Consider the following 144,179-nt stretch of genomic DNA (forward strand, 5'->3'; position numbering starts at 1 on the left):
ATATCTGTGACTAAATATGGAAAAAAAATATACATATATCTTACCATTTGTTTTACACGTAAAGATGTTCATTTTAAGACTGAGCGGTCAATTACTGTCTTGAACAATCCATTTGCTAAAACAGTTATAATTTTTATTCAGTTTTGGATAGGTTTTTGGACCTGCAGATATCATAGACCTCAACAGTTTCATGAATCAAAACTGTTGATTTGTAGTGAAATATATAATAATGTTATGATTTGCAGCAATGCACAAAGCTGGCTAGATTTAGAGACATTAAGAGGTACCAGAATGCACTGATTACCTTTTGCTTCATATATCTTTTATAGGTCTGCATATCACCCTCAGATTTTGCACACTGTTGTCGAGGAGTTTACGATCCAGAACAAACTAAAGGACATCTTCATTTAACTAAAAGGCTGAAAATTGGTGAGATTTGGAATATGAATTAAGGGGTTAATGACTGAAGAACAGTGCCATTAAAATGTAACAAATCAACTATCTCCACCTTTAAAATTTAAGCCTTACTTTTCTGTCTTGAGATGAGTTTGAAATACCCTTCATAGATCAAGCCAGTTTAGCTTTTTTCCCCCTCAATCTGTCCATATACAGGGAAGTGAATGATAAATTGCATCATGTAGCAATTACCAATCACCAGCTTGTAATTATCAAAATCAGACGCTCAAAATCAGACTAATTGATTCTCCAGAATCAATGGAATCACTGCTGTCTGTCTTTGTGGGGCAGGAAAGTGTGCTGGCTGACAGTATCTGCAGTAAGTAAGTAAGTAAATAAATAAATAAATAAATAAATAAATACAATGTTCCATGATTTTGATTTATTCTCATCATGTCTACATCCTACAGCCTAGACACTTAAAATCTGGGCCTGCTGCTGCTCTTCTCCACCTAGTTGTCCATTGATTAATGATTAATATCACTGATTAATGTCACTGATTGGCCAGAACCCGCTCACTTGGTGTCCCAGGTCTAAATCAGTCCGTGATTACAGCAGAATGAAAAACCAGCAGTGCTGCGGGGCTCAAGGGCCAGATTTGAGTATCCCTGTACCAAGAACAATCCAAGAGAGGGCAGACGCATGTGTTCTCTCCTCGGGAAAAAAGGCCTCCTATCAGCTGTGCCTTCTTTTCACTCTGTCGTATGTTAGTTGAACTTTGTAATTGTGTTGGAACAATAAACTTCATGTGCATCTTGTCCACGCAGACTGAACGAACTCAATCAACCAGTGTTTGGATCTGGCTGAAAAAAAACATCACGCATGTGGATGCTGAATCTCCTTCATTGTAAAAAAACCATTGCAATATTTGAAAGAGCTCGAAGGTCCTTTATAAATGTGATGCATTCATTACTAAAATAATTCCCGGGCCAAGGTAAGTCAGGAAAGAAAGTATGAATACGGCAAGCAATCATGAAAAATAAATAAATTACAAAAAGCCAGCAGCAAAAATCTCCCGGAAAATTGCTACTTTTGTGTATAGTCATCATAGCAGCTACATCATGAGGCATTATAAAGTAATCACTGGGTTGTGTTCATTACTGCGGCGCGGAAACACAGTCGCAGCAGTAACGGAAAAGAGACATCAGTCACCGGGCCTTTTTAACCTACGGCTGAGTACATTTACCCAGCCTTGAAAATTCAGTGCATGCAATAGCTCTCAAAAGTCCAATGTCTGCCTTGGCTGCAGAATCCCACTGACAGTCCCCTCAAACGCCTATAAATTGTATGTGCTTTGAATCACAACCGTTTTAATGCATATAAATATCTAACCCCCCCCCACCCCCCCACCCCCACCCTTACACACACACACACACACACAACACACACACGCTCACCCTCCATAATCAGCCAGCTCCCAGATAAACAGAAACAGCAGGTCTTCATAACCTGAAAAGCACTGAAGAAAATCTTAATTTCCATTCATTCCAGTGGTAAATAAACGCCTGCTGCTAGCGACAGCGGGGTCTGGAGAGTGACTTGAACGCCAGAGCAGATCCGGGGATAGATCGCCCGTCAGAAGTGTGTTTGCTTGCTAAATGGAAGCGTGTGCGCAATGAACATGGCCCGTTTCTCCGAGGCCAACCCCACTCACAGAATTCAGTCCCGGGCCTCTGAGTACCTGCCCTGTTCATGAGAGAAGAAAAAACTAACGAGACCACTTATTATGGATTATCTGCGGCTTAATTTCCAGAGTATATCTGGCAACATAAACAAATCAATCAGATTTATTTTAAACCGAGGGTCAGTGAGAATAACATGGAAGTTGATGGAATGTTGATGGAAGTCATAATTTAAGCATTCACAGATTAGCATCATAATAATTTATGAATGAATTCTGTCAAATAGCTTGAACAACAAGCAGCAGTAAATGACCAATTATTCCAAGATGGTCCTCCTCAAAATACAACAGAAACAAGGATTCTTGAAATGTCAACATGATATGAGGGTAATATCCTGTGTCACAAAGGCCTCACTATGAGCAGAGCAGATTGAAGTAGGAAGGGAAAGAAAGAATGACACACCGGGAGGTTATACATAATACATTCAGGGATGTGTATATGAAGCCATCAACCAAATGCGTATACCTGTATACCACAGCTGCACCTTCCAGAGTTATTGAGTTGAAAGAGACCAGAAGAAATATTCAGAAAAAAAAAAAACACAGTAGCACAGGAGAATGATGCAGGGACACTGGTGTGGCTCGCCAAGACTTCTGGTGGCAAACAGACTGTTTCTCTGCGCATACATCTATCATTTATGCTGCAGGGCACCTGACACCAACTCTCACTCTGCTGTGCTAGGGAAATGCAAGTTTTTTATTTTTTGTTTACTGAGGTACAATATTCTCACAGCTCATTTTCCCTCTTTCTTTTGGCCCGACTTCAGCTTTTCTTTACATTTAGCGGGTTTCCATGTTTTTTAAATGAGCCTCCAGATCGTAATGATAAGCACGAGAAACAGTGATGTATTCAAGAAGCATTGTAATGCTTGCTGGCACGGCTCTTTTTTTATTTCCCATGAGTCCTCGATATTTATGGCCACCTCCACCTTGCTTTTCTCCTAACAGCCAGCAGATGAGTTCCTCTGCATGGAGCTAGTCTAGGGGTCTGTGGCCCTGGTCCTGGAGATTTGCTCCGTCTCTGTTTGCAACTTAGAGTCCACAGCCAGTGCAGACCAGAGACACTAGATGAGGTGTGAGAACCGAGCAATTATTTGGACATTTTTCCAGTGAAATGCATTTCTCAAAGTAAATGCCTTCAAACATTTCTTTATATTTCTTTTACTTGAATTGAGAATATTTCTAATGTTGTTTTTATTTTATTTTTTAACCAATTTTAATAAATAAAAAATCAGGTATTTTGATTTTTTAAATTATTGTTATCTTCCTCTTTCAGCTAATCGTTCGCATTCATGGGTGTGGTTTGTTCTTACTTTGCCTATTCCTTGGTTGGTATTGTACCTGAAGCCTGTCAATTGACCTTTAGAAAATGTATGATTGACACTGCAGGCCACCAATCCCTGCTTAGGAATGAACAACTTTATAGCTCCGGCAGTGTCTGCAACAATATAGCCGATAGCGGGGAAAAAAGAAAAAAAAGTTGCAAAGCTTCTGAACTTGCAAAACAGACTGCTTTATCCTGAATGTTTTGGGGGGGGGGGGGGGTGGGTTGGGTCAGTGGTTTGCTTGCATTTTTGCTATAACTATAGATCGGGATGTGAGAATTACAGGGTTCTCACTAACGTTTTTTTTTCTCAAAAATGAGTTATGAACAAATAAATTGCATATTTATCATCTTTGCCTATATAGTGGTTAAATTATGTAAAATATATCAAATCCAAGTGTAATTCCCATTTTTAGGAAGTCCTGAGTTATAAAAACCAATGAACCGTCAAGAACTTTAAAGCTCAATATCTCAGACAGATACCCATAATTCTCAGTGTCAATAATTTACCTTTCTCCTTCCCCCTTCCTGATAGTATCATAGTCTTCGATTAATGTACTATGCTGAAACATGAATCAATAGACATTAAAGCAGTGCCTGGAGTCAGATTCAGAGTATGAACTGAAGGGAACCAATTAGCAATTGTTTTGGGGCCAAATCAAGAAAATATTTATTGACTTTAATTATAAATGATGGCCTAATCGTAATGAACTAAGATTCACTTGTTGCTAACCCCAGATTTGCATGAGATAAGGAAGGGACTAGCTAAACCAGAACAATGATGGAATAATCCCGTTTTGTCAGATCAACTGCAACAAATCTAATATGATTATTGTGCTTTAGCTGAACCCATTAATTCCATACTGATTAAGCATTGGCCTGGAAAACATGCCCTGTTGACCTTTATTTTGTGAAAGACTCACCACATTTAAGAGGGATGAATCCATTCAGTTTCATTGAAATGGGGCCTATGGGGAAATAGCTGCCTGCTATTCCAATGGTAAAAATTATACTGGAGTATAGATTTTATTTGACCTTCGTTTGCCTCTCAGGATGATAGTATACGCAGGTTAAATAGTCTTATTTTCTACTTATTAGCCTGTAAGACCTGAGCTGTCATGACAATACTACAGTTCAGGTCATTGCCCTTGCCTGAATGCAGAGTAAGATAAATGCAGTTAGCTATCTCCTGAAATATGTATCTGAGCAAAATAATAAATAGAGAAATTAGAGGGTGCAAACACCAATCCTGTCTGTTCTGATGTTTGCTTCCTCCAAGAACAGAGGTACTTACTTCCTTGCTGTTTATTGTCATTTACCTGCGTCTGCTTGCATATAGTAGTTTAAACTTTAAAAATCCATGAGTCAATATTTCCAGAGATCAAGTCTAAGATCTCAGCTTAGCTGAGTTTTAATAGCTTTCATATAAGCTTTGTTCTTAAAAACAACTTGGCTCTTGGTCATCATGGGACCACTCTTAGAAATTCAGAGTAGTACCATAGCTAGATCTTTTGCAGACTTTTTTTTTTTTTTTGCATCGCTTCTAGGAAGGTATTCATAGTTTTCCACAATTTGGCTTTGTGTTAAGTTACTCGTGATATACAAAATAAATATTTGATTTGATTGCTTGAATAAATGATTGAACGAGAGCTTTTGTCCTCTGTTACTTCAATAATGCGGCAGTCTTTCAGCAGGCATACCTCTGTGGTTTTGTTGCAGGCATTTGTGAGTGAAACTGTAAAATAATTTTGGCTAAACATTAAACTGAGCCTTCCTTCTGAACATGAACGACAGCGCCCGGTGTCTCATCACTCTAAGCGGTGTTGACAATTGTGTCTCCTCCATCTTGTCAGAAGCCAGCCTTCCTCATTAGACTTTTCTAAATGGCCTCAGACTGGGAAAAGTACTTTATCCCGTAATTCAGCCAGATTTGAAGATGTAGGCTCTTACAAATGGCTCATTAGGCCCCCACTGCTGTGCCACAACCTTTGGATGTACTCCAGTTTAGTTAAAACATTATACAACTTTTACTTACTCTGCCAAAATAAAGAGTCTCCTCTTTCTGGCAGAGCACGTAAGGAGTTGTAAACTATGAACAAGTCACATAATCAGTCTTCAAGAATATAGTGACCACTTCTCTAGCGGTCTGCTAGAATAGGTAATCTTTCATTGCAGCATTTGGGTAACCTTCTGTGTATTCAAGGAGAGCCTACCACTTAACATGATTTAATGTGCTTCTGGTCAATTGGAATGTAGGTACACAGGTAATGATGCACACCTGCTTCGCAGTGTAACTAATGACAGTGTGATTAAAATGAGGACAAGAGGCCCCCAAGGTTTATTTTAAAAAAAGTTTTTTCTCCCCACAGTTAGTGAAGGCAAGGCTGTAGGGAGAATGTATTACACCTCTCATCCAGACAAATGTCCTGAGGGTGAGAACAGAGTTTTTCTTTAACAATGGTGCTGATGGACTATGTGCTTTGATATCCAGGATGTCAAATCCACAGAACCCTACCTTCCCAAAGAGCAGCATGATCCCACTTTATATCACAAAACAGCCAGTCTGATGGAATGAATACGCATATTCAGCATTGTCCCCTTAGAAGTATCCTGTATATCCTCTAGTATACACCCACACGATTTACTGCAGTGTACTATACTGGCTTCTTCCACCTCCCATTGTCCCAGGGAATGCGTTGATTGGCTGAAGTACAGTAGTTATAAATTCCTGATCATAATACATGTGACAGTTCCATGGTCGCTTGGCGCCAGAGCGTTCCACCTCGCTGTGGAGATGGCCTCACGCGGCACACCATGACTCTGAAACATCTTTGATCTGAACGCACTGCTGTGCGGGCATCTGTGCTGCCAGGCTGTCTGTTACAACGAGAGGCCGTCCATAGTATCCAGAGGAAGAGTGGAAGCTGTCACTAAAGCTCTGATCCAAGGTCGGGTGTTTCCAGTCTGTTGTCGTTTTTTTTTATTTTGCCACCTCACAAGGCTCCACAAATATTTTTATGTCACATGCTCGTGTCACTGGTGTGGCACTATCTTGCCCGAAGGGTCCAGGACTCTCACTTGTAGAAGGAGAGAGCAAGAATGGTGCTGGACAATTTCTGCCAATGGGTAGGTCTCCTCATGTGACTGCCAAAATGTTGGGGATCTAATTTATCTTCTGATTTAACCAGTGTTTGATGTTATTCATGTATTGTTTTTTTGTTTTGCCTCTATACTCCAGCACATTGGATTTTAAATAGTGAATATGAGGTTAAATTTCATATTGTCAGCTTTAATTTGAGGGTATTTACGTCCTTACTGGGTAAACTGTGTACACATCACCGCTGTTTTTATACATATGGCCAAAACAAACTGAGTCACACAAGGAATAAATGCAACACTGCACCTCTTAGGTGCATTAGGGAGCCAGCAGAGCATTATAAGCTGAGGAAGGATTTTTAAGTAAGTGAGAGTGAATGGTGTGAAGGGGTTCATTTTAAAAATCAACTCAAGAGTTCAGTTTCAACTCTCAGAGAGAGTTAAAAGTTCAACTCCATATTCCAGGGAGTTCATTCCAAAATTTACTGTTCATAGCGCTGAAGGATGTGAACAAAAAACACTTAACACAGACTGTGAATGGAGGAAGTGAATGAAGACGGTTCAGGTTTGTGGTCTAGAACAACAGGAATGTATCTCAGACATCGGATATAATGTGTACCAGCCACATACATTTCCCAGTCAGCATAAACAAAGGTTGGACAAAAAAATTATCTGCAGTGGCCTTTTAAATCCATACCCATACTTCACTTCACACAATGTTTTCAATCAAAATAATGTGCTGGTGCACTTTCACTTGAAAACAATGATGCAACAGCCCAGGGGTCACTTGAATTTACTAATGTGCAGTAAAGCACTCTGGAAGTGTGTTTAGCAGGCACCGAAAAAGGAAAAAAAAACCCATATGATCAAAGAGACTGGCATATTGTGTGGTCTGAGAGCCAAGCACTTATATTCCAGTGCAGATGAAAGAGCTTGCTTTGAGGCATACCCTAGAGAAAGCTTGCATTTGCCAATGTCACATCCTGTCAATAATTGAGCGAGTGGTGAAACTATCCGTGAATATTTAAAAGTGGAAATTCTGACAACAGGTTGCACTGCACAGAGATAGATGGGGGGGAAACTGGGATAAATTAAGAGTTTTGAAAATCAGTCAGAACTCCTGTGCAGCAGTGTAATTGGCACCACTGGAGCATGCAGAATGAGTCCTGTTTAAAAGCTAAGCTCAATGATGTCAGTATTCGGGGATCCATCGTTATTCACAAGACAAAACAACAAGTTGCAGACAAACTCACAACTGTGTTGAAAAGGATAGCAGACTAGCTGACTTACTCTCGTGTATCCAAAACTGTTTCTGTGTTAATAAGAAAAAAATGGCTCCCTCTCTCCGCAAATTACAGTGAAAGGGCAAAATATTTAGAAAGTTTTGTATTTTAAATACTTAGGTGTTATCAAGGATAGTACCTTAAGTTCCAAGAAACATGTAATGTTTAAACGTGTGGATCGATTAAATATACCTTGGCCCAAATTAGATTCATGTGACATCAAATGAGCACAGATGCAGCAAAGGTGAACATGCACGCAATGGAATTTTTTCATTTAGCATATTGTACTACCTGGTTACAGGAAAATGCTAATACTTTTAAACCAATTTGTACATTTTATAAACAAATGCTGAATGCATTTGGCCGGAAAAAAACTATATCTAATCATCACTGCAGTATCTATAAGAGGCATAATCTCCTGACGCTCAATAATTTCATTTTCACGTGAAATCTCTGCTCATTATATAGGATTATTCATGCCTTAGCTCCACCACCCCTCAAACAATATGTAAACAGCAACCCTTGTTTCAGATTAACCAGTTCAACCGCTAGAGGTGATTGCTATACACATTTTTGGTCACCAACATTTGGACAGCCTGATTTTTCAATTAGAGTAGTAGAGATGTGGAATACTATACCAATCCATATTAGACAGCTACACAGCATTTACAGTAGCGCTAAAACAATGGCTGAAACAAAATCAGATGCGTAATGCATGTCAGTTTAGAAGGCTAAAAAATGGTCTGCGTGGCCTGAAGTGAATTTATGATTCTGTGATGGTCTAGGCATCGTGACTTTGGTGTTTGCTATTTGTGTCGTGTTGCTGTCTATGATTTTTTCACCTGCTCTTAATGCTGTAACGTATGAACTTATGATTGTGTGCTAAGGCAGGATTTATACAATAGGGCTAATAGGTATTTTAAATCTGTAAATATTTCTCAGGGGATGATACCTATTTCAAAAGCACTAAAAACCAACTTGCAAGGATTGATCATTTAAAGATATCCTCCATCCAAACAGCATTTAACAGCCAAGCTTTTAAGCTTATATGACAAGAAGCAAAGATAATACAACAGAAACTTTCTTTTAATAAAAAAAAAGGCTAGAATTTAAATGGCAGGGTACATTTCGTTTCCCACGGAGGCTTGTGCTTACAAATAGCATATAATTATACTTTTTTTCCCCCCCAGCCTCCCAATGAAATGAGACCGCCCAATGAAATGTTATGCCTATTCGTGTTTATAATTTCTATAAATTGAGTCTTAATCATTCATAACATGTCCCAGTTCACAGCCAAAGATTCACATCTAATCAGAGCAAGAGGCACGCAGACTGATCGTTACTAGGTCTGCACCATCAATTTGTGCCACTCCATTCACAATGTATCATTAATGGAGACAATGAAACTGATAAGCAATTTACATAACCTAATGTCCTTTAAATAGTTCCTTATAGGATTTTAATGTAAGAGAAATGGAATGGGCACCTCACATAAAAATCAGTTTCAATTACAAAAGTGGTTATTAAAATTAAGAAAATTACGAGAATTACAAGGTGATGATGATGTAGTCATTTAAATAATCTTACTTCTGAATTATTCAAATCACAATTATGAAGGGGACAGGAATGGTCTTATGATTATTAGTTATTATCCTATTTCATTAACAATTCTGTACAAGCCACTAATTGTGATCAAAGATGCCAATAGATTTGAAAGCTACATCTATAAATGTACACGTACACACACACACACACAGTGCCAGGAAAGACTAAAAGGATTTAACGCTAAGCGAATCTAAAAAGAAGAAAAAAAATCTCTGTCCAGGCTGTCACAACTTGACCGCAGGCAGTTTTAAATAAACAGGATATGTGCAATTGTATTCGATCAATTTGAATACATAATGCTTAGCCTACCCATCAATCAAGAAGAGGGGCAGGGATGTTGACTTGTTTACGTAGAAGCAGGTTTTTACCGACTTCTACATCATGAATGTGGGCGAAACACAACTTACATTTTTCACCTTTGGGTGGCTGTGCATGGCTCTTTTGTTGCACAAAATGTGGTGGTAGGTCTTAATTTGATTTTTTTTTCTTTATATGACTAATGCGATGTTGAATGGAAACAGTACACTTGGCTTTAAACAAGGGTCATCGTTTAAATCTGTCCGCTGAATATCAGATTTATTTTTCTCTATTTCACTCACTGTCTGTAGTTAATAAATGAAAAAAAGTGCATGCCTTCCGGTTGAAAGTGCAATTCGAGTTAAATACGCATGAAAAAGTAATACATGAATTTCTTTCATTCAGCCAATAACGTGTAATGAGTACTGTATCCTGACATTGCCAGAGGGCAAGGTCACTCTTCACAGCCTTTTGGCCTACATATTTGAAAGATCAGCAAACGAAAAAAGAAATCCTCTTTCTCAAAGCACAGATGTACTCAGATGTACTCAGGAAGAGAAAGAGGGCCTGATGGCTCTTTCCACATTTCCCTCAAAATTGATTTCCAGACCAGCCGAGGACTAACATGCTGATGCTCATGGTTTTCGGAGAGAGTTCCACTCTTTTGAACCCAATACATTCCGGTTCCGGCTGGCAGGGTTCTTGGGAAATTAGATGGCGAAATAACCCTGCACACCTCTTCTCCCAGCTCAGTGGAGCAGCGCCCCAACACCCCCGTTTCCCTGCTTCCCGCCGTTACCTGAAACGGCCGTCTGTTTGCTAGCGCAGGTAACTCAGGGCTCCACTGCAAGGCTCCCTCCGCTCTCCTGGGAGAGCTGACATTAAAAGCAGCATTCCCAAGGGTGACGGGCAATCACCTGATGCAGCCGTTGGCTAAGAACCACTCAGACGTGTTCCATAAACAACATCTGTCTTTCCCATGAACTTGGCAAGGAATATGCATTGTGAGTGTGTGTGTGTGTGTGTGTATGTGTGTGTGTTGCTAACACAGTGCCTTCCTCCCCAGAAGCAGTCTTGCATCGTTTAATGACAATATGATCCATGTAATTCATCATCATAACTGAAATATATCAGCTTACTCATAAATCTGTCTCTCTCTCTTTTCTTACCTGTCTAGTTCTCTTTAGGTTCTCTTTAATCATCCATCTTCAGAAATTTGTTTAATACTTGTTTAAAAAAATATATCGAATTTACTTTTGTTTAAGTTGCCAATCCCCTTACCATTCATTGAAGATAAAGCAAATAAAATGAATCCAATTAGATGCCAGGATATCCGCGCAGCACACGTTACCTTGGTGATATATCCCGATAAAAAGTGAGTCAGCTCCATGATATGGAAAACCCTGGGTTAAACCTTAAATTAGCTGGCTAACCTCACAATCTGGCTTTATAGTATACCCCACCCTCCTCCCTCACTTGGGGACTGACTCAGGTAAAAATCCTTATCTTTATAAATAATAGACAACCTGTAGGTTTACTTGGAGGACCGGGTTTCAATATTTTAAATATAATTTCAGATAGTTCAGGGTTTACCCCTCATGGAGAGCTTTGCGATTCTGTAAGGTGCTATGTAAAATCTATTATTATTATTATTATTATTATTATAGAAATTGTACTTTATTACTTGGACATACCCAGTCAAGAGTCAATGAATAACAAAGGCTAATAGCTCAAACTATTCTACCTGCCACCTAGTAATTAATAGCCTCTTCTGAATACATCTGTCCTTTTGGCATGGAATGCCAGCTGCAATTATCCTAGTGTCAGCCATCATACCCATCAACCGAGAATTCACTCGCGGAAATGACACGTTTTTCCCAGAGAGGTGAAAGCTACTCAGACATGATGCGAATGAAGACCAGCAGGTATAATTAAAATGTAGAAACAGCAGTAAAATGCTACATGTGAAGAGTGAGAATTTTAAAGACAGTAGAATTACCCACATGTTCCTGCAGACCATGTGACCACAGAATTTTTAGGAACCTGAAGTGAAAGGTGTGGTCTGACAAATATTTTTTTATTACAGTACTGTTAGTAATGAGATCTTTTTCCCAATGTGAAAATACCACGTCTGATCTTTGAATTCAGTTCACTTTTACACTCCTTTGTTCACCAATGTATACAATCCTATGCCATGGCATTACTGAGTCTTCTAAAATTTTCCTGACTTCTCACCCGTTTTGTAGTTCCATGATTTACATTACATTACATTACAGGCATTTGGCAGACGCTCTTATCCAGAGCGACGTACAACAAAGTGTATAACCATAACCATGATCCACAGTAAATGTGTATGCATTACCATGGGTTGGGCAAAATAGGACCAAGACCTCTGAACTGAAACAGACATCTTGGTCCTATTGTGTCCTTTTTTTTGGCATTATTAATGCACTTATATGAACAGTGAAAATATACGGCAGACAAGCAAGAAATTGTGCATCGCATCAAGGCTGTATTTCCACAAACACATGCTGCTACTACAATAATACTCTCATATGCAAATCCATTGTAGAAAAATTGATAATTATGTACTTGTGTGATTTTTCATGTTATATTTACAAAAACAATGCATAGTGGCAATTGGCATATTGGCAGTTCTGCCGTTCCTGCAGATAAAATATCATATCACGCGATATGTAAGTAAAAACAGAAGAGCAACTCTTCCTCAGGTGAGAATGTCAATGCAGGATGTGATCAGACTGTGTCAGCAAGAACAGTCTGTCAACAACTACATAGAGCAGGATATTATACAGTAGTAGGGTTTCACTGCAAAAACCACTCATTACAAAAACGAGTGCACATTTGAGAGTTCAGTGTTGCAAAAATCATAGGCAGTGGTCTACAGAGAAGGGGAAAAGGTGATATGGTCATCCTTCACCATATTCTCGGCAAGTGGGTGAGTGCATGTGTGGCGTAAACCAAGAAAATAGTACAGACCTGAATGCTTGACCCCTACAGTGAGGGGGTTCGGTGGCTGTGATATGCTGTGGGGGGCATTTTCCTGGCATGGTTTAGGTCCACTTGTCTCCTCAGAGGGAAGGGTCACTGAAAATCAATTTTTAAAAAAGTTATTCTGAGTGATCTCCTTTATCCTATGATGAAAAATATATATCCTGATGGGAGTGATCTCTTCCAGGATGGAAATTACCCCATCCACAGGGAACAGGGGGTTACTGAATGGTTTGATGAATACGAAAATGATGTGAATCCTATGCTATTGCCTTCACAATCACCAGATCTCAACCCATTGAAACACCAATGGGAGATTTTGGACAGACACCTGTTATACAGTGCTCTCCACTACCATCATCAAAATAGCAAATCAGGGAATTCCTTTTGGAAGAATGGCGTTCCAGCAGAATTCCAGAGAATCTATGCCAAGGCACACTGAATCTGTTCTGGTGGCCTTGCTAAGACACTTTATATTGGTTTTTCCTTTAATTTCTCTCCCGTCTGTATAAATTATTTAGTTTATGTCCATTTAAAAAAAAAAAAGGTAAAACATTTATCTTGTTGGTCATGTGTTCAGGTCCGTGGCGATGAGGTGAGTTGTTACAAAATGAACACGATAGAATATTTGATTATTTTACATTTGTTGTGTACAATTTTGTTGGTTTTCATCAATGTAAAGCAACATATACTTCTATGTCTTGGAAATCCATGTCCAGCCAACCATTATCCATTGCTGCTTATCCTGGTCAGAGTTGCGGGGGGGTGCTGTAACCTATCCCAGCATGCATTGGGTGAGACGCAGGAATACACACTGGACAGGTTGGCAATCTATTGGAGGGCACTCAAACCACTGCCTGCATGTCTTGGGACTGTGGAAGGAAACTGGAGTACCCACGCAAATATGGGGAGAACACGCGAACACAGAAAGTGTTACCCACTGCACCACCATGCCGCCCTGGAACTCTGTGTTACACATTTAAGGTTACTGTGTCATTCAAGGACATTTTCAGACCACTTCCAAACACATTCTGTTTTCACATAATTTTATCTACAGGTCACTGACCAAATGCACACTTATTAAATAAATTATGTTCTCCATAGTAGGACATTTTCCTTTCAATTTGATTTTTAAACTAGTTCTGCTTTTCTGGGTTGGCACTATATATTTGTTATGAAATATTTTTCATGAAAAAAATGGACAAATCATCTGTCATAATTCAGTTTCTGAACAAAAGCTTGTTTGGAATTTTCCGAGATGGGCACATTTTCCAGCACAAAAAAGCTTTCAGAGCAACGGAAATGGGGCCAGATATAAATTATGCATTTTATTTTGTTTTTATCTTTAGCTTTCATGCTGTTCTTTTGTGATTGAACTTATTAGCTGGGATTTTCTCTTTACCCCAGTTGTAGCTGTGGAATTGTATCTCAGTTTGCCATTTTCTCATTCATACTGAGATCTAATTTATGAAATTCAGAAAAAATAAAAATAAAGTTCTCACAAATGTCTCCTTCAGGGAGAATTTTCACAATAAGCTTTAATTGTCAACTTATATATGTCCTTTGCCTTCAGTGGTGGAAGCATGGGGGGGTAGCACAGGGAAGTATGCTCAGAGGTAGATTCACTCTAAACTCAATAAGATTCAGTTTTTCAGTTTAAAGTGAAAGATCACAACATACGTCACAAATCAAGGCGTAAAAAGAATAAAAGAGCCAGACACAAAAGAGTTAGGAACATATAAGCTGTGAAAATGAATTAAATAAGCTGTTAATAATGATGGAATAAAATCATAAATGAGAATTAATACACAAAAACTGCTAAAACTGAACACACAAATAAACAGATACAAATTAATTGCCAGGGGTATTAAAAGACTGAGGTCAGTGGAGGTATAAGAGGCTATAAAAAGTGTGTTTCCCGTGTGATTTTAAAATTGTGACAGTTTCTTATTCCCTAACTATAGCAGGAAGACATACAGTGGGAGTTTGGCAAGAGAAGGACCGACCACCCGCCAACATTTTGGAAATGCTGGGAATAGTCAACTGGCCAGCGTCATTGGAGTGTAGGGCACAGGCTGGAATATAGAGCTAACCCATGTAATGCTGTATAGGAGGACATTCATCTCAGTCCAATATTGTACTGGAGGAAATGCAGCAATGCAAGGATGGGAGTAATGTGTTCTGTTTGCAGTCATGATTCTAGCTGCTGAGTTTTGGATAAGTTACAGTTTACTGAGTGTAGCACTTGAGCAGCCAAACAGCAGTGCATTATAGTAGTCTAACCAGGAAAAATTCATGAACCAGTTTTTCAGCATCCTGCATGGAGAGGAATACATCACAGTTTTGAAATATTGTGTACGTGATAGAAGGCTACTTAAATGTTCTTAAAGGGGCAGTTATCCGAAAAATTTAAAATAAAGCAATATTTCCACTTGCCGGTGTGCTATCTATCCATCCATATACAGTAGTTTTGCTGAGATTTGACAAGTTTTCTAGATATCTGTGCACCCTGATACTATGGACCTCAACAGGGCCATTGTTTGTAGCACTCAATGCGCCAAAAAGTTACATTAGAAAAACTCATCGGCAATGTGTATTTTCAAGTATAATGACATGGTTACTCATGAACATCCACAGACCTTTTTGTGCACGGTTTCATCAAGAACTATTTTCTACCAAAGTATGCCAACTGTGCATATCCATGAAAACCAAAGCTACCAAAGCACCCAAAAAGCATCTGGTTTTGTTTCAACATGGTTATCCAGGTAGAGGACAAATCCAAGCGTCTCACCATGTTTTGAGGTATAACTTTACAGCTGTAAATTTTAATGGTTAGAATGGAAAATTTAGATTTTTTATTTTAGGTAATTTGGATATAGCTCTATCATTCTTCAAAATGCTGCTGCCAAGGTTATGTTTTTTTTTTCGTGCTTGCCCTTGGAAATTTCTGTGAGAAATATCTTATTTTCAGTGTTCTTTTGCTACACTGTGAGTGCTGGCCTCCAATGTTGGAAAGGTTTTATGTAAGGTATTGTTGAAGAATATGTTCTCTACTGAGAGTAGTGGGGGGGGGGGTGGCTAAAATGCCTTCTGTTGTTTGGACTGTTATTGCTTGGTTCAAAGCATGCTGTTAACAGTCGGGCACAGTAGAACTTCACATTTCAAGCATCCAAGGTAAAAGAAATCATAGGCTAATCACATCCCCATTTAAAAAGCTCCATTACCAAATGGTATTGTTTGCTTTTTTAACTGACAAGCTCAGACAATGTAAATTGTACGAAATCTAAGCAAACATGCTCAGCATTAATCAATGATGAAAAAGACAGGGCTTCACAGAGCGAATCACTGGGCTTTGTCATGTAATATGTGTTTTCCCAGGAATTTACATAAACAAAGAGGACTTTTCAGTACTTTAACAGGCTATTAAAGGCTACTCCCTGCACAGGGGCCATGCTTGTCCACCTAGGTTTGCATCTGGCAACATGCAGGCCCACCAGACTATGCACTGAGCTACAGTGCTGTGAAAAAAATATTTGCCCCCTTCCTGATTTCCTCTATAACCACATATTTGGTACACTGAATGATGATCATTCACCATAATGTAATATTAGACAAAGGCAAACTGAGTAAACACAACACACATTTTTTAATTATTATTTTATTTATTTAATGAATAAAAGGAAAAAAAAAAAACTTTTCTTTGTGCATCTAGAGACTGATGACGGTCTGATGGAACTGGTCTGGCCGAAACGTTCATTGTTCGGGTGTTCGTTTGCTCTGCTTTACGAGCATTATGGACTTTAAAATAAATGACATTTCTGCTGAATCCTCTTCGGATACCCTCCATTTTTATACGCTAGTGGGCGGGTATTTCACATTTTTCCAAACCTTTTCTTTGTGCATCCAGACACTGATGAAGATCTATGACCAGAACATTCATTGTTTGGTTGTTCTTTTCGAACACTATGGACTTTACAATACTTCTGCTGAAGCCTCCTCTTCAGATTTATTTCCATTTTTATACACTAGTGTGCAAGTCTCTCATTTTTCCACGTTTGATCACATTAGGCCAATGCACCTGGTTTTATGCTTCAGATCCATGTGGGTAAAGACAAAGGTGCAAAAGTTCCTTACAGTGTTCCATATTATTAGTGTAGCCAAAGTCAATACAGAGCTCTCTAGACTCTGCAGAAAGGGCACAGAGAGAAATTTAACAGCCCAAAATACTCAAATAACAAAGCTGTGGGCTGACTGCATCATACATTGATTCAGAATTGACTGCGTCTCCAAAGCTGGGTAGGCAGTGCAAACACCAGAGCTCCCACAGAGAATTTGACTCGCTGAAATTTCAGAGGAAACCAATAGTACTAACATACTAATACTGCTTAGACCAATCATTTATTTTATTTATTTATTTATTTATTTTGTAGGGTACTGGTAAGGGTAATATGAATCAAAATAGAAATATGCCAAGTATTTTCTTTTTTTAATGAGGAACATTCCATCAAGTAGATTTTATGTCTCAATTAATATAATATAATTAATATAAATGTCCATGGTATTTCAAATTAATACATCTTAATTAATCATTTATTCCTAACAGATTTCAAACACCTCACATTCCATTGCAACCGACACAAGTACCAATTGCTATGACTCATCATGTTTGGGTCATTTCCTGGTTTCATTTCCTGCTCAAATAGCCCTATGTAAGTGTTTTTAATGACTTTTTTTGTTGTTGCTGTGTTGTTGCCCAATTGCTGTATATTATCATTTATTTTGTTTTTTAAATGTATACTGTGTTGAGCCCCTGTTTAAATAAACAATGACTTGACTTGATGTGCTATGGGTATATCAGTTGAAATGCACTGTCTGCAATAATAAAATCATCTAAAGGGCACATTTTACTGGCTGCTTGCTCTTTTGGGGAAGGTAAGAAGGGAGCATCTCAGCCTTGCTGAACCCACCCCCCATTTCCCTCCCCCAGGGCAGAGTGGGGGTCTGTGGCCATGCCATTGTACGTTATGCAGCTTTTCCCTTATGCAGGCATACAACAAGGCTTCATTGAGGAAGTACAGGGAGTAAGACCATCTCTTGCAGTAAATGCTGCTAGCAGGCTGGCCTCTCAATGACATGTACATATGGAGCCATTCACTTCCTCATACATTCTCTTTCTCGCAGTAACCACGTAAAATTGGAACTGCTGTTCAAATATCTTCCTCAAATAACAATGAGAGTGAAAAACTGAATTGTTAGACGGTGACACTAGAAGCAGCAGACAGTTTTGCCAAGGCAGCGTGTGCTGTGACTTATCCAAGGGGAACAAATTAGACACTCAAAGCATTTTCATAGACAAACTGGCTCTCCGATACTGTATGATACTGATTTCACAAATAAATATGCTGAGTAAGTTCAAACACAAAATGCCCCCTTTACCTATATCTTGTCTCGCTGACGTGAGATGTTTCACTCCATAACCCTGTCTCATTCATACACACAATACAGTTATCTTTGTCCTATGATTATTAATTTCAGACTTTATAGTTTCATCCAGCGACTAATATGACCCTCACAAATCCCTGATTTATTTTAGGGCTTGAAAATTAATCATGGGGAACAAATTAGTAAACTGAGAATTTGAAATAGTAATTTGTAAAAGCAGTATTTTTGACCATGTCCGAATACGAGCCCTGTACAGTATCCAACAGTGCATTTCAAAGCTCGGATTTTATTATGTGACACTATGCAAAACGGTGTTTAAACACTATTCAGGACCTCAGTGGCCGATGTTTCATAAGTCAATATTGCACTGGCTGGCACTTTGAAAATGGAATACTGGCTACATCATTGATGGCAGCTTAGGTTACACAGGTTTTAATCTCTTGAACTGTGTGTGTGTGTGTGTATGCGTGTGTGCATGCATGTTTGTTTTCAAACTTAACACAACTCGATGCTTTATTTTCCAGGGGCAAAGACAAAAATGTAAGAAATATATCTAAAAATATAAATATTGGTGCAAAATTATAATTTTTGAAAGATAGCAGTGGTGAATTGAGGCACAGATAATCTTCCCTAATATGATGCTTTCGAACTGAAATGTAACCTACAGTATATCAAGTCCATGTGCAAATGAGATTAAAGATCTAAGAACCTTACAATTCTGTCAGAAGATAAGAGAACAGTCATAATAAACAAGTCACTTCATAAATTGTTGAAGCTGTTTATACATATTACAAAACTGAATGTCAGCCGAGATTTTTTTTTCTTTTATTCATGCGATTGCATACAAATTCACATGTTCTCTGTCAGATACTATATAGTGTAATTACAGCAGCACTGGATTGGAAACATCTGGGTGCATTGTGTCTCACAGTCATCACATTACTGAAAGAGGGAAAGATAAGGATGTTTCACCTAGAAGCTCATTTTGCCCAGTATTCTTATTAAATGTGGGCTCCTACATTACTATGTAGCTAAATTCTAAGGATACTGGGTACTGATAATTATATTTAAAAAAAAATTCACACAGACCAAGCTGAGTTTTATCCAAAGCTGATCTTGTCATATGATTTTTTTTTCTTCTCTCAAATACTATTCATCTTGCTAATGGGCTCACTACCCCTAAAAGAATAAATATCTATGAATGCTGCAGGAGCTGTTCAATAGAGTTGAATGGGATTGCTTAATTCCTTAACACCCCTGATTAATTTTAATTTTGGACCAGGTTTTTTTTATCTCTTGGATTAAATTACCATACAGCTCGCCTACAGCTTCAATAAAAATAAACTGACGACTCCGTGACCCTTTAGATTTATCATGCGACACAAAGCAAGGGGTGTCTCTATCTCGTCCCTTTGCCTAGGCAGTAAAACCCATAGCAGCAGTAATTAGCCACCACAAAGGCATACAAGGCCTCTGCTCGAACAGAATCGCATTTAATATCTTTATATGCAGATGATATTCTGGTAAGCCTTTCTTACCCAGAGCTCTCATTACAGTTGCATTCAGTTCTCTTTCTGCTTCAGACACAAGGGGAACATCATAGGATTTAAAGTCTAAAACGGGAGCAGAACTGAAATTCTGCCAAATTCTCATGGAAGGGCATCCTTTGTAAGTGGGAATGGATACTCTTTGTCTAAAGAAGATTCTCTGTAAGGGGGGGGGGGGGGGGGGGTGAAAAGCACCTTTATCCTCCGAAGCACACACAGCCTTACTGAGGAAATACGGCTTGGATCCAGACAGAATTTGTCCTTAACTTTGACCTACAAATAAATTCACGTCTTTTTAAAAGACAGGGACACTATTTACCTATTTACACTATCCACCTGTTTTGGCTTATGACAACAACAACAACAAAAAAAAAACATTTCAGCCAGCATTCCTTGAGTTAAGGTTTCACTGAACTGAACTGAATGCGTTTAATCTTTTCCCATGGCAGCTTCATTCAGGTGATGGCAGTACTTTGATGTACCTTAAACACTGAAGTATGAATATTTCCTGAGATCAGATCAATCGTTCAAATATGTCAAAGCATTATCAAACACTGGCAGGAGGAGGCTTCCCAAACTCTGCTGGGGGAATGTTTACAAAAGTACTCATTGCCATCCATAAAATATGAGACTTAAAATGAATGTATATATACATATATACAGAATATACATGCTATAATGCACCTAGTTAGATGTCATACAATGCACCCATAATGGGAGTTTCCTGTATCTACTGACACTGCATTGTGGGATTGCAGCAAAGTGATTTGTGCAATGCATATGGACAAACGTAGACCGTTCTGGGAAAACCTATGTCCACATTGGCATGTCTGGACTTCAACAGTGCACAGTTACATCTTGCGCTATCCGGCCTGTTTATAATAAACCAAACCAAACCAAAACCAAAGAGACGAGACATACAGAATCCACCCAGAAGGAACAAAGTTTTTCGTCAAAACCAATATTTTATTGACCACAAAAAATTATGGCTTGGTGATTGGGAGTAGGGAGGAATCAAACGGCTTTGTAAGTCAAAAGAGTATGTCACACACATTCCCACAAACAAAGTGCCCAAAACTACGCTTATGGGTGTAACTTCATTATACTACATGAGATAATTTTGGGTAAAATTTAGTAATTATGACCAGGCAATCATATCTGCTCTATTGTTTTTGCCCCCTCAGCGTTAAATGATTATTATTGACAAAGACAAACAAAATGACCCTTTGCTGAAATGAATTAGGGAAAATCTTCCAACAAAATACACCTAGTCACCATATTTAGTGTCTATGATAGAAAAGCTTTTCAAACACATCACTGTTAGGTTTCGAGCTATTTTGAGCTGGGTGAATGAAAGAGCAATGCAAAATGGATTGTACTTAACATACCATTGGGGACATTTATCTGATCCCCATGGTTTTATTTCTCAAATCTCTCAAAGTTGTCTTTTTAACATTGAAGAGAAACAACTCAATTGCTGTGTTCTGGGCAAAACATGGTTTATTTTTGGTTTCACTTGCTAAAGAATAAACAGTTTTTAAAAAAATAAATAAAGTATAATAAATATAAGTGAATCTAGTTTGGAAGAACCATAAACTGTTGCAAGCTCTTTAATGGTGGGCTCCTGTGACTGTACATTATTCTATTATACTGGATACAAAATTGAACTGGTCGGCTCATCAGTAAGGAACCTTTTTACACGTGTTTTTTTTTTCTTCTGTTTTCATAACATTCTAAATGTAAGTAAGTTTTGTTTTCCAGTGTGAAGGTGAACTGCTTCAGGCCTGCCCATTGGCTGGTGTGTCATTATTGGTTGATATGCTGATGCATAGTCAAGTAGCAGTCCTACTGAAATGATCACCTCTTGAACCATACAATTTACCACCTGTTTTGAGGTTGCCTAGTAACTGATAGCCTGAGGTGACAAACTGAGTTGAATAATGAACTTTTGAAATCATTTTTTAAATACAACTTAGAGAATCAGGTCGCTGACTTTATGACGCAAGAGTTTTATAGTCTTACAGAGATTGGCACAAGCTCAAGGTGATGTCTTTTGTCTCTTCGGCAAATTAATCTGTACAGAATGGAGATTTAATTGATTTATTGTTCAATTGCTTAAGTCTATTACTACAGTCTAAACCATGGCATTTTCCAATTAAAGTAAATATAAAAGAAACACTTTTGAGTTCATAGCACCATCATAACTTTAGAATTGCATGTCAAGGTTCAGTCAGGGGTTAGACTCTGAGGTAATTTTATCCTGATTTCTACAGAGATACTCACAGACAGTTTGTTTTGTGGCAACCAACGCAATTTTCAAGACGTAATCAATCCCATTGGCTTCTCGCATTTGCCTGCAGCAGTCACATTTCCGTGGGGCATTGTCTTAGACATTTGCGAGCTTTTTGTCTAGATGGAATGATATTTTACATTCTGAGATAGCGTTGGACAAAGCTAACAGGTTTGTCAAAGCAGTTGAAACAAAGTAGATGAAATATTTCCACAGCGTGTGCGGTAATGGTAATATGGCAGGTAGTATAGTTTACTACACCGTAGCTTGCATCTAAATCCAATTGAGGTTCATAATAGTCTCCTCTTACAGGCTTACATGATGAGACGGCATGGATACGGTCCAGTACATTTTATTTTACATTAGTTTGCAATATGTATGACACGCATCTGCATTGGCTTGAATCTTAAATTGAAACTGCCAGCATATTAAAAAAAAATATATTTTATTGCTATTTGAAGGCTCTTAAAAAATTAAAAAACCTTCTTCAAACTCCTGTTCCTTCTCTTGTCTAATAGCACACTTGTGCACTGTGGTCAGCCTCTCAGAAATAATGAGGTTCTGTTGGAGAGCGGCCAGGCATCTCTTCCTCCTGCCACCATGGCTCTCACTGGGGCTAGAAACCTCCTGACACGGGCCCCCTAATAAACCTCACCCTCCGTTTGGTCCCACTCCAGGATTATTAGCACCCTGTTAATGAAGAGGCAATTTTTAAACAATCAAGATAAGTCAAACCGAAAGGGAGTCTAAAATAAATGTATGCATTTATACATATCAGGTTAATGCATTAGTACTGTAGAAACTACACATCACATACCGTAGTATATACTAGCAAATGTTTTACTGATTAATTGCAAATGTTGATTGTTACAAATAATAGTACTTAATAATAGCCTTACTGAACTGTAATTGGCCTTAATTGTTTTATTTAAATTGTGTGAGTTGAAAAACACAAATTTCCATCCAGAAATGATTAAGATCTCAGGCTCACCAGTGTTGTATGCATATTTTCAGATATCGCAATGCGAAGCAGGTAGGTAACTTTGCTTTACTTTATTTAATTTTGCTGAATAGTGACCCCTGCTGATACAAACAGTTAAAAATATCAGTAAAGAAAAGAATGGAGTGACATGAATCACATTTATGAAGTGTAAATATTAAACAATAATCAAACACATGCAAAAGCAAAATAAACCTCCTGCTGTCCTGTCAACATGATGACATGTTTTGGAAATGGCAGGTCATGCTTGAAATTTATGCTGTAATGCCCTCTGAAGTATTGCCTGACATTTGCGTCGGTTGCATCATACCTTGTCCTCTCTGTCAGATTTTTTTTTTCCTCCTGCATTAATCATCTGAGTTTCAGCATTTCAAATGAATGGCATCATTTCTTTTTGCGATAAGTCTGTCAGTACATGCAGACCTTGTTTTGAACTTTTTCATTTTTGAATCCAATTAAACCAAATTAACAGATGCGGATAAAAAAATACTCCAACATCAGAGACATACCAGATGATGGAATGTGTTTTTTGGATTATGAATGTACAAACAGCCTTTTATCTATTAAACTGTCTGTTATTTTATCTATTATACTGTAAAAAAAAAAAAAACAGCAAAAAACCCATGCAGACACATCAAATAGACATCTCTCAAATGATGTCTAGAACAATTTGCATGACGTTAAAGAAAGATTTTTAAAAATGTCAATATACAACCAGCCTTACTGCGCTGCGTTCAATTTCCAGACACAATATTGTTAAGAGTCCTTTTTAAGAGCAACAAAATTGGGAACTGCCAAAAGAACAAAATAAATAAATCCATTCAAGTAGTAACATAAAATTGCTATTGGCTTGCATCTCTCACATACAGAAACAAATTACCGTGGAATATTTTAGATGGATTGCTTCAGGCATGCTGTTTATAAGACGAGGAGTGAGGCAGACAAAGACTGGCATATGTAATCACCGTTCTCTGGCTGCCTGGCTTAAAAGGAGCCCAGAAATGACCTTCGACACTTAAAATATGCAAAATCTAAATACGATAACAAGACCGTTAATGAGCCACGCCAAGGCCGAGCTATGCACGTAGCGTGAGCTTTGAACACGGCGCACATCAATCACGTTAAATGGGCCGCAATGAGGAATCGGGTACTTGAGCAAAGCCCAAAAGTGATATGCAGCCATTCTGAGAGGACGCAGGCAATACAGCGATATATCAAACGAGATCCCAGGGCCAGAGGCTCATTTACACGATTGCAGCGAATGTGACTGCGGTTGATGCATCGAGTGAAATCATGCTCTCTTTAAGTGCCTTGTGCGCATTACCCTATAGGCAATTGTGAGTTTGGCTCGCAATTACCTATGAACCCAGTGGTCAGGAAATGCAAAAACCCAAAGACCTTTTTAAGGATTCATGCCCCGAAATTGGATAAACTGTGCAGTACCCTTTTTTCATTACATCGTTTAAGTCATTATTGTTACTTTTTAATCACCTTTGGTGATATTATGCAGTCCAAAGGCTTAGAAGTTCTCGCGCTCCCACGGGGGTATTTAAAATTCACGAGTGGGAATGTGGAAACCGATGCAAATTTACACTCTCCACATGTACTGTAGTCGCTGCTACACATGTAATCAGTGCAAAGTGCAGCATGAATGTTTCATGAACATGAACGTTCACGCTAATTAGATAGTATCAACGTGTGCAGCTACAGGAATGCAGGCATTTCACACTGAAAAATGCAGTCTTTTCTTCTTTTTTTTTTTCTTTGTGCGAAAAGTATGTAGGCATATGATTGTGAAATTAAAGTGAAATTCCACCGCAAAAAAACAACATTAACCTCATTTAAGAGATCAAGGTGTAACTGATTAAGTCTCTTTTTGTGTCTGGCGAAAAAAACCTCTACACAGAAATATCGGTAGAAAAAGGTGCAAATTTTGTAGAGGAATACACCATAATGACATCCACCTCTACCCATTCTCATTTTTGAACACCTGCAACGGATGGGTAATTCCATTTTGGAAACACCACCCCATGACTTTGCATACTAGGCAAAGGGGGCCTTGATCAGATGGTTGCTCTGAATGTTCAGTAGTCTTGCCTGAATGCTCTCAAAATCACGCAGATGAAAAGTGCCTGCTATACATTCGGACATTTTTATAGCTGTGTCTCAGGTGTATCTGAGGGATATTTAGTGTTCCAAATTCCAGTCAGCCATTGTTTTCACTCACCTTCACCTTGCAGTAGCAGGCAAAAATAAATAGATTCTTTCACTGAAGTTAAACCCTTGCAATTTGCCACACTACAGGAAAGAGCCATTTTGTTTTCAGTACAACTTCAGCATGAAAGTAAAGTGAACTGAATACCATAAACACAGATTTTCTTTCTTTACTGGCTAGCTTGCTAGCAAGTAGAATAATGGCTTCCAGGCCCAGTAGTAACACCCAGGCCCTCTGTTTGTATTCAGTAGAAGTGGAAACATGTGAATGATACCCACGTGATCCTCGCCCACAGACTGCCCTTAGCACCTGCCCTTTTGTATTCTATAGTAAAGCAGCTACCTGTAGCACGCACAGTAGTTTGGGGCTATATCTCTGCACTTGCTACAGGTAGAGATTTGGCTGAGAGCTCATTTTAATCAGGAGGACTGCTACTCTTCTAAAAGAAAACCAGTCTAGAATTCCCTTTACGTTGAAAGATATAGTCATATGACACTTGGGTGCAGGTTACATTGATAAACAAGTAAATAGTAAGCATGTTGAATCCCCACCAATGATGCAATATTGTCACCTCCAAGTCAATTTGGGTGGGACACAATCACTTGATGCCTTGGTGGTGTGACTACAGTTAAAGTTCCAGAAAACTGGAATTTTGCTTTCGCAAATGGCCCAAAAATATTTTGAAATTATTCTTGGTGGAAAAAACAAGCAAAAGTTGTGTCATATTAGCTATGGTGATTTAAGGCAATTTAAATAATCTTTAGCATATTTTTTTTAATGATTGCAGAACATGACAGATTTTTTTTAATCCACCATGGAATTAAACATTCCAGCTAACAACATACCCAGACCAGCATGTAAAGATGCTGAAAATAAGTTATAGTACCGGTGCAAGTTAACTATGGTAACAAAGAACAACAAGAACAAAAGTACAAATTCTAAATACATACATATATGCATAACATATTGATAATAACAACATAGTATCACATCTATACCTATCCTTCAATGCAAACTATGTGTGTTATGAGTGGTTCAGTGCTTTTGAAATTTAGCAAAGTAACAAAGTATAAGAAACCCAATTAAAAAAACTTGCTCAGTTTTCTAATTAGCCTAATGAAAATGAAATCAGTTGTAGACATGCTGATTTAGATGACGTGGGTGTTTACTTTTTTGCCATGGAAATACTCTAATAAACTTCTAAAAATGCTCACGAGCTGTGGTACTGAAACATTTTATTGTCTTGGCTATATCCAAAGCTAAACTACACGTACAGCAGCTAATTCTGCATTTAAATACTGCATTCAGCAAATATCTGCTACCTAACTAGCAAGGCAACTATAAATGTTCAGGAACTGATATGTAATGTATAACGTATAATGTATAATATAATAATAATGTATAAGAAGTAAGATTGTAACTTACTGTTCAAACAGTACATTTGGAAGGTATGTAGCCAATGAGAATGATGTTGCTACCTCTCTTCTGGACTGGCACAGCTTTTTCATTATGGCTAAATAAAAACAAAATATAACAAAAGATGACTTACCAGCAGCTACCTGTTGCACGTTTAATGGGCTGATCTGTTCATGAGCTCTCTTTAGAGTTTATTCAATTTACCCTCACTTTTATCATGGACAGTAGATACAGAAATAAATTGTTCATTAATTAATTCCCAACCAGCAGTGGTTTATTCTACAATGCCATTGATGACTATCAAATTGTTTTCAGAAACATCTTCAAGTGCGCATTAATGAGGATGTTCACAGCCCTTTACCAGCTGTCATGTTATTATTTTTCATGGTGGAAAGCCTTAGTTATGAAATAAAAGAAAATGGGATTTTATATTTTACAATTTCCATTTTAGATAGTGGTTTCTTTTATTTCACCCATGCAAATAATACTCATTATAATTAATTCATGGCAGACACCTTTGAAGCTGTTAATATATTCACTGTGGCTTCCAGGTGTCATGTGTCGTGACCAAGTGCCTGACATCCTTCTCTCCTTTTAAATGCAGCCAAAAAAAAAAATCAATCCACAGCTTCGTACCAACTGAATTGCTGCTAGTGCTGACAACAGTTCCCTTCAAAGTTCCCCCTCTATCTTGATCATATGCAATTCGCAGTACTGAAAGCACGCACTGAAGATGCCCTGTCACACAATATTGCTCCCTTTGTAATCAAATGTCTTGTGTATTCAGAACTATGGATGGCTAACAAAACACTTCATATCTGCAAATGTTCACCATCCTGTCTGTGGTGCACTGATAATTATAATCTTTCAAAAGAACATGGTTTTGTCAGAGAATTAGAGGCCATTGCATTGTGGGGGAAAAACAGGGACATTGAGTACTTTCTACTAGAATATATACGCAGAGCTACAGTACAAACATAGAAGGCCGAGTTCTGTTAAACAGTAACTTCCATCACAATTATAGCACTCAGACTATTCTGCCATTTTCCAAACATGCATTAAGTAAGATGGAGCCTAAATCTTTAGAGCAAAAATGTTATTATGTGAATGCTAAATCTTTTTGGTTCCTATTGTACTAAATACTCAATTACATCATTCATTTATGACAAATGTGTATTGCCTCCTTACACTGAAGAGTCATCAAAGTTCTGTATGAATGATTTAGGCGAGGGTAAAATGTATGATAAGTCGACTAAAGAAGTCTGCTTGGTAAAATACTTAATGAATTGACGTTTGCATTTAAGTTAAGGGAAGTGCAAAGTGTTTTTTAATTACACTGGAGCGCAGTTAAAGCCTTGTTGCAAGTGTAGGGACTGGTAAACCTTGCACAACCACCCAGAAGCATTATAGTGCAGTAACTGATTAGTAATTAATTTCTTTACTGCTTTAATGCTTTGTTATTTTACTGGCTGCTGAGATGCACCACATGGCCCGGCATTGAATGCTGACCACTCCAGTGCCAACTGTGGTCAGAGTCTGCACCCCTAATGGATGTTCCGCACAGCATATGAGAAAGTACATGTTTATGACAAAAATAAATTATCATGAATTGGATGAATTGAGGGCTGATGACATTGTTGTAACTGGCCGAATTTAAAAATACATTTTGGATGTTATCTGACTCAGTTAAGGGATTTGGGCTGTCAATTGCTTTTATGGTGTTTTATTCATTTCAAACTAATACCATTGAACCGTTTCTCAAAGTTAAGGTGTATAATGTGATTTGTGTTTGTCTGACGATCATCCTCCATTGAACACCATTTAACACCCATGCAGAGCTACACATTCAGGTTTTTAAGGGTGATTTATATATTTAGCCTTATTTTTTTAAGGCTAAATTTTGTAAGGGTGGTTTAGCAAGGTGGGGGCGAGGGGAAGGGAGAGGATATATGGCAGTAACAATCTGAAATGTCTTTGTTTATATGCTAGCAGTATAAAAAGTAACATTTTTGGAGCTTGAGGATACTATGAATAGCAGGGGCTATGACATAGTTGGGATTACAGAGACATGGCTTGGGGAGGAAGATGGGTATACACTCATTAGGAAGATTAAATGCAGTAAGAGAGATGGGGAAGTAGCTCTTCATGTAAAATAAAATCATAATGCGCAGGAAATTCCAGAAATTGACTAAGCTCATAAGGGAATAGGAAAAGGGCCTTATGGTAGGTCAATGTTACCAGCTGCCAGCTTCAGACAGTAGTGTGAATTCAATGCTCTTTGGAAACATGAAACAAGCTTGTCTGGAAGGTGAGATTATTACTATGGGTAACTTATAATAATAGTAGTTTCCACCTTGCTGCTGTTCCACGAATCCTATTTTTGCCCAGTCACTTTCTTATTATGGAGTCATAAATGCTGACCTTGGTGGAGCTGAGTCTAGAGAGATCTGCAGTCATTGAATGTTCTTCTGGGATTTTCTGTAACTTGTTGACTGGATGAGTTGTTTCTGCACCCTTGGAAAAAATTTCCTGCATGAAGTGTTCTCTCAGTCTGGTTCGGTGGACTCCCAGAACCTTAGAAACGGCTTTGTAACCCTTTACAGATTGACATTTGAACAACTTTTTTGTCATCTCTTCTGAAATTTCCTTTGATCATGGCATAGTGTGTTAGTAGAAACTTTGTAGTGACTACTTATCTCTGATGGTAAGGTTTAAATATGAGTAAGGTTTAGATTCAACAGGGCTAGCTGAAATCAAGTCTGGCTGTGTTCAATCAGCTAATCTAACCAAAAAAATTTGGTTAATTGAGTAACTAAGCTCATGGAGACCACAGTTTCTGGGTGAGTGCACATTCACAACCAAATTTTAAACTTACTACAGGCATCCACAGGAAAAATGATATAGCTGAATATACAAATGCTCCCTGAAGAACATTCACCAATTAAACTGAGACTGAGTAGGTGTGAGTGAGTACGAGTATTCATAATTTCAGTGTATTGATGATTGTTGTTATCTTTAAATATAGCACATAGACCTTTTAGCCAGTCAGTTTAGAATGCAGATTTTCACAGGCACACACACTCACTCACATTCATTTTCTTCTGAACATCAACAAACTGTGCTTTAAAAGAATGACCTACCCAACAGCCCAATGTGATGTGTTTTATCCAATCACAAATGAGTGCTTGAAAATCATCATATCTATTACTGTCTCCCAGGTAACAAACGTGAAAAGAGAGAACAGCAATCTATCCGTGTCACAAAACCACCACAGATGCTTACCAAATTTCAACCTTGAAACAGATTAACCACAAGTCTATTTTTGACAGGCACTTCTAAGCTTGGAGGTCCCAATCCATCAAATCCATAGCAGGATGTCAGAAAGTGGAAAGTCCCATTTCAACATATAGCACTGCAGTGGAAGGATGTAGTGACATCATCCTGGGTACTTTCACCATTATTAACACCAGTCTTTGGATCTGTCTCAATAAAATGCATTTATCTGTTATTCTCAAGATGATTAGGGGTGGAGAAGAAACTCTAGTGGATTTGGAGGAGAGAAGTTTTTTTTTTTTTTTTAATCACCCTGAAATGGTTCATTATGATGATTTATGAAAGTAAAAAATGATTGTATGCAACAATTACAAAACCATGGATGGATGCATTTTACCTGCCTTAAAAAGTGAAAGCATTAAAACGAGCAAAGACCGGCATGGAATTATAGAACTTTTTTTTTTTTTTTTTAATTTTAAACTGCCCCAAATATACATTTTCTTTTGTCATCCATTGTGCTTGACTTAGCTAGCTAGTTAATGTTAGCCAACTAATTTCAGTTAATGTAACAATAGTAATAAATAAAAAATAAACTTTAAATAATAAAAAAAGAATTGCTGCTGCCTCCATAAAGCTGTCCAGGGTCTTAATCATGTCATGTTTTAATGGTATAGTTTATTAGGCCACCGTTATTGCCAAAATCAGACACCATATGATCGTATCTAACTCAGAAGCCAAATGATCATATCTAACTATTTTTCCTGCGTTCATACAAAAAAAGTATCAGTTCTTCAGATATGTGAGTCAGTTCCTGACCTTCACCTAAAAGAACCGAGTGAAATAGCCAACTTGTTCACGAATGGCCTATCACCAGAATGTATCCAGAACTGCATCACCAGAATTTACTTGTCAAACTGTGTTTGTGAAAAAAGGTCGTTACACTTGTATTCCGTTTTGAATAAAAGTTTTATATTTCATCCAGGGCATCCTGTCATAAATTAAAATAAATACATTTAAAGAAGTATGGCTCATTTGATTGTCAATAATGGAAATTCTACCACAGGGTTTACTTCTGATTATGTTGTATCGCCAACTTTTCTGCAGGAAATAGCCAATTGTATTACCAGTGTAATTTATATTATATTATTGTTCTCACAAATTTTGCTTGCCTTAAACTGGTTTTTTTTTTTGTCATTTTCATATAACAGACAAGCTACCAACCAAATCGGCTAGCTGAATAGCTAATTCCCCCAAAGAGATTAAATAGGTGTCTGAATTTCTGTACCTGTGAACCTCAGTATATTGCTTTTTAAATGCTGCTGAAAGCCCAGTGTTTATTTCACATCCGGCTTTTTATTGCAATTTGTTTTGACTAAACAAAGCAGCAGTGGTGTGGTGGTGAAGGATCTCAGGTGGCATGACAGTCATATTTTATTTGAGTTGCTTGAAAACATATCTGGGTGTGTACAGTGCATCAGTGCTATTCAATATGTAAGGTCAGCTGTACCAGATGAGGCTGTCTGCTAAGCAAATACTGCCATCTAAAAAGATTTTGCACTTGCAGGCTGAAGAGGCTCGCTTCAACCTTTTTTTTTTTTGTTGTTGGTTCATTTGTTGGTTCACTGTTTAACTTTTAACTCCCCTACCCAGGACTGACCAAATGGCAAATAGCTCATCCCAAACATTTGAAACTCTCCCATTACATATAAGAATGTTCCATTTACACTCATAAACATTCATTATCAAACGTTCATTATCATAATAAGATGATGGATTTTTTTTTCTTTTTTTTATGGACAGAAAATAATTCTCTCATAGAAATAGCTGAAAGACCTGACCTTTTGGTATAAAATTGCAGCACTGGAATCAAGGCAGTTTGACCTTTATTGGTGAATTTTAATTTTGACTTAATATTTAATATTAATTATCAGATTTGGCTTTTCTTTTACCACAACTTAACAAATGCTGCTTTCACAAAAGGCAAGAAACCCCCTCACAAATGGGGTAGCAGTAATTTTGAACTGTTTGGTAAGTCATAAAATCAACAAAAGGTCACTGTAAGTTAATTTTCTAATGTTAATGCAGCCAAACCAATGCATATGTCTTCGACATCATGAATATTTAATATGCAGGATGTCCTGAAGTGTGTGAGCTTAATTCCTTGTAATAAGGTGTAATAAATGATTTGGTTAATGAATACATTACATTACATTACAGGCATTTAGCAGACTTATCCAGAGCGACTTACACAACTTTTACATAGCATTTTACATTGTATCCATTTATACAGCTGGATATATACTGAAGCAATTTCGGTTAAGTACCTTGCTCAAGGGTACAACGGCAGTGTCCTACCCGGGAATCGAACCTGCAACCTTTCGGTTACAAGCCCAGTTCCTTACCCACTGTGCTGCACTCCGTCCTGAATAAAATGCCATACACTTTGCATCTAAATTTAATTATTCATAAAGTGGTAGATGAGAAGACAATAGATTCATTACAAAACAGCATACAGTTGCAGCTAATGATAATCCATGCAGGTTTTTGATGGCCTGGAAGTGCAGTATGTCAGTATATTCATTATGTCAGCGGTGCAAGCTGCAGCACGCTCAAAGCAAATCCCTGTGATGCTGTCCACTTTTCAGAGGCTACAGAGGACAGTGGTTTCTCCATCCATACACAGACGCGCAAAGAAGACGTACACGAGCACTCACAAAGTGTGACCAGGGTGACCTAACAGCGGACGAAGAAGGGGAGACGGGCGACCTGTGTAGATTGCGATCGGAGCATCGCGGCAACTTCTCCTCACTGAACATCTGTCACCGCAGATGTCTCTGATCACAGCAATCAGGCCCGGGCTCCCTTTCGACAGAAACAACAACAGAGATAACCAGGGGGAGAAGCTTTAACCTGAGTGTCATGCCATGTCCCTTCTCTGGTACACCAGGTCAAAGAAAAAATAGAATTTCTCAGACATTTCAAAGCACGAGAAGCCACTGACTCTCCCTCTGATGCTTCACCACAGTGTCTTCAGGCTATGTTGACTTTATATTACATCATTTATTTATTTGCCTGGCAAACATGGCCATAAATACACACACACACTCACAAATATGTACTTGCTTTCTAGACAGTCTGGAATCACCGATCGTGTCTCTTCCTACTGTGCCATTGGCACCCAATGAGCACCACAGTTGAACCAACTAAATTCATCTGATGCAGTCACCTGGAAACGAAAGTACTACCTGTAGTGCTGTAAGGCGTTTGTTGCCTGGAAACTCACTTGCAGGTGAATGCATAGCTAGGTAACCCAGGGAAAAATATGGCTGAATTAAATTCACCATTCCCCTGGTGGGAAAGAGCCAGTAGTTCCCTGGCATTCCCAGTTGTGGTTGTGTAATGACATAACCCAGATTCGAACCTGCAGTGCTAAGGCTGTCAGGTCCAGCCTGAAAGCAGGCTGTTTTCCATGCAAACTTCTGTTTTTTCTCAGGATAATAATAATAATAATAATTGCCAAAGGCAACCACACTAATAATAATCCCTTACATGATTGATCCTACTTACCCATGCTGTAGCTTCCCAATTAAATTAACCCATACAACACTTGGTCCTCATAGTTTGTCATTTGTCTTTCCTTTCTGCATTTTTCACCTTATTCACACAGTACCACACACAGAAATACATAGATATACGTTATCACGTTATACAATGAAAAATACAATCGCATGCATGAGTTTATTCTGAAACTTTAAATCTAGTTGCTTTTTATTCTTTGATGCACATGGGAGCCCAATTCATCCATTCAATTTATTAAATATTAAGTGAGGTAAATATCTGCGTAGGAATGGGTTATGCGTTATCAAAATACCAGTAGCAAGTGATGTTTTGTCCTGGCTACACTGCTTCATGAATAATCATTAGTTGTCAGATGTACTCTTGATGACACATCATTCCTGTCCTTGGGCCAGATTCAATCAAAGGCACTTAGACTGTTTGAGGGCATGCAATCAAACTCTCCGGATTATTCCAGCACCATATCTCAATGAAGTCCATTGAGTTATGCTGAAGAGGTTCCTTTTAATAAGTGTCCATTATTCAATGAATTTCCATCAAATAATTGACACTTCTGGTTCTGATTGGTTGGTCAAACCACTCTTAAAATGCACATATGTTATTGAAAAGGTCACACAAGCATGCTACACATCATTCTGTCAGTGTTCTATGTAGCACAGATAGATATGGGGGAAAATATATTGTAGGAAAATAGATTGTTCTTAATTCTGGATGGTTTTATACCATTCTGGTAATGTAAGAAAATTAAAATGAACAGCTCATGCTTCCTCCAGGTACCCCGGTTTCCTCCCACAGTCCAAAGGCATGCAGGCAGGCTAATGGAAGACTCTAAATTGCCCATAGGTATAAGGAGTGGGGCCACCCCCTTTGCCTACAAAACAGATTCAGTCCATCATTGAATGCTGTTATATTAAGTCCTGAGCTGTGTGTAGTGGGATATTGGACATTCTTAAAGACAGCCTCTAGTTCTTTGAGTAATGAATGAGGCGGAAATCTACTTTATAGTCTGTATTCCAGAAGTTCCCATTAAGGTTCCATGGTGTTTAGATCTGGCGACTGTGCAGGCCATGTTATTGAATTTGTTCAGCAGTGTGTATAGGGCATTATGATCTTGGAATATAGGGTCATTATGAGGGAGCAGTGTTTGCACCATAGGGCGCACCGGCTTGAGTAAAATGGCTTCATATTCCTTGGCCATTATACAACCATGTAATGCAATCATCTGGCCCAATGACTCCCATGAGATTGCTGTACATACCATTACAGATCCACTAACATTTTTAACCACTGACAACAGGGTTGAAGGCTTTTTTTACACTGCCCAGGAGTCCATGTTTTGTGCTCCTTACACCAGGAGCATATTTTGTATTAGCTTCGGATACATTTCCGAATGGCTGCCCTGCCGTAAATATCTGCATTTCCAAAAGTTGCGACATGCAATTTTTGTTGAGACTTTTTTGTGAGACTTAGTCAGTCAGGTAGTCCAGTCAGGTAGTTTTTATGCATAGTTCTCCCATTTTTGTGGAGCGAAAGTAATTTGACAATTGGCTGCTCAGCTGTTTCTTGGCCAGCTGTGTGTGTTCGCATCATTATCCTGTGCACATGGAAGCTAACAAAAGGTCAAGAGCTGATTCTAAGTGTGAAATCTGCATTTGGGTTTGTTTTTTGCTTCTTAACAGTGTATCAAATAGCTGATTTGACACACCCACTGTGTTGGCAATTTATTCTGATTTTGTACTGCTATTGACACTTCTTTGGTCCTCAAAGAGACAAATGCATGCACTAGGGTGATTCTTGAGGATTTTTTTTGCACTAGCCAGCTGTGATTGCACCCAAACATTTCTACTATCCTCCCTGAAATGTTACCTACCCTGTTTTTAACTGCATAAATACATGCTTTCTATTAATCCTTTGCATGCATGGTACATTCTTGCTCTATCAGTTGTAATATTTCTATCAATTATACTACTCATAGAACCAAAAAACATTTATTTGTACATTAATGATCAAGGCTACACTGAGAGAACATTCTCAAGTGAAATTGTTTACCCAACACTGCCTCAACAAGTTTAAGTGGCTGCATATGAAAAATGTATATATTCGCTTGGATGAACAATTCATACATCAGGTTCTCACTGGTGAAATAAAAAAACAAAGGCAATTTACAATTTAAGCAATGTATAGATGACGGTGTTAGGGTGTTAATTCAGTGAACCGATGCTGCTACACTGCCACAGAAACCTGATCCAATGCCTATACATACACTTCACGGTTGGTGGTGAAACTTATCGTTGATGAAATTTCATGACTTGAGATTGGATCATGCAGGTGTCATTCAATTACCTTAAACCTGTTAACGACCTCTGTTGTAAGTTTTATGTCCATATTTGTCTCTGCTGCTTTTGTCTCGTTTTCTTCCAGGTCGTCATTGGCTATTCCCATATCCGATTACTCGGTCTGAAAACGCTGCCATTTACGAGTGAAGACTAGTTCTTGTAAATGGACTGCATTTATATAGCGCTTTTATCCAAAGAGCTTTACAATTGATGCCTCTCATTCACCAGAGCAGTTAGGGGTTAGGTGTCTTGCTCAAGGATACTTCGACACGCCCAGGGCGGGGTTTGAACCGGCAACCCTCCGACTGCCAGACAATCGTTCTTACCTCCTGAGCTATGTCGCCCCATAATTCTTCTAATTCTGTGCTTGGTACTTGTGGATAGTGACCACTTTTCTTGACAGACTGGATTTCGCGTTTGACCGTTGAGTCTTTCTAATTGATTCTGATTTTTGCCTTAGCCCTTCAAGTTTGTTTGCCTGGTGAATTGTTTAACTGTGTTTGACTCACTTTGTTCAATAGATTTCAAAATAAAAGCATAAAAATACATATCGAGGAGGCGGCTTTCATGCCATAGCCTCTGTAATTAAAATTGCAATTTGTGACACTCAAAATAAAACAAAGTATTGAGGTGTGTCTAATCAAAGTTTGAGGTGAAAAATATGAGTAAACTAATTCTGAAAGAGAACCAACATTTTTGGTGCTTGTAAACCGAATACATTATAATAACGTTATAATGTATTCTGAAAATGTACTTAATTAATGTCAAATGCTCACCTTAAATCAGCCAGTGTTAACAATAGATTTGGCCTGTCCTTACAGCCAGAAGCCTTTTAGTGGAAAGAGACACTGATTACAGGCATTGTGAAGATGTCCTTGTCACAGGGTCATTTAAGGAGAACCTTCAGCATTAATAATGTATTCACTTATGTGTGACAGAAGAATGCAGTTTATATCCTCAATCCATTATGAAAAGACAACATCTAGAGAAAATTGGGAGGAACGTTACTTGTAATTCTTTTTCAAATGGAAATCTTGTCTCAAGAGAACAAAAAAGTGCAGCTATTATTATTGTCAAATTCACTTTTACTGAACTTACAATGTTCAGTTTTCATTGTGTGTGTTTTTAAGAAATAATTTCATGCATTTTTATATTTGAAAAAAAGGTCCCTTTAGGATTGTTGTGTAAGTTGTGTAAGTCGTTTTTTAGGTTGTCTCTAGTCCTTTTTAAGTTGTGCAAATATCCATAAGAATAGATTATATACACATTTGAATTAATTCCAGTGTAAATGTTTTTTTTTTGTTGTTGTGGTTGTTATCATCAAATTCTTTCCTTCTAAATAAGCTCTCAGTGCCCACAGCTTACCAGCTGTAGACAGTAAGAACAGATACAGGTTCTCAGTTATAGATAGTAAGAACAGATACAGGTTCTCAGTTATAGACAGTAAGAACAGATACACGTTCTCAGTTGTAGACAGTAAGAACATATACAGGTTCTCAGTTATAGACAGTAAGAACAGATACACGTTCTCAGTTGTAGACAGTAAGAACATATACACGTTCTCAGTTGTAGACAGTAAGAACATATACACGTTCTCAGTTATAGATAGTAAGAACAGATACAGGTTCTCAGTTATAGACAGTAAGAACAGATACACGTTCTCAGTTGTAGACAGTAAGAACATATACACGTTCTCAGTTATAGATAGTAAGAACAGATACAGGTTCTCAGTTATAGATAGTAAGAACAGATACAGGTTCTCAGTTGTAGACAGTAAGAACATATACACATTCTCAGTTATAGATAATAAGAACAGATACACGTTCTCAGTTGTAGACAGTAAGAACAGATACACGTTCTCAGTTGTAGACAGTAAGAACAGATACACGTTCTCAGATGTAGATAGTAAGAACAGATACAGGTTCTCAGTTGTAGATAGTAAGAACAGATACACGTTCTCAGTTGTAGACAGTAAGAACAGATACACGTTCTCAGATGTAGATAGTAAGAACAGATACAGGTTCTCAGTTGTAGATAGTAAGAACAGATACACGTTCTCAGTTGTAGATAGTAAGAAAAGATACACGTTCTCAGTTGTAGATAGTAAGAACAGATACAGGTTCTCAGTTGTAGATAGTAAGAACAGATGCACGTTCTCAGTTGTAGATAGTAAGAACAGATACAGGTTCTCAGTTGTAGATAGTAAGAACAGATACAAGTTCTCAGTTGTAGACAGTAAGAACAGATACACGTTCTCAGTTATAGATAGTAAGAACAGATACAGGTTCTCAGTTATAGATAGTAAGAACAGATACAGGTTCTCAGTTGTAGATAGTAAGAACAGATACACGTTCTCAGTTGTAGATAGTAAGAACAGATATAGGTTCTCAGTTGTAGATAGTAAGAACAGATGCACGTTCTCAGTTGTAGATAGTAAGAACAGATACACGTTCTCAGTTGTAGATAGTAAGAACAGATACACGTTCTCAGTTATAGATAGTAAGAACAGATACACGTTCTCAATTATAAACAGTACGAGATACCCCTCTCCTCAGATCAGTGCAAGGTCTCCAGGTGTGCGCACATTGCAGAAAACAGTGACTGGCTTTGAGTGAGTGCATTTATGGTGTGCATTCACTTCAACTGCAGTTTTCCTTGTGAGTGGCACAGTAATTTAAAATTGGGGAGAAAAATGGGGTTTATCAAGTACTGGAGTGTCCAATTTTCATAAACACCATTAGCTTTAGCTCCAGAATGAATCACAATCTCTCAGTTACATGGTTAAATGTAGAAGCTTCTGCTTGAAAAATAAAGTGAGTACTGGTGGTAGAGGTTGGGTTTCGTGACACCGCATCTTCAATAAAGAAGGACAGCATCCTCTCAACCGAAATGCTGCAGAATTATCTGCTGGTGTCCATGACAACCCGATTCCTCATCAGTATCCGTGCCTGAGCCTGGGACTACACGGCTGTATATCCTTTCAGATAGTAAGAGGTCACACCTGTTTACTGTACATTAGGGGCTTTTTGATCTTCATGCACTACCATACAGAGCGGTTGCATATAAAATATTCAAGAAGAAAACACTGAACATTGGAGCACTGGCATTCACCTAATGAGCACCATCTTCATTGGCCAGAAGCCTTTTAGTGGCAGGTGGTATTAATTATATTACAGCAGGGAAGGTGTACTTTAAGGGTGATTTAAGGTGAAGCTTTGACATTAACAAACTACCTTCTCAGAATACAAAGCTCTCCCCCTTTCATGTTGGCCTCATGATTTCATATTTTGAAAATATTCTTTTTCTAAAGCTGAGCTGAGCTTGTCTGCCTGGATTACTTTATAAAAGTATGTCAGAAACTGATGATAAGAATAGGCCATTCAGCCCACCTAGGTTTATTAATTTACCTACATTCATGGTAAATGTGATGCCTAGGGAACCTGTTGCTAGGCAAGTCCATTATCAATGCAGAAAAATGGATATTACCTGTGCATGCTTAATGTCTCAACACAACAATATCATCCGCACCTTTTATTACTGACCCAGAAAGATAAATGCACCGGATTATACAGAAGTAAGCCTAGATCATCGGCACAGACACAATACAGAATAATAAATGTACAAACAAAACACTTGTCTGTGGAGTTTCTGATGCTTGTAGATTTACGGCAGTAATATTAAATCAAAATAAAATATCTGATTTCCACCCTATATTTGCACACACTAATATCAACAAGCGGTTAAGCACAATGTACCCGCCTTAATAAAAAATGTTGTGGTTGAAATTAAGAGAATATCTCTGACAGAGTACAACTACGTTAGATTAAATGAAGATGATAATTTTGAAAATAAATTCTACTTTTACTGTTTGACAAGATTGCTTATAGCTAGGGCCACCAGTTAGTCTCCCCTGTTTTCTTGCATTGTGCTTCAGTCCTTCGCCAGCTAGGGGTCACAATAGCCATTTTGTCAAGCCTCTTCTCATACAATTATCCCACCTCAATAATTTGCCACCTCAATAAAGTTGATAAAATAATTGCCATTAATTAAGCACAGATGATGATTGACAGCAATATTTACAAGCAACACTCATGTTAAATTAAGTTTTATTACTACTGTAGTATTTTTAAATGCTGTACAGGGGTATGATGGTTTTGTTAGAAGCAATGGGAAATTAAATTAAAGTGTCTATGGGTGCAGTACTTGGTAACTTGGTAACAGTAGTGGCAGTTTAGTACAATGGGTAAGGAGCTGATCCTGTAACCCATAGGTCACAGGTTCAATTCCTGGGTCAGACACTGCCGTTGTACCCTTGAGCAAGGTACTTCACCTGCATTGCTTCAGTGTACATCCGACTGTATAAATGGATGCAATAGTTGTGTAAGTAGCTCTGGATAAGAGCGTATGCTACATGCTGGTAATGTAATGTAACTTGTTTGCTTTTGATTTAGGCAGTCAGAAAAGTCAGGACGGGCTGAAAGGTGATTCTTACCAGCAAAATTCTTATTTGAGCTATCCTGTGGACTTTCTGTTTGATGAGACTCCAGAGACAGGCATGTTTAGACGTAGACAAAATATTATTTATTGTATAAAATGTCATGTAACCTTCCATGGATTATTGTCCAGTTATTTATTTCTAGAAATCTTCTTTTAGTGGATTTCAAATGCTTACCCATGTCCAACTGTCACCCTCATTTTTCACAACTCATTTTTCCTCAGTCACAACTGAGAAATATCAGTCTGCACTCAAGTCAAAAAATGCTAAATTACATGAATTTTAATTCTCCGCTTTGCAGGATGAAATAAATATAGCCACTGGGCATTCATTGGCAATCGGTCTCAACTGTTTGGTGTTCTTACTCACTCTGCATGTGTCATAGACACCCCCACATCCTACAACGCATGTAAATTCACTTCTTATATAAGGTGGTGATAAGGTGGTGTTTTCTTTTTAAACGGGGCAGAAAAAAATGACAGTTTTTCTAGGTTTTAAAATCACACTTTGATCAGGAGGGCCCAGACTATGAACATAACAAATTATGGGCCAGTGTACATATCCATTGGTGTCATGCGCAAGAGATACAAGAATGCAAATGAACCGCACTACGCTCAAACAAAACAAAAGTTAACGAGCCCCTAACTGCTGAGCATTCCCTTCATGGGCTCAACTTACAGCTTTGAACCCTCATTTCACGAATTGTTCTTCTGATTTAATTATTCGAACCTTCACTTTAGTCATTCATAACCTCAGCTTCATAAACAGTACCTTCAGACTTCATAATTTGTACCCTATGATTAGTAATTCAAATGAGCTCCTCTCAATCATTTGAGGGAATGAATTGTGAAACTAAGAGCTCCAATTAGTAATTTGCAGGTTCTAATGAATGGATTGTGGATTTGAAATGGTAATTTGCAGGTTCAGATTAGAGGAAAATTTAATTTTGACTCTGTCATCTTCAGGGCTCCGTAGTGAAAAAGGAAAGCAAGGAGGGATGGATTCCCTGCTGAATTTATTTTCCCTGCACCTGCCTCTCACTCCCATCTGCGAGCTGAAAATAATCGGCCAGCTTTTTCCACATGATTAGTATGTATATTCAACATTTATAGACAATACGATAGCTAAGACTGCTTATTGACCAGGGCATATCAAAGTGACCACTAACATGAAAAACAGCCCAGGGCAATGTATGTGAAAATTCATAATTCTTGCCCTGATTCTATAACAGCTACAAAAATAACAAATGTTTATTTTTTATTAATTTTTTTAAGAGCACTGGAGCTTCCCGAAGCCTTCAGGACTCCAATTGGCATGGAAATGGGACCTGAGCCTCTGATATTGTGTTGTTTCATTTCGTTGAGATGCTGAATAAAAACCCAGGCATCAGCTGGGACGGTAAGTTACACCACAACAGGGGAGACAGATCGTGCTCTGTACATGGTAAAATAGGTTTGTACAAGGTCATTTGTTACCACTGTATGTTCAGTTTTTACTCTCTTTCAAAGGTCAAAGTTCAATTATATATTTCATATATAATTATATACTCTACTATATATGCCTCCGGAACCCCCAGATGGTTGCAGTTCTCGGGGTGCAGGCTATGCATTTCACCGCCACCCCTCCTCCTAGTATTAAAACTAAAGTTATGCCTTTGAATAGGATTGTATTTGTTGTGGCATATGACATGTATGTAACTTTAGCCATAATGGCAGATGCTTCCTTGCTTTACTCATAATAGTAGGTGCTTCACTGGGACAGAAACATGTATGAAAAAGTGAGAACATTGTAGGTCATACTGACAATATAATTCTGTATCAGCAGGTCATTTTTGGAATGAAATTGGAAAATAACGTATGTTTTTCTTGAGAAAGAAATTGTGCTACTGTGTAAAACATTTTGCTTTGCTTGTTAAAACCACTGGTAGAAGGTCTATATCAGCTTCTGAGTATTAGAATAATTTAAACAGATCTCCATATAGGCAAACCTCAGTCATTATGGTTTTTTGCATCCTGAATTGCATTGTCCCGAAGCTGTACCACTCCTCATTTAGAGAGTTGCATGACCATTAAAATGAAATGGGTTTACTGTTTTACATCTTATTCATCACATTATCAACTGACCATAACTTGCATTTCTCCTACAGTCAACAATGTGGCCACAGCACTTGTACGACAATTAAAAGTCTCAGACTCAGTCAGTGTACATCAGAAAATTGAAAACTCAAAAAAAAAAAAAAAAAAAAAGGTCTTCTAAAGTTATTTCTGTTTTGCCCAAAATGTCATCTGTCTATCTTTGTCAAATGCAGTGAAACAACAGGAATGAGACCAGCAACAACATCAAAACACACACCAAAACCAACACCAGCAACAACAATAACAATAACAATACTACTACTACTACTAATAATAATAATAATAATAATAATAATAATAATAATAATGCTAATGATGATATGTCCTTCGTGTTAATTACCTACTCCAGTTTGATATGCCCCCTAAAAAAGGAATACCAGCAGCCAATATTCCTGCTCCACTTGATAAGGTGAGAAATGGCATGGACAAGAGAATCAATTTAAAAATGTCAACAATGTTGTGCACAGTCTATGTTTATCCTTTATTTCATATTGTATCTTTTCTTTTCTCTTCAACCTAGAATTGATGATCAGCGAATCCCAACGCGGAACTTTTTCTGCTCTCTCCTATGTTTCCCTTTACATTTCTAGAGTGCTATTTTAGTGTGTAGGGCTCTTTTCTAATGTGACAACTGAGAAGTAAATACATTTTTTTAAGAGCCATATGGTTTTCAGTAAAGCTTTGTAGAGACCGAGTAAAGATGCCTCTCTGAATGATTCAGGCAGCATTATGAACTAGCAGGCAAACCGTTGCCATGATTACAGATCAGAATGAAAAATGAAAAGCTCTTTACTGGCCAGTCTTATAAAGAGAACTGACCCAAACAATAAGATCATTTTTTTAATGTGGTATCAGAGCTATTGGAACGGTGAGTTTGTGGCTGTACAGTTTTCGGTATTCTTTCATCAACTTCTTTAATGTTGTGTGACTTCAGAGCCCATGGGTTTCGGTGAATGTTTTTAAAAAAAAAATGTATTTAAGGACATTAGTACTGACGTTTGAGACGGAGATACTCTCTCCATTTAATTTTGTGATTAGCCAATGGTAGCCATGACAGAATGCTCAAGCTGAATCAAAGTAACGCCTGCTTCCCAAAGCAACAACATTATGTTGGGTATTTCATGCACACGCATCTGCAAACAATCCTTTCTGTCACAGATTGTACTGTGCCCCTATTGCACTGTATTACATTTCATGTACAGTAAATTCTGGATCTGCATACTGATTAGTATTTTATTGTGCATGGTGACGGTTGTTGGAGCATTGCAAATAAATCCAGCCCATAATATGCGTAACTGTGAAAGAGTGACTGCAGTGATTGGACGTGCTGAAATACGAATGTGAAAAAGGCACCATTTTTCTGCCTCTGCTGGGATTTTCTTTTAATTTTTTTATCTCAGCTTATCTTTATTCACACCTCTGACTTCACAAATCCTTCTGTAAGATGTGAAAACCACTGACTCACTTAATGAGCCGGGATTGTTCACGTGCCTTCTCACTACACCACCAAGCATGCTTTTCTCGGCCAAGCAGAACTGGACTATATTTGGAGGAAAACAGATTTTATTTTACATAATTTTAGTAAATGTAAATGTATATGATTACATTTTTGTATGTGATTATATTTTTATGAGATTAATCGTCAAAGGAAAAGACAACACCTCAGTGGAAGTAAAGACGCAGAGAGATTAAATAACATGGAGAACATTGTTTGTTTTTATTGTAATAGTAATCATGTATCATGTATACTTTGAGAATGCACTTATTCCCTGTAGTGTTACAAAGCGTATCTATTCTACAGACAAATTATTTCAGATAGGTATTTTATCCAGGTATAAATAATTGATTGTTCTGTTGCTTGTAGTTATCCTTTTTTTTTTGCTCGGTGTTGGAAGTTGACATTATATATAATATGGTATATATTGACAAGGGGTTCAAGACAGGGGCAGATCAAAATTAAATAAATAACTAAATAAATAAATATAACCACTGTGCAGAATTCATTTCAGAGTTCTCGTCCTTGGATGGAAATAATATAAACAAATTACAGCCTCCTTTATGTGCGAACTTCCAAAAACATGTGGAGATGTAGAGGAGCTTTTTCTTGGATCTATACAGTGCCAAAAGACAGTGGTATGAATTCAGTCAGTATTTGCCCTTGTTCAAACTTTGACTTACATAAACAAAAGAGCATGTTTTCTTCATGGATTATTGAGGTAATTTTGGTCTATATTTATTTATTATTTATATTTATTTATTCATTTATTTATATTTCAGTAGTTTTGGTCCATGTTGGAATCAATGAGATGGGTAAGGGTAGTTCCAAGGTACTGCAAGATACATTATTTTTAGAATCCTGTGGGATGTGGTGTGCAGTTCAGTTTTTAGTATCTGGAACTTAACTCTCTCATTGCTAGTAGGAATATCTGGATTAGATTACTCAGTGAAATAGAGATAAAGGCTTTAGTCTCAGAGTATGCTACAGCTCACCAGCTTTGGACAGCAACATAAAAACTATGTGTTGAAAAAAGAAAAATGGTACTCAGAAGGGCACCATAATGTTTGGGACATATTAAGGTTATTAAAATGGAAGTAGTCATGTTTGGTCCTCTGTCGCATATTCTTTCCATGCAATGACTTCCTGAAGTCACTGACCTATAGACATCACCAGGTGTTGAGTATCGTTTTTGGTGATGCTGTCAGGCCTGTATTTCAGTCATCTTCAGCCCCTGCTTGTCTTTGGGGCTAGTTGCCTGACGTTTTCTCTGCAGCATATGAAACACATGTTCAATTTTCAGATCAATTTTTCAGTTTTTGGCTGTGAAGAACTTTTTTGCTTTAGCAGTATGTTTTGCAACCATTGCCTTGCTGTAGGACAAAGCCCCATCTCATGTTTTTAGAGGTGTTTGCTTGAACACTTCATACTTCATTGACATTGTGAATGAAGACAAGTGAGACAGTGGCAGCCATACCTGCCCAAACCATAACAACCCCCCCCCCCACCACCACCACCATATTTCACAGATGAGGAAGGGTGCTTTGGATTCCAATATCAGAATTACCTGTGAAGCAATTTTTCCAGAACATTACAGTGCCCTGAAATTTGGAGCTATATAAAAAGTTCTGTAATTTCTACATCTCTTTTAATTTAATAAAAGATGAGAATCTGCAATTTAACCACGTGAATTGTTCCCAAACATTATGGAGTTCACTGTATGTGGTATCAGTTGAAGAGGGAAAAGGCCAAATATCAAGTAACATCAACAGATCATCTATGGGAAGTGTTGCAAAAGTGCTGTGATGAAATGCAAGATAAGGTGGTGCAATAGCTGGTGGAATCAATGCCAAGCAGAGTCAAGGCAGTAATCACAGTTAATGGCAGACACACCAAGTACTAACAATTTCTGACCTTCAATAAATACCGACACACACGGCCAGCGGTGGCTATGGGCAGGGGTGGGCGCAGACGGAGTATCATAATTGTATTACCCCTTGCTAAATAATGGAAACAATAAGTGCTTAGTAGTGTCTTCAGACACTGGTCCCCAATGTATACACATACATCCAATATCCACAATGTTGGATATTTAAATAAGGGGTGGTGAAGTACTATAAAAATTACAAAAGGAGCAGCTTGTTAAGCTCCTGTGCCTCTTCAACTCCTACTAGCATTCTCTTGAGAAGACATTACCAAAACATGGGCTGCACCATGTCAATGAGAAATGTATGATTCAGTAAATCATTTACTTTCCCTGCAGATTGTGTGCGCTACCAATCAATTTTCTAAGCTGCACTCCCATCTCTGATGTACTGGGGCATTAGCACCTCAATCATTAGTCAATGCAACCAAAGCTAGCCGCAAGTATCCTTTCTATCACTGAACTCACTATCCTGTGTTTATGTAGAGATAAACAAATGAATTGACATTTATTTTGAAGTTGATGCTGATTTGAGTCAAATTCTTTGTTATGCTCAACAAATAATACACTCAGTATTACATTAAAAAAGCTCAGCTAACAAAACTCATGTCTTATTAGCTGCTGCCAGAAAGTGAACTCTGAGAACTGGTAACATAAAGCTTGTTATATTTAAGAATCAATAAAACGGCAAGAAAATGCTTTTATTATTTACAACAATTTCTAAATAATTCATTTTTTGGCATACTGTCAAAAATGTTCAAGACAGAGAGAAATAATTGCTTGCACCTGTTTAAAATTTGTAATCACAGTGTTGTGTAACTGACAAGAAGAGCATCAGCCAGTTGGCTAACGCGTGTGCCTTTTTGATTGTATTTCCACAACACCATCCTCATTCCCATAGACAAGATCAATGGAAAAACATGCAGTGCACGAGGTTGTAAAAATTTAATTGGCAAGAAATTTGAAATAATTGTCAGTTCCTACTTTTTGCTAGCAACGCAGAAATAGATATGCCTTTAAAATATATTTGAGTTGTTGTCAAGTGCTATACTGCCACTCTTTTTAAAGCATATGAAAATTTCAGATCTTTTTTAGTGAGGCCATATCCTTTTCCTGTCGGTGATGACAATAGTACCTGTATGCATCCTCACAGTTGACTGGAGTTCTTTATTTGATTGACAGGAATGCAGTGGAATTACAGTACACTCCAGGAATTTTATTGTTTATCCTAAAAAATAAAATAAAAAAAAATTACATGATTGATTCTTTGTAGGGCAGATTTCAAAAATCTTTCAGAATGCGGACTGAGCCGATAGATTTTTGGTTGACAGACCACCTCTGTTTCAGTAATTGAATTGGATTTCTCCACTTTACAGAATTAAACCGGCATACCTGGAGAAATAAGTCAAGAGGAAATCAAGGTATATTTTTCATCTCACAGCATGATGCAAAAGTGACATACGGCCCCGGGTTACCTTGCAGCCTGAACAACACAAGCGTGTTAATTGAATTTACTGTCACAGTGACACAATGAATAGTGTAAATGGCTATAGTATATTGGTCTGTCTAGTATTTGACTTTAAAATAACCTTCTGTCACTGCGGCTGTCACAGTCTAGTTTTATTTGAATGGAAATTTATGGAGGGATTATATTAATTCAGTGCAAGCTGTAATCAGCGAGAAGAAGAAACAAGACCCCCCTCGATAAACCTGACCCCAATTTCACAAAAGTAAGAGCACATATGATTGGAAATTATTAATTAGTGAGATAAGTGCTTTTAGCAATAAAAAATTGCGCTCTTTTCTCCCCCTCTCTTTGTCTTCTACCCATTTAAAATACAATGAATGGTAATTGAAATGCAAATTTAATGTCAACCAGGTGCCCCTGCTTTTACCGGCCAACAATCAATGGATTCAAATCAATATTGCTTGATTTTTTCATGTATCCTTCAAAATTCAGGTACCAATTTAGTCTATACTGGGACACAGAACCACACACATTACTTTGACAGTCACACTGGTTAGCTAGTCCTCTTGACCTGATCCCGTTATATCAACATGCAGCAACATCAAGTCCACAGAAATGAACCGTTATACCCATATTTATTTATTCACTGGTTTCATATTGGTTGTATTGGGAAATTTATTAAAACCAGAAACAGTTTTAAGGTGCTTGCTATGTCTAAAAATGGTTTTCTTTTTATAGACTGAACAATATTGTTTTATTTTTCCCCCAGAGAATATGGAAACATATGGCAATGAGTATAGTGATGCCATATGCAAAGAAATTATATTATTCACAGAAATGTCATGGGCTCTTCTCGTATCCCCTGTTAAACATTTTTAAAGCATTAATGTAGCTCTGGAAACAGGCCATGATCAGAGGAACCTGAACTGATTCAACTAGTTGAAATTTGCTTTGGTCCTTCACTAATGGAAAGGTTCTTACTTCTTAATTCCTTAACAATAGTCAGCGGGACGCAAATAGATCAAAAGCTCATTAATATTTCAGAAATACGTCCTGTCAGGATTTCAAAGCCTAGTTCTCCTGTACATTCTATCATTTACACACAACAGGAATCTTTTGATCGCTGTCCGCACCACCAAAACGGAGAAGGTCAATTAAAGGTAACAACATTCTTTTATCTTTCACCCAAACTCTAAAGAAATAAATATAATTTGCAAATCTACTTTTTGAATCTGACCACCCACTCTCCTTTTCACGGTGGGTTTCTTTCATCTCTCCAGACAAGAGTACGCCAACCAGCTCCTCACTCCAATGGCTGTCAGGAGGATGCGCGTCTGGTGTTCACTCACCAACGTGTTCACATTTTAAACAACCGTTCCCATCAAGCAGTGAAGCCCCCAGTTGGAAGACCACACGTTTGGTGTATGTGTTGTCTGTACAAGAGATAAACATGCCACAAGTAGGACAAAACATAAAACCACACACACAATTACACAATAACACAAAGCTTGCCACAAGAAAAAAGAATTGACTCCTGTTGAAGGACTGCCTGAAGTCTTGTGTTTTCAAAATGAGAAGCCCTGAGAAGTAGGGGTGCCAGGCCACAGGATTCGGTTTTGTTTGCACCATCTCCCATCATATACATCAGCATATACTGTATCTTCGGTAAGATTATCCATATAATGATTGTAATCATTCAACAATTGTTTTGTTATATATAGATTTGTCATATAATAACATGATTTAGACACGCTTCCATGTACATGCATATTAAAGGGCGACTGCATTGTAGCCTGTAGTGTGCGTTTGATACAGTTGTGAAAAGTTCATGCTTTTATTGGCTTCAGCTTCAGGGTGGTCATTCTAGGGGGCCTTAAGATTTGAAGTTGAAATTTTGGAACACCGGGCTTGCAGAATATCAAAATCGTACAAGTCATGCAACCGTGATCAGAATCATGAAAAAACAGTCTCTGTCTGTTACTCATGGGTCAATCTCAGGTGCTGGTGGTTAGACCTGGTCCTGTTGCATGCAGGAATAACAACAGACCTGGAGACCATGTCTCTGTAGGATGGTTCTGCCATTGGTTTCTCTCTCGACCCCATGTCATTCCTTGGTTTCTCACAGGTAGTGCATATTTTTTCTGAGACAGCTAATCCAAGGGAGTCTTTTTAGTGTCCTGTAACCTCTATATGAAGATACACCACATCTCAGTCAGGCATAATATGCAATGTTTATGCATGAAGAGAGACTGATGGCTGTTTTGTTTCCCACTTCTTGATTTAGTAATTTTCCACCACTGTTTTATCTGTTTTATCTGTGCCATACCACCATTCAAATTACTCAATCACTGATTTTGACCTTTCGGATTATACGGTAGCGGTTCATTCAAATTGGCATTCAAAAATGTTGTTGTTCTTTTCTTTTTTTTTGATCTCCTTGATTTTATCCTATTTTCACCCTACTGCTATTTCCCTGTACTGTTGAAAACTTCTCTTTCAATTTCGGTTGTTGATATCACCCTAATACATTATTCTGTAATTTGTTTTCATCTTTTGGTAATACCCTATGTCCTGCCATCTTGAATCTATATTTATGCCGTGACAACCGCATCTCTGCTTTGCACCTTGAAAAGCAATTTGATTGTGATGGGAAGAAATATGACTCGTCAAATTAGACAGGCTATCTTGATAACCTCGGCAAGAAAAGGACGTTCTGTAATGAGACATTTCAATGTACTAATTTTTCTCTTTTTTTTGAACATATATTTAAATACAGCACTATTAAGGACAATCAGAACGTGTGTGTGAAAAGTGTACAGAATGTTCTTTCAGAAAACAGTGCAGCCATAAATAGTACAATAATATGTACTTCATGAAATGCATTTGGACGCAGCAATTACAGTTCCAATTAAAAAAGAATGATTTTCTATTTATTGTTTCTCCGTGCACACAGCATAATGTATGCGTCATGTTAGGGGTATTAAAGGTATGAGTACAATTTTGTTCTCCACAGAGCTCGTCATAAAAGTATTCTGCCATCAATTAATAGTCCTGTTCATTACAACATGTTTCATCTATCGTGTTAGTGCTGAATATACTCTTTACATGTTCTGTAAAACGGCATAAAGAACAGTCTTGCATGTGTGAAGTAGCTGTCAATTGATTGCTGTTGATGAAATATGATGAAGCAGAATTACTGAAAGGCCAAGCACATTTATATTGCAAACATCAACCAAGGAATGAAATGTTGCACACAACCTAAGATCTAATGTCATTCATGACCCATGCCAATAGTCACTTAACAATCCTTGTTGCCCAGCAAAAATGTCAGTTAGAGACCGGACTTAGGTCTGAACTGAGCCCATGCTACTGGCAGTGGTGGCCTAGAGTTCTACGAACTCTTATTCAAATCCCCCGTTACAGAGGTCCTCCATAAACAAGCCATTAGCAGCACTGTTCTTTCTGTTGCTGCTGGATAGAGACGGGGAGTCCAATATTCCAAAAAGTAGTCATTCATGCCTCTAATGTTATTTTCAGAGCATTCATGAGTCACATTGCATCTTGCTAATGACCAGAAATTGTGCACAAGCTGTTAATGAGCATAAACAGAAATCCATAAATCCATTATGGGCAAAACTGTGTTTATTGTCTCTCTAATTATAACACTATACTATAAAGATGAGAATGGGTAAAAACACACAGGTGTGCTGCTGAGTGGCGCATTATTTTAATTCAACGGTCTGTGTAATCTTGACTATGCCAGTTCCAACCTTACCCAGCATCCTATAAGGGCAGCTTCCAATAGACCATAGCATGCAGTGTACTCTTCTGATGCAATGACTGCATGGTCAGGAAATATGAGCAAATGCACAAACAATAAAGTACGAATATCACTTGAGCACTTCAAGTTCTCCTCCAGACAAATGTTTTTGTTTAATGCGGCATTTATGTGTATGCACGGGGCAGATCGCTGGCTCTGGATAAAATGTGTAAGGTTATTGCTGTCACCTTTATTCATAGTGTGTGCTATGAATAGCTTTTATTGAATAGCTTTCATTTTAATAATGGAGTATCTAAAAAAAAGGGTCCCAATTTAATACACTTAAGTACAACTAAGTACACTAAACTTGTACAGAAATTCTACAAACATACGACATTGGTGCATTAGAACTTTTAGTACAAGCTATTTAACACAAAATTAGTACATTTTATAAAAGTATATTTTAAAGTATGATATTTTTCACCTGGGTAAGCACCTTGTTCAGGGTGCAATGGAAATTTTCTATCTGGGGATCAAACCTGTGGGTTGAACCTTGCATAAAAACACAAAGCCATGGGGCTTAGGGCCAGTGATGCCAATTGAGAGAACCAGTGGGCATGACACTCACTCTGCTCTGAATTTTGAAAATAATACCAGTCTTAATAATGATAATGTCCAGCAGATGCATAATTATGTGGTCAGAGTATTGCATCACAGCCATTAAAGCCAGCACATCTGGGAGCATTACATTTACAATCCTTCATTCGCACACAGATCAGGTTTGCTCTGGGTTTTCTCCATTGTTGGGTTGAGACAGCCAAACACAACAGTACAGAATTAGCTTGAATTGCAGTGGGATTCAGTCAACGTTTGACTTCTATGTAAGCATAAACCTGCCAAAATATAAAATGCGAACATGAATTGGTTAATGTAAATGTTATTGCATACTGAGCCGTTTCATTTACTTATCGTGTGTGTTTATATTGTGCCAAGATGCAATAAAAACCACATTCTTTCAAATTGCATTAGCAAGTATGCATCATGCGTGCGAACATGTAAATGAAAATGCAATAATCTAAAGCTCTTCTTTTCCTTTAACATCTTAAGTACAACGTTGCCATAATGATAAATAAAGTGTTAATTTAAATGCAAATTGCCTGCGCTGGTTGGTTGCCAGAATTTATTACTTTTATATAGCTTATCCCTAAATGTAGGGGAATTTCTGTACAGCTAGATCAGTGATGGCAACTGTGGCATTTGATGGGCTTGCAATAGCAAACCAAGATCTGTTGTTGATCTGAGACAGTTGCTGCTTCTCTTAGTCTGGCCACAGACCTCTTGCTCTCCAGTGTCTACATTATAGCTCGTGACATGGCTTATCACCACACATAATAGACAGCCAGCTAATTAAAAGTATTTGTAATGTAACAAACATTCCGTAGGCAATAAAGTTCATCCTCTGGGTTAAAACAGAATCTGGTTGAGCAGCACTTCCCTTTCCTCTCAGAAACCCTGCCCATGAGTATTTAATTTGCAGTAAATCTTTCAATCACGTTTTGGCAGGGTTGGAACAGCACCCACAGAGGAAATGAAATTGTTAATCCAAATTGCATAGCATCCATTTTCACTTTCGGTAGTACTAGGAGGGTAAAGAAAACACATTGCCAAACCAAATAAACCATTTGGATTTGATGTTTTGGCTCATTTACAGTCACAGATAGGAACTTGCAATATTTGCATGATGGCAGCATTGTATAAGACATTAATGAAGAAGAAACATTAAAGGGATTATTGCATTTTCATTAACATTTTGACATACATGATGCAGTCTCAAACAAAGAATTGTTCATGCAATCTGCGTTTTCAATTACATTTTGGCACAATATATGCGCACATGATATGCAAATGTAATAGCAAAGTTTACAATTACATTAGCTAATTAACATTTTCATTTTGGCAGATGTAAAGGGAAGTTTCATTGTTTTCATTTGTTTTTAGTATACAAATACAAATTTAGCAAACCAGGCAATGGCCAAAATTGACTCTTGTCATGCTATGTTACTATCACCTGAATTTAGTTCTTCTTTATCAGAGATACATTCTGATTGATGCTAGTGCATAACTTATTTACCTTAAAAGCCTGCTTGGGGAAATGAGTGCCCCATCATATACATTTAAATAGATCTAGAGAATATATTAGTTGGTTTGACTTGTTGAACTCCTCAAACTCATAAAATAACACTTCATTTTATTTCATTCCTTGTGTATTAGTCCACCAGGACCCATTTGACCACTTGTGCCCACTTCAGTTAGTGAACTACTGCAAAAAGAATGGAAATGAAATATTCTTACTGAATCAACTGAGTGCTGGTTGTTTTGCAATATATAACACACACCCAAGAAAAATGTAAAAAAGAGAGAGATTTCCTAAGTTCCCTAAAAAATATGGAGACAGAGAGAGATGACCTTTCCTGTCTTCATGTCAATTATTTACCTATAATTCAGCCATGAGATTAACTTTCACCCTTCTCCACCGCTAACAGAATAACTATGAGTGACCTTTGCCATCGTGAATTTCCTAGGACCGTATTATTACAGCAAGCCTTCCCCCAGAATCCGTCATTAAATATGAGGTTGTGGCGAAGAGTGGCTGATTGTCATTTAATGCATCAACAATTTATGCTACGAGGATAATATTTATTCACTTGCGAGGGAAAAATTAACATACAAATGATTAGTTGAACTTGGAAGATAATTTCCGTCCGCAATAACGCACTGAAATAATACCCCTATTGTTCCTCAAGTTGTCGCTGAATGAGCACTCTTAAATTAGAACAGAAAGGCGCTTTCATCAAACCGCGGGCCAAGCAACCCCATAATGAATCACCTGAGAGACTCCCGTCTCTCACAGATCTGAACAGCCAGGTCAATTCTGTACAGTTCCCTGGCATTTAAAGTTAATTTTAGTAAATATAGATGCCCATCTGCATTTGCTCCAGTAATGTACCAGCAAAACAGCAGTCCCTTTCAGCAAACAAACAGCAAAGTATTTTTTTTGTGCTTACTTCCCCAGCAACCAATAATATATGCCCTATAATAATTGTAATATATCAGGAAAACTTCAAAAGCCATTCATTGACTTGATTTTGCAATGGTTTATTATAATAATTGAGAGAATATATCCACAATATGAGATAATTACGCCAAAAAATCACATGGCACACACCATTCACTCGCACATGCTCAGTTCAGACTCTCCAGTTAACCTAACCTGCATGTCTTTGAAATGTGGGAGGAAACCTGAGTACCCAGCGGAAACCCACGTGGACAACATGCAAACTTTTGGAGCACCCAGTCACACCATGATGGTGCTGCCCTGCATGGTTGTGAGCCACACTATAACTGAAATGTTTCTCATTCAAATTTATGAGAAATACATTACCATTATTGTTTAATATTTGCAGTATTAATATAATTAATATATAAACTAATATTTATGAAGCCAATCACCTTTATGAATGTCTGTTTTCTGACTTTAATTGGTAAAATTCTCGCTGGCCATTGCTTTTTATGGTACTGTAGACCCTGAACAGTGGACAGAAGAATCCATTTCCATGTCAATATTCCACTCACAATGTCCTGTCACAGAAAAGATCCAGTGTATGGTGAACAATGATATACAGCTGTGAAAGCCAATTCATCTTAGGGAACAAAAGTGCTTTCATCTTGTTCTCCAGTCAGTAGCATAATGCCACAGAAAAACATTTTCGGAATGCATTTCGAAGCATGAATGTTTAATGCTGTGCAAATGATCCTGTTGTTTATGAATGAGAGCTTGTATCCAACATCTCCTGCAAATGCCAAAAAAAAGTGAATCCCATCGTGATCGTGCCCTTAAAACAATCAATATTTATACTAGCTGTGTTTTCTGAGCTATTAATAATTTATTGGAATGTACTGTATGACAATTTTCAATATTTTATGTATGTATTAATGCTACGCTTAAGGAGTCTCAGCAGTACGACCAGTTTGGTTTGGTTAGATTTGGTTATGAAACGCATTGACCGAAAATAGCATCAGAAAAATAGATTCTGCACTGCGCACTCTCAGGATGACTGCCTCTGCATTCGGTGTGAATGTTAATTTTCAGGGTTTCTTTGGGTCTGTTTGTTCATGTGTTTTTTTTTCTTCTTTTTCTTCTCTGTGACTGGGAATCAACAGAACTATTTGCTGTAACAGGAAAACTAAAAGCAGCACATTTAGTGAACGTCCCTGGCCCTTGTTCTGTACTTCCAAAGGGCTGTATTTTCCTTGCTTGCCCTAGGTTATGCATTGAGCTTCCCGAAACCTATTTCTGTTTTGGCTCTATTTGGTGAATAGTCTTGTTTGGAATGTGTTTCTGTGGTCGGTACCTGTGTGCCTCCCTCTCAGGGCTGAGGTTATTAGTGGTGTATATCACACCTGCATACGGATACTGGTTTCCTTGGGCCAGAAGGATGTCTTCCATGGCTTCCTGTAGAATTCTGAAGAGCTGAACCATCCAGACTTACAGTATGTATTACTGTATGACAGGGTGGTACACTACAAAGCGAGATTATGGGGTTAACAAGCTAACTTAAGCTTTAACCCTGAGTTTTCCGTATCGCATAGCTGACTGGGTTATATTGCCATTGTAACTTGTAACTGCTGCACAGTTAGCCTGGTCTGGGGCAGGTTATGTTAAGACTACATAACCTGCCCTGAATTGAAACATATGAAAGCTCTGGCCTTTGACCAACCAACTCCTTTGAAAAAAGCCTTCCCCAGGTATGGGTAGAGTGAGGCTCTCTTCACAGGGCAAGATAAGCCAAACAAAATCCGCCGTCTATCCCTGATTCTCAATGTATAGATTCTCACTGGAGGAAATGCAGTAGATATGCTGCATGTTACCCTGGGTATGGTAAGTTTCACTTGTAGACCCTCCACCCCCTTCCCATACCAGGTGACCCCTGAGGTCTGAGAGCCACTTACACAGGACAAATCACCGGTCTGCTTGGTATTCACGCTGGGCAACCAAACATGAATTGCATTCATACTGTGCCATACTGATACAGCTATTTGGCTATTAAAATATGACTCACAAAAAGGTGTTGATGAGTAGCCAATATGTGAAAACTGTAGCTAGCTGGTGAATTGCTTTTAATATTAATACTTAGCATTTGCTCACAGCCACACATGTATGTACACACACAGATGGGTACCCTTGCCTTGTTTATTTTGATTGGCCAAACCTGTGATAAACAGTGATATTTTAAAGTAAGCTGATTTGCATGATAACTGCATGCTGGCCATAATGTCTTCATACCCTCAGAACAGAAGTTTTCTTCAGCAAATATTTAACTGGCAGTAAAAATGCATGTTTTACCATCACAGGTATGAGTGTTGGTATGTGGCGGACCCTCACCCTCTAACACCAACTGTTTCCAGCGTCTCTCCAGCCTCTCTTCCCCATAAACCCCATCCTTACGCTGAGGCTTGGGCCTGTCCCCAGACTCCAAATCAAGTTCAAACACATCAAACTCAACGTCTTTTTCCCGCTGAATCTAATCAAAATGCATTTTGTTTATTTGAGAATATCAATCAATAAATCGCATGTTTGGAGAAAATACATCGGATGCATTTTCTCCAAACATGCGATTTATTGATTGCAAACATCTGGACTATCCAACGATGGTTAGACGTTCTTCGGAACATAATTCCCGGAGAGATTTTGGAAATCAAGAGCTTACGCCGGGGTAATGTCCTGAGGAGGATCGTTCATACCCCGTCCATCTCTCTGGTGTAAATAAACGCTGCCTCCAGCATGTCAGATACCATTACCGATTATGGCGTATACGCTGACGTGCACAATTCCAAACCTGCACTGCCAAGTCAGTCCATTTAGATGCCTTTAGAGTACCTATCACCTCTTAATCTGGATATGAAATTGAATGTGGCTAAATGAAATCACTGCGGCTCTATGGTAACTCCGCTTATCTGCGTTCACTCCGTTGCCTAGGAAATATCGTGCCGCTTTCTGGCCAAAGATGCACAGTACTCTGCAGGGATTGGACGTACCAGCTTGAGGAGGGAAAACAGTTAAATATCATACATATGGAAATTATTGTTAGCGTTTTATTCAGACTGCAAGGTGATGGTGTGGAGAGGCTGAGGGGGCCGGTTTTAATTAAACAAACCTGAATATGAGAGTCCTTATTCACCTAATGATAATCAGATTTATTAGCATTGACCTATTTGCCCACAGAGACTATATGCGCCATGGTGAAAGTGCAAAATTAATGTGAGATTAGTATGAATAGGCAGACATTTTAAAGATTAACATGTTTTAATAAGGCCTGTTCCATATGTATGAGATTCCAGGAAAGCATGATAGAGAACCTGAGGCTCAGGTGTAATTGGATTTGAAATTGAGTATTTGGATGATCAGAGTACAAAAGAGAACAAAAACAACGCTACATGAAAATGCACTCATGTCCCTCTCTTATGAATTGTCCTATTTTGTCACGCAAATGATGCATTTGAAATTAAACAGAGATCATGCTGTTTCACTGTTTATGTGCCGTGCACTGCTCTTTTGTGATCAGTCTCTGCCCAACTTTTTTTTTTTTTACAGAGCCACCCATCTGGTTTGGTAAAAACATGATATTAGCATCTGTGCCCCGCACTGAGCCTAGGCCACACCTCTCTGTCAAGGGAGGGTTGGCTTTTCACTATGATAATTTATCACACAGGATTATTACACTAAGACGGTGCAAGGCTATCTGTAATCTGTCAGGCTTGAAATACTCTTAGCCTTGTTATGAAAAATTTTGAAAACCCGCAAGACTTTGAATCTACCGCTAACCTTAACATTAGACTAACACTAGGATGAAATTGTCCATTACTTAAACTAACTTTGTCATGTATTTAAACAAACATTGATTCTTCAGCTTGCTCTTTTCCTTGCATGATGGTGTACTGTGTGTTATTTACTGGAAATATGAATGTTTAGTTATTACCCATAATTGTATATAAAACTTATCTGTTTTATCATATACCCAAGTTTCTGACTTAGTTTCTAGTAAAAAAAAAGATAGATCTAAATTGGAAGATCGAAAGAAGTGCAAGCCTTTCAAAAAAATTAATTGGGGCTTGCAACTTGCAAAGGTAGAATGGCTGCCAATGAACGTGAGGAGAGGTTTGAATGCACCAACCAGGAAACTAAAAGATTTACACTAAAGATGCTCAATACATTTTTTCCTGCCTGATTTAGATACTAAGACCATTGGAACAGAAGTAAAGGGCCTACGTGTTTGCAAAAATAGGTCCTGTGAATTTCCATAGTATGGAATCATTTTCCAAAAAAAGGTGTGCTTATTTGTTTCCGTTTTTTCATCTAACAAATTATTTTTCACAAAGCGCCACAACTATTTTCTTTAACTTTTTTTTTTTTTCAACAATGTTCATGGGAAAACATTTCCAATATATATGCATGATCTGGGGTGTTTACACGGCGTAGTGAGAAAAATGCAATTTTTCAAACCTCTTTCAGGCCCAATGACACTGTCCCTGCACAATAACGCCGACAACATCACTATTGTTATGGAAGCCTTCTGCACCAACTTCAGCTCTTCTCAGTCTTTGTGCTTCCCATCTAAACCTGTACCACCCGTGTCAGATTTGCATTTCTTTGATTATTCAATTCCATGCTGGATGTCAGACTGCATTTGTTTGTATTCTATTGAAATAATTCCTATTTTTCCCAAATTTAATCTACCAGTAGGTGGGACTCTATTTGACAATAGTTGTTTTTTATTATGTTTTCCTCCCTCCTTTTTTATTTGTCAACCTGCTTCAGTCAATCAAACTGTTTTAGCAAATGGTTTTTGTTTTGTTTCTGCGATGATGGAATTTGGAACGCCTAAATCTGTCATCCCAACAGTTTTCAGGGATATGAGAAAACCAAAGCATGCGTTTCCTAAATTTTTTACGGTCTTTATTTCAATTCTGGACAATGGCCCACAGATTTATGACTTTATAAGGAAAAACTGGGAATTTCACTGATTAATGAACACAATAAAAATGCTAATTCGTGAAAAAAATTACGATCTGCAGTGGACTATTTACATACAGGCAAATCAATATATCAACGACATTAATGATATGGCACTAATGACCCATTGTCGTATATCATGTAATTGAACCCAAATCATCAAATCGAACCCAAATCAAAAAAAGAATTGAGTATATCAGGCATGGCAGCTTCATTACCAGAGCCTTTATTTCACTCTGGCAAAGGAGATTCAGCTGAGTGAGAGGTGCTATATGCGGCTCAGAGAGATTGCGTAGCCATGGCCACTGACGGCACGAACGCGGATCCAGGGCGCCCTGACAGACAGAGCTCTATTGGGTTCGTGTCAGGTGAAGAGGGTGGCCAATCCATCAAGCGCACGTTTATCAGAGCCAGGAAGGCCTGACAATGGCCCGAGCCATGCATTTCCATGCATAAATATGAGAGAATTTACTTTGCGCAAGGTAAGCCCCCAATGTGTAGGGATGAGACCATTGTCTCTAGCAATGCACAGGCATTTCTGTTCAGCCGTGTAGTGCGAGTTTCCCTGGAATTTTTCCACCCATACATGAACAATATAAAAAAGTCATATTTTCATATGTAAGCTACATGTAAACCATTTTATTATAAGTGGAACCTCAGGGGAGGAAATTATCAGTAAAGGGCAATGATGGGTGGAGGTACTCGTGCTGACCGTGTGTTTATTGTTTAAACCTGGGGCGAGAGCAGCTGGCTTAATCAAAACAGTAACGCACAACACAGTTAAATGACCGCTTGATATTTCTACTTTTTCAGGACCTATGATAAACTATGGAAATATGAAAAATAAAGACATGAAAGTGCACAGGATGAATAAATGTAAATAGATGTGCTAAAAAACCTGCGCAAAGAAATGTTAAAAGACACCAGAACTGACAGGAGAAGCACAGACTCATCACTGTGTGAGACATGTGAACCTGTCCTTACTGAGGGATTACACTGCATATGAGAGATGTCGTTCCTCGATTCAGGGACACGTTCATTTACCGATTTGGCTACAGTCTGAACGCTTGTTGGCACAAGCCACTTATCACTATTCTGTTTTGTGAATGTACTGTGATGTATTAGATCTCGTTAACAGATAGCCGAAAGTCATTAAATGACAGCTGAAATGTTTTAGCGAGGCAAATTTCCATGGAACAACCTTGCAAGGCTACAAATTTCTAATCCAGCAATACTGTTCTGAAATAACAACTGCAGTTACCGATATAATTTATATATTCATTGTGGCTTTTTACAAGTGAGGCAGTTCACAGATGTGACGGCTAGCATACATACAAGAATAGAAACACATAATATGTATGTAATACATTGAATATAAACATTATATTCAATCTGTATATGTATTTGGAGGCGCCACTATTCAGGGTGAATTACAATGTTCACAGGTTTACAGCTCCTACAATCAGTTCCCTCAGATTTCACCAGGATGAGTAACTGTGAGATTTTACAAGAATTTTTTTTTAAAGTATGAAAAGCACCTTTTGAATGCTTCAGAGCCACCACCATGGGTCATTCTCAAGCAGTGAATTAATCAGACCTACCATCCCAAGAAAATGCTTTTTATTGCCTTTAATTTTGCCACCTACTTATGTGAGATAACCGCACAACAGGAGGCAGCCGCACATCTGGGAATAAAAGTGAGTGAGAGGAACTCTCACGTCAATCTGAGTGACTGAAGGAAGTGGCAGGGACTGGTGCTCTTGTGTTAGTAAAATATTGTCATATCAGAGTTAGAGGCATTTGATAGACAGCAAGTATGATTGGGGGCTGTTTGAGAGTCTTTGTGCCATTGCTGACAGAGGAAGAGGGGTTTTTCTGGCTTCTTGTCAGTTCTCTGCTTTAAAGAGCCGTAGGAGTTCTGGTCCCGTTGCTCTGTAGTACTGAACAATATTTTTTGGGTGTTTCTGTTCAGCGTCACTTCTATTCATAAATGTCGTGGACCAGAACTGCATCTGCAAGTCAAGGGACGGAGAGCAAACTGGCCAAGATCCACTGAAAAGCACCAACTGAGGTTAAACCGAGTACACACTGCACTTGAAAGCCCTTCTCAAATGTTGTTCCCTGATGAGGAGCTGCTTACTGCAAAGTTCTTTTTTTTTTGTGTTTCAACAAAAAAAAAACACACACACACACACGCACGCACGCACACATGCACACACACAAACACACACACTTAACTAGTGATGTTTTAAGAGCTTTGTGCAGTTCCCTACTCTATATGGGAGATGAAAGGAGGAGAGAAATCATGTTTGTAGCATTGCCCTTAACATCAGCAGTAGAGCTAGAGTGAGCACACATCACGCCATGAATGAAAATAGCACTTTAACCATATCAAAGCAGCCTCCATTGAAGAATAGAGACCATTTAAAATTATATGACATTTGCCACGGTACTCTGAGGCTTAATGGCAAAAAATAGAAATGTCTAATAGGAACAGCTTCTGTATGACTGCTTACAGTTCACAGCACAGCAGTACATTACTTTCTGAACCAACTGTGTATCCACCTGGAGCCATAAAATGGGAAAGGAATAGTTGGTGATCTCACCAGGTAGTGCCAAAGGTCTGATGAAGTGTGGAACATGAACAGTGCAAACGGATTTCCCGTTTGTGTGGCAGATAAACATCGAGTAAAACTGTTCTACACATTTTATAATACCAAGCATCATCTCTTTTTAAATGTCTGTTTACAAGCATTTGATTATGGGATGGATTTTGGCTATGTACATAAATGTTTAATTTATAAATATTTTCGGTTATTCAGAGGACAGTTAAACAAAATAAAAAAGCTTTACAAGAACCATTAAAAACTCCAACAAAAGTACCTGAAAGGCCTTGTACAAACAGATGAAGAAAATTAATTGTTTTAATTCCATGCATTTAAAGATCCCACGTCATACTATTTTTAGCAATCTCATATTATTCCAGAAGGTCTACCAAATGTGTTGATAAAGTTTTTTGAAGAAAAAAAAAACATTCCAGTACATTTTTAAAGAAAAATATACATCCAGCGAGTTATTCTTATTCTTTGTGCTGAACAGGCCATTTTGGGTGGGCGAGGCCATGTTTTTCACATCCACCTGCATTGATTGGTTAAGTGACCCAAAATGACACCATTGCCCCTCCCATTTCCTGCCCACACTTCCTCTCCAGGCTACATAAAAAACATGCATTGCACCATCATAGAAATCATCAATCATCATAAAATCCTACATATATTCAGAAACTGAATTTATTGCGCAAACCTGGTTGTAGTTTGTTTTTGCGTAATTCCCTCCGTATAGGCTGTCCAAAAGCGGTAGACACGTAAAGTGCGTCTTCACAGTCGCGTTGTAGAATAACTCACAGACAGTGCAAAGGGATTACATACACACGGAACATTAGATTGGGTATCGGTATCAGCCGATGCTGTTCGCATGGATTCGGCAACAGTATCGGCAGCAAAAAACAAGGATCGGAGCCTCCAAAGTAAATACATTCAGAAAGGCTAAAGATTCATGCACCGTGGTATACTGCCTTCATCTACATATAACATATCCCACGATTTCACTGATGATAGGAGAATGCTGAATTATTCAACACTTTAGTTACATCTTAACTGAAAAATGTTGATTGCCGATCTTGTGTGCAGATCTTTTGAATTGAATAACTTCCCTTTCTTACGTGCTTTCCCCCATGTGCATTCCCCATGAAATGAAAGTCGCCCCAATTTAAGGTCAGAATTAAAGCAGGGAAAAGCAGTATAACATGGAATGTAAATTATGTTTAATGATGACCATTAAATATTAATAATAACTATTATTACTTATCTACTGTATAAAGTGCTTTATAATGATCCATAATCTCTGTAAATATGCATGAAGATCACTGCAGTAATATTTTAGTGTTATATAGAATTACTCCAAACCTTTGTATATGCATTATTATATAGGTTAGGCATTTATCTTGTAGGTATTCACTGTCCTGGGCATTCTTTTGCACTGTACAGTGGACACTGAGCCAACATTTTTTCCTAGTGTCTGGTCAATATTTCTGGTTTTATTTAATGGTTTTGTCATATTAATCTGTGTTAGTTTAATTATTTACTTTTTCATTTAAAATACTATCAAAGCAACAGGAAAACAAAGAAATTATACATATAAGTAGGTTAAAGTCACAATCTCGAAGATTTCAGTTTCGTTCTCTATGGCGGTGCCAATGGCGAGAAGCGGTAATTCCAGGTGCGTTTTTGGACCTCACTTCCCATAGATCCAACCGGATCCAACCATTGTCGCCTGTGTGACGTCAGTCAGTTGGCACCTGGGCCACGCCAACTATAACACTTATTATTTACTGAATAAAAAATGGTTGTTATAAAAGTAATGGCAACTGCCTTACAAAATGTTACCCCTGGTGTTTCTGGTTTTGCTAGCTAAACTGTTCGAGAATAAAGCTGAGCTTGGTGTTAAATTAGCAGTCAGAACAAGAAGAATAAAACAAAAACAAAGGAGATTTCATCAAAAAAGGGCATCAAGGCTGAAGGAACGTATGAGGAAGCGTAATAAAATAATAACAATGCTAATCCATACTGCCGTATTCTTTTATTTAGTTTTCTCCGGCTTGACATCTTTACACAGAAATCAGACCCGGCTCTGATCCACGTACACCCCGGCTTTATTCCTATCATTATAATATACTGATGAACTTGATGGCAATGTAAATAACGGTAATGTTAAGGCCAGTTCAGACCAATGATTCGCAACGAGACAAAACGGTTTTAGAATGTTGCAGAGAAAACTGCAGCGTTGTGAACTGGATAGTAGCAGAGCCGTTGCCTGCCCCTTTAGTTAGCTACATTGCAACAAGGTAGCATTGCATTCGAGAGACGGTTGGCGAGGTCGGCACTGGTCGGTAGCGTTAGCTAGCGTTTATTCTAATTGTTAGCTGACATTAGATTGTATTAATTACATTAGCTAGCTAGCTAACGCAACGTTACCTGATCTGAGAGATGGATACTGTGCGCAACGCTAAACTAATGTTGCCTTTCTTGACATGGTCCGGTAGCTAGCGTTAGCTGTGCAAATAGCTATGTAATTTAGTAACGTTACATTGTCATCAAATGTAATACGAAATCTACATCAACAAATATGACCTCTCATGTTACACAAGAACTTTTTAGGGTTCCATAACTTTCTCTGTTATTGTAGCAGACACCGGAAAAAACAGTACTCCGCTCACACACAAGTGAGTTGAAGGGCAAGCCTGTTGCGTTAGCTCCACCTACCCTCTCTGGCGGACCAACCACTGATGGGTGATGGAAAACACGTCACTAAGTATGCGCCGCTTGTGATTTTTTCCCGGGAATGTCGCCACAGACACCCAGTTCTTTAATCATAAATTAGTGTTATAATAATAATATAAATTAATATAATAATAGGCTCAATCACCATTGTGTTATCTAATTCGGCGATAGATAGTGACTTAACAGACATTTATTTTAATGAAAATCTTCGAGATTATTACTTTAAATCTGCAGAAAAAAAGAATTCTGTTTTAGTATTTACTCCATCAAGTCCCTATTGTTATTCCATGATTAAAATTGATTTTTTTATATTTGAAGTATCTCTTACTGTGGTAAAATCGGACAGCTAATTCTCAACAACCCTCAAATAAAGGGATTGCAATGTAAATAAAAAGAAATGCAATCAGCGCTTGATTGTCATGAGGCAAAATGTTCTCTTTGTCCTCGGTCCCTACCTTTGGAAATTTGGCATTTGGGTAATCAACAGCTGTAGTCAGTACTGTGTTGCATTCAATTTAACTCAGTTCCATCATCACTACGAAATATGCCTTCTCCAAACTGATTGGCTGTCAACGCACTCATTGGAAGGAATCAATGTTTTTTCACTGAGTCGCATGATGTCTACTTCAGAAGGTCCTTTATTTTAACTTACAAAAACCAATATATAGCTGATCAGGACTTAGTATTACAGTTGTAATAGAGACTGTGTGTGGGTGTGGATGCCAGAACCAGAGTGAATAAAAACTTGAGCCCAACGCAGGTGTGAGGCTGCTAGGTCAGGTTTTTAAAAGTCTCTCCCTTTGGGGGGGGGGGGGGGGGGGTATCAGAGCTGAGTCAGCCCTTCACTATGAGTGAAAGAATATGACCAAAGAAGGTTCAGTTTTATAGTTTCAATTTCACTTATCAAAAAAGTGGCATTCATGGGTTTTTGGTGCCATATTCAGTTAAAGCATGTGTTCTACACAGTGATAAATCCAGCGGTACCAAATAGAATCCTGCCACTGCCAGTGGTGGCTTTGGCTGGAGGTGCTATAGGGTAGCACATAGTCAGCCAGCGCAACCCTGAGGGAGGGTTTCTGTTGATGGTCTCTGGTGTTCTGTCAGCACATGCACAGTCAGAATGCAGTGGAAAATTCCAGCGACCATCAATTCTTTTGAAATGACCCATAAAAGACTTATTTTTCATGATTACTGCGATGTATGCTGCCAAACAGCCCTTGATCACATTAATTTCCAACTGATAAAGTTTATTCTCATTTGAAACCATGAGTCCAAACATTTCTTTTGATACCCCCCCACCCCCTCTCTGGGGTGGACAATCATTTCCTCTCTACAATCATCAAATTCAGATCCATCAGCACTGCCTCCAACTGTCTCCCAAGGGAACTGGAGGAAAGCTCTGGTCTTCAAACGAACCTCTCGAGAATTGTGAAACCTTTTGATCAATCGGCAGTACAAAGGGATACTATTCAGGCAATGGGGGGAGGGGTACACCGACTTCTTCAATTATTACAGCAAGCATTTGTGGGGGCAGGGGGAGAGCAGACCACTGATTCAGTGGAAATACACAACCTCCAGGCATCAAGCAGTTTAGAGTAACTGTAACAGTCATACACTTAATCTAAGCCCCCCCCCCCCCCCATATTTGTGGGGGAATCAACTGCTTAGTCAGCAAAATTTTATCAGACTACTTTCATGCCAAATTGCAAATCCTGAACTTATAATAAAGTGTAATAAACATGGCATTTTGAACTTGTGTATTTAGCCGACTATAACATGTCCGATCATAAAATACAATAATGCTTAAATCAAAGCTATACAAACATTTACTGTATCAGAAACTTCAACAGCATCAACAACTATAGCAATTACAAGGTCCGTGCATACAGCATTTGTTCATAAGATTATAATTACAATGTGCTTCCAGCATGGTCTCCACTCAAATCTACAACAGTAAAGTTTAAGGCATTTAACAGCAAGGTTTAGCTTAAAGGCTTCACTCAGGATAGTAGACACTGAGTTGATTGAGTGAACACAGTTGTGGCAGCTTTTGCTACTTTCAGTCAGGGCAAGGTTGTGATTAATCCTACTCTTTGTCTTCTAAACTCACGATGAAAGACTGTATCCAAGTCAATATGCTCCAGTGGAAAATCTGCGGGATCAAGCCCTTGTCAAAGAGGAAAATCTTTTTTTTTGTTTTTATCTTAAAACTAGACTTGTTAATCTTCATCTAAGGATTCTACTCTATTTTTTAAGAATTATCTATAGGAGAAGCTCACGCAAGCAGTATGCACGACTATAATTGGAAGTGCAAGGGTTTCTGGAAAATCACAACTGCTGTCACATTTCATGTCATGACATTTCTGGAATTTTTTTTATTGAATTATAAATATGATTGAAGATTTTCCTCAAAAAATAATTATGCTCATGTGGTTTTGAATTAAAAACTGTCATGTTGCTTGCATGTTCTCTTAATTGGCAACTGATCCTAAAACATTTCAACACACTACATTAAATTAATTTAGCAGACAATCTTATCCAGAGCGATCTTATCCAATATTGCAATCAAGAAGTGCCTGAGTATTTTATGCTGATAGGAGACATAGAACAAAGTCACAAGTATGATCACAATTAGACTCGCGTCTTAACTATAAGCCCAAGTCAGGTTCATATAATGCATCTTAAGTTGACAATTCTCAATGTTACATTATGTCATGAGTCATTATTTTTAGAAATCAAGTCCTGTCTCAATAATCATATGTATGCATACTGCGGTAAAAATCCCCTCGGATAGACCAAACAGCTGAAGTATCGGAGTGGTCATGTGAACATTATGGTTCTCACCATAGGGACATAGAGTATAACATATTTATTTAGTTTTCTGTCAGCAGCTGACCTCTGTGGACCCCTTAAGAGTGTACTGCTTGACATAAGCCAACATCAGTGACAGAATAAGTCACTATTTAGCCAAGCACTGAATACATGAATACCTCTGCTTCAGAAAGAGAAGTGTGGCATGGGTCAACTGTTAAATTGACAGCAGCTTGGTTTTTTGCTTGTGTATTCATGTGCATTTATTTTATTTTTTTAAAACATGCATTTTGGATGTCCTTTCAATGACAAATTGTTTTGGCTCCATAACAGTGCTTTAAATATATCATGAAAGGAGGAGGGCTTTATTTATTACAGGACCACTTCACAGTAGGGATGTGCTTCCATTGCTTTCTTTAGAATTCAGTCGTGTCTATAAATTGACACTGATTCAATTGAGCCTTTTATTCAGAGAAATTTTAGACCATAGGACTTTGATCATAAGGCAAAGCTGCAAGTAAAAAAAAATCCGTTTTTGTGTGTGGACATCTCTAAACAGTCTTGCATGCGTGCCAGCATGTGTATTGCATGACCAGGGAGAGAAAAAAAAGCCAGCAAATACTGTGTGCCTGTTTATGGCACCACCAAACAGAGCTGGCCCTAGGGTTCTGGTGGTCCTAAACATGAATGTGTTGCAATAAAAAAAATTTTAAAAACTTGAATTGTGAAGATTGGTGTGGCCCTAAATGACTGCTCTGTTTATGCCAGGGGCTGGCTCTGCCAACAGATTTTCAATCGTAATGTTGTAACTTTTGAAGATCAAAAGAACAAAAAAACCATGATATCAAAGGAGATTAAAGTATTGATTTGTTTAACACTACAAGGCTAATAAATAGGTGTTCTCTAAGTGTACATAAAAAGGGTATGTCTTGGCTGAGTCGGTGAAAAAATAAGTCAGGTTTCTGCTTTCATGTAGCATTTACACAAAGCTTGAATGTGTCGTAGTGAATATATCCTTGGTATGTCCAACTACAATAGTTCCCTGCTTTCTTCATAATATTTTAAGCATTACTTTAAAGGAATAATTCAGACATTTGTCAAATGTTTGAAAGGAAAAAGCTAAAAACATGAAAAAGTAGTAACACTTAAGCACATTAAATGCTTTAGCATTAACATGAAATTCTGAGCAATGCTTATTGGATGCTAATTACAAGGAAAGACAACTTACCTATAAGAGCGCTGGATAAATCCTTTGATCCCTCTCATTCCTCTTGAGCTGTCAATGTAAAATGTATTTTATCTTTTTATGGAAAATAAATAATTTCCAAATTATTTTCACAAGCTTAATTTCAATTTATAATTTCTAATTTTTTAGTGTTGCTCCAGGTTATGACTTTTGCCCCATCACACATCTATTTCATAGTCATACACATTAAGAGAGCTATAACAATAATCAGCAATACGCACATAAGTAATAACATTCATATTTAAAAGCATGGGAAATCATACTCAAATTGGGGAGAATGTATGTTGTGCTGTATGGCAGTGCCTACAATCAATTACGAGCAACGAAATTAGAGCATATACAATATATGACCAATAGTATCTGGACACCCCTTGGTCTGTTTTTCATGGTTTGGGTAAGGCAAAACCATGTTTCTCCACTCATTTATTCAAGTTTTTCCTTTAATTTGTAAGGGAATTTATAGGGAAAACCTGAATATATGAGTGGAGAAACAATGAATTTGGTAGATATCCCTTAGATATCCTGCATATTTTCATATTTTTAAAAAAATATTTGCTTTGTCTATTGCCAGGTTGAAGATCTACCAAAGGGATAATATACTAGAGTCAGATTAGTCAAACCATTTAAAATTTTTCTGTAAAAAAAAGTTTGGATAGCAAGAACTCCCTTTCTCATTATGTTTAGCAACAAAATCAGTTGACAGAATAGAAATTGCAGGAAATTCAACGTGGATGTTTTGCAATAAGATAACTGCCCACACACACTGTCCTCCTGCATTCCATAAATTCAGAGATGAAGTCATTATTAAAAGTGCATATTCTGTTTTTTCTTTATTGACCTTAGGATTCAAAGTGAACCTGACAGTGGTCATGAATGAATCATTGTGAATCCTTCAGAAAGTTGTCAGGCCTGCAGGGCCAAATACAGACATTCTTCAGCCTAAGACCAAAGTCCAAATACTTTCCCCGGTAAGTGGCCCAAAATTTCACAAGTTCACACATTTTCACACATCCCACTTTATGCGACTGAAAACCCAGGCCTTGGTATTTTTGACACCAAGGACATCAGTTGATCTTTGAGAACGTTCCTCTTCACAAGCTTATAACTTTCCCGGGCGAGTTGGGTATTCACATGCAGCAATATCTGCAGTGCATTTTGTGACCTTGTGCAGAACTTTACCCCTGACAGGCACTGCCTAACTCCATAACATGTTACAAACATTCATAAATTTTAATGTTGGAATTAATGATACATTTTTCTCCCCACTCAGGAGGCAGTGTGCTCAATTGAAAGGCAGTAGGTTAACCAGGGCAGGCAGTTAACTGCCAAGGGAAACAGAGCCTCTGATGCAACAATCCACCTGATTGTATACCTTAGATCAGTGGTCTCCATTCCTGGTCCTGGAGAGCTACAGGGCCTGCTCCTTTTTTATTTTCACCTTAAAATCTGCACCCAATTGAGACCCAAGACACCAGGTGAGCTGACTGCTCTAATTGATTCATGAAGTGCAGAGTCACTATGAAAACCAGTAGACTCTGTAGGTCTCCAGGACCAGGGTTGGAGACCACTGCCTTAGAACTATGATTTCCTCTGCCTACCCTAGCCATACAAACAACTCTTAAAATTATGTTACTAAATTCCTTATCACATGCAAGTGATTGGCAGTCAAAATTATTTTTAAGGCTGAACACAACATTTTTCAATGTTTCTCATTTTTGCATGATTCAAAAAATTTTGGATAAACAAAATAGTGGTTGTAATAAAAGCTTCACGCTTGTCACGGAATCAGCCCGCAACCAGCAGGTAAGCTAAGTCAGTGGTTCTCAAACTCGGTCCTGGGGGACCCCTGTGTATGCTGGTTTTCATTCCAACCTCAACAGCAATCCCAGAATTTTAACAAGCTGTTAATTTTTCTTAATTAAGTGCTTTTCATGTTTTAGAGCTGGGGTTTCAGAAAGGGCCAGTGTGGGTGCACACACCTGATTCTACTAATCAATCACTAGAGTCATTGCTAAGCACCTTGATTAGTAGAATCAAGATCAGGTGTGTGCACCCACACTGGCCCTTTCTGGATAAGACTGGGGACCCAAGCTATAAAACATGAAAAGCACCCAATTAAGAAAATTTAACAGCTTGTTAAAACTCTGGGATTGCTGTTGTGGTTGGAATGAAAACCAGCATACACAGGGGTCCCCCAGGACCGAGTTAGAGAACCAGTGATAAGTGATTTGTTCTTTTATTAAAGGAGCGCAAACTCCGTTTTGGCCAAAAGCCGGCTCTATTCCATCTGGGGAAGAATTGCGTTTGTGTTATGTATTCCTGTGGCAATTTAAATGTTTGGTTTGTGACTATACGCAGTTTTGATAATACAAACATCACAACAGTTTTTTTTATTGACCATTTGCAAACATAACGTTAAAGTAAGAGACTCACTTCCGCGCTTCAGCTCCACGCACTCGTTGCACTGCCAAACAGAGCAAGGGACAAAACAACCTAATGTAGACGGTGGTAGATGGCAGCTACCACTGCAGTCTAGATTGACAGGGGGGAATTTTTGTGTTTATTTATAATTTGCGTGTAACTAATTTTGACTGCCTTTATTTTATTTTCTTATGTTATCGATCATTTCTGTAATTGGTATCATGTTTACTGTATTGTTCATTTATTGTAGTTTGGCTGTTGTAAATTAATTGATTTAATCCATGGTGGCTTATGTCAGGGGAGGAGCTACTTGGTAAAAATCAGTGAGTTTAGAGTTCTTCCAGTCAGTCCTGATTCAACTTGGGTAGCAAACTGTGTGTTACAAGGTTAGTCAAATTTAGCAAATGGCTGCATTTCTTTCCCTTTATTTTTCCTTTTGTTTGGTACAGTTTTTGTTCTATGCATATTTTACACTGCATTATGGAAACTGGCACCCTATATATATATATATATATATATATATATATATATATATATATATATATAAATATAAATAAATAAATAAACTTCACCAGGTTTTTTGACCTCACTGCTTTTTTGTCACATTGTTTCCTCTGGCTATCGGTGCAACCCTTAGAATGCTGATATGTATTTGGAGCACCAAGATGGGCCTGGATTCAGCCAACACTTAAATAAATGCAAATTTATGAAACTGTATTTATTTATTTTTTGACAAGTGGTCAGTCAGGCTAATTATTTTTACTGATTAACTCACCAAACTGTGTTTGTGGGTCACAGACAGTGAATGTATTTTATTTTGAGTATTGACAGGCCTTGCTAATTGATGACTGTAAAATGAATAAGAATTGCACCATTCACTGCTCTTAATTTCATGATTTGATACCAATTAGCAGGTCAATCACATTGAATGTACAGTTTATGATCACGTTTTATTTATTTAGCAGACACCTTCATCCAAGGCAAAGTGTTGTGTCCAGGGTTATCACCAAGGTTTAAATACAGACTTTGCCCAACCGTGCCCTCAACCTGGGATTTGAACCTGCAAGCTCTCGGGTACAAGGTAAAGTACCTGTACCTGTCAACTTCTGCTTCTAAATGACATGTTTTCATTTCCTCAAGTATAGCAGCTGTCATTGCAAGAGAAATTGGCATTATTATTACTCGTTCTACATGGGAAAAAATATATATAAGCAGTGAGAATGTTTGAAATGCCAGGTTGAAAGGAAATCCCACTGAGCCTCTGTACTTAGTTTGCACTTTAGCTAGATTTTACTTTTTTCTTCTGCATAATCTATCCTGTAGATATAATGGAATTCAAGACATTCATTTGTCATGGTAATGGTTTCTTTACAACAATCTTGTTTCATAATACATGGATAATACAAAAGTGAGGATGTGTTATTTTAGGAACCTCTAAAGACATGGACTGTTTTCTTCACTTGAAACCATTCATTTTTTTATTATTTTAATCATCGTGTGTCATAGCAAATGTGTGTCATTTCAATGGAAAAATAACATGGTATTAGAGGAAGACAATACCAATGAAATTATTTTGGGGGAAAGATACATGGCTCAGAGCCCATTGCTGGGATCCTGTGAAACATCATTGGTACCAGGCTAATCCTCAAACCGGAGAAAGGGAAGGAGGCTAATATGTCATAATGTCTGGCTGCAAGTGTGTTCTACTGCTGTTGGTTCTGGTTAAAAAATGAACTTATTTACATCTAAAGAACTGGGCATTGTGTTACTGTGATCCACTGCCTCCTTACAACAAGTAGGTATTGATTCTGAATTTTGACTGAGGGCTTATCTGTGTGGATTTCGCAAGTTTCCCAGTGTACCACGCATGGGTTTTTGACGAGTTTTCTCCCACAGTCCAAAGATAGGCAGTAGGCTAACTGGAGACTATAAATTGCCCATACTGTATGCATGCACGCTGGGTTGGGCTCCAGCCCCTCCCCCACCCCATTCTTCATGCATGCATGTCTCCTAAGTTCAGGCCCACCATTTTGGGAAAATGTATTGAGATTATTCTGTGTCACCCTGTGGGACTCAGTGCTACAGTTGGCACTGGCTCGGTCATGGTTTGATGCAGTCTGTTTGGTGCTCTGCACATGAGTTTACAAACCGAATTTGCCCCTCAGGAGGCCAACCTCAAGTTGTGCCAGCAAACTGTTTACTACGGAAGGGGGTTGAAACCAAATTTAAAATAAACATTAGAAATTTTTATGCTGAAAATCCTGTTGATCCATATTCAAGAAAAACAGCTATAAGGATATTATACATTATGAGAACTGTAAGCTAGTCTTTCTTTCCTCTTCTCTCAGTAGAGATATTAGTAGTAGATATATAAGAATAGTAATTGGAGCAAAGAGGGGACTAAGAAAAATAAAAAAATATCTCCTCTGAAATTACAATGTCATTTGGGCCTCATTATTGATGTCAGTATTTGCCGTATATATATATTTTATTTAATATACATTTCTCTTGGTCCCTTAGAGTCACACATGCCTGACAGACAAGCAGTCGGTCATGAGCGAGGGGAGTCTGTCTGTGTTGACTACTTCCAGTCGGTCACCTGAACACACATTGTCTCTCTGTAAAGGCTTGCTTTGCCCTGGTTTTAAATGGGCCAAACTGAATGAGTTCAATTACTTAAAAAGAAGTTAGCATAATTGCTGCCCATGCAATACATCCAAGGATAGTAAACCTAACCCACACGTTCAGAAAAGGCCTTAATGTATTGTAACATAATGAGGCATTACTTGTCTTTGAAGAGCTGTCTTCCTCCTAATGGATTTTACTTTCAAAGAGACCTTTAATGAAGTAGATAGCATAGTGCCACTAACAGCATTGCAAAAGAAAATAATAGGGTAACAGCACCTAGGTTAGTTTGACATTTACCCCAACCTCATTAAACTTTACTGTGTATTAGCAGTAAACAGAAATGTTCATTTCATATGAACAATGAAACAAAATGCATTAATGGGGTACGCTTCCATATAAAATCCAGGTATTCTTGCAATTATGTACATTCTTGCAGCAAAGTCATTAAAAACAAAAGAATGCAATAAAAATTACGAACAGGGTTTAAAAATGTGAATTAATAATGCCATAAGTGAATTTCAAATTCAGCATGATTTAAAAGCCTGCCAATATTTATTGAACATTCACTTATGCAAGGGTCAGGGGCTAATAGTTTGATTGAGCTTTTGGTGTTTCTTTTCCTTTGAATCTATGTTTCTATTTAATCTATTTCCTTTTGAGGACAGAAGTTCTTGGAGCATTATTTTTTGGTGTTTCACCCCAAATTTGCAGTAATGCATTCCATTCCATTGACTTGAAAATTCACTCCAAAAAAAGAATGCTCGTGGTATGCTCATTCATATGTTCATCCATGGTGAAGAGAAGAGCACAGGTATGGGTGGAAAGACAATGTGTACATCTGCTGTGAATACAGAGATATGAACTGCCTGCCTACCCACCCCATCCCCTCTTATCCCTGTGATAGTTTAGCCATGCCATCACCAATTAGGAAATTGCTCTGTCAAAAAAAAACAGAGCCGATCTAATTTAGCACCTTGGTGAATTCCATTGCCGCTGGCTTTCACACTGCTGTATTCGCTAGAGCCCACAATTTTACTGACCTCTTCCAGCAAATCGGTCACCAGGCCTTATTTTGGAGTGGAATTTAACCGTCTTCATCTTTTTACATCCGAGGCTGCACCTTTTATCAGCTGCTATCTCCAAACGCACTAACAAAGATACAGCACTTTATTTCTGGTACTTGGGGACTGGCACTTAGCAGGTGCAAAGGCATCACAATCCTTTTTTTGGATTCCTCCTGGAATATGTTAGGTCCATATGGTATGGTTTGTCCAGTCAACGCCCATTGCACATTGATGCTTCAGTGTGTTTGAAAAGCCCTTGGAGTCAAAGGGGCTTTATGCGTAGTTTACATGAAGCCTATGTAATCCTATGATTTTTATACCAGCTTCTTTGCTGCATAATCCTTTAATGGAAGATAGTACATTAACCATGTATGCAATGTACTATATGCATATGTATTTTAGAAAATGAGGTTTAATGATCAAAGTAGGGGTAATTTATTACCTAACCAACCTTCAGTCAACCCAGTGAATCTGATGGCAGGGTTTCATGTGATTTCGAAAATGGTGATAAGCACATAGTCCTTAGATTCTGAAGAACAGTTTGTACAGCATTTGATGTACAAACTGTACTGTCTGGTTGCAGATGTTATGTAAGAAAGGAGAGGCATCTTGTGAGCTCACTGAGCTCTGGGGCTCCTATTCTATGCATACATCTAATATCCTACACCAGTTGCTGCGTACATTGCGATTAAAAATGCATTTGTCTTAAGCCTGTCAGCAAATTAACTTCCAAGCAAGGTGATGGCATACATTTTCACACACATACAAATACACACACACACACACACAATCTGAAACATCATGGATATTTTGCCAAGAGAAGAAGAGCATCCTATCAAGATTAGCTTGTCAAGATTATCAAGAGAAGCCTATGTATGTTTAATAGTTTGACGATACCATTTTCTTTAATTTAGCTAGCTGTGTTTGAAATTCTGCTGCCATGACAACCTTTAAATATCATCAGAGCTAAAAAGAATATGAATATTCATAACTCTAAACCTAACAGAATAAAGAGATGTTCTCTCATACTGCGATCCCTGTAGATTAGTTCTAAGAATGTTTCTTTGCAGTTTTACATTAAACTCCTTAGTTGTGCATGATCTCTATAAATGAATGTGGCTCGCTTCTGAGTTTGCATCTTCATTAAGTGCCACCCACGACATGTAACATTGGTGGTACACAAACTAATAATGGCTAGAAATCCTAATATGAATAATTACGACTTCTTCTGGATCTTACTATTTTTTATTAAAAACTACCAGTGCGCACTACCTCAAATACAGCTTAAAGGCAGAGCCCTGTGCATAAAATCTTAAAAAACACAATGAAGTGTTTTGACCTAGAGGTGGTTTCAGAAATTTTTTTTGAAATATAATTTGCAATCTTTTCAGTCATTGAGTATTTTACAAAGACACCGTTTTGCATGGTAATTCAGAAAGTGGTTTGCACATCATGATATAATTGGACATTAAGTAGTTTCTAACATTAGGCTTTCTGTAGGTGGAAGCAGCTATGAAAAGATGACTCCACTTTCAGGTTCACAGTTATTTAAGCATTTAAATTTAGATTTTTTTATTCCTTCTCCTTTTGAAAAATGTTTTACTTTCACTCAGTCTATTTAAATGTGTGTATCCATTTCAATATCAAGTGGCTGCATTTGAAGCATGCAACCTGCAGTGTATTATATATAATTTGGTTTAGGCTTTACATGAAACACTAATATCAAGTCGGCTCCTGTCAAATTGCTCCCGGGACTGAAAAAGTTTTTTTTTTATTGGAATATCAGTGCCTACCCTTAAATACTGGATTTTAATTGAAATAAAAACACGAAGGGCTATTCTAAGGGTCCCTTTATGCAGTATATAAGCGGTGCCAGGTTTCCCTGTGAAACGTATCTTTTCGTTTTGCCTCTGCATAGCTTTTGAAGTGTCTCTAATTCAGCGAGGCGATGAAAGGTCATGGAAGACTTTGTGACCGTACATGCTCTGAGTCTCAGATTTCAAAGTGTGTCAAAGTCTATTGATTTTGGCCACCGTCTCTTATTTCTCCCGAAGAAGTGTTATTATTTAGTCAGATTAATTTATAAACATGGAACCACACGGGGTTTTTCCAGTATACCGTCAGCAATCAATTAAAAATGCAAATATATTTAATCAGAGGCCAGGTAACAAATTATGCTTCGTTGGATGTGCCACCAATCACCGCCTATATGATTCATTGACTTAGTTCTCAATATTTGAAATGAGCCAATTTGCAAATAAATTATTCATTTATTTACTTATTTATTTTGTATAAAATATAAAGTGCCTACTAACTTCTAGGTTGGTCATCTCGCTGGAATACTGAGGTGAAACCTTTCCAGTCACTCTTTTTTATAACTTAACCAAATTGTGTGTTAAAATACCCACTATGTATTAGCATTCAGTTATACTCCCACAGCAATTTTCTTAGTGGCCATTTGGGGTAATGATGGAATTCCAATACGGAAGTTTTCAGTCCTAGAATCAATGCAATGGTGTTTTCTGAAACGCTGATTGTATTAGATTGCTTGCTGAGTGATCATTATACAATATCATCAATTAAATAAATTTAATGAATAAACACACGCACAAATAACATGTTTATAGATATTAACTTCAGAAACACTATTTAAGTATTTTATTTATGTGGAAAGCTAACTTGTTGGGCAGTGTTTGGTCACACTATACTTTGCAGCACTTTCAACTCAAAACAAGCCATAACATTGTGTGTATGCCCTATCCACTGTGTTCACCAGCTCTTGCATTAGAATGTGCTCACTATTTGTATCAGAATAGGGCACTGAAATTTCATTGGCTTTGTACTAGTGTAACATGTATCTTTGGCAAATAGGGTGTGGTGGACTACACAGCACAACTAGTTTGTTACATAAAACCACTTAGTAACAAATGTATCACAGTGAGATGCCAGGTGTAAATGCACAGGATGTTTTTATAACTCTCCCTTTCCCCTCATCCTGTCTCTGACTCTTGTGTCAGCTCAATCTCTCACTTAGCGTAAATAGTGATTCAGATGTGCACTTTTCGCAGTGTTATTGAGATTGGTGGCTTCCAAACCCATCACCCACTAAAATTAGAAATTTGTTCTGACCTACTTCTCATTAAATTCTGGCCTAATCCCCAAATCTGGAATGGAAATGTTGTAAGCGTATTCAGAATAACGGAATGTGCACTAACTAGTGCAGTATTCCATTCGGTGTTAATGAGAGAGAAAAATCTATAACATGTAGCCGTTTACATTTTTTGTCTTGTGTTTCTGATAACCCACCCTACTCCCTCATTAGCCACCTGTGGATCCTACTGCACAGTGTAGGAACCACTGACTGATGATATAAGTCATCCATGTGCTGCCCCTCTTATACTAATATGATATGGAAAGGGTTTTTGCATGATTAATGGAAGTAGTAAGGGTCACTGCAGTAGCACTGAATTGCAGTGCAGTTATTAATGCTTCATAAATAATTAACATAACATACATCCTTAAAAATATATTATTCATTTTTCTTTAAGAGCGCATGATTAAATATGGCTAAACCTTAATATACTGTATAAATATAACTTTGTGATCAGGCATATTAAAGGATCACATCATTTTTTTATTTCATTTTATTTTAAACTTGCACCTGTTTATCTGAAATATTTCCACCATGCTGATCGGTAATGATAATGATTTTTTCACATCTTTCTTCATCGAGCTTTGGTCATCCCAAAAACTGCTCTACTCTGCTCTGCAATGCAGTTTAATGGGGCCATGCACTATATAGTTTTATCTGCCTGTACTGTACTTCTGGAACTTACTGTTTATCTACGCCCCCCCCCCCCCCCCATCTGTCTAAAAACAGTAAGATACAGCTTTGAGTGGCATATGTCATTAATATACCTACACTAACAGCTCCTCTGGTCCTTTTCCTCCTCACCAATAATTAATCAAGATTATTTTTATCTTTGTTGAAATCTCAGTTAGCCACACAACTTTAAAGATGCTTTTAATACATATAAATACATTTAAAAATAGTTAAAGGAATTGCTTCACATCCCCATGAAAATGCCAGGCAGGCCCCTGGTTGTCATTTTATGCACGACACTAAACATGTCATCGTGTTCAAATATGGTCGGCCTCGTGTTCGATAGATCCTGCAGATCTTGTGGTTGTCATCAATTTTCTGTTTTAATGCCACTTTATCTCTTCACCAATAACGCAACCACTGCAGTGTATAGTTGTAAATAAGTGCAGGTTTCAGTGCATTTCTTTCCCATGTCAGACTGAAAAACTGACAGTTCATCCAATATTTCCATTCAATGTAATATGCTCTTGTCATATACAGTCATGCTCTAAAATTGAAATATTAAAGATTTCAACTAGTATTTTTCTTTTTTTACTTTAATTTTATGACAGTCATCTCATTTTGGGTTATTAATAGGAAACAAAAAGTGAGATGGTAATGAATCACAATTGGGGTGGAATTACCATGTGTTGTCATTGACTGACACTGATTTTAACCAATCAGTGTCTTGTTCAAGAGAGAAATGTCTTGGTTTGCTCCTGTGACTTGGACAGCATATGACCACTGAAAACAAAATCTCATTACCAATGAATTACCCCTCAGAAAGTGGAGAGTGTGAGTCTGTGTGTCTGTGTCTGAGAGAGAGAGAGAGAGGAGAGAGAGAGAGAGAGAAACCTGGGGTGCACAAATAAAGGTTTTGTGGATCACCATGGGGCCAGCAGCAGCACAATAACCCTGTCAAGGCCGAGTAGAGAACTCGACTGCCCTGTAATTACACTGACCGTTTGGTGGATATTTTCAGCTCTGGCCTAGTCCGGCAATTCATTATTGGTCATTATTGGCAGTGTGATAATGAACTGAAATGCAGACAACAAAGCACGATATAAATGGATGTGCCCAGATGAATATGAAAATGATCTGAAAATAATGAGGGAATCAATATCCACTGAGCAAACACATTCTACTAGAGAAATAATATACGGCACATGACAAGAGCCCGTGCAATTACAGAGAACTGCTGCAAGGATATTAAGCAAAGCAAAAGGTGGTTTTGCATACATATTTAACACAATTACAGGGCAAATTGAGATATTGCCTTGTGTACACATAGATAGAAGAATTAAACCCATTACTGTGCCTGTTCATTAATAATTTCAGTTTGGTCCTTCGTAAATATAAATCTGAACATTTGGGGAACAGGCTGGACACTTATCTCTTGACATATTTATGATGCTAGCCAGCTCTGCTCCATCTGCTCCAACGCTGCAGCTGGTATGAGGTCGCACATACCCACATTTATATCTGTTTTCATATGGTAGCATTGGCATTACATCTCAATCCCGCTGCAGTGATGGCAGGCTGCGTTTGATATGAATCAGAGATCTACAGTACGTGGCCTTTTCAGTGCCAAGTTGTCGGTTTTCTTCGGGTGAAAAACACCTTGGGCATAGCAACAATACAGAGACAATTTGTTTGGGCAATGTTGACAACTAATGACTTGAATGAGTCAGAGAGCAATAAGTCTTTTTGTTGATCCGTGAGCTTTTGAGGGAAATAGTGCTCATTTTAAATTCTGCACTACTTATTATTATATCCTTTATGCATACAAATACCTAGAGCTCAGAGAGGACACATTGCAGGACTTTCATACAGAGAGACACAGAGCCACATGTGCTGATTGCAATGGAGATTACAGAGGGACAGAGTGCACCAGAGAGCACAGACTGAGCTGTTTCCCTGGTGAGTGCACATTTATTTTGTCAAGTGCATGTCTGAAATGAATGAAACTTAGTGGAACTGGTGATTTTTGTTTTCAGTGGTTTATTTTAAATAGTGGTATTGATCAAAAATAGACAGCAAAAAAACAAAAAAAGAAAACTATAGGCCTAGTAAATTTGAACTAACTGCACCATCTTCTTTCCTGTCGTCTGGTTTACAAGCGCAATGCCTGCCAAGTTGAAACAGTTAGCAGCAGCAACGCGATGGAGAGGCCGACTGGGGGGGGGGGGGGGTGTCTCTACCAGCTGCCTCCTGCTCCTGGAGAGTCTGGAGAGAACACTCACACTGCAGAATCGTTCACGGGAATCATTTTGTATTGTTTTTAGCACTGGCATTTAAATGGAAAATATACCATGGTTGAGGGGGGAAATAAATATTCAGTCTCACCTTACTTTTGATGTCACAAGTGATGGTTCGCAGAGCGGCTCGTATCGGAGCCTCTCAGAACGTGCTTGCTCTTCGGTCATGACCAAATTAGCAGTTGGCTGCAGCGCTAACACACTATTTTTAAAGCGAAAGAAATAGGGTGATCTGATTGGCAATAATGAAACCAAACCCCCACCACACCCACAGTTAAATTATTTTTACAACTTTGCACTGATGCCTGGAGCCACAGAATTGCATAAACTGAGTTGGACACACCCTAATTCGGCAGCTCCTTGAGTTAGTGCTAGCATTTGATAATTGGAAAAATAGGTGCCATCCCTTTGGTGTTTGGATTGCTGCATGTTTCTGTGTTCGATGGCTACTGCACAAGGCCTCTTCTAGTTGCCAATGGAAATCATTGCGTTTAATCAACCTTCCCTGCAAATGTTATGCTTGAGTGAAGGAGTGTACTTTATTGATTTTTTTATGTATTTGTAATGTGTTTCTCTATTTATTCTGCAAATCTTGCTTCCGCCCGTTTATTGTACTGTGTAGAGAATAATTACTTTGTCTCTGCGAGATTGCCCCCTCCCTCCGTAATGATTATTGGAAAAGCAAAAAGGAAACGCTGAACTAAAATAGTGGTTGCTCAACATCTTAAAAATATTTCTTCTCTCAGCTTGAAAGTGTGTCTTTAATAATTATTCTGATATCCATACTGTTGCACATTCCACTAATCAGTTTGAAAATATTTTTTTAAGGCAGTGGGGATTAAGGTCCTTTAAATGATAATCAATCTTCTACTGTTGCTCTGACTAGAATAGGTCAGGGGAGAGAATTATATGATTATGTATTCCTTTGTCTGTGTCAAAGTATTGATCTGACATAGCCCACTGGAGTCTTTAAAACAGTTGTAACCACATCCATCAAATTCCGGTGAGAATCTGGGTGAGGTCAGCCATGTTCCCTATCCCAGTAGGGTGTGTTCTAGCTCGCCACCCCTGTCATGTCCAAATGAGAAACCCCCTACTGCTTTTGGGGACAGTGCTCAGTCAGTATGCAAGCAGCTACCACAGCCTCATGCCTTTCTGAATTGTATTATAAGAACATTTTGCCATTCAGAAAAAATACATACTCCTACTACACACTTTTCTCAGGCTATTTTTTGTTCAATCAATATTCCTTTTGGGACTTGTCATTTAGCCCGCTGTGACTGACCATAAAACTCACAGTGCCAGTTTTGTGTCAAATCTGACCTTTCTTGTCCACCGTGCCTTGAAGTGGAGTGTTTTATATTTTATAATTACATGACGTGTCAGTTAAAATATTTTTTTGAGACATGAAAAGGCATTTGTGGCATTTTGTGTTAAAAAAAAAAAGAAAAGAAAGCATCAGGAATGGGAAGGCTGCTGGGTGGCTCATCACACTGATTGAGAGCATGGACGGGCTCCATGGTCTCCTATCGAATCTCGCCTGTGCCAGTGTGGCTGGCCATAGAGGGCAACATGCAGCTGGCACAAGGGAAGGGAGGGTTTTGGTCCAATAACAGGATCTGCTCATGAAGTGCCTTCCTCCACCCTGACTAATGGCTGTCTGCGACTAACTTTTAGACTGAGGTGTGATAGCTCAGGTGTGATGCTTGTTTGCCTTCTCCCGATAGCAGGGGATGCAGTAATGAGCCAGGATGGTGAATACGATTGGACATTACAAATAGGGAGGGTGAAGAACCAAAAAAAAAAGTGTTTTAAATCGGTGGACTCAATCTAAACCCTGTTCTGGGCATCTTAATTCGAAACATGAGAAATGTGTGAAATAGATACGGATGTGGAAATGGAAAAATGTTCCTGTAATATGCAGGTGGGAGACCAGTCTGAAGTGTCTTTATTCTCTAAAAGGATCGAGAGATGAGTCTTGGATAACCGGAATATGTAATTGTTTTACATTAGTACAGGGCTACTCCAACCTAAGAAAATTATTGCAAGCGTAGTGAAGCACCCCATGTTCTGGTTCTGAATCATGTTTCTACCAGCGTTGACCGTTATCAGCAACCAGTGGTGCCGGAATACATTTTGAAGTGGGGGAGGGGCCAGTTAAAATGGGCAATGCAATGGCGTCATGATTGACAGAATGACCCCAACTTCAGTGTGGATAAAATTATTAGTGAGCCAATTAGTTGTACATGAAAGGTTCACCATTACCGTTGTATTTGTGCAGTCAAATATGCGATTGCTTGCCACTGAGACACAATCACACTTGACTAGCTTTATACTTTGTTCACATGTTGACTCCAACCCAGTGGCATAGCCAGCAATCAATATTTGGGTGTCCCTGAACATGAATCAAGTTTGGCTTGGCGGTAGGGTCGCCAGACATCTGGTTTTTGACCAGAATATCAGTTTTTTTTTTTTTTTTTTTTAACCCCTCCCCCCTTGTATTTTTTATACAATAAAGCATCCTGACGGTCTAACAACAGAGGCCTTACTCAAGACAGCAGCCATCTATTCAAAAATAACTGACTGCAGAATGCCTCAACTGACCACTCAGAATTGAGTATTGCGTGCTGTGTAATAACTACAGATTAACAAATTCACTAATTGGAGAACATTGCAAATCTATGTTATCTGAAAGTAGGGGAGCCGTGGGCCCCCTGGCAGCCAGCAATCCTACAAGATGATGCGTAATCAAGAAATTAGATTTTTAAAAATATATCTATTTTACCATTAATGGTATTGTCATAATGTTTGTGCATTGACTGCATTTATAGCATTTTCTTTGTTTATATTTAGAGTTAAACTGAGTGTGGCAGGTTTAAACAAATGCTGTATATAAATTAAAATCCTGCTGAATGTTTCATTATGGAGTGAAAACCGTTTTGGACTGGCTTGAAGATAAAATATATGGGGAAATTATATGCCAGTGGAATGTTTTCTTTCTTCTTTTTTACCTAGTGTGAAATCATTAGGGCTGTCCAGCAGCCTTTGAACCAACAAAGCTTTGTTCTCTGGCCAACCATCTGAATAATTTTTCAAACATTATAATTTCATGAGCCAGTTTGCTTTTTTTATACCTGTCTCCTTGGTGTGCAGCAATACCCTGCATGCAATCTGAAACATTTTTCAGTTGCGGGATATGCCACTTTGTCAACTTATTTGTCTAATTTTCTGAAATTTATTTTCATTTATTATTATTATTTTTTTTTTTTTGAATTTCCATACAGGAGCACTCTTCCAGTGCATTTGCCCATGAGCCAGAGTCAATTTTCTGCACTTTGAGCCATCCTATAGGCGAGGCATGTTTCTCACTGATGAACCCTGGCAGCCTGCAGCTACCTGGTGGCTATCGGCAGCTCATGCAGCAGTAACCTCAGATTTCTACCCTACTGTAGCAGGGTGAAGCCCGTCGTGTTCCTCTGCTGCAGATATACAGTCTGTGAGTAAATCTCAAAACAATCTGAAAACGAGCCCTGTCCAGCCTTCTGGAGCTCAGAAGGGGGAAACGGGCCAAAGAAACCCAGGCGGAAATGTGCTGTGGACAGCTACATTTTACAGCACAGTCTAATTAAGCGCGGTTTTATTGTTTAATTTCGCCCATGCATTTAAAACATCGGAGACCATGACACGGTGAGTTCTGAGTGGATGGAATTGTGTGCATGTGTGTGTGTGTGTGTGTAAGAGAGAGAGAGAGAGAGAGAGAGAGAGATCGCTGTGCGCCCAGCAAATAAAATATCCCGCCCTCATTAGCGACTGTTGCTATGTCGGACAAAAAGAAGATAGAGCTAGCTGCAGCATCTGCTTGAATGAATTACCACAAGAAATATTACAGAGGGTTTTTGGAAGTATAATTCAGTATCTTTGAAAAGTAGTTTGACTTCATTCAATTGTAGATAATGTATAAATAGGAAAAACATCAAACTGTGGACATTTTGAAAAATGAAGGTGTCGTTTGGTCTTCCATTGATAATGAGTTGTAAAAGATGTTCTGCCCTTAGCTACTGTCACATTGTAACTATGCAAAGTTTGTGCCTTCTGGCTTCCTGACCACAGGATTGACCCGCGTGTGGTCAGGAAGTCACATTCACAATTAGCATCTCTCTCAGGAGTCACATTCACAATTAACATCTCTGGTCAACCATAATGAAGTACCTGTCCTTTTCCTCTTGTGAGCCTGCAATAAACTCACTGCTTGATCAGTACTGATTCCCCTTGAGAAGAAAACGAAGAATTCGATTTAATACGCTTTAAACAGGTGGTGAATGTTTGATTGGCAGCTCCAATACAATGAGCCAATCAAAAGTTTGGGTGCCCAAAATCATCTACCAATGTGGTTCCAGGGAACGCATGTGGGGTTCCATCACGTCAGCATAAAAAATTTACCAAAAACTTTGCTCTGTGGGTAAAGACACTGTTCAACCGACCAGACACATCTTCTGAAGCACCTTGATGGACCTTGCTGCACATCCCAACCGGCACCTCACCTTATCACTGAGACAGAGTTGGCCGGCCACCATCTGCGAAATAAATCAAGCTGCTTTGTTTCCCATCAACAGCTGTTTTCAGGAACAAGTACAGACTTTTCCTCCAATATTTCCTTTGTAGCTGGATCCAAGTGGAAATCTGTGCACATCCAAAGTCATCTTGACTGGAACCCTGCCGCGTCCCCGACTTCAAAGACGTTTCTCTGGAGTCCACGCATCTGCCATGACCTTGAACCAGCTGACGAGCTTGACCAATCACCTAACGGAATTAAGGACTGGCCTCCCCTTCTGTTGGAGTTCAATATTGAAACATTTTATTTAACATTGACATCAAACAAACGGATATCTTAAAACATGTAATACCTGATTAGGTTTTTAAATTTTACTGCTATTTATTGTTGTGTTTTGTCTGGCTATGTCTGTGTAGGTCTGGAATAGCAAATTCCCTGACCTTGTGGTTTTACCTTGTTAAAACTTCATTTTATGAGACGCTTAAATGAACTAACTGTTATCTGATGTTATTAATAGGCAGAATAGACTATAGCTCCCCCCCCCCCCCCCCCCCCCCCGAACAGATCTCAGTGGAACTGAACCTATCAGTGGGATGTTATCTGTCCCCATGATTAATATCTGTGTGGAAATCACATTCAGAATTAAATGAAATTATTTAATTGACTTTGGTTTATGAAATAAGACTGTGTAGTGGGTATTCAAACTGATTATTTTTTATTCTGGCCAAATTGCAATCTCCATATTAGGCTCACTTAATTCAGCATCGCCTCACTCTCTCATTTGTCACTCTGAAGTCATTTATTGTTAGAAAGCATGATTAAATTGCCAACGTGTGCTAAGCAGAGACTCCAAAATTTATTAAACAGAAAATCAAAAAACAATTTGCCTTGCCTTCTCGAGCTTAGAAAGGACATGTGTGAATAATTGTGCTAGTTGTAAATACAAAGTGCACTTTCTTAAAGAGACTGTTCAGATTTAAGCAATTTTACATTTACATTGTGACACCTTGTTTCAAATTTTTTATTTATTTAATGAAGACAATGAATGAATTGTAAGCCCAGTTTATCAATTTAGTGCCCTTATTGTAGGTATCTTTGTACGCAATTAAGTAACAATTTTACATGTTTGGAATGTACATATAACATTGCTGATCAGCATAGGTAATATTTGCTTTGCCAGGTGGATGTTACGTCTAATTACAAAAATGAACCTGCTCCCCAACTGTCAAGGATTTAAAGATCCTGAAACAATCTTGCATAATCAATTAATAATAAACAATTGATTCCGTTAAAAACAATGATTTGATTGTTTAGTAATGTAAAAAAAAGAAAACCCCTGCACAGTAGGTACAAAAGGTTGGAAATGATGACAAATGGTATTAAATGCACTGTGTTGTCTGGGCCTGAGACATGACTAAGCACTTTGCAGCTTGCAGTTTTGATGAGATTCCCCCCCAACACCCACCCACCAGTCCATCTACAACTCTTAGTGTCAGTGGCAGCTTACTGTCATCCACCTGGGAAAGCTTACATCCTTGTAGAACAATGATTTGTGACTGCAGGTTTGTCCTGGCATGTTACCTGGAGCTACACGTGGAAACGAATCTGCCATATATAACCACAGGCGGCATCGTATCGTACCGTCCCTCTCCCTGTAGTCAAGCTGAAGGCCAACCAGGTCTGGACCATAAACAGTCACTGCCAGAATTCACCAAAAAAAAAAAAAGAATCACACTTCATGTAGAAAACCCACTTATTTTGATATATGCACATTGTGTCAATACAGTTGTGCTCAGACTGGGAAATATGACCCAGGAGAACCATGAATTAAAATTTGTCATCATTAATATTAGATAAAGCAAGTCGATCTAGTTCTGATGTCATTTCTTTCTAAGAGAGATGCACAGCACATTAGGTGAAGCAATATATCAAAGTTGTGCTCACTAGAAAGTTGCATTAAAATGTAATGCCTTCTCCTAGTGCCAGGAAGCAAAACTTCTGGTGCTTTTAAATTAAATGGCATTGCAATGTGGCAAAACGCTGGACATGTGAAATCAAACGTACATGGTAATCATGTTGCAAATAGGCCTCTCTGTTCTGTCAGGTCTAATCATTTATTTGGTTTATTTACTGTGAGGAATATTGTCATAATTATCACAACATTTTCTCATTTATTTTTTTTTAAAGAAAAGAGACCTCCTTTGAGCCATATTGTATGTGCGTTTAGAATATCTCATCCAGTCATCCACGGCAGAGAAGATTCAAACCAGTGCTCCATTTACATAATTTTCTTGCTGCTGTTTATTAAAAGGTATTGTTTTAAATTCCAGTTGGGTTTGACAAGCTGTTAGACAGCCTGGTATACATGGACCCTGTATTTCGTTAAATGTTTAATTTGTCCAAGTTTGCACAAAATAAGTAAATGGACAACTCAGCCAGGGTTGACAGCTGAGGTTGTCTCAGCCGAGGTCTAATCTGGCGATACGGTGTTTAATGTTGAGATAAAAATTACTTCCAGAATACTGAGAACATTGGTAATTATCCAGGCTCTGGTGAACGCCACATGCCCTGACAGGGCTGGTTTTGTTTGGGGTCGGCTGAGGTAACGCTAGCTCTGTCTGCTGACTTTTTGAAAAAGATCACTTGATAGGCTGAATATCCTGTCCTCATCTGTCAACTTTATATTTTGTTACTGAAAACAAAACATTTCAGCGACTCATTTCTCAGATATATAACCAAAAATAAAAAGGCCTACACAGTCAAAGTTTATAAAAGTGCAGCTCTATTCAGATGATTAAACTGATCCACCACCATCACAAATTAAAGAGGAAAAAAAAAGTGTAAAATTTTTTTCTTGGCTTGTTAAAAAGCCTGTAAACTTGGATGCACATTGCTGAGCTCCTTGCAGAGAACCAAATGGAATATGATATGTTGTCTTTGTTCAGTGCTGAGTCTTGTACTTCCTGCAGTTTTTCTGCTTGCCATGTTGCATGCACAATTTGCCAGTCTGAAAGAAGAATGGTGACTGTGTTCAGAGCAATAACTGCAGCTTAAAAAATAAAAAGAAAAAAGCCTTTGACGGAAAGCACTGTATCAAATCGAAACATCTATGTCTAATACAGCACTGCCCCCCATTGAGGACAGTTAAAGAACTGCATATAACTTACTGCATTAACTCAGGTTTCTCATTATACGAATCAAGCACATGGATTATCAAGTTAATTGCAAAATGAGGATTTTAACTATACGCTGTGCCAAATAGCCTTTAGTTATAATACACATAATGGCATACCAATATGGTGTGTGTTTATTACCACATTGCACAGATCCTATGGAACATCTGGAAAAGGCTAGTGGGTATCCTGTTGTCCTTTCTCAGTCTGGCCACAGAATCTTCCCCCACTTAAAAAATCCCCTCCCTCTTCATGTTTTTATTAGCATTCTGGTGCAAAATGACTGCCATGCATCACCCATGTATAGCTGCATTATATTGGTGGTGAGTGTGGTGAGTCCACCCCCCTCACTATAAAAGATGCTACATATTAATGCTATTGCATAATAATAATAATAATAATAATAATAATAATAATAATAATTAAATAATAAAAGTTGACCATCACAAGGAAAGATTGTGAGAGCCCAGCTCTGTCACAGGGCTATGCCACAGCAGCAGTGCACTGGCAGTTCACTCATTAAATGCATTGATTTGATTAATGAAATGAGCCCCTGCTTCCGTGTTAACTTCAAAGAGCCCGACGTGGGCTTTGTTGCTGTCTTCCGCTCCTCTTTTATCAAGCGGTCGGGCAGTTCAGCTTCCTCCTCAGAGGACCCTGTAAGGAGCTTTGTCAGATTAGCGCACGATGCTGCTTTTGCTCCTTTCTCTCATAGACTTTTTCTAGAGTAACACTCACTTCCCTAAAAAAACGGTCTGCTTTGACTTTGAGCTGGACTTGAGCACTGATAGAGGACAAAAAAGTAAAACATAGGAAACCTTCCTCAGGCCAATGGCAAGTATCCTTTCTGATAGGTCTAACATGGCAACCATCAGAGATAAGGACTCGTTCAGTCCACAGCAAAATGGCCTGCAATAACAACTCTGCCTGTTGTACTGTGTAGTAAGACAAGAAAACTTCATAAATGTAGTTGAGTTCATTTGTTTAAAATACAGCGATGTTATGAGTACAAGTTCATAAAAGGCCCTTGTCTTTTTCATTAATTGTTTATTCAAAACAAATCTGTGCACATTCGCAGGAGAACGTGATTGTGGATAATTGTGATAGTGATTTCTCTCTGTTTGTACTTGTTCAGGGTGGAAGTTCAGAAGACATCCCCGAAGGCAAAACACACATAATGATACGGAAAGTGTTGTTTTGAAGTTCAGAGCACATCCCCGAAGACACATAAATATAATGACTCGGAAAGTGTTTTTTAAGTTCTTATTATACAGTAACAAGACGACTGTGTCTCTTTTGTCGTAAAACTTGCGCCCCTGCTGTGTGAACAGGGCATGTTTAGCTGTTTATTAGATCCATTCTCTTTTAATACGTGGTAAACAGAGCCGGGGAACGAGGCTGGATATTAGGGTCTCGGGACTCACATTATGTCCATAATGAGCCGTGCATTGTGTTAATGGCGGCTCCCGCTCAGGCTTCAGTCACTGTGCCGATTTGGCCGGCAGGACAACCGGCCAATCGCGAGGCAGCTCTTGAATCCAGTACATTCAGTGTGGGTGAGTCTGATACAGCCGCTTGCATTTTTTTTTTTTTTTTATACATTGGTTTCCTGTTCATTGAGCTCATTCATTGGTTTGACAGGTGTTTCTCTCCAAAGGGATTTTCAGAGATAAAACCGCATTAAATCCTGTATGTCACAGAAAAGACAAACGATAATTTTATGGACACGTTGCCATCAGAATTACACTAACAGTGCATGCCTGTTGCATGCAGAGTTATCTGTCAAATGGGGATTTAAATTTGGGAAACTTGCGTCAAAATATTAGAGCCATTTTTAATTCCTAGACGGGGACTGGCTCAAACAAATGTTTGCAGGACCAACCCCCATCAACTGGATGGTGATTTACTATCACCCTGCATCAAAGATAGCAAAGCTCCATCTCTAAGGATGGTGGCAATCTATAACCTGGCCGGGTCTGTGATAAATATGAATTATGTCAGTAAATGAAACAATGGGTTGGAGTGGATTATGAAACAGCTGGTCAGTGGTTTAACAAACAAAGGCCAAAATAAAATCCCATGTTTCTGCTCGTAAAAAAGGCATCATACTGAAGCACAAGTCACACTGTGATCCCAGTTGCAGTAATGGGACTTGGTGTAAATTATTTCAGTTGGGGCAAATGAAACAGGAGCTGTATGATTTTCATGCCTGAATATGTTTCCCAATGAAAAACCATTCATATGATGTAATACTCCCACAAACAGATATGTATGCCCTTGTATTATTTCTTGTGATTCTGTAATATATATTTTTTATTCTTATACAATTTCACTAAATGCATACGTTTCCTGAGTGAGAAGCAATACATAATAAATGAAAAGCTAATTAATGTATAGTTGACAGCAGTGTTAGTTTAAATATTAGTTATACTGGATGTTAGTTTTTAGTTAAACTGTAGACTTTTTTTAAACAGAGGCCCATCAACAGTACACTGATTCTCAACAGAATTAACCAATTACATTATTATTATTAATAATAATAATAATAATAATAATAATAATAATAATTTTTTAAGAATAAATTCATGATGTAAGTTCTAAGTTATGTGCAAGTCGCCCATATTAATCTCAGTGGAGACTGACTGCACCATGCAGTGTGGTACTATTGGCATAGACCCAAAGGGATTTCATAAATAAGTGCCCTATAGATGTTGTTTGGACATAGTACTTCATAAATAGTGACGGACCCTATGACATTACAAAGAGTAACAATTGATTTTTTTTAACATCCTATTCTAAGGTTTTCACTTCAACCTAAATAAATGTCATCAATTATTTCACTTTTACAGTGCCCTTGTAGTATTTCTAACCTAACGAACATGTTGCCCTGGCCAAGCAAGATAAAATGGAGAACTGCAATATTGGTAAATGTGATATTGACCGTAATGGAGTCTTTATTCATCTACTGTTGAATAAAGACTCAATATTAGCCTGTGACTATCATTTTTTTGCACTATCATCTGCGCAAAGTTGGGAATTTACTGCACTGTAGGCAAATAATATGGATTGATGCACAACTTGAATGTAAGTAATTATTTTCTAGTGGAGAAGTTTTCAAACATGAGGGTTGAGGGGTTAATTTATTAATATTTCAGACACACACACAGTCAGTTGCTGAGCTTTCGCCAGTGGGTAGATATGATATTGCTCAAATGTATCTTACTGCCAAGAACAAAGATTATTTTGGGAAATTAATAAAAGCCTGTCGTTTGCTCTGGTGGCAGTAGACTTGTTATTGTGTGGTGCCTTGGTTCAGAAAATCTGCAGCAAATTTGAGAAATCCCCAAAATGTTCCATTCTGTCCATTGCATTAAAAAGCACAGAAATATAGGGCAAAGAGACTCTACACGTAGTGAAAAGACTGCTGTAGACTCAAAGTCAGGGGAGACCTTCAAAAACATGGGGTGAACTTGTGTGTCAAATGCTGAAGGAATGTTTCATGAACATAAAGTTTTGATGTACGTGGAAAGCCAAACAAAGTCTCCAACAGCAATGTCTCCGGCCAATCAGAGGCTGAGGATATTAAGCCACCAGTGGTGATTGCTGACCTTTGAAGTGGCAGTTGGGGGACACACATGGTTTTGGTGGCCCAAAACAGGAATGTTATTGTGGCTCCAAAGTGCTCCAACATAAATCACAACTTGAATTGTGTGGCCCAGGGACGGCTGTGGCCCTAAATGACTGCACAGTGCTCACATCTTGCTTTTTATTCACGTTTCATTCAAGTATCTGTATAAATACAGTATGTTTGATCTGTAGAAGGAAACCCCTTCACTGGAAAACATAAATAAGATGCCATAGAGACATTAGCTGAAGACTTTATATTAATTTCAGCCTGGGACCCACAATGTTACTGGCTGTAAGGCATTGGTATAAAAACAAATGCCTTTTATCATACCAAACATTCATTTCCCATAATCCCCTTTAGACTGTATGTTCCATATTTAGTTTATTTAGCTTGCTGTATATTTTTAAAAGATACTTTTCCTTTTTTTTTCCTTTTTGTGTAGTTTGCTTTTTTATCAAGGGAAAAGAAGCTGTGCTGTAGCTTGTGAAAATTGTTTTCTTGGGAAAAATTGAACGTTTCTACCATTACAAACAACTAGTATTCAGCTATAAAATGTGTATGTTGTGTGTGTGTGTGTGTGCGTGTAACATATGTGTCACGTAATTGCTTTTTACAGTGGGGATTTAATTTTATCTTGCGGCCACAAGTTTATCTTGTGAGAGATGTTCGAGGATTGTAGCGCTGCACCAGTTGCACCAGGCTAATCAATGCGCAGGGTTTTGAAACCTCCATGTGCAGTGGGCTCTCCTGAGAAAAATGAAAACTGTTATAAAAGCAGAGGTGTTGTGAGAATAATGCAAAGAATAACAGTATTTACTAACATGTGGATTTACTAAGTGCTCCCCTGTGCACCTGCCTGTCCCTGGAAACAACCTGTTTGTCACTGCAATGAAGGGAAATTAGGGCTCTTTAAAGCTGTCTAAATTGCATGCAATTTTATAGTTCATTAGATTGAGTTCATAAAACAGATGTTTATTATTATTATTATAGCAGCAATAGTAAGCATTATATACAGTAATATGTGTATACATTTATAAAATTGTGACAAACGTAATGCATTTGCACAGTAATGCAATGTATTACAGTATAACAGTATTATATAGTATGGTGTGTAGTAATATGTAATGCATGTACACAGTGATCCACAGTGTAATGCACGAGCAGGGTGTGGCATAAAATCCATGCGTGTAGCACTGCGTAACGAAATGCATGTGTAGAGCAATACATAAGGACAAGCAAGGGAGCCATTCTTCTCGGTTTCCTCTGCTTTCCCAGTGCCCTGTTTAACTGTGATACCACAGCAGCTGCCATGTCACAGTCCTGTGCCACATAGTTTCGCTTCCAGCACAAATTCACCATTTCCAAAATTAAACATTTCCAAATTCATTAGATTAAAAGCAAGCTGCACATCCTTTTTCCCTCCAGGTCAAATCAAATAAACCCACGCAGATCTCTTTAATGTAGCCTCTCTCATTCCCGTTTCTCAGAAAAACAGACGCGGAAGAAAAGACGGATAATGATGGCATTCTTGTCTGATAGCCATAGGACGAAGGACCCGGGCCGCTTGATTCTAAATTTAATCTAATACAGGATTGATGACACGGTGGCTCCAATCAAATCAGTCTGGATGCTTGTGCACTTGATATCAAGCCAAACTGTTGCTTGTGGCCATATTTTTTGGTAGCACGCAAGCTTAGCCTAGTGAAGAGAATTCATCAGTTTAAAAGGTAAAATGCAAGGTCAGAATTTCTCTCTTATTACCTTTCCACCTCTCAGCTGCCCAGCTCCTCAGCTTTCCAGCTCGCACTCTCTCTCTCTCTCTCTCTCTCTCTCTCTCTCTCTGTCTCTGTCTCTCTCTCTCTCTCTCTCTCTCTCTCTCTCTCTCTGTCTCTGTCTCTCTCTCTCTCTCTCTCTCTCTCTCTCTCTCTCACACACACACACACAAACACACACACATAGTCCATGCTTCCCATTGTAGGCCCTCAATTAAATGTCTATATGTTCTACAAATGTACCGTCTTATTTCCAGTATTTTGACTTTTCTATCACAAAACTGAATTGAAATCCACAAACAGCCCAGCAGAATTAACTAGTCTCTACAGTCTGGTGAGCCATTGCAGCCCATGCCACTAGGGGCCAGCATTTACACTGTGTAGTATTTTTTTCCTTTTTTTTTTTCTTTTCTTTTGATTCCCATTCCATTTCCATTCCACATCCTGTATTATGTTTACCTACATTATTATTATTACTATTATTATTATTATTATTATTATTATTATTATAATAGCAACAATAGAAAATATTATGCAGTAACACTTTCAGAGACATTATACATGCATTACACATTCAGAGAATCTAAGTATATCTAACAATATTTTGTTTTAGAACTATTTAAAATAGGTATTTTATGCTTAAGGAAATACTAAAGCACTATAACTGTTGCCGACCTCAGACTTTGCATATGCTTATTGCACATGCTTATAACTCAGTATTGGCTAGTTTTGTATAAAACTCTAATAATGTATAAAACTACTAATAATAGTGCTTAATATCACTTTAAACTGCACATTTTTGTTTTTCTCTTGTGACAAACATTAATTCACTTCTTTATATGCGTTCTGTATCAAGCCAAAATAGATTCTGTAGCTGGATAAGTAAGTTAATTGAATTTGAATTAGTTATAACAATATGATCTAAGATTTAATCACAAAATTCAAAATGAATGGCCGTGTATGTGCCAATTAAATCAATTATTCATATTCTCAGTGGACGTCATAATGAAAACCCCTCCAATGGTTGGTTATGGTGCCATCTACTGAAAGCTCAGTGCAATGCAAGAGCAGGAAGTATGCTTTCTTAGGTCTGTATAAAGATAAAGTAGCCATGAGTGAATCAGTAAATTAAAACATATAAAATAACACCCGGTATGTAAGAATTTATGACAATAACACATTTCCCTGAGCCACACAATCTCAGAATCCACATATAGTAAATATGTTGCAATTGAATAAACCTGAAATGGCCCATAGGATGCACTTTTATACATTCTTTATGTCACAGGAAAAGCTATACAAGATTCCCAGCATTATAGAAAGGAGACACAATACTGAGAACTACAAAAAGGAGAGAGTAAAAAACAAATATCCTCACTAAGGCTTAAATATGAGGGGCCCTTTACAAAAATAAATCCAATTAGCATCATGTTGTGGGATGCAGCTTCTCCTTACGTGCCACGCCTTTGTGTTCTTTGGTCCTTTGCCTTTCCTTTTTCTACTTACAGTATAGAAGCATTCAAAGGCCCACCAAACTCTTTATAAAATATGTGTAATTGTAATTAATGAAATAAGTTATAAGGTTTTGGTGATGGTACCAACAGTCTTTTGAATTCAAGATCCCACTGGTTCTGATACCTGTGTAATTGTGCTTTAAGTAGATCAGCACTGGCTATGTGTGTATTGCTGTATCATATTTCCACCTGAAATCTAATTTGCAGTGTTTATTTTCACTGCTAGACAAAATTAAGCCTCCACTGTTGAATGTCAAAGGTTACAGGTCACAGGTGTATTGCAGAATACAGTTGTGAAATGAAATGCACATTGAAGACAAATGATCCATTAGATACATTATGTAACTCCTGGTGCACTGGAATGTCAATGTATAGTTCTAAAATGCCCATTTGTATGCTCACTTGTGGTTCAACCAAGTACTACAGCAAATATATAAATCATTTGGGTATCATAATATACTAGAATAGATCGACACTGGTGTTGATCATTAAGAGTAGGAGTTGTGATGAAACCCAGGAACAGCCTGGCCTTTTGTAAATTCGCTTTTTTATACTGATTCCTCACTACTTTCCAACATCTACTTAGTTACACAGTAAAACCACCAGGTGGCTGCAGAGCCTTACTTCTGTGTATTCTGTGAATGCATTCTCAATGGTGTCCTGTAACCTGCGTGCACTCACTGCTCTGTGTATTATTAAAAGTGTGCAAAAGAACTTCTAAGCACCACAAAAGCCAGTTAGAGAGCACTTACAGTTTTGATCGATGTAAGAGACATTGTTATTCAAGCACATAGCAATCTTAAATATAAAGTACATCTCCCTGGACTTCAGTGCTCATCCTTGACTTTGACATTGACTTAAAAAAAAAAACTGTATTGGAGAATGTAAAATTAAAATTCATTTGTATGGTCGAAGATTTGGTTGAATCCAGACCTTTGCTTTCTGTGGCTCTGCTATCCATTTGTCATGCTTCCCAAAAGACACTCCTCATGGCAATTCTTCTCTCTTCTGCAATTTTCTTTCTCTCTTTTTAAAGAACTCTGATTCTTTAAAATTGAGAAATGGACCTTCACCAGCAGACCTTGCCTGAGAGTCATTTCATCTGATAAGGTTCCGTTTTTAGGATCCGCTTGAGAGTTTTAATCTGTGTGGTTCTTTCCTCCATTGTACCCCCTTCAGTGAGAACCCTGGCATGGGTTGTGAAGTGCAGCCTATTAACATTCATGATAAAGAGGAACATGGTCAGCTGACTGGCACCCTACTTCAAAGGGGCCCTGCACAGCTGGTGGTATGGTCCAGGGGAAGGGACTCAAGACTGCAACAGTGAACTATTGTGCAAGAGCTGCCTGCATCATCCACTCAGATTAATCGCACTTTAAAGATATCCAAGCGCTTTTATTTGAGAAAATGATGCATACATTTTGTTTTTCTATTTTTGTGGCTGAAGCTGGGTTTTGAACAGCCGTTATGAAAACGTATTCATTGTGAGAACAGCAAGACTAACTGGGAAATCTCTATTTGTTATCTGTAGGACAACAGGCAGCTATTTCAGTCTTTCTCTCCTATGGAGCACATTATGTAACTTTTGGTACTATAACATGTTTAAAAATGACACAGATTTGCTGATAAAACCAAGCTGCATGTTTTTTCTTCTGCTGATATAATACAAATCTTCATTGTTCATTAAATGTCAATTTTTCCTTCCACTCTTCAGTTCGCAATATTAAAACAACCACACGTGGAGCAACAAACAGTACACATATACAACAAGTTCTCAGACTTCTCAACCCACAAAGGCTAATTAGCCACTCCATGTCAGAATGCTGAAATATAAACATATCTTGAAAAATGGTGACAGAGGAACTTGTCATTCAAGCACACAGTACACTATAATTTATGCATCTCAGCTCAGCTGTAACCTGGGAAAAAGGAAATTCAAGGTTTCTGCTAATTTGCTGATGCACTCATACTTTGCCCTGGATTCAATCAACATTTATCCTAAACTTTACTTGCCAATAAGTGTAAGTGCTCCTTTTTTTACACAAATGCAGCTGGCAAGTTAATAGTGGTAATTACAGAACTTGCCATTACTAGTAATTATTGGTTACATTAAGCCTAATGCTAGCTCAACTCAGGGAATTGGTAAATCTGCCTCTTCTGCAAAAGATAGGATTATAGTTGTTCATGTGATGTTTTAGAAGGGCAGGAAAGCATCACAACGGCCCATCAGCAGCTATGAGCTTATGTCTAACAAGAAGTTCCTGTCAGTTGCACTTGTAGTAGCCATTTTAAAAGCTGACAAGCTGTGTGCCATATAGCAATGAACATTCAAATAGAGAAGCATCGCCCTGAACATCCCTGACTCATTTCCTTATGCTTTCCTCTTACCCACCGACCCCTACCCCTCCTAAAGCAGCAGAGAGAACTAGGAAAATTGCCCGGGTGTGAAAACTCCTCAAACAGCTCACAAGAGGCCACTGAAAAAGATTGAAAAATTTGGAGCCCTGACAGATGGATTCTGTCAGCAGAGCCGAAGAAAAGGATATAGGTGCCAGCAAGTGGCGGCCTCAAAGTTTTCAATTTACCAAATACAGCCCCGCAGGGTTTACTGAACGCGACGAGCGGAAGAACGTTTGACGACGAGACCGGGGCCCTCGGCCCATCTGGGCTCCGTCATTTGAAATGAGCGTGTCTCATTCACTGCTTTATTTACACGAATGCCACACATTCCTATCCGAGCTCACCGAACGGCGTACCCAATACATCAGTATTTTGCTTTTTTTTACGGTCTGATGTTCTAAAGCTAATTGATTTTAGTCTGCAAATACGTGATGAAAGTAATTTTCTGTGAATAATGAGAAGGGGGATATCCCTGTGAAACTCAAACCTTATGTCATGCAATTATGGAAGAAAATTCCCAATGCAAGGAGGAGGCAAAAAAAGAACGGCATTTCATTTCACGGTACAAAACTGGAAGGTCTAATTATGCTTAATTTCATAATGAGATAAATGTCTTTCTAGTGGAGGAAAGGGGCCATCTCCCCCCTTCAGAATTACAGGTGCGGGTTAGATTCAATGCTGTGGAGCATTCAGTCTGTATTCCTACATTTCTATTGTATAAATTAGCATATTTATTCACCACTATAATCTCACAACTACAAAGGACGTGCATGTAATCTATGAAATTTAGCATTTTTGAATAGGTAAAGTCAGGTAATGTTGCCTTGCAGCTGATATAAAAGAATGAACAAACGTAGCTGGAATAAAATCAGCAAGGAGACGGCAAGGAGGACTGAAAGAAAGCCAGCAGAGAAAGAAAAGATAAGAATGGAGGCTTGTGTTGACTGAAGGGGCGGATGAATGGACAGAATGGTGGGAAGACAGGAGTGCGGAGGGAAAGGAGACCCCAGAGTGGGAATCCGTAGCGCAGGAGATGACAGGCAGTACCACCGAATCATTAACCGGGATGAAAACCGACACATCCTGGGAGGAAGTGAGGCGCCTCCATACTTTACTTCCTTCGGAAGGAGAGGGGGAGCGGGACGCGCCTCTTTGTGGGCCATGCAGATGCCGTCGCAGGCGGTCCGCCTGCCTCTGCTCCCTGTGGCAGAGGAGAGGGGGTCTGAGGACTGGCGGTGGGCTCGGCCCTCGTGCGAGGCAGCGGGGCCGCTCGCTAACTAGGCGCCGCACGTTTCCTCCTCTCCCGAGCGACTCGATTTGCCGCGGGTGCGGTGACACAGAAATATCGGCGCGCGAACCATATCAGGGATGGTGCACCTTCAATTTCCCAGGGACGGGTAATAAGGTATGGAGTACTACAGGAGAGCCCGCACCAATCGGGGCAGAAATGTTTCTCTCTGATAAAAACGGGTAGCCTGTGGCTAGCTGCTACAATGCTGGGAGGAACTAGCTCAGCGGTAACCCAAGGAGCCCTGGCTAGCTCTAATGCTCCCTGTTGTTACACAGATAGTACAGAATATGTACCACCACTAGGCCTATCTATCCCTGTCAGTTAATGATACAGTCCAGGCTTGAACCTGCAAAGACAGAGACCAATCTGCACTCACGAAAAGCGCTGATTATTTATTATTCCAATGACTTTTGTGAAACATTCTGAAAGGTAACTTGCAGAATAGTTCATTAACGTGGCCCAGGATGATAGAAATTATCTTACTATACCACCCGTTTGCCAACCAATTCTCCATTCAAAACTTCACACAAATTTTACACAAAATAAAATTACACAGATTTCAATTTTAATTGCTTAGTGGAATGGCTACTTCTCAATCACATTCACATCACAATTTTTATCAACAAAACTTTTAAGTTGATAATTATTTAATAATAATCAAACAAGCAACAGTTTAAGATAAGAACACAAATTCAAATTTAAAAAAAACATCACAAATTATTTACAGACGTATTAATGTCATAAAGAAATGGAGCTGATTTTTCAATTCAGAAGAAATTGAAAGCTGTTGGAAGCACTCGGTGCACATGATGAACTGTTAGTTCAACGCAAGCTATGGATAGTTCTTGTCATGATTTAAAAACATAAAATACATTGATTTGGTGTGGGGACACTGAAATAGTAAAATGTCAGAAACAGTTTGCAGACCTGCATATAGTCTCTGCCAGCCCTCAGCATAACAATTTGGTCAATTTATCCTTTGCCATCATACTCTGCAGGGCCGGCCCATGGCATAAACACTCCATGCGGTTGTTTAGGGCCACCCAACCACGAGGGGGGGGGGGCACACGATCCAATGTTTATCTAAGGTAAATAACGTTATTTTAATAATTACGTTATTCATCCCCTATCGCGGAACTAGCAGTATAAATTTTAAATGGAATGGCAACAGAACATAAGAATGTAATGTAAGAAGGATTTTACCAATCGACTCCCCCCCACCCCCCCCGCTCGACAGAATTCAACAGCACCCCCGTCTGGACCCCGCCCCCCACCGCTCGACCGAATTCAACAGCAGCCGCCGCCCCCCCCCCCCCCCCCCCCAACCCCGCTCGACATAATCCAACAGCATCCCCTCGCTCAAACATGTTTGTTTAGGGCCACGAAAATCCTAGGGCCGGCCCTGATACTCTGAATGTGCAAATACATGCTTAAGCCTGCATCTTAGAGTCATCCAAACTCTGTGTGGAGTTAGTATGTTCTACCCATGACTGTGTGGGCTACCCGGAGTACCCTGGTTTCCAACCACAATCCAAAGATTGCAGGTTTGGGCAACTGGGGGATATTAACAATGTGTTGCTGTAAAAGTCAACCTACGCTGTATAAATAAAGGTTGATAAATAAACTTCAAATAAAGTGTGACAAAAATAATAAAAGTCTGATTGCCTGACTGAGGCAATTATCATAATTATGATTATTCATTTTACTGTTGTAATTGTTCCTCCTTTTTTATAATTTATACCTAAATCACTGGGCAGGATAAAATGTGATGCTCAACTCAGAATTGAGCATTGTTTCACCACCTGAGCCAGTGTAACATGCTGGGATATCATTTATGGTCACAGAGAGATTCAGCAATTCCAATTTTCACTAAAAATTAAACAAAAAAACAAATGACACAAATTCCTTTTCCTCACATGGGTTCTAGGCACAAACAATTAGATAAAATAAAAGACAAAACAAACCAAATATAGCGAAAGCTTCGCATCATTTGTCCTGTCCTACCCAGCTACCCAGCATTGGCTACCTGTGGCTTTTAGAGTTGATTTTAAAGCACTTATACTTTATATCAAAGCACAAAATGGCTTTGCACAAAAGTAAGCCACTTATCTAAATATATCCTCATTTGAAGATTCCAAAGGTAAAGCATAAACAGTGTGGAGAGGTAAGCAAGTGCTCGTCCACACTTTGGGCTGCAGACCATTGTATGAAAAGTCCTTTAAGAAATAAGATTATTATTATTGTTGTTGTTGTTTTTGCTGTTGTGGTTGTGGTTGTGCTTGTTGTTGTTGTGGTTGTGGTTGTGGTTGTGGTTGTTGTTGTGGTTGTGTTTGTTTTGGTTGGTTGGTTGGTTTTGTAACATGGAAATTAGTTTGCCTGAAAGTAGAGTGGCTGGATTTAACAATCATTTGTCTACAGATATCATCTCTGTTGTTAGAAGCAGAAATAAACTTCAGTGCTTTTTAGAGGTATTCAAAAGCTGAAGTGAATTATCTTCTAGCATATTTATGAGGCTAAATTTATGAATCTTTTGATAATAATATCATGGTTCTTAGCCTTGCTTTCAACCACATAAGGTAACTTATAGATAGGCCCGTCCTCCCACACCATCACTCAATGTGGGCATTGCAACATCATGGTGTTTAAGATGGTCACAGGAAAAAGCAGTGATGTGTCGCAGTTTGTTTTGAAGTCTTGAGGAATAAGCATTTTCCTCTTTTTATTTGGGTGGTGGTTCCTTTGTTAGAGTTCCTTAGTGTTTTTAGCTGGTTTCATTTGTCCCTGTGGTGCTGACACTGGACGAGAGTAATACTATGGTAAGGTCTGGCTTATCTGTCTTGTTTAATGTTCTCTGTTTTGTAAATTAGAAGTAGTAAGCCTAGAGTGAATACAGAATGTATGATATCAATTCATTATTCTAATTGACTTATTTCATTTGGTTATTTAGTCTTAAGACCTTATATGGAGTTGGTTGGTTGATTCCACCAGGTTACTGTAGACTGACCTATCAACTAATTTGGCAATTCAATTGAAAATTATCATGTTCAGCAATAATTTTTAAATAAAGTTTCATAAAATATATATATTTATGCAGGTTAAATGAGGGGTCCTAGCACACAATACCACTTGCGTTCAGTATTCAGTGTGCTGAACATTTTAACAAGGGCATTGACTTTTGGAACCGCTTGATTCAGAAAATAAACATATTTTTAATTAATCCTTGCTTCCCCGACAGTCTTTTTCAAACTAAGTTTCAGTGCTTTGAGGTTTTAAGTGATGCATAATTTGCCTGCCTGCCAATGAAATAGTTTCAGATAATTTTTTTTTTAAATATGAGATGGGAAGTAGGATAAGTGAATACAAACACACAACTGAAAATAAAGAACTCAAGCCAGCTTTCAAGGAACCCAGTATTATGTTCCAAATTGATAGGGGAGGAAAAATAAACAAATACAATATATGCTGGCATACCTGTTGAACAGGAGTTGAGATATTGTTCTGTAAAATACCTACAGGTGATAAATATGTGTCTCTGGCAAAAAAAAAAAAAAAAAAAACACACAGCTTGTTACTCCAACCTTCATGGTTTAAAAAAAAAAAAGTGAAAATAAATTCTGTTACACAAAACCAATGGCAATGCAAATTAGTTTTATTTGTTTTGTTCTCCCGTACGGGTTTGATGTTTTTCTCTTAATTGAGACATAAATTACATTGTATTTTGATCATGGGAAACAGTGTGAGCTCTTAAAATGGATGTGGTAGCATTTAAAGAAAAAAATGCTGTAATAATTCATTACACACTGCAAAAATAAATAATTTAAATCGCTTTAGGCATTGATTGAAACTTAATTGCTGAGCGCTAAGCCAAAGCCCTTGACACAAAGTGCTTTCCTTTTCTAATTTAGTGCGGTTTCTGGAAAAGGCTGTGACACTTTGTGAATATGTATCAGTGGCTTATTGAGCTGCAGGTGACAGGTGTCTCCACTGGGATAATGTCACCTGAGATTGGTTCCCTCTGGATGGTTCTATGACAGCCTCGACTGAGCCCAACCCTGCTCTTGAATCCTGATAGCACATTTAGACCCATAACTATTTTGACAGGAAGATTCAGAACGAATTTTCTAATTGGGAAGAACAGACTTTCTGACAGACAGTTTGTGCATGTACCTTGGGTGGGGGGGGGGGGGTTCCATTACCCATAATTCCTGGCAAGTCAGCTCCAGCTCAGGGCTCTGCGCAGGCGAAACCAGGTTAAGATTCACATTCCGTTGTACAAGATTGCCTAGAGACCATCTGCTGAGGTAAGGAGCTCGAGCTTGTTAAAGCAGCTCTGGGATGTGTAAATCAGCAGCTAAAGGACATGTCATCAAAGGGACTTCCTTTCCCTCCTCTGATTGGTGAGACCATAGCCACACTAATGGTGACTGAGTCAGGCAGCATGAAGGAGAATTTCTGTTGTTGTTTTTTTTTCTTTTGAAGCCATCTGAACAAGAAGAGTTTTTTATTATTCTTATTTTTGTCTGATTTGCAGTGTAGCCTACATAAACAAGCAATAGTGTGAAATATTGTAAAGTTTTTGCTACAGTAAATATAGAAATGAGGTATATATTTACAGTCTACCTTTTGCTCCATTACTTTTTTTAGCCCACGTGCAGCATTATAGTAATGAAGTGCTGTATATTTTTTATATAATCTACCCTTCTTCTTTGCTAAGCCAAAATGCTATATTATAATAATTGTTTAATAATTATTATAAGGCCTTCTGAGGTCGTGGGATAGCTCGGCAATCTGAGCATCTGATATAACCACTGAGGTTGTGATGCACCAGAAGTCAGGCTGCAACTCAAAATATAGAGCATGCAGACATTGTGAAGAACTTTAGCTGTTATTCCACTACACATTAGAATGGGCAAGACGTGGCCTAAGCAACTTTGACCATGGTATGAATGTCGGCGCTAGATCTGGAGCTTCCACAGCATCTTAGAAACAGCTGCCCCCCTGGGATTTTCATGCTGTACAGTCTCTAGAGTTTACCAAGAATGGTACGACAAGCAAAGAACATTGAGTGAATGGCAGTTCTGTGAGCGAAAACAACCTTGTTATTGAGAGGTCAGAAGAGAAAGGGTAGACTCATTCATTATAACAGAAAGACCACAGATGCTCAGATTACAGCTGTTTACACCAGTGGTGTGCAGAAGGGTATCTTTGAACGCATAACATGTCAGAACATGACAAAGCACATGGAGTACAGCAGCAGAAGAGCACACCAAGTTCTACTCCTGTCAGCTAAGAACAGGAAGATGAGGATACAGTGGGCATGTGATCAATAAAACATGATGACTGATCATTGAAAGAAAGTCATCTGGTCAGAAAATCTTAATTTCTCCCAGGACATGCAGATATTAGGGTGAGAATTTGGCGTAAACAGCATGAATGGCTCCGTCGACCCTTTTTAAAAATGGATTCTTGCAGCAGGATAATGAACCTGGCATCATAAAGCAGGGATCATCTCAAGCTGGTTCCACGAACATGACAGTGACTTCAGTTTACTCCACTGGCCTGCACAGTCCTCATATCTCAATCCAATAGAGCACCTTTGGGATGAGGTAGAACAGGTTTGCAGCATGAATTTGTGGTTTAAAAACCTGCAGGAATTGCATGATGCTATCAAGTCAGTACCTTAAAAGTGACATCCTTTCCAAGATTGAATGAGGACACTGGTTATTCCCGTTTTTATAAGTAAAAATTGTTGAATGTTTTTTTAAAGACAAATCAACTGCCATGTACTTGTCACTTTGCTGAAGGGTGTGTAGAGGATCTCTGGGTTGGAAGACACAGTATAGCTATGTTGTCCCATTAAGTTTGCCAGTCCATTAAAATGTGAACATTTTTTCCTACTTTTTTTTGATGCCCATTTCTCATGCTGTTTTTAAATTTTGTTTCTTCTTTTGAGCAGTGTCGTTAGTGTTTGGGATTTAAGGATGATCTGCTTCCTGTTTGCAACCACACTTTCTGAAGGCTCAGGTGAGCTGAGTCTGTGATTTTAAACCTTTCTGTCATAATGGAATGAAGGCTTTTAACTCACAACTACAACAGACCACTTCAGACCCTCATTTTTTTTTTTTTAACAGCAACTTGTCACAAGGTCAGGCAAGTGTTCAAAAAACAATATCTCACATTCAATGTAAATGTTTTGACCAGTGACAAAAAGCTAGAAGTTTTTAAAAGCTGAGAGGGCAGAAGATCGAAACTGGCAGAGGCCAGAGGTTTGGGCTTCAGAAAGCTGGATTATACCTTCATTGTTTCTTCAGTCAGTAGGCTATATTATTTTATGATACTTATTCTTTTCTGAATTTGTCTTAAATTTTAAAATATATTTCCAATGCAGACCGTCCATACCGCAGACCATCTGGTATTAGCACAACATGCTTTTGCTAACCGGAGCCCCTAGCATATTAGTTAATGGTAAAGGGGACCTGAGGCATTTGGTAATGTGGATCTGGTTTGTTCGTTTTTTTACCTTAGATATGCCTTGAATTCAAATTTGAAATCAAGCCATATTAAAATAAACTAAAGTCCTTTTTTTTGTACAAGGGTGCAGCTATCTTCGAACAAGCTAGGTTGTGACATCACTGCCTTGGTTTGTCTTGGCTGCTCAATGTTCCTATTGCTAGATGGCTAAATTTCAATGAGCTTAACCATGAACCGTGAGGAAAAACAAGTGTTCCTTATCATACATTTCAGCTTCTGCACAATCTGCAATCACAAGTTGATATTGAATAAATGGTAGCCAGTGTATGAATTTTAAACAGTAATCAGACCATATTTTGAATGGTGATCAGACTGTAAATGCAAACACAGTATAACATTGTAATTGCTAACATTACTGTAAAACTGTACTGTATTTTTTACTACCCTTACTGTAAATTACTGTAAATCGATACTTCCAAGTAGACTTCTGTTGTAAATGTAGCTCTGCAAAATGACACGAGGGTGACCTGTTAATGAAGTTATATTTATTGTTCTACAGCACTGTCTTACAAAAGTAGATGAGGGGCCTAAATGCTATGTGGAACACACCTGAGGAAGGAAACATCCACTCAGTATCAATTGATGTTTTAAAATAGGTTATAGCTTCTGGGCATATTACAGCAAAAATAAGATTCACATCACAGGAGGGGTTTTGATTTAAGATGTACAGGAACTCGTGCAGCAACCAAAAATAATTGATTATGAAACTGGATCTGACACTTTGGCTGATGAATGATTAGTAGCACCGATAAATATTGAAAAATGTAAAAAAGGGAGCAATTAGCAGTCGCTGATAAAAACCTGGAGAATGGCCAATACTCAAAACCATATACCACCTTGTTCAGAATGTAGAAATGTTCGGCTTATGGAATTCTTATAAGCCTGTGATGAGACACATGAGCAGAACATGCGCTTATGCACACGTACACCCTGTGAACACACCGCTTCCTGCGGACAACTACCCAGCCACGCAAGTCTAATCTGGAGAGTTCAAAAGAAAGGCTGCTTGCTCCATTCGAGGTTTGCATTCCTCTTTGCTTTGTTGTTTTGTTATTGCAGAGGACAAAACTGTTAACTTTACTACAATATTCTATTTGACTCACTTTCCTGTTACCATAGAAACCACCAGAGAGATTCCTTTTTTTCTGTAGAGCTTCCTGCTGATTTAATTTGTATGGAGTATGATCTTTCCTCTCTTCTTGACACATTGAACACGAACCATCCAACTTTTTCAGTTGCCCTGCAAAAATATTTCTTTACTCTTATGTTCAAGTCTTCATTAGCTGTCATGCAAGTGATGGCTATTCTGCCTGGGGATCATAATTCATTAAAAAGATTTTTTCTTCAGAAAGACCTGCGTTTATTGATCTTGTATTTTTCCTCTCAAGTTTTTCTAAGTTCTAGATGAGTGGCCCACATTTGGACTGAGCCAAGTTTTTACAAGATCGCTTTTCACTACATGGATGGTAAATGGTAAATGGACTGCATTTATATAGCGCTTTTATCCAAAGCGCTTTACAATTGATGCCTTGCATTCACCAGAGAAATTAGGGGTTAGGTGTCTTGCTCAGGGACACTTCGACATGCCCAGGGTGGGGATCGAACCGGCAACCCTCCGACTGCCAGAAAACCGTTCTTACCTCCTGAGCTATGTCGCCCCCTACATATACTCCATAACACGTGCTCCCTAAGTGGGGACCCTCGAGGTCAATGGATGAGAACTACAGAATCTTTAGCAAAAATGGGGAAAAAAATAGTTTCACCATTTATACATATTTCTAAATATTTTATGTAGTACTTACTGTAGCGTTTGGTCCGCCGCAGAAGCGGATTGGTCTCGCCTGCGCCGTCTGGTGGAGAGAGCACACGCACCTGGGTTGCGTTAGCTAATCAGGCCAGGTGCTTAAAGGTGTGCTGCTCTCCAAAGTTCGGGGCTAAGACTGGGAGCTCACACCGAGAGTGTGTTTCCTTATTTGGGTTGCGTTTAATTTCAGTTTTGTTTCTTTTAACATGTTGTGTGTGTGTGTGGAGGTGGGGGGATGCTATCTTGTACCATCTGATGCGTTGCCATATCACATCTCACTGCATACAAGCAAACAGCAGGGAAATGATCAGGATGAGATGGGACAGATGTTTGTATGACCAGAGATGGAAAGGTTCATATTCCATGTGTGACACTACATTGCGTCCTATATTACTTCTAAAATATCCAACAAATATGAAAAGATGTGCAAAAAGGAAGTAGCATTTAAATTGTTGGGATAAAGGGGTCCACTAAGCAAATACAGTAGGTACTGATAAATTATATGTAAAGCAGCAACAGAGCCTCAATGTCATCTCCAGCTGCTTCATGTAATGGCATAAAGCAGGCATAATACATGTAATAAAACATGTAATCTTTTACTTTTATGTATACCCCTGCTACAAACATCCACTCAGATGAAACTACATCCTGCAGTAGTTAGTATGAATTCAATTAGTCTGTCATACTTTCAAAAATCATTTTTATTCCATATTGTAATGTATGTTAAAGATTTAGAAACAGTGGATAACATAAAAAGTAGCTACTCTTTAGATGGGTTGAGGGCATCAAATTATTTGCATCTACAAAGTAATTGTTTGCAGCTGAGTGTTTAGCAGGTAACTGAGGAGCTGGTTATTTCACTCCATCATGATTTGAGCTAGCCAATGACATTTAATACCGGTGTCACCTGTCAGGGTCTGCTGTCAGACTCTCCGCCGCTTCCATCAACTGTCAGCGACGGTTGAACCAGTGTTAGCTGAACCTGTTTCAATCAGAAAGGCTTATGTCAGAGTACCTCAGACTTTGCGTCAGATTGAGCTGTCACAGTTCCAGGAACTTTTGATGATGCTAAGTACTAGTGACTTGGCATGCTTACACCAATCTGCCAATCACCAAAGCCTTTTTATTTAATTGGCTCTACTGTACAAACAATTGTCTATGATTGCCATTGAAGTTAATCGACATTGGGTGTACAACAATGCTTTCTGGCTGCGTATTATTCAATTACACAGTTCAGTAAACACTGGCCCTGAACTTCGACTTATACGCAAATAAAAACTTTTCTTTTCTTCAAACACTGTTTGGTGACCACAAAAATGAATGAAGAAAATGTCTGCATCTCCCACTTCATAATTCTCAGTCCTTGAGAACTCAGATTCAGATAATTCCCGATTGTGACACTCCAGCTCCTGAGTTACCTATTGTGAAAAAAACTATCCATATTGAATGGTGGCCAAGATATTCAAAGCAACACAACATAGCCACAACACGGATATGAATCGGAACACACATTAACAAATAACAAAACACAAATACAAATATGGAAACACAATGGCAAAAAACAAGCACAAATACAAATGCATGAAACAAGAAAATTATTATCCGAAGCACAATGACAAAGAAAGAAAAAAAGGTATACGTGGAAATGCACATGGTAATATATATTATAAATATATATTATATTAACATATAATTATTATATGATCATATGTGATAACCATTCACACAGTGTCACTCTCCCCATATGCAGGAACACACACAACAAATGGCACCATTCCAACCCACCATGATACACCACAGTGGCTTTGCAGACTTGCCTGCTTTTTTGCTTGGTAATAAATGTCAGTTAATCTGCTCTGTGCAAACCATCCAACTCATTAAAATGACTGTGATAATGAGATACTTTAAATGATTAATAACCCACCTACCAGAAGGAATTACCGCTGCCTGGGCCTAGTCAGTTGTAAATGTTTGCTCATCCGCATCTCTCTCTCTCTCTCTCTCTCTCTCTCTCACTTTATCTTTGTCTCTCTCTCTCTCTCTCAATCCATTTCCAACAGGACCAAGTTTAAACCGCTTCACCTGGGATTATTGCAGATAGGTAGACTGCAGCTTTCCCAAGAGATCAAAAGTGAGGTATTTCTTATCCACTGGACTAGAATGCTATCAGCCGTCCTGTGACACCCACTAAGACCCCTGCTCTTGGGAACACTGTGATGGTTTTAGCTTTGCCGCAGACAGGTGTTACAGTACTCGCATTTCAGTTTTCAGTGTTTAAAATTACTTATCCGATGTTCTATCTGGAGAAAAACAAGTCTAGGCCTGCTAATAAAAGTACAGTAAAAATTAGGCCAGGTTACAAGAAACAACGTTGGCTGTCTTAGCTCATACAAATTAAACAAGCTGTATTTCAAAGCAATGCTACCCCTCCTACTACTATTCTTTGTGTTCTACCATGCAGCCAGTTCAAATCCACTCTGAAATACATTCTCTAATTCATACTGTCATCAAGTTACTAACAAGCCTTTCATGTGGTATGTTATTAACTGCCTTTAGGATGTCTAAGTATATAATATCATAAGTTACAATCAAAGCACTTGGCAGCTTCTTTGAAGAATACCAGACGTTTTGTCAGGCATGACCTTCCCTTGTGAAAACCATGCTGGCCATCCCTTAGGATGTTGCTATTTTCAAGAAATATTTCCAACTTGTCTCTAATGATAGACTCCAATATTTTACATGTGATTTGACCATTCTTACTTAAAGAAAATCGATATACCTGCTGTGAAGAAGTCATTATCTATGCCAGTTTTCATATAACTGGTAACATTACCTTCCAGACCAAATAGCAATCCAGATTTCGGTGCTTAATTTCAAAGCTTTCTGTACTAATGTTATGCACTTTGTCTGTCAACTCGTTAGCAGGGTATCAAACTCTGGACTCCATCAAAATGTCAAAAGCAAAATCGTCTAAAGTGTGGGTGTATTTCATTTGGATTTCAGGAATATAAATAATTTTTTCACAAAGACTATACAGATGAAAAAGCTATTCAAATGTTTTAATTTTTAGGCAATTATTAGTTAGCAAGCAAGCCAGAGTAACAAGTTTCAGACTCGTCTGAGTCAGAGAGGGGATTTGAACCCGTGCCTGTCACTCGTCCAAAGGTCCCATAGGCACACACGCTACCCAGTGAGCTAGCAGAGAAGTAACTTCCTAGGCCACAAAGATTTTTTTTAACCATGTGTAGTTCTATATATGTCAATTTTGTGTGTGTATCCAATGTTTTCATTGGCTGATATAGCTAAATGTCCAATGGGGAGATGTATTCTTTGAGGGCCTGGAGCATTTATGATAATGTAATCAGCAGGAAAACCTGTAAAAACATACCTGCCATCATAATATTGTGTGTACAGTGCTGGTTTTCCGGTGACTGTGGTGTGAAAAGTAACAAAAATAGTTAAAAATGAGCTACAAGTTCAAATTTATATGCCGGACTTGGTCTGTAAAGATGAAAAGAAAATGATTTGGCCATGTAATTGGTATATGTAAATAGACCTCCCTCTCCCCTCACCCCTTTTCTTTCTTTTTTTAACAACACAAAGCAATTTTTCAAAGACAGCCAACAGTGTGACTATTTCTTACTGGCAACAGGCCCACATGAGTTTCAGTTTTAATGTGGGAATAATACACATTTATACACGACTCGAGAAGATTAGAAGAAGCTCTGCTATTTGCCTGGGGAAAAGTTAGCCTATTTCATGACAAATTTGGCAGCAGCTGCAAGCCAGGGTGCCTTTTAACCCTCGGTACTGTGCGTGAGATCATTCAGCTTGCGTCCTCGCTCAGGAGACTCACTCAATCACAGAAATAAACTCCTCAGTAGGGGTTTTCCTTTGATGGAACACAAAACAAAAACAATAGCCGCCATTTGCATTGTTTACAGAACAACGTTATAATGAAATATCGATAGCTTCTGGCGGCTATAGGGGCAGGGCCAGGCAGACTGGCAGGGACTGCACACTGTAACTGATGATACAGCATTCTGTGAGGAACTACCACCAAAGGCGCATACATTTCGATTAAAGACGGCTGCATTTAGAATTTGTCTAGAGTGTCAAAAGTCGAGATACAAAATGGTGTGAGCGTTCCGTCATTTCAAAAGCGGGCGGGGGTACCACATGTACAGAGCCTGTATGAATGCTTACTTTTCATTCTCAAACTTCATTACTCCTGCCTATTCGCTTCCTCAGAGGGACTGCAGAACCAGAAGCGCATTATCATAGAGCGTATATATGAAATATAAATCAGTTTTTTTTTTCTTTTACAAAACAGATTAATATAGCGAGTGCACTCTGCATTCTCACCATTTCTCCCCCCGTTCCATTTGGTAAATGAAATAAGGCCATCTAAGCAATGATTTCTGCACAGTAGCACATAAAGTGCACAATGATAATTATATCATGTCACATAAATTGTGAAGGCTATAAGTAAAAGGACGACCCTAAGACTGGCAAAAAGTGTGCTAGGAAGCAATAAACAAATGTCACTTCCTTTCAGGGAGGTAATGAGCTCTGCATTCTGGGGGGAATCCGGTCTTTAAGTTCCACCTGCCTGCCCCTGATAGGGGATTTAGCTGCAGTGTGCAGTCTTTGCACTGCAAATGCATGTTGGGATATATATATATATATATATATATATATATGTTTAGCTAATTTGTATCCCCGATTTCTTCTCTTTTTTTGTGTGGAACACAGTCGTGTTCGTAGGCCCATCTCACGACTGCCACACCTTCAGCATATTCGGGAGGGCGTATTGCCCTGCCACCCATGTTTGTTTTTGGTCCATCTTCTGAATGGATGCAGTGACTGTGTCAGAGGAGAGTGCGTTGTTCAGCTGAGGAAGACTGCAAGCACCCAGCTGACTTAATTAGTCCCTGGTGCGCAATGAGATAGGGACAGTCCCACTTGGCAGATGCCCTCTTTCTCAATACGATGTTCCCAGTCCCAATTATGTGCTTCACTGTGGGGGTTGCTACAAACATCAGAACTGCCTCAGTCAAGACTCCACACACAAAACTTTAAATATTTCATCTGTCTCAAAAAGTAGAGTAAGAAATGACTCCTTACATGATTGCGAGATTTGAATGAACTCTCAAAATGTAGCTAAAATGTTTCTAATTGATTTTCAGTCAAAGCATCCCGTCACTGTACAGTAAGTGTGTGTAAATGATTGTATGGGTAAGCACTTATTTTTTGCTTATTTTGCTGTTCTTTTTGTCATCTGACAAAGAGAAAAACCAAAAAGCTTCTGCTTTCTAAACTCTCAGTGCAGCAGGTTTAGCTGGAGATAAAATAAATAAAGACGCACTCTCCGTGTGCAGAAATTCTGCAAATTCTGTTTTATTGAATATGCTGAGCTTTCAGTGGCGGGGGGAAAAGGACTGGCAGTCAGCTTTAAAGTGTAGCACTGCATCACTCTCAAACGTGCTTGCCAATCAAGACTGCCCCCTGCATCCCCCCCAGACGCTTGTCTCTCTATGTCTCTAGGCCTTCTCAGGAAGAGTTGAATGCAGCAAAGAGGGGCATTAAAGGTACTGTTTGAGCATTCTTGGTAGAGAATGAGAGTAGAGGAGTGACAAAACATTAATATCGAGAAAGGCAACACAGCAGTCCCAATTAAACCCGCATATCTGGGATTAACATCTTGTTCAAGAACGTGTTTTATTTCCTGCTGTTGTTTTTTTAATAAGATAAGTAATTGCAAATGAGATTAAACTGCAATGCTAGCTACCGTATTCATATTCACCCTGCAAACAGGCAGTGAAAGGGCCAGCTCATATTTCCAGACACCTTACCGCAGACTTCTCCTGCCGAATAGCTGAAGCTATGTAGGTCTGGGTTTGAAGAAGCACCAGCTGGCTGCTTTAGACTGTTTTCTACCTCTCTGTAGTGTGCTTCATGAGAGTACACCTCCTTGTTCCAAATCAACAGAGGAGGCTGTAGCACCAAGGCGGGTCGACAAAAACAGCTGGACACTGAAAGGAAAGGAGAGGAAAGACAAAACAAGGATAAAAATGTAATATAATTGCCCATATAAATAAGGCTCGTATTACCATGAAAATCTGAGCGCTTATCTAAATAGGTTTTAAACAAGCTCTCCACCCCCCTCCCCCCCCCCCCCCACCCCCCTTGTTGAGTTAATCAAATAATTAAAATAAGTGTGATCTAATTATATTGCTGCATTGCCTTTGCTGGCCTCTCACCAAATAATTCAGCAACTCGTCCATGACCAGCAAAGACCAAAAAGTGATACCCTAGGATCACATACAGTACTTGTAACTGCTCTTACTAACGTCAGCTTGCACTGCATATTCAACGTCTCTCCATGTACTTCGGGACAATTTCCTCGCTCTTTCATTTTCCGGAACCACAACAACTGCCTCTAATAAGGGGCCCCTGTCCTGCAAATTACAGGAACAAATATACCTGCTAGGCTTCCTAAGTGCTGCAATTGAGAAGGTGAAGCCTTCTCACTGAGAGCCGGCTGGGCCCTACAGCTTATTCAGTGCGGCTCTGAGTCTACGCTATGTCATAAGCAGACGAATGCAATGGGACTCCAGAGGAAAAGCAGCTTGTTTAAATAGCTAAGGTGTCCCCGGCTGATCGCTGCACCTGATGATGTGTCCTGTAACCCACAGTCTGCCATTTCTCTATGGGGGGTGGGGGTTATATTTTTGTCCAATCAGCTGTTTTAGCCATGGGAAAGTGTCTTTTTTGAAAATGGAGAGCTACCAGTAGGCAGTTTTCCAGCCGTGCGTGGGTGAGTAGGTGTCTTTCTTGCGGTTAATGAGGCCACGAGGTTGAGGATGAAGCACAGAATTCTGATGATGTGTGTTCTCCGGTAGTCTTTAGTAGCAAGAAACGTGCACTTTCTGTTCTCCTGCCACAGAACTGTGGGCACCCCCCCCCCCCCCCAATAAAGGGGAGGAGTCAGCTTTCCTCATAAACATGGTGACTCAGATTTGAGGTCGACTATTGTGTCCCGTAACAATGTCTAGGGAAAAAGTGGGGAGTAACATGAAAATGGAGAAGGAGAAGCAAGGAGCAATTAGGCAGGAAACAGAAAAGAGCAGAGAACGTGTTATTTTTTATAAACAACAACCCGAGGAAACATTGTGTCTTCGGGGTAGCCAAGGCCAAAACAACAAACAAACACTCATTCTGTCTAGAACAGAAAAAGAAACTAGGCTAGGTCTCGCAAAGAAAAATAAAGATGCAGTCTACCCTTTCTAGCTCACCAAAAACAGGGGGAAAAGGCAGATATAAATAAAATAGGCAGCACACCCCTATAGAGCTTTCTTACTTTAGAAAGCAAAAACTATTAACAACACTAACAAAAAACTTTTAGTAGCAAATAATAAAATAACAATGGGGCTCTTGTTATTAGGGAGGTGGGCTTACACGGAAGACCTAGCAGATGGAGACAAAACTGAGCACAGCACACATCACGATAAAATCAGCAAAGGTAAGCTGATCGCACAGAACACGGCACGAACAGAGTCCCTGTGCTAGCTATCATGGCCACACAGGCAGAGACTACAGCGTCGCCACAGTTTTTATATCTTCGGCAAATGACTAGAAGCAATTAATTTCATTAGAAGCAATTTGATTTGAATTTTTTTCCCTTTCTCTTCCCTCTAACACTGATTGAAATAATAGGCTTTCCTCGCACTCCTGGTAACTATGGAGCCAGGCATGTAGGAATTGTAAATAGCCAGGGGGTGCAGAATGTGGGGGGGATGGGGGGGGTGGGGGGGTATGGGGGCGGGGGGGTTTCAATCGCAGACCAGGGTGTATTTCATGGGGTATTTCTTCAGGCATACTGAAAAGACAAAAGAAGTCAGAGGTTTGCCTTTTAAGTTTCGTCCAAGGATATGGTGTTACTTCAGGTTGCTGCTTTGGGGGCATATTTAAGTGGCTGTCTCAGGAAGCCTTTTTTGCATTTGCATTTTGTAATTTTCAGTGGGAACTCCCATGGGTGTCTTTCAGCACCTTGTTTGAAACTGCTTTTCTTTTAGTTTGCTTTTTGAAGTCACTCTGTTTGCTTACTTTGAGTTGCGTTACCAAGTCTGTTTATTTGTTTTTTAAGGTTGGTGCTCTAATCAACAGGATACTTCAGTGATCAGACGGTAGTACTTGGCATCCCAAAATGAGAGATACAGACATTATGCATATTGTTTAATAGTTTAATAGCAAATGTTAAGTTGATTAAGTCTCAAGACTGAAAGAACATTGTTTTTGCTTCAGTTTCTAATCGTTTGCCACTTTGCCCTTACTGTGCTCACTCAGTGTATTTTATCACTGACAGGAGACAAGTCAGACATCTTTGGTGCATGGTCAGGTATCAGAAAAACCCATGTTCATAGACTAAGGGCCTTGTTGGCAGAAATTATTTTATAGGAAAGTAAAGGAGACTAAAAAGACAGCCATAGTTTAAAGACAGGGAGAGATTAAAGTGTTTTTTTTTTTTTTTTTACAATATTTCAGCTGTCAGCACTGCTGCATAGACAGGTGTGAGATGTACCAGTGACTTTTAGTCTACACTCTCTTCTTTTCATCACTTTAAAAAAGAATGCAGTTGTTTTTGTGATGTTCTGAAGAATACAGGTCTATTATCCATTGTTTTCTTCTTTTTCTCCAATCCAAGCATGCCTTTGGGCCAAATAACAGCCTTTGGGCTTAGCAAGGATAGACAGCTATGTATCCGCACCTCATCAAAACCCAATGAACACAAACACAGTGACATTCAACATGCATTTTGAAGTCCTGTGACTCTATTGGGATAGGACTGCTAATAAATGTGCTCAGCACATAAACTTAATATCACGTGCCCACATTAAATATGAATGCAAATCACGTGTTAAATGTATAAAATTGGTCTTAAACACTGAATGTTATATGTGCACGTAACTCCCATGATATTACCATTATAAATGTTATTAAAGAAAGAGGAACAGTAAGGTATGATGTCACTGAAGAGAGCTTATTTGGTTCTTATTTCTTCCATTTTTACGACCAAAAGACCGGGTTGATTTATATTGCACATCTAAGACTGCTGTTGTGTTCCATTGATCCACTGATTTCAGAGATATTGTTCAAAACAGACAAGTGTAAAATAAGCCTGCGAGCTCCCCTTTCAGATATTTTCTGATCTGTCACAGTGCTGCTTTTGAATGGTTATTTTATGTATTATTCCAGAACAGGATTCATTATAACAACAAAAAAAAACTTTTTCTAAATTCCTATGCATTAAAATCAGGTATTTTAACGCCAGGATGATGCAGATTTTTGTTGGTACACTTGTTTGTAAGGAGATTGCTAGAACCACAGCCCCAATAGCACCGGGTGAAAAATCTCTCTAACAATGAGAGCTGATGTAATTTGTTCGGTGGTTGCACACACATCACCGGACAATAATTGTATTGACGGCTTGTAAAGAGAGAAGAGCCTCAAACATAATGGTTATCTATAAACAAGTGACCACAGAAAGCCATGGCCATTAATTCCCATGATTCCTTCTACACTGAGACAGGACAGTAATAGTCTCATGGTCTGTATTATAGAATATACTATAATGGCATAATTTCTCCAATCGATTCGCTCTAGCCTTTGCTATAAGGTCTATGGAGGGGGGAAAACAGGTCTATGGGTGTGAGAGCCTGCTTTGGTGACAGAAGAAAGAACATTCGGAAGCTTTATGCAGCTTTACCGGTCCCTAAGGCAAACAGACTTTATGCCATGCCATGTGGTGAGGCTGCTGGCCTCCAAGTGGTAGTGATAAGTCAGTATTAATGCGTCTCAGGCTTTAAATAAGAGCGTCTGGTCAAACACTGGTCAAAACACAACGGGAAATTATCTCGAAGAATGATATCTTTATTTTTCCCATCTTCTGTTTCTTTCACGTTTTGTAATATGGAAGACATTTGCAATGCTGTTTATACACAGGGGCTGAACTGCATTGCTCAGACAGTTAGGACAGAGCTGGGGATAGGCACAGCTTGGAGGTTTCACTCCGTAAAATAAGCTTTCGTCCTGTTACAACGTCTTTAAATTTCCCGTAGGACCGAAAGGACAAACAAAATGTAAATAATTTCTGCTGTCCCAAACGTTGATCTCTTTTCTTTGAATGTGTCCCATATGTCAGTTTTGTGGTCCTAACAAGAGGGCACAGGTTTAAAGCAATGCATGCTTCATTTTGCTCCAATGCTAGTTTTTCATACAGATGAATGGATGTGTTTAGTAAACTAATTGACTAGTTTAGTGGGACTGGCAGTGATAGAAAAGCAGAGACCTCACGATTGGGAAATAAAAATGTTTAAGGAGAGCAGGCCTTTCAAGTTCTTAATTGGATAAATTTAACTAGAACATTCAAACAAAAAAATAACCCTATCATTGCATTCAACAGTGTTTAATGGACTAACAACACAGAATACATTTTTGAATACATTTGAACTGAGAAGCAGAATAATATAGGTCACTATGACTGATCTTGCTAATGGCTATGGAATGGCTATGCTTGGTAAATTTTGGGGTCGTTGCAATTTATGAATTGCCGATCCATTGAACCCAAAGGCTTTCTTCAGCAGAATAGCAGAAGAATAATCACTCTAAAGACAAGGACAATTTTTTTTTCGAGAGTCTTTTCATCCCTTTGGAGTCTTTTCATCTACTGTCATCTACTTTCAACAAAAGCCTAATGTTTTAATGTTTATTTTTTAAATTTTTTAAGCATGATCTTGTTTTATTGTTTATTGTTTGGTTTTAAGATGTTTCAGTCTGTAGTTTGCTTGATTGTAACAGGAGTCTGGTGTTTGTATTTATTTGGTTTTTAATAATGGACTCTATCTCTGTCTATCTGTCTATCTAATCGCCAGGCCCCCCTCTATCTCTGTGGAGTGTCTCTCATCTCAAGGACCAAGCCTGGTCTTGAATACCTCAAGGGCTTCTGGCTCTACCACATGATCTTTATTTTAAAATACTTAGATATAATTGAAATCAGATTTTCTTTTAAACTGGTGTTGGATGCATTCCGATCAGTAGGTAAAGTGGCATGCCTAGATGGACCGAACGGCCCGTTCTTGCAATTTAATTCTTTTACATTTTCATGGAACTATTTTGTGAGGCCATTTTTCTGCAAAACCACAAAAGTGATAATGAACTGACTGCTCTACTGCGTGTTGTTCAAAATGGCCCCGGCACAGACTACACCGGGCCTGAGAATTTGCCTCGTAGATTTCACGAGATGAGGAAATGACCCATTCACTTCGGCCATGTAATGGTACCTCGGTATGTTTGCTGTGTCTAATCGATACGTGAAAGAGCCGTAACTTTGTTTAAAATCCACTAAGACATATCGACTCCGGCTGTACTCTCTGCTGGGTCAGCTTACATGTTCAAGCACAGAATGAAAATAAGCAAAATTGTATTTGCGGTCTATTAGTCGTGTCGGATTTCACCCAGACTGTTTTAGCGTTTCCCATTTTGAGGTTAAATTTCTCTGGTAATCAGTAATGCCAGAGATCCAGTGCACCTCTCCTTTTTAATGTGTCACTTTATATTCTGTTCAAACAGGTAAAACGTGTGAAAGATTATATTGTATGAAATAAGTGATTTTCTTTCGGTAAGAATATCTGTGCTGAACATGAGGATATTAGCCTACAAATATAAAAATGTGGATTTGCGATGTGAACATTGATAAACTGAGTTGGATGCAGCTCTCATTTACATAAAATCCTTATCAGGAACACATTGTACTTTTGACTTCTGCTCCCTCATTGAAACCAAAAAAATATGTTTGAGTTCCCTTGGGTATACTGCAAATCTGAATACATTTTATGCATTCACTTTTGGCAGTTAGTTACAATGTAGCACTGGATAAGTAGCAGTGATGTGTGACACAGTAATGCTGTAAAACAAGATTGTGCAATTTTGTTTTAATGTTTCCATAATATTATGAAAAATGAGTCTGCATTGTGACAACTTTAGTGGAACCTTTTGTTTAGTTTTTTTCCCCCACTTTTGTTTTGTTTATATCAATACAAAAAATGGTACTGTTAGCTGGGCCATAGTCTTTCCTGTACAGTAGCTTTGTTTCTCTCTGCTGCTCAGTTAATTGGATCACTCTGTCTTTGATAAAAGAATGACAATGTTTCCTTTCAGAGGTCAAAATGAGTTCAGCGTTTGCAGCCAATAAAACTATTAAGGTTTTAAGTCACTGTACAGGACAGGGGTGCCATTATTACGTATGTATATACATATACAGAATACTAACACTCATTTTTGTGTATCTTTTCCTCTTTAGCTACTATTTTAAACACTGAGCGAATTGCTGTAGGTGACATATCATATCATGGTTATGTGTGGATAACTGATAAAGTAGCATGAGAACGTGCTCCAAAAAGGCCATTTATTGTGATGCAGCCCATCTCTTGTTAAGGCATTCAGACTTCAATATACCAGGCACCAATGAGATTGCACAGGTACTGTAATGTGGTCAGTATCTTAAGCCAAGCTCTGATTGGTTCATTACAAAACACTGTGTCATGGCTCCGTTAGTGGCTTACTCAGCAAAGGCACCAACCACAATTGCAGGGTTATTGACAGTTGTTGAGACATCAGTGAACTCTGAATCCTGTGAACTCCAAAACATTTTCCCTCTGTGACCAGGGGTCTGTGGCAGCAAAACAAAACTGGTCTCTCCTCACCAGGTACTGGGTGGGGTTAAGTTTATCCTTCACTAGGCACAGGCTCAATTGCATTGCTCTATCCTGTAGGGCGTAAAATAGTCACAGGGTGTGGGATGAAAGCAATGAAAAGAGTAATATGCTAGAGAGATTGTGAGGAAGCACGGACATTACATCCACTGCATCCATCTTGCAGTCTGTTTGTTTACGTGCATATACCATTTGCTTCCTCCATATTTTCCGCAGCGCTCATTATAGACACAGATTAGGGAGGCCTGTCTAATTGGAGATAACATTTGGTTGCCTGATTATAATCCTGGCAGGCAGCATGAGCATTAAGATTCTCTAAGTCGCGGATCCCGGATTGTCCTATCAGAACGCTCTAAGTCAGCAGTATCTGATGACATGTTGTGCCCTGCAGTCTGTCCCAGCAGCCGGGCTCTGGGTAGCCGCGGTGCTGTGTTTGATCAGACGAGCAGTCTCGTGAATGTCATTTTGTCGGCATAGCCTCAGTTAAAGCGTGTGCGCTTGCTCCCCTTCTTCATACAAGACAATAAAATAATGTCTGTGATAATCACCTTTAGTAGATAAACACAGATTTTTCCATATGCAACAGGCAATGCAGTACCTATATATTACAGGTGTAACAGTTTATGTATTTACATCAAACTATTCCAGGAAACAGTTTTAGCATTGAGTTTTTTATTTTTATTTGTTTATTTATTTTTATTTTATTTTTTTTGATAAGATTGTTGGCAAGTAAATGCAAATATTATGCATCTTTATTGTTTTGTGAATTGCGTGCATGTGTGCACTCACCCAGCTTTTTAAATCCACAACATGTTTCAAGATGGCGGATTTGTTGGATATAGCCTGTCTTAATGAGACATGCCATTGCTTAAATATCGTAATCAATCACAAAATGCAGCTTCTGCAGTATAGAGAAGTCAAAGGCCATGAACTTGATTCATTAAAATGCAATGGCAAGCCAAGAAAATGATGAGCTGAGGAATCCTTCAACTTTAATCAGCTGCAAGGCAATATTCTTTCTTCCATCCACAGACCTGACAGACAAACAGAAAGACACCATTCTCATCCAATTATGGAGAGTGCAGGCAAGCACTAGACAAAACTGTTTAACTTTTGTTAATGTCTGTCTATCTCTCTTTGTGCCTGTGTTCATGTTTGTGACCTTGTGGCCTGATAGATATCTAATTAAGCAATACGAGCTCTGTTAAATCCCCATGTTGTAGTATTGAGATTCTTGAGGATGACAGGTAAGCCTGTTTTGGCCTTTGTCCTATGAGACTCTGTCCTTAGATACTAAAATTGTCAATCACTTACCGAATACACGTGTGTGCACGCACACACACACACACACACACTCCTCCCAGAACAGTTTGACAGCTGGTCTCTTGCAAACACAGGCCATACTGATTTTCAGGGCCAATAAAGGGAAAGGGATGCGCATTCAAACCCAGGCTGCTGTACCTCTCAGTATCTTTTCCATTTTCCATTTGTTTTGACTGCTCTTTCATGCTTTTGTACATGAATTTACATTTTATAATATGTTAATGCCCTTGTCTTTTAATTAACTCTGGGTTCTCGTGCAGAGTTTTTCTCCTTATCCTCTTCAACACACGGTTAGCCAGTGCGAGCTGTCAGAAGCTAACTTTAAGGGCTAGCTCCGTATGTTGTGGGGAATTAGGCCTTTTCATTCATATTGAACAATAGACTTGGTGTTGCTTTAAGGATTCCCTTATGCATACTTTATATTGCCTTTGATATGCCTAACTTCAAGAGTTCAATTCCGCACGTTCTTTTGTGCACGCATGCGTGCATGTGTGTGCGTTATTTCTGAACTGATGGTATCAGATACAAGTTGCTAATTCCCTCTACTGCAATTAAAAAACATTGATGGCACGAGGGCAGTTCAAAACTCAGTCATGCTTGTATTTAAAAAGGAGAACAGGAGCAGCTTTATCCCTCTGCAGTCCCTCACAAACTAACGACAACTATGTGCTGTCACTTAATAATTTAGTCCCCATTTTTAATGCTTAATGGTTTCATTTCTTGGTATCGAGTGTCTGAAAATTACTTTAATGTGATATTGTATCGTGTGAAATTCTTGTTCCTATGAATATGATCATTAGATAATCAGGACAAAGACTTGGCCTGGAATACATGGATGAGTGCTTGTTTATGATGGGGAAATGTATATGATGCATAAATATAGCCATGCTTGATTGACAACTGGACATAAAATTAAAAATCATGTTGTTGGAACCAGCTGAAGGCTGAAATAGATGGAACAGATTAATAAATAGAATTGTTAAACATGGAGGTATCAGTAGCTTTGTGGGTCATATGGTATTAATCTAAGCTACTGTAATTACTTCATCTGCGTGCAATTAGATCACATTGTAAAGTTAGCCTCCCAGCAGCCATGAATGAATGAATGAATATATATCAATGGGCATAAAATGCAAGCTGTCTAAACTCTCCCAAATATCATTCAGATAACCTAACCCACTCTAACCCCAACAATGCACACCTCATTCAACTGCCAGGGATCTTGTTGAGCTGCTAATTAGTAGAGCCATGGGTGCCAAATTAGGGCTGAAATGAAAACCTATGTGATAGTAGATCTCCAGGAACAGGGCTGGTTACCAGTGACCTAAAGAAATGAGCTAGCCCAGACTGTTTTAGGCAGGGCCAAGGCCTAAAAAAAGTACAAACTTAAGGGCAGGATATTACAATTAGAAATTATTTTAGTTAAAGCTCATAAACAGGCCCGGAAACTGAGAGAAGACCATCTCTCCAGCACATGTTACATCTTTCTTCTTCCTCTCCACCACCATTTTAGCAAGAAGACTAGAAATGACACACAACAGAAGATGATCTGATTACAAGTTCCTCAAAGGCTTTAGATTATAATTGATTTAAAAGCCTCCAGACCAATCCCAGAAGGAGATCAGTTTTAATCCAGTGAACAGGTTTATGATTTGAGGGCTGTTTTATTTGTGTTTTGTAAAATTATTGCCATATGGCTTGTTAGGCCTGAAATTACCATTCTGAACTAACATAATTAGTTGTATAATTATGAGAGAGTTACAGAAAATGGAGTTGGATGAGAACTTTACTGGATAATACCAAGAATGGAATATTTATTTTTGCCACAATTCAACATAGAGTCCAAAGGTAATATCACTATTTGTCCAGTACTTCCCCAGTATGAAAACTGACCTTGCCCGAGGCATTTTGTTCACTTTCAATGCAATGCTGGCAGATGGCAGGTTGACAGAAGGGAAAAACAAACTGAGGTTCTGCAGCTTGTGGGAGAGAAGGTGATAAACAACAGCAGTGGGGGGATTTTATTTTCATTTTAATTTTGATTTTTTTATATCTAAAGGTATAATGTGCCTGTAAGCCCTCTGTTATCAAAGAATTGTTGCATCATACTTCTGTTGAATTTTCCATTCATGGGCTAATGAGTGGCTCGGGGAGGAGCAAGAATGTACTCTCACACTGTTTCAATGCTCACAGCTATTCATTAACAAATCAAGGCAGTTTTGACCTATAATGGTCATCAGCATGTCACTGCAGCGCTACATCATAAGCATGTCTTTGCTTCTGTGTGGCTTGTCTTCATGAAGCTCTCAGTGTAGCGATCCACCCCATGGCCGGGTATTTAAGCTTGACCAAACCAGTGTCAGCTGTGGCCAGAAGTCGAATGGGGTGAAAGTGAGGGGGTGTGGGGTGGGGTGTGTGGTTCCATTGGACCAGAGTTACTACTGTGGTCCCTCAGGCACCTGCCTGTCCCTGTTTGTCCCAGCTGTATTTCTCCAGTGGAATGACTGCATAACTGAATGACTGATGAGAGAAGAAAGTACCGAGCACTTTGCTCATCTGTAATCTCCAAAATTGACAGAGGATTTTTCAATGATGAGACACACCAAATACATGTAATCCAACAAACCAAACTAGGAGGAGAAGTAAAAATGGGGATAGAAAAATTGCTTTTTTTCCAGAAAACGTAAGTGAATCACAGGAGATATTGCTATACTGCTGTCTACTCTTCCAGGACCTTGGATAAAGGTTGCATGCACCCTTTCATCTAAGAAATCAGAGCAATTGCGCATTAGGCTGTATTATGAATCTAAATGTTGCTTCAGTAATGTACAGTGCCATCTGCCATAGGCCTTAGATTAACATCCGTGCACATAGAGTAACCATAATCGCATAGATATGACATAAATGTCTGCCCCATATAAAGCACTACAGTTTCAGACTACCACACAAATGTGTGGCATGCAAATGACAGCTTGTTTTTAGATTTTCTCCTCAGTAAAATCTATTCTCAAAGATCAATCAAATCTACAACAGGGGGGAGCATCAGTCTTAGTCCCAGAGACAGTGAATGCTTAGTTATTGAATACCAATTCCATAACTGTGATAAACTACTCTATGTTAAGGTAATACAACATGTACTTGGGGGGTGGGGGGGGGGGGTCATAGTGGGGGGGTCATAGTGCATGCCTGTGTCCATTATATACTCTCAACATTATTGCTCAAATTCTGTGAACATCCTCCAAAACCCACAGAGAAGTCTGACAGCCACCTCTTTTCCACTCTGCAAATGGCCAGCTGAGTCATAGAAGTGCAGCAGCTGTGCGGGCTGGCTCACGCCATCCAATCACCGGCTACTGCCATCCAATCACCCGGAGTAGTCAACAGTGTGCAGTGAGGCAGGAGGATCTTACCAAATGAGTCCATCTCTTTTTTTGGCGATGCGACAGCCAAACACGTGCTCCTCCTGTGCAACTTCGATCCAAGGCTAGACCATAGAACTCAATAAGAGCAGTGTTTGTGAAAATGTTTTTATCACCTCACTATACTGATTATAGTATAACTTTCATATGTGTATTTAAGAATAATATTTGTCAATGATGATTTAGCCAACCCTGTTCCTGGAGACCTACTGCCCTGCAGGTTTTCACTCCAGCCCTAACAAAGCTGGAGAAGTCCATTTGGTTACTGTAGAGAATCAGAAACATTTGTGGGCTGTTACAGGATGCTGAACAGTTCAAGTGGAGACCCCGCTAACACAAAACATCCTCACAATGTTGGTGCCATGCCATTCTGTGTTAGCTGAGTTCCTGGCAGCAGACCTCACCGATGAAGGGAATTAGGGGTGGGATGTAAGCGATAAGCGTGAGCTGAGTTTTGTGTCCTCGGAATAAGAGCAAAGATGGAATTTTAACTCCAGTAAAGGCGGGCTGATTACAGGGCCTTTATTGTGTCTCCAGAGGGAAAACTTAATGGGCGGGCATCCCATTGCCAAAAGTTTGAAATGTTAGTGTTTACGAGAATAACCTTTAGGTTTTTTTTTTTTTTTAAACCGCACAGATATTAACAAAGTTAAATAAAAACCTTATTTCATAGGTTATTCTTCCTCTTACTGTCCCACAGCTAAATATTTATATTAAAGCAGTGTTCAAATGTATTCTGTTTGTTCATTAAAGATACCAAACCAAGGACCTATTCTTAATTTACCTAAAATTGCTTTTATCAATGTGGTACTTCCATGCAGGCGATTTAAAATCAGAGTGGATGCTATCAAACTGTGCAAATTGTTTAAAAACTTAATTGCAGTCTCATGTGATGTTCACAGTCGAGGCTAATTTGCTGTGCAGTGGTGCATCCTAATGTTCTCGATCAAATCTGGACCGTGCCAGCACCAGCTGTGGTCCGCTGGCCACACGTTTCTGGAGGAGGAACTTGCCAGTGTGTTGAGTGGGATGTGCCTTATAATCCGTCATGTATTCGATACATTATATGACAGTCATAAAGGTTCTGAAGTTTTCATCACAGAAGGATCTTTGACATTCAGTGCATTATTCATAATAATAATAATAATAATAATAAGCAGGAGGGTGGACAAAGTAAATGTATTCCCAGTACTACTGGATCATGGCAACCCCCTGCTTGTGTCTACTTCAATACACAACAGTGGGGCAAGTAATGGTATTACAGGGGGTTTTAGGAATTCTCGAGGTGGAAAAATTGGTGTTTTCTCAGAGGCAAAGTAAGAGTATTCAAGCAGGCAAAATGGAGGTGTCCAACGACACAAATGGGGATCGTCAAGAAGGCAAGCATGTATATTTGTGGAGGTTAACAGGGAATTTAGAGGGGCTTTTTGGAATAGATGCATTTACGTACTAGAGCTGAGAACTGAACCACTGTCTCAGTGATATTGCATCGCCAAAGCCGTGGGCTCTATTGTGGTCACAGGCTCAATCACAATATCTTAGCCAGACAAAATATCTTCAGATATCTTCGCTGTCACATCCGTCACATTTGCTGGTGTTTAGCTTTTTAGACTGGAAGTGTCAGAGAACTCAAAGGAGTAAAAAATTTACAACATATCAGTTCTGAGGCTCAATGTACAGCAAGTATACCTAGATGGAGTTATATATGACAATTTCAAGTATAGTTCACTCAATCAGAGCCTTCTTTAAATGAAGTTCCTTTATAAATTAGGTTCCTTGGTTGCATACCAAATCTACCTTGGATTTGTGGTCCAGAAGAGTGGAGGGTATATAAGCAGCAAAGGGTGGACCAATTCCATATTAATGCCCATACTTTTTGATGTGATGTTGGATGTCAGGTGTCCATGTAGTGTCCATGCCATGCAGTGTATATGCAACACATCTTCTTTACTTTGGTTTACACTGATGGTAAATTCTGTTTGATTCATTATTGGGTTGAGCATGTTCATTTTGAGCAGTACACCTTCAAATCTAAACTGGATTTGTTTGCTTCAATGCTGCACAAATGTAAAGCGGAGCTAACACCCCAGAGTTCGCTTTCAAACGGACCAAGAACACCTGTCATTACATGTCTCAGGTTGTTTTATTTAATCCACAACAAACCAAATCAAGTCAAAGGTGTGAGATGCCCCCAAACCTCAGGATTAGACCTGTGAACTTTCATACTCCATAGAGTTTCCTGGTTTTTGTTTGACCTTTAAAATCATCATGGAAAACCAAGAACCCAGGTTAACTTTATAGTCAACTGCTTTAAGTTTTGGGTTATGGTGTCACATATTGTAGCCTCCTGAGATGCAGCCTATGAATAAGAGTAGACTGTCTAAATGTGAAGCACAGGAGCACTTAGGAACACGTCTGCGTATAGTGCCAATGAGCATGGAACAGTGACTGCACGATGCGGTGAAAATAACCAGACCACATTACTGTCATCACTCCTGATAATCAAACATAGCACACAATATATTTTGTCATTCACATACAGTTTGCAGTGGGGGGGGGGAGGACTCATCTATAAATAGCCCAGTGAGTGGCTTGTGTGGAGAGATGTACAAAATATCTTGCCAATCTCAGATTTAGGTAGAACTCCATTTTGATGTAATTGGATAATGTTTATTATATTCTATTATATTATATATGTTATTAAAGTTTTCATCCATCCTGCAATGAACATCTCTCTCTCTCTCTCTCTCTCCCTCTCTCTCTCTCTCTCTCTCTCTCTCCCCCTCCCTCTCCCTCCATCTCTCTCTCTCTCCCTCTCTCTCTCTCCCTCCCTCTCTTTCTCTCTCTCTCTCTCTCTCTAGTCCTTTTTGGTGTGGTTTTAAGTATAGATTTACGTACATGAAAAGGGCACCAAGCTACCACACTAACCTGTGCTATTAAAAAGGGAACAGATGTTGGTTGAGGCATTGCATTTTTGTGAAGGTTTATTATATTTCACTGATTTCTCACACTGCTTTATTATTATAATGCTTCATTTACAGAGGATTAAATAAATGGTAGATTTAAATCTCATTTAACATAGCACTTAACAAAACGCACATCCTTCTTTTCCTGCTTTTTTAAGCTAATCACATCAACCAGCAGGGGGATATGCCAGTTGGTGTTCTGCTGCATTTTGCCACACTGGAGTCCTTTTAAATGTGCAGAACGATTATGCTAAAACTGAAATATGTTCAGAATTAGAGGGGAGTTTTGTTTGCTATTGTATGTCATTAATTGTTCTTGCATAATGCCATAGTAACTTACCCACTGTTTTAGCAGATGGTACATTTAAAGGTGCTTTTATATATGCAGCACAGTTTTGTTACATGAAGTCAGTAGTATCAGTCATTTTTGATAAGAACCAAAAGACATTTTCTTCTTGTCAATGGCACTGACAATTGTTTCGGAAATGTATTTATTTATTTATTTATGCTTCTTTGTTTACGAAGCCAACTGGTCATATTTGTGATGTCATGTTCAGTACGTATGACATTACTTCAGCTGGGCCTGGGAACTTAAAAATATAGTGGGCTACCACAAGGGTCTCCAGTTCACATCTTGTTAACTAACAATATGCTCGCCCCCACCCCCACTGTATAATTAGGCTTATAGAGGTGAGTGCCGATGCCTGCTGTCTAAGGCTGAGTACTATGTGTGTATTTAGAGCCTGTTATAGTCATGGCCGAGAGGCCTAGGCCTAGAGCACCATCCGTCTGGGTGGGGGGGGCGGGATTCATAACCCATGCATTGCCTCCATGATAGACAGAGGGCACAGGCCCCTCCCAGGTCTGCAATCACTCCTCATCCACACAACCCCCCACCCCCCCCACCCCCAACCCCCACCCTCCGCTCCCAGTGTACCACCCCTCACCCGTTCCATACCGCAATCACTCCCCCCACCCCACCACCCGGTCCACAATTGCTCTTCATCCATACAGTCCCCCCCCCCCCATCTCTCAGTCCATGATCTCGCCTAAGGCAACAGAAAGGATACAGCCACTGCTGTGTGTATTCATTATGGTTACAAGACTTTGGTCAATGCACTTTAGGGGGTGCAAATAATTGCACTCCAAGGTCCCACTTAGGTGTGCACTTTACAAAGGTGTAAAAATAACTCACAGAAGAGGCTAAAAGAGCAACGCAAAAACTGATTGCAATGCTCTTGCACCCAGGAAGCCATTGCAGTACCATGGTCACTGTTGTTCTGTTATTTGCATCAGGAAAGACTGAGGTACCCAGATGTGAAAGGGAACTACAATGTTCAGTGGATAATTTGTTGACCTATTTTTAAATATTCTGGCTGGCATGAATGTTACCAAGGTTTTTAAGAAGCTCACTATCTATTTTGGTGTGGTTACGTGATTTGCAGAAATATTTTAGCAAATTACTCATCAATATGGCATAGCCCGCAATTGTAACTGATGTCCAAAACGCAACATTAATTTTGCTTGGTATTATTACTTAGAGCAGTGGTAAACAACCCTGTTCCTGGAGATCTACCATCCTGTAGGTTTTCGCTCCTACCCTAACAAAGCACACCTCATTCAACAGATAGACATCTTGTTGAGGTTCTAATCAGTAGAATCAGGTGACCCGAATTAGGGTTGGAATGAAAACCTACAGGATAGTAGATCTCCAGGAACAGGGTTGGTTACCACTGCTCTAAGTAATAATACCAAGCAAAATTAATGTTGCGTTTTGGACATCAGTCCCTGAGTGTGTTTTATACAGCTACTCTTAGGTGTTTTTCAGCAGACAGGGCTTTCAAAAATCTGGCTACAGGTTGCGCATTCCACCAGCCCTCTTCCAGGCATCACAGGGATGTTTTGTTTGAAAAGTAACAACTACACTTCCCTTGTTCTTGTTACACTCCACAATTTCTGTCCATGCGGTCAATACAGGCCTTGTTGGCAATTAATTATGCAGCCAGACACATTGCAGGATAATTAACATTGACCTCTAAGCAAAATTATGCACAACAGGCAATAACAACTTTCAGTTGATCATAAATGGATGCATTTTCTAATAGAGAGTTAGAACTTTATATATCTAGTATTTTTAATGAGTATAGCCTACACTGCAGTAAGCCAATCTAAATTAAATTTATACAAGGGGCGGGGGCAGCAATGGATAAAGGATGCTTTTCATACATTGTAAAATAAATAAATAAGGCTCATGATGACATTTGGAATGTGACCAACATGGCACCACTCTGCAGTAACTGAACCCTGGGTTTCATCTAAGAGCTGGAGAACTCTGAGTAACAGTTGGTTGTTGTGATTTAAATGCTTGTGTACACAGAGATTTATTTCCTCGGTGAATACACACGGTGCTCAAACTCCTGAGGATTGAATGTGTAAACTCAAATCAAAAGAGTCAAAACATCAAGGGGTTCATTTCCCCCCCCAACATCTTTCATGTCTCCTGTTTGCTGTTGACAGTCCTTGAACCCAGCCAACTCAGTATCAGATTATATTTCAAGTGAATCATTTGTCCTTTTTGTCTCCCCTCAGACGGCGCTCATAAAAACCGCATACCACACGCAGCCATTTTTCTGTTTTCAAAAGTTTAGCCCTTTCCGCAGGGTTCGACATCTTTCATTTTTATGTTACTGTCTAATGTACTTTAGACCTGCGTTTAAGAGCCCATAAACACCAACTCAGTGGTGCCAGTGATCCAGGACTGGTGATGTTTGGGGAGGAATTACTATTCTATTACAGTGCAAAATGAGTTGGGGCAGATGGCACTGACTGTAGTTTTCTGAAAACAAAAAAGCTCAGTAAAGGTCGGAAAGCAGACCTCAGATAAATGAGTTCAGGTCAAAATTAAAATCAAAAACCATTATAATCAATCCTGCAAAGCACTGAGGGGAGGTGTATTTTCTATCTGAGCTCAAATATTTAGGTAAGTTTTTTGACATTTTCATTAAAAAAATGTACAATTTTGCTTTTGTATGCTACGAGGACCCATTTCTGTTCTCGACTGTTTCCTATTTTTACATCACATAAATATTCAGAAGGTCCGCAAGTAATGGCATCCAGCTCCCTGATTTTCTTTGTAATTATTCTAAAGGACAATCAAGATTCAGAGGAGAACCCTCTGGACAAACGACAACCTCACATTCACAACTAAAATGGCAGATCTGCTAGCTACAATCTGCTAGCTTTTCTGTCTGCTTGTTGTAATTGTTGTTGTGTTGAATTTTTTTCTAACAAATTTTGCATATGCCGTAACAATCAAGCCTGAGTGTTTTGTAATGTCAAGTTCTGGTAGTCATTCTACTCGATAGAATTAACGGTGCCATCAATGCATATTGCAAAGGACCTTGGTCCGCTTGCGAGGTCAGCCACGAAATGAAGGTATTTATTAAATTAAACGAATCATGTGTTTTTACCCGGTTCCCGGGCACTTAGGACCATCTCAGACCAGCTGTAGGAGCAGCCAATGCATGTTAATGACAGGTTGAGGGTGCATTAATGATTCATGAGGTCCAGGAGGCACCTATCAGCAAAGGTATAATTTGTTGCAAGGCTCAACAGAAATGCAAAAATCAGAAATGGACACTTTTTTTTATTATTCTTTATTTATATTTCATTATTATTATTAGTATTATTATTGTTGTTGTTGTTGTTATTATTATTTCTTTTTGTTATTATTAGTATTTTTTGTTCCCAAATGTCAGCGAGAGACCACAGCACTCGTTCTCTGCAGTGGAGCAGCGTGGCCTTCAGGGAGTGAAATAGCCTCTGGCTTGCAGATGGGTACATGGCGGGAGTGGAGTCCCTTTAGCCGCTGTGCTCTTTGCTCAGCGTGGCGGCTTTAAGTTCACAAACCACAGTGAGGGCCGTTCTGTCATTTTCAAAGACCTCGGCGTCTCACTGCCTTCAGTGCATGTCCTGACCACTGGGGAACATGTATTCAAAGGTGAAACAGTGCCCCTGAAGAACTATAGTTCTTCATTTAAGGCTGGTAGGAGTCTTTCTTATTAGGAATTTAAGCCCCTGGCTATTTATTTATTTGTTTGTTTGTTTATTGAATAGTTTATTTAATATGTCTAGCCCAAGCCTGCAAATAAATGTTGGAACATTCTTTCTTTTTTTACATTAGTTCCTTGGTTCCATTGAGGTTGGTGCATCAAAAGCAGGTTATGTGTTCTTCTCTCTTAACAATCCATTTTAAACACAAATGGGTTGCATTTGTACTTCTGCCTCTGGGCTAAAATAGCAGTGTGCAGATCAAAGCGTAATAATGTTTGGGGTATATGAGGTACTCATCATCATGTGACACCATTTTGCAGATGCAGGCTGGATTCAAAAACCTTTACATCTTTAACCTTTTCAGTGTTGAGACCAAACCTTTTAATGTAGTCTCCTTATAATGACACCAGTTAATATTATAAAATAATGTTATATTATATTGTAATATTATTAGGAATATTAAAAAGGACAAGTAGACGTTTTTTTTTTTCTTCTTCTTTTTGGGCAGCTTGAACAGTAAAACCAATGAAATGTGTTCAGACTCTGGAAGTATATCAGAGCACATATTCATTTCACACTTACGCCACCTCATATTCACTGCTGCTTCAAGCCGGGACATACCAACTGGAACAAATTAATTAATTAAATAAACTAAATAAACGAAAAAATAAAAACATTGTATTCAGCTTGCTCGTACACAGAGATTCAACTTTTTTATTTCATTCTGCTTTTGTACATAATGCACCACTGCAATTAAAATAATTTCAAAAGAAAATTTATGCCTTCTGGTCTCTTTGAGTGTATCTTCCATATTCATGAGATTGTGGCATTTTCTCATTTGTATCAGATTATTCTAATGTTGTTATGTTCTGTACAACATTGAATGGATATGACCATCAGTAACATGAAGGACAGACTCAAGTCATACTGGCTCACAGAAGGAAAAATTAATTTTCTGCATGTTATACGATACTGGTGGTACATTCATGCCATTTTGCGGCAAATTAGTCAGTGTTTCTGGTGTTACATCAGACTTCATGATATTACTTCATTCTAGTGGAAATGCATTTTCTATTTGTGGAATCGGTATCATCTCTGCAATGTGTACGAAATACATGCTCCAGAATACAGAGCAGAGATTTATCACTGGAGAGACCAGACTTTTTTTTTTACTTGTTTCTTGGTGGTTTTGTTGAATGCAGGGTGTTGTAGTGATTTAAAACTCTTAACTTGAGGATAGAACTCTCAATGTCATGTACAGGAACTGTCATCTCGGGTTTAATTCATCATGGTGACCTATGGCTGCTCCAGTCTGTCTCTAGGCACATTTCTCAGGGGTAATTGCTAGGCTTTTTATGTCGGTTACTGTCTCTGGGGATTTAGCAAAAACAAAGGACCAGCATGAAAAATAGGGCATTGACCTTTTTTAATTGCTAAAACAATCATAATGCCTGGCATCAATCACAGAGCCAATATCAATCACCTGATCCAGCAGTTTCCCAATGCCATTGCAAACTGTGCATTAGTGTTGAGTTATGTCATAATTTAACTATTATAATCCTGTCTGAATTGTTGGAAATGAATCCCAATATAGCATCATATAATTTCATACCACTGATGAAATTATATGATGCTGTAAACTGATTAAACCGAAATGTCAACTTTTCAATTTAATCAAATTTTCTTGGCTTGTCAATTCTTTACATACCAACCTAAATGACTCAATCCACAGAAATACTAAACAAAAAAAACATGTGCCTATTTATTCTGCCTTAACAATTTTTTTTCATATTTCTTTCCATGAAAATAAGTTTCTGTGCCAGGGTTTAAAAAAAGAACAAATAAAGCATGTATTCCCTGTTCTTTGCAAGTTGTTATTCAAAACTTAATTAGAACACATCGGGTCAGATTTACATACATAAAACTTACTGCAGAAATTACAGCCTGATGTGGGTATGTTGGTGCGTTCACGGTCTGCGTGAAATTAACGTCTTATTTTCTAAGGCTACAGCCACTGTAATTACGCAATCAGCGAATGGGACTGCCTCCTAATCACATTTCGCACATGAAGCAGATAGATAGCCTTGAAGATATTCAATGCACTCCTGTTTAGTGTATGGAATATCTTCATTGGATGTAGGGAAATGTGGGCAAATACATGCATCTATTGGTGTGCCCCAAGAGTGTATCCAGCACTGCGGACAAAATATGAACCGTGATATTCCAGCTCTGGCGGCAGTCGTTAAATGAATTAATCCAGATGCAAGAGAGTGTAGCGCTGCAAAGATCTTGACTTTTGCTATGATGGAATGGGAATGTTGTGGGCTAACTTTCAGGTCATCTTTTATTTCATCCAGGAAAGTAATTATTTTTATGGCTGTGTGTTTGTCACAGAAGTCGCAGGCATCAGGGATCCCATGACTTTTGTCTTTTTTTTTTCCACTGTGATTTTTTGGCAGTTTTGGATGGTAGCTATAATGCAGCCTTTAGTCAGTTTTTGGAATAAAAAAAAACATGTCTTGTTGCTACTCGCTCCTTCTCTTGTTGCTGCATTAACATTTAACTTGTCAGTGCCGACATACACTCCATCAAAGACTCAGACCTTGCTTTGTAGGCTATAACATGTACCAAATCGGACTTTAAAGAAATAAATGCAAACACATAGTTGCCCTGTTCTTCAGTATTTTAGTAATGTAACTATAGCATGCTTCTAACAATGTTCTATTAAGGGCAAAAAAATAAAACATTTATTTTCTTGTGATAGACCATTCAATTAAAAACTATTAAATACACCAGTTTATCAATGCATTTACTTGTATTTTTTTTTACCAGCGGCAATTGGCCACTGATTTTTTGCAACTTCAAGCACTTGTTATCATTACCATAGTAACAACTGCTGCACATGAGATCTATTGGTTAATTTAGCAAATTAATTTTTTCTCTTTTCTCAGTTTTCCAAGATTTTTAACAGCTTCTCTGTGACTGCTCCATAACTTTAGCAAACATTTTGGTGAGTTGAAATACTGTGATTCTTGTTGTAAAGATTCTCTCTTGAAATGAATCTTCTAGGCGTATATCTGTCTCTACATCTTGCTTGTACCTTAATTTACACCTGCTCTTCAGAGGTGGAGAAATTTCATGCAGAAATCGACCCTCGTTATTTGTGTGAACTTTAGTAAATTGAACGGAATAGACAGTCAGCCACGCTATCTCTGCCTGCTATTTGCATGATCCTCTCGTAATTGCATATGCATTAAGGAAAGATGTTCACATTGTGAAGACTTACACACAGATGACACTCACACTGCGCTTCCAGCCCTGCGTGCCTGTTTCATGCACAACATGCATCTGCATCTGAAACTAGTCACAAAAGGACTAGTACATCTGGCCCATTATTTCTTCTGGCTATACATTATCATAACACATTATTAGCTGAAATTGTGTGCTAATGACATAAAAAAACATCATATAATTAAATTTAACAATATAATTTAATACTACTGTAGCAAATTTTAACTTATAAGTTCAAAGAAATTTTCTTGGATTCACAATTTGTACCATTTTTACTCTGCAAGGCTCAATACACAGATATACTAAAAGACATGGGTCTATTTAATCTGTCTAACTGTTTTGTTTGGTGCATGCAGAGAAGTTGCTATGCCAGGGTTTAAAAAATGAACAAATAAAAGCATCTATTCCCTGTTCCGTACAAGCTGTTATTCCAACCCTTAATTAGAACACAATGTTTCTTCTGGCCATATATAACCATAACACATTATTAGCCCACATTGTGTATTAATGACATTCAATCCCCAATAACCATGGTCTTAAGAACCAACAAAAGATGAATATGTATTGTCATTTATCCTCACACATATTGCGTGAGTGATCTTTCCTGGCAGTGGTAAGAGCCCTCACTAAACAGCTGAAATATTTATGCAATGTTTTATTTATCCATGGAGGTCACGTGACCATGGTTAACAAACAAAAAAAAAAAAAAACTATTGAGCAGATAATGTGAGTCTGGTAGTAAGAAGGTAATTGTTAAAGTTAGAAGGTAATTGTTAACGTAAAAAAAAAACAAGATGACTCCCACTAACATGGTTTAATTTTTGCGCTATACTGTAAGAAGCTGTTTTCTTCGTACATTAATATCAAGTTTAATTAAAACACATGTACCATTATCTTCACCTTGAATCTTTAGTTGCCTAAGATATATGTACATAAGCTTGAACAGTATCTAGAAAAAAAAAACAAAAAACAGAAAAAAATTTAAAATAATAATCAATTTCAGATGCAAGAAAAATATGACTGGGCTTTCCAAAAATTCAGGTGAACATTCCTGTTTTCGTAAATCTGTGATACTCCTTATGTCACCCGTGGCTATGTTCAGACTTGGGATAAAAACAAAATGGTCTAATAACCAACTTCACATTGCCATTCCTGCATCATTGTTAGATAACAGTGATCACCAGTCAAGTGATCACAGGATGACTCAAGTGACTCACCAGTGAGTCATCCTGTGACAAACAGCCATGCAAAAACTCCAGTCGCTCTTTGGTGATCCTTGGTCATTGGCATTTAGTGATGAAGTAACTTTTACTATTTTACCACTTTTACCAATTGCACAATTTTATCATGGGAACCATGTAGTTGTTATATGTATGAGTAAATTCATTTTTAAATAAGAAATTTTAATATTGGTAAAAAGTTGCCAAGTGTGAAAGACCCCAGCTATTTTGTGAATGTGTAATTAAAATACACTTCAGTTTTGCGAGCATACGGCTTTATGCTAAAAGAATTTTACCAGTTGGTCAAAAAATCTGGAAAACAGCCCAGAATGCATGTGAATTGCTTGCAAATGGTTGCATTCAAATTTTAACCTGCAATAAGTCAAAACGAATGCTTATCTTGTGGTTTTCAGCTGCAAGGACGAAATACTCCTTCAAGAATACTTTGTGGAGCAAGAACTGCTTACTATTGTGCTCTAATGGGTTCATTTATATAAAATAAACCTTTGGTGCACCCGCATTGCATATTTTTCCCAGACGTGTAATGTTCTAATGCTTCATTTCATCCAGGGGAAAAATAATCCCTCTCCCACTGATGTAAATTCTTAAACACTTAGAATATGAACAAGTGAGAGTTTTTCAGAGATGACTTTGGGCTCTGACTGTAAAAAAATGCTCTCAGAGGTACTTCTTTCTCAGAGCATTCCAAACCTTTAAATAAGGTTGTTTGAAAACAGGCACGGTTTCTCCACCGCCAATGTATTTCATTGTTAATTAGAAGCTTTAAAAAAAGAGTCCCTCCCTGCTAACCCACAATGCTCATTATAAAGGACAAGAAAACTGAATGCTGTTAATTCATTTAGTTCTCCCTACCCATTAAATCTTTAGCTCTGTTTAAGAGGATCTGACATGGCGCTGCTGAGCGATTCGTCCTACAGAGACGTGTGTCTCGTTGCTTCATAGCCTCTGCCTCTTCTTCAGAGTCTAACAGCTCGCTCGCCTCCTAAGACCACCTTCCCAGCCTCTGCTTCTTCTCGCACTGCTGTCCGTCAGCTGAGTTATGAGGGAAGTTGTATTAATTAAAATAAAAACCAGAGCATGTGGGTAGTCTATAAAAACAGCATTTCACTTGGACCTAAGTCAGAATTTGTTACGCAGTATATGAGCAGAAGTGGATTAAGGCTTGTGGCTTTCGGATGGCCGGGAGCCCGGCCCCTTGGCTTGGGGTGACCGGTGGTCTCCGCTCTGACCCTGGCTGAATAAGGCCTCTCTCTCCTGCTCGGTGGAGTGAGCGAGCCGCCCTCAGGGACCTCATCACCTCTCTGCTATCACGGTGACAGGAGCTGCGGGCGCTCGACCGCCAGGCCCCTCGAGTGCCGGGCAGTTTTTATCAGATCTGACCTTCTTTTTCTCTCAATTTCTCTTCCCTTTCTGCCTCATCACACCTTCCGTGTGTGCTCCAGCACGCTGGCATTTTACCACCGTTTGCCCTGGTCTCCACGGGTCTGCCGGGACTCTGTGCCTAATACGGCGCGGGGCCGACGGGGCACAGCCTTCTGTGTGTCCCAGCCTCCTGGACTAGAGGAGCCTGCCTGAGGGGACAGCTTAGTCTGCTTAGGGGCAAGTGTGTGTGTGTGGGTGTGCGCGTGTGTGTGTGTGTGTATGTGTGTGCGTGTGTGTATGTGTGTGCGTGTGTGTGAGTGTGTGTGTGTTTGTGTGAGTGTGTGTGTGTGTGTTTGTGTGTTTGTGTGAGTGTGTGTGTGTGTGTGTGTGTGTGTGTAGTGTGTTGTGTGAGTGTGTTTGCCTGTGTGTATGTGTGTGTGCTTGTGTGCGCGCGTGTGTGTGTGTGATTGTGCGTACGTGTGCTTTTGTACAGCTCACCAAAATCGAATCACCTATTTTTCCAATGTCTTTGTTTTTTTAAAAGTAGTTTTCGAAGGTCCTATCTACGAAATAACTATATTGCTCTTTCAACAGCAGGTTAACTGTGCAGTGTTTGGGTTTTAGCTCTCTAAATTGTAGAAGTCTACATCCCTCCTGAAGGCTTTAAAGCCTAATGTATGACAGACAAGCCTTCGATGCCTCAGATGCTGTTTGATGCACAGGGATGTGGTAGGATAGGGCAACCTTTGCATGATTGCACTTTGGTGTTCTATAGTCCTGGCAGTAAAAACTGCTGTTCATGCCACTTCAGAGGGACATTATGCCCTTTATATCTTTTTGTGCTGTGTTGAATATGTGTTGAACTGAGAGAACCATGTAATTTGAATGTGGTAGCCATTTCTACAAATGGGCAACCTAGACCATTGGGAGAAACAAGCTGGGACTTCAAAACCTTGTATTCAAAACCCCCCACAAGGTACTTCCAAAAACATGCTATCAATTGGTGAATCTCAACCCCGACCACCCCCCCACCCCATCAAAACAAAGGCCCCAGTTATCTTTGAATGCCCAGCTTCATATAAAATATTAGGTTTTGAAGTCCCAGCTTGTACCCCGACAAAGCTATAACTTCAACATTAGATTCAGCCTACTGTGAATCAAATTTCAAAAGTCTATTTTTAAGGATGTTCATGAAGCTGTGAGATTTTGGCTGGCAGCAGCAGACAAACTAGCAGGCTAGTCACTTCTTTGTCAGAACTCAATCTGGTGAGGAAAAATGCTAAAGAACAAGGGAATGGGAATCTCCCATCCAAGTTTCTGTTAATCTGACACATGTATGTATCAGCAGTATTTAATTTTTTTTATGTAAAGCAAGTAGAAAATACACCATTAATTTCCACTAATATCTTTTTTACTTTAATGTGAGTTCTTCAAAGTTAAGTTGGAGACCTCCAATGACAATGTGAAATCCAGTTTTTTTGGGGGGAAAAAACTATCTGTCTCATAAAAGAAAAAGAAATTTCAGTCCACTTCACCTTGGAACTGTCATTTACTTTGTAGGGGTCTGTAATGCAGAAATGATTTTGCATTAAGGACTCTGGGCAAACTGGCAGCCATTTAAATCAGCTTCACGTTGCTCCGCCAAAATGTCAATAACCTTACAATTGATGTGGGCAAATGGGCCAATTGTTCCTCCTTGATGAAAGGAGACAGACAAGGCCTTTTTAAAATAGCATTTGCATAAAAGCCAGAATTCACAAAAGTTTTCGCTTTAGCAATTGTCGAAACCTACAAACTTCAGACTTTAAGGCTACCTTTACACCACAGGTATTGATCTCCAGTTCCGATTTTTTGCCTATGGTGGTAAAGGTGTTTCCTCTAAAACCCGTTATGTCTACAATTTGATGTTTGAAAAATTGTGTCTACATTCTAGGCATTAACCAGATTGTCCATGGTGATTTACGCACTTTACATTCTTCTTACATGCAGTCCACCCATACAGCTGGGCTTTCACTGATTCTTGTTTCAGGGAACAGCAATGTTCCTCCAGGAAAATCTGACCTATAACCTCAGAACCTCAAGCCCAGTTCCACAGCAATTACACCGCATGCCTCCCATTATGCCACCCGCTGACATAACTTTTTTTTTCTTTCTGGCTCAGTTAGTACAGCATGTCGCCCGGTGCAAGCTGGACTCCCTGTCCTAAACATCACAAATCTGAGCCTTGTCTATGGCCTTAGCAAACACTAAAGCAGGAAATTTGTTTTATCTCATGAAAGGTAGGTTTAAGTCATAGACATGCATATTTAACTAGACAGGCAAGCACGCCTTCAGCTAACCTAAGCTTGTGAAGTCCCAGAAGCGAGCCTGTACTGCGCGTATTTTCTGGACTTCTGGACCAAAACAACTATTGTTTTAAAAAATACTGCACATAATGAAATTTATGATCACAAAAAAATAGACCAATGAGGTTTTCTCTAGTTGTTAAATCACCTCGGATTTCTACAATGAATTCAATGGGCAGCCAGTGCTTTTGCCCTCAAGCATCCACAGTAGAGGCTGTTTCCCGTTACTTCCAAAGCTTCACCGCCTGACCCCTCCTACCCTCTCCAGTCACCATGGATGCTCAATGGTTTAAGTGGATCAGAGTTCAAGTTGGCCATTAGTTCTTCTAATTACCACACCGGGCCCCTGTAGGGCATCAGTTGTCTGCTCCAACCATTAGCACAAGGTCCACTGTAGTACAGTACAAACGTCTTTGTTCCAAGATAGCTAGGTAGGTAAATATTAAATATATTTGCATTCAAAATGTTTTGTGGACTGATGTTCTGCAAAACAGACATTGATTCATTGGTCTTAGGGTGTAGTGAATGAGCTAGATGTTCAATTCTGAATTCAGTATGCTAAGGATCACTGAATCTGCATTGCATCTGAGCATCAAAATGCATTGAAATATAACTGCTGAAAGACACACAAAGAGCTGTGGCCAATCAAAGTAGAACGGTGCGATTCCAAAATTTGTTGGATCATCAATTGTCATTCCAAACTGATAATTATTTTCATCACAAAATTAAGGGGCAGAAAATGATTTGCCCTGCAAGCTCTAAGGTGGGAATAGATGGATTAGAAGATATTCAATTACTCTAGCTAGCAAGCGCCGAGTTGATAATTTGTCATGGAAGACTTGTTGTAAGTGATTATATAAGAAGTTATTTTTTATCTCTCTCTCTCTCTCTCTCTCTCTCTCTCTCCAAGGCATTCCTTATATAATAGTCTTTATGTTGTGATATACACTGACAAAAGCCTGGTGAAATTAAGATATTTGATTTCAACCCAAAACAAATATAACAACACTTTCCAGTACACACTGTTCGTGTCTACATATCTAATGTCTGTTTGATCTATTATAATCACTGATCTTAGTTGGATCATAAGACTCTCCATGACACTGGGAGGGAGGAATTGTTACTTGCTTAAAATCAGTTTAAATTTAGATTGAGGATGTAACTTATGGCACAGACCGATTTGAACATGAAATATTCACTGGCCATGGAGGCTTCAAATCTTCCCAGTCGACACTTCCGCCTCCTGTACACGCAGGTTCCCTCCGTCTCTCATGCTAGAAATATTACTGAGCAGTGCCTTAGATGTTGCTTTGTTGTTTTTTTATTTTATTTTTCCCCCAGCAGTGTTCACACAATCACTGCTCTTTGTAGATTATGGTAGGTCAATAGCAGGGGTTCCCAGTCTTGGCCCTGGAGAGTCTCAGTGTGTGATAGTCCTCTTTGTTACCCTGCACTTAAGCTTAATCTCACTCTAACCTCACCTGGTTTCTGAGTCTGAATTTGGTGCTTGTTCTAAGTTGAAAATGAAAGCCCGCAGACCTTAAGCTGTAGAGAATGTCAAAAATGGTTAAGGTAAAAAACAGTTGCTTTCATGTGCAGGTTCTGTATATACTGTATGTGTAAATTTGTACTCCCTGAAATATGCCAAGTTACAACGAGACATTCACCAATATATCTCACAGAATCTTAACAGGGGCTATTCCAAAGCAATGCTGTGCTCTCCTTCATTTCTTTATGCAACTTCGGCAACTGAAAACCTCCCTTGCAGACATGTGACTACACTACGAAATGCTCAATCATGATGCCCACCAAATGCGTGTATATATACATTTACGTGTACATGTGTGTACACTGTGTTTATTATCGTTTCATGTTTCTCTGCAATTTACATTTATCACTTTGCTTGTCTAGAAAGCTTATGAGTAATAAGTAGAGTTGGTTATTTGATTATTAACGCCCACTGTGTTTTAGAGGCTTATGTAATGGTGCAGAAATTCCAATGTTTATGTTTTTCTTTTTTTTTTTTTTAATGTTTAAGAACCAAGATTATCAACTTGTGTACAAGACGGTCCTCTTTTCATCTCACAAAGCCCCTGTTTAGGGACAACAAAATGATTTGTATAATGTACAGTATAATCTATGTGGCTTAGCAAACGCCATTACTGTACCAGCCATACCTATTTACAGTAAAGGGCTTGAAACCCAGAAGTTGCAGGTATTCCATACAGCTGCAATGACACCATACTGTTGCCCTTTCCAAAAAAAGTCCTGATATCTGTAGTCAAAAAACAGTGGACCATGAGCTACTGTAGCCTGCAGCACAATTCAGGCGAATGACTTATGGGAGAACCTATACATAGTATAATATGATGAAATACTGCAGATTCTGTTTTAAAAAATGAGCTTTGAAACTGAAGAAAGGCACTATGATCCTGGCACTCTGCCCATGCGATGTCACTGGGAATGGTTTACATCCTGAGATGTGGAAACCTTTTAGTAGTTAACTTAAACCAGGGGGGAAAAAACAGTCCAATTTCTCAGCAACATTTTAGAAATTAACAATGCTTGTCACGATAAAAATTTGCAGATGAGCGGTCATGTATTTTCAAGATCATGAATGGGCGGCAAGTATGTTTCCTTCAGTTTCACCAGTAGGAGGGCAGTAAATTAAACAATAGGGAGGGATGATGAACAGAGGTCCTTAGACCAAACAGAGGAATCGGAAAAACACTGAAAGATGGAAAGAGAGGGAAATCTATAAATACCACTGGGAGAGTGAGTGAGAGCAAGAAACTAAATAGTCATTTATCTTTCAGTGTTGACTCATAAAATGCTCCATTATTCTGCTGTGGATTTGTCAGGTTCTTTGGGGTCTTTGGTGACTCAGGGTGGGGGGGGGAGGCTTAGGACTTCAAAACCATAAACACCTGGAAACAAAAAAAGCAAGAAGTGGGGTTTGGGTTCTAGATGGCCGAAGGCAGAATGCAGGAGTGTGTGTGTGTGTGTGTGGGGGGGGTTACCCTTCCCCTTCCCCCTGATTTGACAGCCTATAGACAAACTGCAGATGCGAGCGAGCTTCCCCACTGGAGTGAGCTATGCACAATGCTGTAGTTTGGCCATCAGAATTCTCCTCACTTCCCACATCCTCTCGACGCCCCAGCTGGTCTCAGCAGGTCCAGAATGAGCTCAGGGCCAGTGAGTCATACTGACAGCTCACGCGTGTGCCTGTGTTTGTGTGAGCTTCCACGTTTGCCGGTCTGCGAGCGTGTAATCTCAGTCACGCAGGCACTGACCGTGCAACAACAAAGAACAGAAGACAACAAATCCAGAAGTGTTCAATTTTCAATGAGAGTAACATTGTGAATCGATACATGGTGCTGAAAAGGATTGAAATGAGGAATCTCCTTTTAATGTCTATCTGAAAGCATTTACAGTTTGAGGTTTGTGTAATGATGTAAGACACAAGACACATTCTAGAGAGAATTCTAGTCTGGGGATCTTTTAAAACCACTAGGAAGCCATCCACTTTATGTATTGCAAAATGCAGCTTGTTATGATTTGCCCTTCCCCGCCATTCACCCTTTTTCTATTACATCTTCAAATGTAATTTTCCTCTGACCGAATCCCATTGTATATTTTGCAGTTGTGCCTGTGCAAATGAACGTGCATATTTCTAGAATATCCATTCAATAAAAAAAATCGAGCCATACAAATTGGAAAGAAACTGAAACAGTTTGCCGTTACTGCAAGTACAGATGTAGATGGCCACTGTAATTCTGGTTAGTTGAATTTTCTATGGGCCTTCAGCATATTTATGTAGATGTGTTGCCTCCCTGAACTGTTGGGTTCGAAATATGCTTTTTTTTTTGAGGGGTGGGGTTGTTTGTTCCATGTGTGCGTGTATGCGTGACTTCAGTT

At 38.7% G+C, this 144,179-nt stretch overlaps 2 long non-coding RNA genes across 3 annotated transcripts; both read right to left on the reverse strand.

Annotated features, from left to right (window-relative positions):
* Positions 1-2,815: 2,815 nt before the first annotated feature.
* Positions 2,816-12,778, reverse strand: LOC118210198. The gene is made up of 2 exons (XR_004761819.1): positions 12,740-12,778; positions 2,816-3,201 (listed from the first exon to the last, which is right to left on the reverse strand). It is a non-coding gene; the product is annotated as an uncharacterized LOC118210198 (long non-coding RNA).
* A 9,762-nt stretch (positions 12,779-22,540) lies between these two features.
* On the reverse strand, positions 22,541-71,061 carry LOC118210197. Of its 2 annotated transcripts, XR_004761818.1 has the most exons (4): positions 71,024-71,061; positions 68,573-68,620; positions 26,671-26,758; positions 22,541-22,720 (listed from the first exon to the last, which is right to left on the reverse strand). It is a non-coding gene; the product is annotated as an uncharacterized LOC118210197 (long non-coding RNA). The 2 variants fall into 2 exon arrangements; XR_004761817.1 differs by lacking the exons at positions 22,541-22,720; positions 26,671-26,758 and adding an exon at positions 32,519-32,796.
* Positions 71,062-144,179: the final 73,118 nt, after the last annotated feature.

The sequence above is a fragment of the Anguilla anguilla genome, chromosome 12 (assembly GCF_013347855.1).
Source record: "Anguilla anguilla isolate fAngAng1 chromosome 12, fAngAng1.pri, whole genome shotgun sequence".
In the NCBI taxonomy this organism is placed as follows: domain Eukaryota; kingdom Metazoa; phylum Chordata; class Actinopteri; order Anguilliformes; family Anguillidae; genus Anguilla; species Anguilla anguilla.